At 44.3% G+C, this 144,179-nt stretch overlaps 1 protein-coding gene across 2 annotated transcripts; it reads left to right on the forward strand.

Annotated features, from left to right (window-relative positions):
• Positions 1-17,794: 17,794 nt before the first annotated feature.
• Positions 17,795-100,403, forward strand: P2RY6 (pyrimidinergic receptor P2Y6). 2 transcript variants are annotated; one of them, XM_077298776.1, is made up of 2 exons: positions 17,795-18,038; positions 98,669-100,403. In XM_077298776.1, exon 2 carries the CDS (start codon positions 98,709-98,711, stop codon positions 99,693-99,695), a length of 987 nt encoding a protein of 328 aa, XP_077154891.1. In that variant the 5' UTR covers positions 17,795-18,038; positions 98,669-98,708; the 3' UTR covers positions 99,696-100,403. The 2 variants fall into 2 exon arrangements, with proteins under 2 accessions (XP_077154891.1, XP_077154892.1); XM_077298777.1 differs by lacking the exon at positions 17,795-18,038 and adding an exon at positions 86,199-86,332.
• The last annotated feature ends 43,776 nt before the right edge of the window (positions 100,404-144,179 follow it).

Below are 144,179 nucleotides of genomic sequence, written 5' to 3' on the forward strand. Positions count from 1 at the left end.
GTCACCCCGCAACAAGGCAATAACAATTTTAACCTGCTGAGCGGGGTCTCCAGCGGAACGAGATCTCAGAGAAAGATACAATTTACAATTGTGCTTAAAATTCAAAAAGCGAGATCTATCTCCAGAAAAGAACTCAGGTATAGGAATCTTGGGTTCTGACATAGGAGCATGTATAACATAGTCTTGGATATTTTGAACCTTAGAGGCAAGAGTATTAAGATTAGAAGCTAAACTCTGGATATCCATTTCTCAACAGCAGAGATCTGAGCCATTCAGGGGTTAAGAGGAGAGAAAAAAAAATAAAACAAAAAAAAACAGCAGATTGCAATTATGGCTAGACAGAACCTCTGAGTAAAAAAAAAAAGTGTCAGAAACTTCTTTTTTCTCTCCTTCTTTAGCCAATACCTTTAATACAAGATGGCCGGCAATACTGTCATGATTCCCAATGGCAGGGACATGGGCAAAAACGGACTAGCTCTAGGAAGATGGTATCTCAGGTAACCGCGATGCTGAACCTAACACGCAAATAAAAGTAGCCAGGGGGTGTGCCTACGTTGTATCCCTAGACACCTCGCGCCAGCCGGAGAGCTAACTACCCCTATAAGAGGAATACACAGACCTGGCTTGCCTCCAGGGAAACCCCAAAAGTTATAGTAGCCCCCCACATGTAATAACGGTTAGGTAAGAGGAAAACACAAACGCAGTATGAATATAGATTCAGCAAAGTGAGGCCCTCTGACTAGATAGATGAAAATACAAAAGAGGACTTCGCGGTTACCTCAAAACCCTAAGCAGCCATCCTGAAACTACCTTAACTCCGTTATCAACTCATGACACCGGAGTAGTAATTTCAGATCACTAGAGCTTCCAGCAGCACGAGAAATATAAATGCATGCTGGACAAAACAAACACAAAAAGCCAAAGATTTCAACTTAGCTGAATTGCAGACTTGGAGCAGGTAGCAAGCAACAGAGATGCTCTGGTAACATTGATTGCCGGCACTAGAGTGACTGAGAAGCCAGACTAAATAGGAAACTCCCAATTTCCTGATGAAAACAGGTGCACTGGAAACACAAGACCAAAGTCAACCAGTACCACCAGTAGCCACCAGAGGGAGCCAAAAACAGAATTCACAACAGGTATTATACTGTGTAGAGGAGAGCTGAGAGGACGTCATACTGTGTAGAGGGGTGGGGTATTATACTGTGTATAGGGGAGATGTGGGCGCATCATATTGTGTTTATGGAGCTGTAGGAATATCATACTAGGTATAGGGTAGTAGTGGAGGCATCATACTGTGTGGAGGGGTGGGGGTATTATACTGTGTAGAGGAGAGCTGAGAGGACATCATACTGTGTAGAGGGGTGGGGTTGGGCTTTTATACTGTGTAGAGGGGAGCTGTGGTGACATCATACTGTGTAGAGGGGTGGGATGGGGGTATTATACTGTGTAGAGGAGAGCTGAGAGGACATCATACTGTGTAGAGAGGTGGGATGGGGTATTATACTGTGTATAGGGGAGATTTGGGCCCATCATATTGTGTTTATAGAGCTGTGGGAATATCATACTGTGTAGAGGGGAGCTGTGGGCCCATCATATTGTGTATATGGCGCTGTGGGGACATCATCCTTAGGGTATTGTGACTTTCAAAGGGGCACACAGGGGGCATTATTAATTTCTTATTGGCAAAATATGGGCACTGTTTTCTAGTGAACTTGCACAGAGCACTAGGGTTAAGTTTTACCATCTAGAGGACATAAAGGATTCATTATACTTTATAAGGGGCACAGTGGTGAGCATATTGCGGCAGCCGCTCAGCATTGGGGTCAGTAGGATGAGGATTTTATACAGGATGGGAATTGTTGCAGGTTTTTAACTATGTAGAAAGGAAATAGGAAACCTCATGTGCTTGACCTAAGCTATTGGAACTTCAGGAGGAAGGTAAGCACAGCCGAAGGGGAAGAAGGTCATTATTAGGAAGCAATTACTGCTGAACTATCACGACTTGCAAATTACTTATATTTTCAAACATTTCTATCCTAGAATATCGACATGCATTTTTAACAATTTATGATATTGGGACTTAATGTCTATGAGTTTTGATAAAAATGTGAAAAAATGTGTAACATCCATTATTCTTACAAAATTCCGAAATCTTCCCAAATCATTGATGCCGTGATCACCGCCATGACATGTGGTGAGGATCCATTGACCGGTGTTGTAAGATATGGCTGAATGGGGTGGTTCTGACCCATGGATGACCCGATGATGTGTAAAGGGGGTTACATAGAGCACAATGACTATGGTTACCCCCGGGGGGTGGGTGTGTTTGGTGGAGGCTGTTTTGCTTTTGCCTTCATATGTGAATAAGGCAGGAAACAGATATGAGATTTGCTGATTATAATCTGACAAGAGATCGAGAAAATGATAAGTGTGAAAAGTAAAGTTCCAGCGTCAATGAGCGGTTACACACAGGGGGGAACCAGAGTGATGGCTGCCACCAACAATCTGTAGTTAGTGGAGGTTGAAGACATCTCAGTGGCCGGTTTCTCCAGATCAATCGTTTGTTTCTTACTGGAGATAAACGTCACCTAACATATCAGATAGCCACTTATCTCAAAAAGCACGAGCTGCAAGTCAGAGGCGTAGCTAGGGGTTCAGCATGGGGAGGATGGGGCGAAACGTCTGAGTGGCCCCTAACCAGGTAACCCTGATTACAACTATGGTGGTGCTCCCTAATAATGGATGTAGAAGAACCTCAGCAGATGACCGCGCTGTTACTAATAAAAATCTCTACAAAGACCAACACTGATATTACCGCCATATCGTGACCACATAGTGGTAGACACCAGTGCTACAGCACACATAAGAGATCACAGTACACTCACAGATGGTGATGATCACTTTTCACGTCTTTTCCATCTTCTTCAGACAGACACAACGTTTTCCAGTCACCACTCATCTGCAGAGATTACAGCACAGACATATCTGACTTCTCACATTTCCAGCCCCGTCCCCATCTGTCCCAAACCTGCACAATCCTCATCATGCTGATACCCCAATACTGAGCCGCTGCTGCCGTATGTGCCCCTATTACTGCCCCTGATACCCCAATACTGAGCCGCTGCTGCCATATGTGTCCGTATTACTGCACCTGCTATGTGGTACAATAACAGCTCCTCTTACTGCCCCACATAGTAATGCCACCACTGTGCCCCTTACAAATTAAAATGCCTTCTTTGTGCCATCTAGATGGTTAAATTGCCCCATGTAAAATATTAATGCTTTGTGTAAGTGTCCTAGCAAACAATGCCCATATTTTGCCCCTTAGAAAATCCTGTGTGCCCTTTAGACAGTCACAATACCCTGAGTGCCCGATAACAAAAAATGCACAACTAGCATTTAATAATGTTCATTTAGTAACCCCTGTACAATTTCCCTATACCCAGTATGATGTCCCCATAGCTCCCCTCTACACAGTGTAGTGGGTCCACAGCCTCCATACAAACAGTATGATGTGCCTACAGCTCCCCTATGCACAGTATGATGTCCCCATAACTCCCCTCTACAGAGTATGATGTCCCCACAGCTCCCCTAAACACAGTATGATGTCCCCACAGCTCCCCTAAACACTGTATGTGTCACAAACATTGTGGAAAGACTAAGTGCCTCACAAGGGGAAGGAAGCCCAAAACTAGGGAAAAGGGGAGTGGAGACCCATAGGCAGGTCTAATAACACCCTGTGTCCTCTACCGTCCCTATATTGGTTCCGCACCAATCGCCGAGCAGGAACCTATGCCCTGTATATCCCTAGAGCTAGGCCATGAATAGGGAAGGGGGGTGAGCACTAGTCAGTCCCCAATGTACACTAAAGAGAAGAAGGAAGACAAACAAGGGGGGAGAAACTTAGCTTGAGCTGACTCCAGAGGAGCATAAAACACCTTTTTTCTAGTTTGGCATATAGTTTATTATCCCTTAACATTTGCAGCACCTGTCTAACATGCCCCCGATGTGTCTCTAAATTCAGTGAGTAAACCAAAATATCGTCCAGATAGACCACCACAAACCTGCCCACAAAATGATGGAAAATATCATTAATGAAATGTTGGAAAATCGCAGGTGCATTGGTCAGACCGAAAGGAATGACCAGACTCTTAAAATGACCCTCAGGGATATTGATCGCCATTTTCCATTCATCCCCTTCCCTGATTCCAACCAGGTTGTAGGTCCCCCTTAAATCCTACTTGGAGAACACCTTAGCTCTGACGGCATGGAAGAACAGATCCGGACTCAGAGGAAGAGGGTATGGATCTTGGATAGTAATTTGATTTAATTCCTGGAAATCTAAACAGGGATGTAGACCGCCATCTTTCCTCTTCACAAAGAAGAATGATGCGCCATGGGCGAAGATGAGGATCTGATATGTCCCTTCTCCAGACTTTCCGCAATAAAATCCTTCATGGCTTGTCTCTCAGGGCCATAAAGATTACACAGTCTGGACTTAGGAAGTTTAGCTCTGGGGGAAATATTTAAACAGTTCACATGGCAGTAATTCCCCCACTCAACGATCTCCCTGGCTTGCCCATCCACCAACAGATTATGTTTCACCAACCAGGGAACACCCAATACAATTGGGGTGGAAGACCGTCCAGGACATAGCAAGGAATTATCTCACACTGAACCGACCCCACCCTCAGTCTTACTTTACGTACAATGTGAGTGAAAGCTTTCTGTCCAAGTGGCGCTGAGTCAATGGTGAAGATGGGAATGGGTTTAACTAAAGCACAACAAACCAGCCCGTGAGTTCTGGCAATCTCAGCATCAACCATGCTGACTCCAGCTCCAGGGAAATGTACGATGCAGAGGCACCTGCTAACTGCATGGGTTCCTCCACCTTCCCCAGAACTGGTTCACCATCAGACCGGGAAAGCAACTTATCTTGAGCAGACTCAGAGCGGTAATACCAAATGCCCTCCAACAGCACCAGAGAGGAAGTTAGCTGATTCCTGTTGCTACAAGCCTTCACAAGGGAAAATATGAATATCACCGGTAACTCCCTGAAGAAGACTGGGAGTCTATAAACACCCAGGTCCAGGTGTGTCAATTAGAGCCAGAGGGAGGTTGCCAGTGGGTCCAAAATTCAGAAAGATTAAGAAGGCGTTTGGAATGCCAAATGCAGACATTCTGTGGCCAGATGCAGACCGACTGTCTGTAGCATCTGACACACTAGTGACACTATGATGTCCTCACAGCTTCACTATACACAGTATGGTGTGCCCGCAGCTCTCTTAAACACTGTTTGATGTCCCCACAGTTCCCCTCTACATAGTATGATGTCCCCATAGCTCTAATATATACAATATGATTTCCCCACAGCTCCCCTATACACAGTATGATGTCCCCTTAGGTCCCCTATGTACAGAATGATGTCCCCACAGCTCCCCTATACACAGCCTGATGTCCCCCACTGCTACCCTATACACATTATGATGTCCCCACAGCTCCCCTATGCACAGTATGATGTCCCCTCAGGTCCTCTGTATACAGAATGATGTCCCCACAGCTACCCTATACACAGCATGATGTTCCCTACAGCTCCCCAAAACACAGTATGATGTCCCCACAGCTCCCTATACACAGTATGATGTCCCCACAGCTCCCTTATACACAGTATGATTTCCCCACAGCTCCCCTACACACAGTATGATATCCCCCAAGGTCCACTATATACAGAATGATGTCCCCACAGCTCCCCTTTGCACAGCATAATGCCCCCTACAGCTCCCCTATACACAGTATGATGTTCCCACAACTCCCCTATACACAGCATGATGTCCCCACAGCTCCCCTATACACAGTATGATGTCCCCACACCTCCCCTATACACCGTATGATGTCCCCACAGCTCCCCTATACACCGAATGATGTCCCCACAGCTCCCCTATACACAGTATGATGTCCTCACACCTCCCCTTTATACTGTATGATATCCCCAAAGCTCTCCTATATGGTATTTACAAGGGGGAGTGACTCACAAGGAAATTATGCAGAGCAGCCCAAAGAGACGTCCCCAGAGAATCCTGTGAGCGATGTCTACATTGGAAATTAATGTAAAAATTTGCTCTAAATAAATAAATAGACCCCATATCTCCAGGCCCATTTGCTGAATTATAAGAAAAGAGAAAATTGGAAAACTCAGGGGAGTATCGGGAACAAAATAACAAAACCTGCCGACTTTTCACCAGGTAACAGCTTCTCTTTAAGTTTAGAGCTGCCCTTTAATTAATTAAATGAATTTTATGAAATAAATAATTTCATATTTAAAATATGAAAAAAGATAATTCTCTCATTGATTAGAGGTTGTTCCCGCACCACTGATCTCAGGTCTTTCCAATGTAAGATCACATGATCACAGTAGCCAATCACATAATACCGGATGTAAAATCAATTGCCCATTGGACGGAGCGGTTACATGTTGTGACTTTATTACAACATTTTTATTTTCAATTATGCTTTTAAATGTCAGATTTAAAAGTATTATGTTGCTAATATTTGGCTCCACGCCTTCTGCCTCCAGCAATCTCAAAGCTGCCGTACTGAAATACATGGAAAAACTATATTTGTACATATTAAATCACCCCCAAAGCTGCAAAGTATGATCTTATGGCCTCCGTACATTCACGTGTCTGCATTCCACACATGGGGCGATAAGAGGGAAAAGTTACTGTTTTTTAATATCTGACACAACTGAAATGGAAAATAGAGCAAATATCAGAAATTCCTGAGCGACTGAAACCAGCAGACCCTGCAAAGTGTGAGTCTTCCCCTGTCTTATCACTTGCTGCATTCACTGCAGACTGATCAGTGCAAATAAATGTAAATATTGCTAATGTTACTAATAAACTGGTTTACAAAAAAGTAAAATTAAAGGGATCTTTTTTTACATTTGTTTCAAAGATATGTGGAACCCTTAGCAATTTGTTTTGCTCCAATGCATCTAAAAAAATAACTTTGCAATTTATCATGATTTTATTTTTTTTAATTTGTTTAATTTGTTTATGAATAATATGTGTGTGTGGGGGGGTTCTATTACAGATTTTGCATTCAAGTTAGTATCTACTGTAAAGACAGAACACATAATTATTAAGAACCCTGTTGTCAGAGCAGCCATTCTATAAATCCTTGAGCAGGGAGCTCCCCCTAGTGATGGCTGCAGAAAGGATCTTATCATGTATCTCTGTATACAGGGAGCTCCCCCTAGTGGTGGCTGCAGACAGGATCTTATCATGTATCTCTGTATACAGGGAGCTCCCCCTAGTGGTGGCTGCAGACAGAATCTTATCATGTATCTCTGTATACAGGGAGCTCCCCCTAGTGGTGGCTGCAGACAGGATCTTATCATGTATCTCTGTATACAGGGAGCTCCCCCTAGTGGTGGCTGCAGACAGGATCTTATCATGTATCTCTGTATACAGGGAGCTCCCCCTAGTGGTGGCTGCAGACAGGATCTTATCATGTATCTCTGTATACAGGGAGCTCCCCCTAGTGGTGGCTGCAGACAGGATCTTATCATGTATCTCTGTATACAGGGAGCTCCCCCTAGTGGTGGCTGCAGACAGAATCTTATCATGTATGTCTGTATACAGGGAGCTCCCCCTAGTGGTGACTGCAGACAGGATCTTATCATGTATCTCTGTATACAGGGAGCTCCCCCTAGTGGTGGCTGCAGACAGGATCTTATCATGTATCTCTGTATACAGAGAGCTCCCCCTAGTGGTGGCTGCAGACAGAATCGTATCATGTATCTCTGTATACAGGGAACTCCCCCTAGTGGTGGCTGCAGACAGGATCTTATCATGTGTCTCTGTATACAGGGAGCTCCCCCTAGTGGTGGCTGCAGACAGGATCTTATCATGTATCTCTGTATACAGGGAGCTCCCCCTAGTGGTGGCTGCAGGCAGGATCTTATCATGTATCTCTGTATACAGGGAGCTCCCCCTAGTGGTGGCTGCAGACAGGATCTTATCATGTATCTCTGTATACAGGGAGCTCCCCCTAGTGGTGGCTGCAGACAGGATCTTATCATGTATCTCTGTATACAGGGAGCTCCCCCTAGTGGTGGCTGCAGACAGGATCTTATCATGTATCTCTGTATACAGGGAGCTCCCCCTAGTGGTGGCTGCAGACAGGATCTTATCATGTATCTCTGTATACAGGGAACTCCCCCTAGTGGTGGCTGCAGACTGAATCTTATCATGTATCTCTGTATACAGGTAGCTCCCTCTAGTGGTGACTGCAGACAGGATCTTATCATGTATCTCTGTATACAGGGAACTCCCCCTAGTGGTGGCTGCAGACAGGATCTTATCATGTGTCTCTGTATACAGGGAGCTCCCCCTAGTGGTGGCTGCAGACAGGATCTTATCATGTATCTCTGTATACAGGGAGCTCCCCCTAGTGGTGGCTGCAGGCAGGATCTTATCATGTATCTCTGTATACAGGGAGCTCCCCCTAGTGGTGGCTGCAGACAGGATCTTATCATGTATCTCTGTATACAGGGAGCTCCCCCTAGTGGTGGCTGCAGACAGGATCTTATCATGTATCTCTGTATACAGGGAGCTCCCCCTAGTGGTGGCTGCAGACAGGATCTTATCATGTATCTCTGTATACAGGGAGCTCCCCCTAGTGGTGGCTGCAGACAGGATCTTATCATGTATCTCTGTATACAGGGAGTTCCCCCTAGTGGTGGCTGCAGACTGAATCTTATCATGTATCTCTGTATACAGGTAGCTCCCTCTAGTGGTGACTGCAGACAGGATCTTATCATGTATCTCTGTATACAGGGAGCTCCCCCTAGTGGTGACTGCAGACAGGATCTTATTATGTATCTCTGTATACAGAGATCTCCCCCTAGTGGTGGCTGCAGACAGGATCTTATCGTGTATCTCTGTATACAGGGAGCACCCCCTAGTGGTGGCTGCAGACAGGATCTTATCATGTATCTCTGTATACAGGGAGCTCCCCCTAGTGGTGGCTGCAGACAGGATCTTATCACGTATCTCTGTATACAGGGAGCTCCCCCTAGTGGTGGCTGCAGACTGAATCTTATCATGTATCTCTGTATACAGGGAGCTCCCCCTAGTGGTGACTGCAGACAGGATCTTATCATGTATCTCTGTATACAGGGAGCTCCCCCTAGTGGTGACTGCAGACAGGATCTTATTATGTATCTCTGTATACAGAGATCTCCCCCTAGTGGTGGCTGCAGACAGGATCTTATCGTGTATCTCTGTATACAGGGAGCTCCCCCTAGTGGTGGCTGCAGACAGGATCTTATTGTGTATCTCTGTATACAGAGAGCTCCCCCTAGTGGTGGCTGCAGACAGAATATCATCATGTATCTCTGTATACAGGGAACTCCCCCTAGAGGTGGCTGCAGACTGAATCTTATCATGTATCTCTGCATACAGGGATCTCCCCCTAGTGGTGACTGCAGACAGGATCTTATCATGTATCTCTGCATACAGGGATCTCCCCCTAGTGGTGACTGCAGACAGGATCTTATCATGCGTGTCTGTATAGAGGGAGCTCCCCCTTGTGTTGGCTGCAGACAGAATCTTATCATGTATCTCTGTATACAGGGAGCTCCCCCTAGTGGTGACTGCAGACAGGATCTTATCATGTATCTCTGTATACAGGGAGCTCCCCCTAGTGGTGACTGCAGACAGGATCTTATCATGTATCTCTGCATACAGGGATCTCCCCCTAGTGGTGACTGCAGACAGGATCTTATCATGTATCTCTGTATACAGGGAGCTCCCCCTAGTGGTGGCTGCAGACAGGATCTTATCGTGTATCTCTGTATACAGGGAGCACCCCCTAGTGGTGGCTGCAGACAGGATCTTATCATGTATCTCTGTATACAGGGAGCTCCCCCTAGTGGTGGCTGCAGACAGGATCTTATCACGTATCTCTGTATACAGGGAGCTCCCCCTAGTGGTGGCTGCAGACTGAATCTTATCATGTATCTCTGTATACAGGGAGCTCCCCCTAGTGGTGACTGCAGACAGGATCTTATCATGTATCTCTGTATACAGGGAGCTCCCCCTAGTGGTGACTGCAGACAGGATCTTATTATGTATCTCTGTATACAGAGATCTCCCCCTAGTGGTGGCTGCAGACAGGATCTTATCGTGTATCTCTGTATACAGGGAGCTCCCCCTAGTGGTGGCTGCAGACAGGATCTTATTGTGTATCTCTGTATACAGAGAGCTCCCCCTAGTGGTGGCTGCAGACAGAATATCATCATGTATCTCTGTATACAGGGAACTCCCCCTAGAGGTGGCTGCAGACTGAATCTTATCATGTATCTCTGCATACAGGGATCTCCCCCTAGTGGTGACTGCAGACAGGATCTTATCATGTATCTCTGCATACAGGGATCTCCCCCTAGTGGTGACTGCAGACAGGATCTTATCATGCGTGTCTGTATAGAGGGAGCTCCCCCTTGTGGTGGCTGCAGACAGAATCTTATCATGTATCTCTGTATACAGGGAGCTCCCCCTAGTGGTGACTGCAGACAGGATCTTATCATGTATCTCTGTATACAGGGAGCTCCCCCTAGTGGTGACTGCAGACAGGATCTTATCATGTATCTCTGCATACAGGGATCTCCCCCTAGTGGTGACTGCAGACAGGATCTTATCATGCGTGTCTGTATAGAGGGAGCTCCCCCTTGTGGTGGCTGCAGACAGAATCTTATCATGTATCTCTGTATACAGGGAGCTCCCCCTAGTGGTGACTGCAGACAGGATCTTATCATGTATCTCTGTATACAGGGAGCTCCCCCTAGTGGTGACTGCAGACAGGATCTTATCATGTATCTCTGTATACAGGGAGCTCCCCCTAGTGGTGACTGCAGACAGGATCTTATCATGTATCTCCTGCAGACAGGATCTTATCATGTATCTCTGTATACAGGGATCTTCCCCTAGTGGTGGCTGCAGACAGGATCTTATCATGTATCTCTGTATACAGGGAGCTCCCCCTAGTGGTGGCTGCAGACAGAATGTTATCATGTATCTCTGTATACAGGGAGCTCCCCCTAGTGGTGACTGCAGACAGAATCTTATCATGTATATCTGTATGCAGGGAGCTCCCCCTAGTGGTGGCTGCAGACAGAATCTTATCATGTATCTCTGTACACAGGAAACTCCCTGTCACGGGGTCCTTCTCCGGTATCGCACAATCAACAGAGCTAGAGTATAGTAAACAATTCCAAGACCTTTATTTAGGCAAAAATACAAAAGGTCCATATACGATCCACCATACAAAGGATAAAATAGTCCAGAACACGAATGCAGTTCAGTAACAGGATAAAAGTCCAACAATCCAGCAGGCAGAGGATAACATAGTTTATATACTCTTTTTTCTCTCTGAGGTGCTGTGAACACATCATAGTTCCACAGAAGACTGCTCTGTGTGTGACCCATTCATCAATTAGTAAATAACTCATCCTACAAGAGAACACCATGAAAATTAGTAAAATAGAAATAAACACGAAAATTATCCCCACATAGCATATTACACCATCACAACCTCTCCCCCTCATAATAAGTGAGCATGCCATGAGGTCTACACAGACCTCTGGCCTGCTCACTTTAGTCCTTCTTGCTCAACTGTTTATAATTCCTTGTACAGTGGCAGTGGCTGCAATAATTATGAGCACTTCTTGTCCATAAATTCCCAGGTCCTGGATTTACGGTTTTACCTGGTGTTTTGACTGGACTGGACCATTCGCTGATGTTCAGTAGCCAAGGCAGCTAGCTCAGGCGGGATGGAGTGCACAAGATGCACTGGACGAGGTGGTGCTGCGTGGGGCTCCCTCTGAATCCTTGAGGGACAGCCAGACTGCAAATGTCCAGGTTGCCCACACCCGTAACATCTCCTCTCTGTGATACCCCCAGGTCGTGGTCGGATCTGTTGGGGCCAAGGATTGTGAGGCGTGATTGTCATCGGCGTGCAACTAGGTGGAAGGGCAGATATAATCGGAGGGGGACAGGGTGCAGGAGCAGGCCGTGGTTCATTGTCCAGAAGCCATCTCCATTGTAGTCAGATAGTAAGGGCTTCATCGGCCAGGGCTGCAGCTCTATCCACGGTGCACGGCGTGCGCTCCCGGACCCATTCCCGTACATCTGCGGGGCACTTGGCAAGAAATTGTTCTATAAGGAACGCCTGTAAAACATCTTCCACAGTAAAGGGCGTTTTCTGTTTCCAGCCATCTCCGACATGCCTGGGACATCTTATGTGCATACATCCTAAACAATCCCCCCATGTTGCATGGGAGGTCTTGGGACTTGGCCCTATTTGAGTCTGGGGTGATAACATGGTAATCCAGGATAGTCCGCTTTACAATGTTATAATCCCGGTTCCGCTGTGAGTCAATGGTTCGGTAAGCCTCCGCCATGCTACCGTTCAGGAGTCCCACTAACAAACGCATCCAGCCAGAGTGGGGCACCTCCATCACAGCACACTGCGGCTCAAAGTCCTTGAAGAACCCCTCCTCATCTCCGGAAGCCTCGTCAAATGGCTTAAACTCTGTCCGGGTGATCGGTACAGGCTCCCGGATCATTGGGTTTACACTTCACATTGCATTACTCCCTCTTACAAGCTCCATTGCTTCTTGTCTCCGCTGTGCCTGGCGGGCAGCCTCCTCCTTGTACTCCTGAGAGACGCCTGGGCCCAGAACCGCCAACTCTTCTTTGCACCACACCACCCACTGGCATTTGTGGTGGGGATCCTCACCTCCTGGGCTTGTCCTTCAGACATATGGGAGTAGGTAGTCTGGCTAGCACCCACCAGTAGATCAATTAAGGCCTCTTTAGTCAGTCCCTGGTAGTTCAGGCCCAGGTCTCTGGCTCTCTCCTGTAAACGGGATACAGTCCAATTTCTGTACTCACTCTGTGGGTGGTTCTCCATTAGATTACACTCTATTGAACCCGCTGCTGCCACCAGTTGTCATGGGGTCCTTCACCAGTATCACACAATCAACAGAGCTAGAGTATAGTAAACAATTCAAAGACCTTTATTTAGGCAAAAATATGAAAGGTCCATATATGATCCACCACACAAAGGATAAAACAGTCCAATTTCTGTACTCACTCTGGGGGTGGTTCTCCATTAGGTTACGCTCTATTGATCCCACTGCTGCCACCAGTTGTCACGGGGCCCTTCTCCGGTATCACACAATCAACAGAGCTAGAGTATAGTAAACAATTCCAAGACCTTTATTTGGGCAAAAATATGAAAGATCCATAGACCATCCACCACACAAAGGATAAAATAGTCCAGAACATGAATGCAGTTCAGTAACAGGATAAAAGTCCAACAATCCAGCAGACAGAGGATAGTATAGTTCATATACTCTTCTTTCTCTCTGAGGTGCTGTGAACACATCATCATTCCACACAAGAATGATCTGTTTCTCACCTCACTGATATTTTAAAAGTCTCACTGTACTGTGGGGGCTGATATCAGATGACAGCAACAGCCATTCATCAATTAGCAAATAACTGCTTTTACAAGAGAACACCAGTAAAATTAGTAAAATAGAAATATACACAACAATGATGCCCACATAGCATATCATACACCATCACACTCCCCCTAGTGGTAGCTGTAGACATAATTTACAATGGATTGTATACGGCACTCATAAAGTCATTGGAATAGGTGATCAAGTAGGGTATCCATCCCAATATCAATATAAGTAAAAAAAACACTCGGCACTCAAAATGTATCGTGTTGAAAAAAAAGGTTCCAATTTATTTTGCATACAGCGATCATTTAAAAGTTTTCAGTCTGGGCACAGACCTTCATCAGACACTGTATACTGCTTGTTTAGGGAACCACGTGTCCTAGCACAGGGAAAGTTACCAGTGCCGTGGGTCGGATAAACAGACCGGGTAAATGTAGTCCGGTCTAGCGGTTAGAGTTAATAGGATAATAGGATAACCCATTATATATTCTGATTTACGCTTGATGAATAAATAATGTGGCCTGGCGCAGGGACTATGGCGAGCTGTGTCGCCTGTGAGAAGCGCTCTCACATTCTCACAATCTCTCCTATTAACCCTAACCTCTAAGGCTACATTCACATTTGCGTTGCGTCAGGCGCAGGTTCGGCGACGCATAGCGACGCATGTGTCATGCGCCCCTATATTTAACATGGGGGCGCATGGACATGCGTTGTCTTGCGTTTTGTGACGCATGCGTCATTTTTGGCGCAACTGTCAGGGCGCAGACGACGCTGCATGATGCAGTTTTTTTGCGCCAAAAATCATGCCATAATTGAACGCATGCGTCACAAAACGCTGCGTTTTGCATGCGTTTTGCATGCGTTTTGCATTGCGTCGCCGACGCTGCGCCAAACAACGCAAATGTGAACGTAGACTAAACCGGACTACATTTACCCGGTCTGTTTATCAGACCCATGGCACTGGTAACTTTCCCTGTGCTAGGACACGTGGTTCCCTAAACAAGCAGCATACAGTTCTGATGAAGGTCTGTACCCTGACCGAAAACGTTTAATTAATCGCTGTATGTAAAATAAATTGGAACCTATTTTTTCAAAACAATACATTTTATGTGCTGAGTTTTTTTACTTATGCAGACAGAATCTAATCATGTATCTCTGTATACAGGGAGCTCCCCCTAGTGGTGGCTGCAGATAGGATCTTATCATGTATCTCTGTATACAGGGAGCTCCCCCTAGTGGTGACTGCAGACAGGATCTCATCATGTATCTCTGTATACAGGGAGCTCCCCCTAGTGGTGGCTGCAGACAGGATCTTATCATGTATCTCTGTATACAGGGAGCTCCCCCTAGTGGTGGCAGCAGACAGAATCTTATCATGTATCTCTGTATACAGGGAGCTCCCCCTAGTGGTGGCTGCAGACAGGATCTTATCATGTATCTCTGTATACAGGGAGCTCCCCCTAGTGGTGGCTGCAGATAGGATCTTATCATGTATCTCTGTATACAGGGAGATCCCCCTAGTGGTGGCTGCAGACAGGATCTTATCATGTATCTCTGTATACAGGGAGCTCCCCCTAGTGGTGGCTGCAGACTGGATCTTATCATGTATCTCTGTATACAGGGAGATCCCCCTAGTGGTGGCTGCAGACAGGATCTTATCATGTATCTCTGTATACAGAGAGCTCCCCCTAGTGGTGGCTGCAGACTGGATCTTATCATGTATCTCTGTATACAGGGAGCTCCCCCTAGTGGTGGCTGCAGACTGGATCTTATCATGTATCTCTGTATACAGAGAGCTCCCCCTAGTGGTGGCTGCAGACTGGATCTTATCATGTATCTCTATATACAGGGAGCTCCCCCTAGTGGTGACTGCAGACAGGATCTTATCATGTATCTCTGTATACAGGGAGCTCCCCCTAGTGGTGGCAGCAGACAGGATATTATCATGTATCTCTGTATACAGGGAGCTCCCCCTAGTGGTGGCAGCAGACAGGATATTATCATGTATCTCTGTATACAGGGAGCTCCCCTAGTGGTGGCTGCAGATAGGATCTTATCATGTATCTCTGTATACAGGGAGATCCCCCTAGTGGTGGCTGCAGACAGGATCTTATCATGTATCTCTGTATACAGAGAGCTCCCCCTAGTGGTGGCTGCAGACTGGATCTTATCATGTATCTCTATATACAGGGAGCTCCCCCTAGTGGTGACTGCAGACAGGATCTTATCATGTATCTCTGTATACAGGGAGCTCCCCTAGTGGTGGCTGCAGACAGGATCTTATCATGTATCTCTGTATACAGAGAGCTCCCCCTAGTGGTGGCTGCAGACAGAATCTTATCATGTATCTCTGTATACAGGGAGCTCCCCCTAGTGGTGACTGCAGACAGGATCTTATCATGTATCTCTGTATACAGGGAGCTCCCCCTAGTGGTGACTGCAGACAGGATCTTATCATGTATCTCTATATACAGGGAGCTCCCCTAGTGGTGGCTGCAGACAGGATCTTATCATGTATCTCTGTATACAGGGAGCTCCCCCTAGTGGTGGCTGCAGACAGGATCTTATCATGTATCTCTGTATACAGGGAGCTCACCCTAGTGGTGACTGCAGACAGGATCTTATCATGTATCTCTGTATACAGGGAGCTCCCCCTAGTGGTGGCTGCAGACAGTATGTTATCATGTATCTCTGTATACAGGGAGCTCCCCCTAGTGGTGGCTGCAGACAGGATCTTATCATGTATCTCTGTATACAGGGAGCTCCCCCTAGTGGTGGCTGCAGACAGGATCTTATCATGTAACTCTGTATACAGGGAGCTCCCCTAGTGGTGGCTGCAGACTGGATCTTATCATGTATCTCTGTATACAGAGAGCTCCCCCTAGTGGTGGCTGCAGACTGGATCTTATCATGTATCTTTATATACAGGGAGCTCCCCCTAGTGGTGACTGCAGACAGGATCTTATCATGTATCTCTGTATACAGGGAGCTCCCCCTAGTGGTGACTGCAGACAGGATCTTATCATGAATCTCTGTATACAGGGAGCTCCCCTAGTGGTGGCTGCAGACAGGATCTTATCATGTACCTCTGTATACAGGGAGCTCCCCCTAGTGGTAGCTGCAGACAGGATCTTATCATGTATCTCTGTATACAGGGAGCTCCCCCTAGTGGTGGCTGCAGACAGGATCTTATCATGTTTCTCTGTATACAGGGAGCTCCCCCTAGTGGTGACTGCAGACATAATCTTATCATGTATCTCTGTATATAGGGAGCTCCCCCTAGTGGTGGCTGCAGACAGGATCTTATCCTGTATCTCTGTATACAGGGAGCTCCCCCTAGTGGTTACTGCAGACAGGATCTTATCATGTATCTCTTTATACAAGGATCTCCCCCTAGTGGTGACTGCAGACAGGATCTTATCCTGTATCTCTGTATACAGGGAGCTCCCCCTAGTGGTTACTGCAGACAGGATCTTATCATGTATCTCTGTATACAGGGAGCTCCCCCTAGTGGTGACTGCAGACAGGATCTTATCATGTATCTGTGTATACAGGGAGCTCCCCCTAGTGGTGGCTGCAGACAGGATCTTATCATGTATCTCTGTATACAGGGAGCTCCCCCTAGTGGTGGCTGCAGACAGGATCTTATCATGTATCTCTGTATGCAGCAAGCTCCCTCTAGTGGTGGCTGCAGACAATCTAATTCTTTCTAGTGGTATTGCAGGTAGAATTATATAAAGATTTATATATTATGTACTTAGCTCGTACCGTACAGTTAGTGCCTGGTGCTTAGCGCCGAACACAGACTTTCCTCAGAAGTCCATTGCAATATTTGGAGTTCAGACAGAGTAAAAAGAGAGATGAGAGACATAGATGGGAAAGAGAGAAATTTTCTAGCTCAAATGTCCAGGTCCCCAATGTTTTCAAGGGGGTTCAGGTTCTGGGTATGATTCACGTACCTGAACCGAACTTTGGAATAAAGCTCATCCCTACTCTTTGGGAAATGGGTCTCATCCTCTGTTTTGCTTTGTATACCTTTGGGGTTTAGTACTCCGTGGTTAGTTTGCATGGACTGGTCTGTAGTAAAATTAGGAATGAGGAAATGTGTAGGTTTTCTTGTCTCCGGGACATTTGCGGATCCGTCGTGGCCCTGAGCGGACACGTCTCAGCAGTGGAGCTGCATACAGTCCACTCCTACATGTGTTGGGTTCAGCTATTGACAGCTTCTGTGTAAGAACGGGGAGGGGGAAGCAAACTGCAGTCCAGGGACTTGTAGACTGGGAGGCTGCAGACCTTCATTGTCCTGGGTCCTGAGAAGTCAGAGAAGCCCCTAAAGGAGGAATAATAAGGGGCACAGTCTGCAGGAGGGCTGGGATCGCTCATCAGCATATATATAGGGATCTGATTACATGTAATGACCTTGTCAGTCCAGAGCAGTGGAGATCTCCAGGACTTGGCTGTGCTGCATCTGTCAGGATAATCCAGGACCCCCGGCTCTCAGGTAAATGGGGGGCTGCTCTGTCCTTACTGTGCACTTACTATACTCATGGGGCATAACACTTCATTATGTGACTGATTAGATAATTCATCAGATTTGCATCTATGCTATATAATAGAATCAGAATTAAAAGGGGGAGGGGGTCTGCATCACACTGAAGGTTGGAAATGTGACCGCTTTAAATCACACATTTTACTGACATCCATCCCGAAAACTGATACTGTACTTGCCACATTTGAGGGTTTGTTACAATTGTAACCAGTCCAGTTAGGACGCATGTTATCTGCACTGATACATTATAACAAAGTATCCGAACTAGGGGGTAAATTTGTGATAGTAATGTGTTTTGTCCAGCAAAAAAAAAGATTGCAACTGTGTCTTTCACCTGTATAAATCCATGTATTTCTCACCCATGGAATGAATTTTTTTAGGCATAGACATTTCTGCAACACATTTTGTGCATCTGAACAGACACTGACAAAAACTCCGCTATAAAGATACATGAGGTCTGGAGTCTGGACATGTGTCAATCAGAGATCTGCGCATTTCACGGTTAAAAAGATAAATGTCAGAAAAAGGGAAAGTTCCTGTTTATATCCAGATTGATTGATTACTATGACAGATGATTGTTACATTTGCATCCCTTCCAGTCAATATTTATAACATAAATAATAAACTGATACATTGTAACAAACAATCCGCACAGGCTGGAGATTTCTGGGCTGCTGATGTAAGAGCACAGAGAATTGTCTACAGCGGATACAATGTCTCTTTGCCCATGTAGAGTTGTATTACAGAGTCAGAAAGTTGGAGATTTATTTATTTTATCTTGATTCATCTTTATTCACCCAATTCAAGCATTTTAATGGGGGATTGTTATTTAATGGAATTTGTCATCATAAAATTACCTGCTGTGATAATCAGCTTTAACATATTTTTAAAAAGCAGCAATGTTTCTTTTTCCATATCACAATCGGTATTAAAAAATAAGAAATCTTTCAGTTCTCGCATCCGTCATCGAAGCTTTTTACACTCCCCTGTCTTAGGAAATATAAATGTAAATTCACAACAACAAACAGACTCCGACCCTTTGTTTTGTACCGCATCTAATCAGCATATGCAAAGCCCCTTGCAAAGGGAGGGGGAGGAGGTGAGCTGTGACATCACCACCTATTGTGAATGGTGGATCTTGTGTTATCTACTGTATATATATATATATATATATATATATATATGTCATCAGTCATTGTACAGGAGGAGGAGGTGAGCTGTGACATCACCTATTGTGAATGGTGGATCCGGTGTTATCTACTGTATATAGAGGGGTTATCAGTCATTGTACAGGAGGAGGAGGTGAGCTGTGATATCACCTATTGTGAATGGTGGATCCTGTGTTATCTACTGTATATAGAGGTGTTATCAGTCATTGTACAGGAGGAGGAGAGCTGTGACATCACCTATTGTGAATGGTGGATCCTGTGTTATCTACTGTATATAGAGGGGTTATCAGTCATTGTACAGGAGGAGGAGGTGAGCTGTGATATCACCTATTGTGAATGGTGGATCCTGTGTTATCTACTGTATATAGATGTGTTATCAGTCATTGTACAGGAGGAGGAGGTGAGCTGTGACATCACCTATTGTGAATGGTGGATCCTGTGTCATCTACTGTATATAGAGGTGTTATCAGTCATTGTACAGGAGGAGGAGGTGAGCTGTGACATCACCTATTGTGAATGGTGGATCCTGTGTTATCTACTGTATATAGAGGTGTTATCAGTCATTGTACAGGAGGAGGAGGGGAGCTGTGACATCACCTATTGTGACGGTGGATCCTGTGTTATCTACCGTATATAGAGGTGTTATCAGTCATTGTACAGGAGGAGGAGGTGAGCTGTGACATCACCTATTGTGAATGGTGAATCCTGTGTTATCTACTGTATAAAGAGGTGTTATCAGTCATTGTACAGGAGGAGGAGGTGAGCTGTGACATCACCTATTGTGAATGGTGGATCCTGTGATGTCTACTATATATAGAGGTGTTATCAGTCATTGTAGAGGAGGAGGAGGTGAGCTGTGACCTCATCTATTGTGAATGGTGGATCCTGTGTTATCTACTGTATATAGAGGGGTTATCAGTCATTGTACAGGAGGAGGAGGTGAGCTGTGACATCACCTATTGTGAATGGTGGATCCTGTGTTATCTACTGTATATAGAGGTGTTATCAGTCATTGTACAGGAGGAGGAGGGGAGCTGTGACATCACCTATTGTGACGGTGGATCCTGTGTTATCTACCGTATATAGAGGTGTTATCAGTCATTGTACAGGAGGAGGAGGTGAGCTGTGACATCACCTATTGTGAATGGTGAATCCTGTGTTATCTACTGTATAAAGAGGTGTTATCAGTCATTGTACAGGAGGAGGAGGTGAGCTGTGACATCACCTATTGTGAATGGTGGATCCTGTGTTATCTACTGTATATAGAGGTGTTATCAGTCATTGTACAGGAGGAGGAGGAGGGGAGCTGTGATATCACCTATTGTGAATGGTGTATCCTGTTAAATGCTGTATATAGAGGTGTTATCAGTCATTGTACAGGAGGAGGAGGTGAGCTGTGACATCACCTATTGTGAATGGTGGATCCTGTGTTATCTACTGTATATAGAGATGTTATCAGTCATTGTACAGGAGGAGGAGGTGAGCTGTGACATCACCTATTGTGAATGGTGGCTCCTGTGTAATCTGCTGTATATAGAGGTGTTATCAGTCATTGTACAGGAGGAGGAGGAGGTGAGCTGTGACATCACCTATTGTGAATGGTGGCTCCTGTGTAATCTGCTGTATATAGAGGTGTTATCAGTCATTGTACAGGAGGAGGAGGAGGTGAGCTGTGACATCACCTATTGTAAATGGTGGATCCTGTGATGTCTACTGTATGCAGAGGAGTAGTAGTAACCCTGCCTCTGCTGATAGGGAAACTGCTGAAAAGGCTTACTAAAAGAACAAGATGTGTGAGACTAAAAATCCACTGTGGCCGATGTGAAGATTGCAAGATTACAAATTTTTTGTTTAAAAAAAAAATACATTTAAAATACAAAAACTTGATTTAAAGAAGAAACTATTTTTGCAATTAAACATTTCCTTCAAGCATTATACCGACTAATTTAGATACAGCAAGTGCCTATATACAGTATATATACAGTGGGCGATTACCTTTATTTATGGACATATATGACAATTTCTTGTGTGGATTCTGTTCGATGAGTTGTTAAAATTCCTCCCCTCCTCAGTGCTTCACTCACTCAAGGCTCAAACTTTTGCAACTCATCTTATGCAAAAAAAATATATAATATGTGTATACAGCTCCTATGCAAACTTGTGTCACCATGGTAACAGACTACAAACATTCCCCGTGCAGTCAGGTCCTGCAGGATTACTTTACTCGTCCCAATCTGCCTCAATAGGAGAAGTGAGTGAAGTGACATGTGGCTGCAGGATCTGACAACACAGGGATTGTTTGCAGTCTCTAACTATGGAGGCACAAAGGTCCGCTGCATAGGAGCTGTGTACACAAAACGAGAAATGATTTTTCATCAGGACTATTTGCACAGTAGCTTCATTATGGTGATGGAGTCTCTCTTGTACCTCGCGTACATGGAGAATGGGTTGTGGGGGGGAGGGGAGATGCACTTGTTCCATAGGGTCACCTTTCGTTTAAACCTCAAACTCTAGGACGGATTTTTATTGGGCATTTATATTATACGTTGAAATATTTTATTTCCATGTTGATATATTTCCCATTAAAAAAGCAGTTAAAAAAATCCCTTTATTATTCAAAATTTTGCAAAAAAAAATGCTGCAAATCTGCATCCAGTAACTTGTCACACACTGTCAGCCACAAGCAAAAAAAGCGAAATTACATAAACAATCACAAGGAAACTCGCACTTGTGGTTTTCTTTCTGATACGATAGCAGGAAAAAGGCAAAATAAACACAGCAAAGACACAACAGACAAAAAAACAAAACAGTGAGCCAAAATCAGAGAGAGAAAACCAGAACGAAAAAATGTATCAAAAATGTCACGAACGATCTACTGTACTGCGACTTTAAATATCAATATTTACCTAACAGCATAAATGGTACCCAGGATGGTACAGCGAAGGGTTAATGTTTCTACAGGTTCAATCTATCTGCAATGAGAAGTATAATAATAAACACATTATAAATAGCAAAACCTGCACTAGTGAGTGTCAGCAACAGCTTGTACGACTCTGGTACATGAGGTCATATCCCCATCTCCTCACATAACCGGAAGATCAGCCCCGTCCAAATCCAGGAGAAGAAACGGGGTCAGCGGCACTAACCCTGACCCCGAAATATGTGTATATGAGAATGTACCTGTATAGTGTCAATAGGGGGCAGTATTATAGTAGTTATATTCTTGTACATAGGAGCAGTATTATAGTAGTTATATTCTTGTACATAGGAGCAGTATTATAGTAGTTATATTCTTGTACATAGGAGCAGTATTATAGTAGTTATATTCTTGTACATAGGAGCAGTATTATAGTAGTTATATTCTTGTACATAGGAGCAGTATTATAGTAGTTATATTCTTGTGTATAGGGGCAGTATTATAGTAGTTATATTCTTGTACATAGGAGCAGTATTATAGTAGTTATATTCTTGTACATGGGAGCAGTATTATAGTAGTTATATTCTTGTACATAGGAGCAGTATTATAGTAGTTATATTCTTGTACATAGGGGCAGTATTATAGTAGTTATATTCTTGTGTATAGGGGCAGTATTATAGTAGTTATATTCTTGTACATAGGAGCAGTATAATAGTAGTTATATTCTTGTACATAGGAGGCAGTATTATAGTAGTTATATTCTTGTACATAGGGGGCAGTATTATAGTAGTTATATTCTTGTACATAGGGGGCAGTATTATAGTAGTTATATTCTTGTACATAGGGGCAGTATTATAGTAGTTATATTCTTGTACATAGGAGCAGTATTATAGTAGTTATATTCTTGTACATAGGGGCAGTATTATAGTAGTTATATTCTTGTACATAGGGGCAGTATTATAGTAGTTATATTCTTGTACATAGGAGCAGTATTATAGTAGTTATATTCTTGTACATAGGAGCAGTATTATAGTAGTTATATTCTTGTACATAGGAGCAGTATTATAGTAGTTATATTCTTGTACATAGGAGCAGTATTATAGTAGTTATATTCTTGTACATAGGAGCAGTATTATAGTAGTTATATTCTTGTGTATAGGGGCAGTATTATAGTAGTTATATTCTTGTACATAGGAGCAGTATTATAGTAGTTATATTCTTGTACATGGGAGCAGTATTATAGTAGTTATATTCTTGTACATAGGAGCAGTATTATAGTAGTTATATTCTTGTACATAGGGGCAGTATTATAGTAGTTATATTCTTGTGTATAGGGGCAGTATTATAGTAGTTATATTCTTGTACATAGGAGCAGTATAATAGTAGTTATATTCTTGTACATAGGAGGCAGTATTATAGTAGTTATATTCTTGTACATAGGGGGCAGTATTATAGTAGTTATATTCTTGTACATAGGGGGCAGTATTATAGTAGTTATATTCTTGTACATAGGGGCAGTATTATAGTAGTTATATTCTTGTACATAGGAGCAGTATTATAGTAGTTATATTCTTGTACATAGGGGCAGTATTATAGTAGTTATATTCTTGTACATAGGAGCAGTATTATAGTAGTTATATTCTTGTACATAGGAGCAGTATTATAGTAGTTATATTCTTGTACATAGGAGCAGTATTATAGTAGTTATATTCTTGTACATAGGAGCAGTATTATAGTAGTTATATTCTTGTACATAGGAGCAGTATTATAGTAGTTATATTCTTGTACATAGGAGCAGTATTATAGTAGTTATATTCTTGTGTATAGGGGCAGTATTATAGTAGTTATATTCTTGTACATAGGAGCAGTATTATAGTAGTTATATTCTTGTACATGGGAGCAGTATTATAGTAGTTATATTCTTGTACATAGGAGCAGTATTATAGTAGTTATATTCTTGTACATAGGGGCAGTATTATAGTAGTTATATTCTTGTGTATAGGGGCAGTATTATAGTAGTTATATTCTTGTACATAGGAGCAGTATAATAGTAGTTATATTCTTGTACATAGGAGGCAGTATTATAGTAGTTATATTCTTGTACATAGGGGGCAGTATTATAGTAGTTATATTCTTGTACATAGGGGGCAGTATTATAGTAGTTATATTCTTGTACATAGGGGCAGTATTATAGTAGTTATATTCTTGTACATAGGAGCAGTATTATAGTAGTTATATTCTTGTACATAGGGGCAGTATTATAGTAGTTATATTCTTGTACATAGGGAGCAGTAATATAGTAGTTACATTCTTGTATATAGGAGCAGTATTATAGTAGTTATATAATTGTACATAGGAGCAGTATTATAGTAGTTATATTCTTCTATATAGAAGCAGTATTATAGTAGTTATATTCTTGTACATAGGGGCAGTATTATAGTACTTATATTCTTGTACATAGGGGCAGTATTATAGTAGTTATATTCTTGTACATAGGAGCAGTATTATAGTAGTTATATTCTTGTACATAGGGGCAGTATTATAGTACTTATATTCTTGTACATAGGGGCAGTATTATAGTAGTAATATTCTTGTACATAGGAGCAGTATTATAGTAGTTATATTCTTGTACATAGGAGCAGTATTATAGTAGTTATATTCTTGTACATAGGAGCAGTATTATAGTAGTTATATTCTTGTACATAGAAGCAGTATTATAGTAGTTATATTCTTGTACATAGGAGCAGTATTATAGTAGTTATATTCTTGTACATAGGAGCAGTATTATAGTAGTTATATTCCTGTACATAGAAGCAGTATTATAGTAGTTATATTCTTGTACATAGGAGCAGTATTATAGTAGTTATATTCTTGTACATAGGAGCAGTATTATAGTAGTTATATTCTTGTACATAGGGGCAGTATTATAGTAGTTATATTCTTGTACATAGGGGCAGTATTATAGTAGTTATATTCTTGTACATAGGGGCAGTATTATAGTAGTTATATTCTTGTACATAGGGGCAGTATTATAGTAGTTATATTCTTGTACATAGGAGCAGTATTATAGTAGTTATATTCTTGTACATAGGAGCAGTATTATAGTAGTTATATTCTTGAACATAGGAGCAGTATAATAGTAGTTATATTCTTGCATATAGGAGCAGTATTATAGCAGTTATATTCTTGTACATAGGAGCAGTATTATAGTAGTTATATTCTTGTACATAGGGGCATAATTATAGTAGTTATATTCCTGTACATAGGAGCAGTATTATAGGAGTTATATTCTTGTATATAGGGGCAGTATTATAGTAGTTATATTCTTGTACATAGGAGCAGTATTATAGTAGTTATATTCCTGTACATAGGAGCAGTATTATAGTAGTTATATTACTGTACATAGGAGGCAGTATTATAGTAGTTATATTCTTGTACATAGGGGCAGTATTATAGTAGTTATATTCTTGTACATAGAGGCAGTATTATAGTAGTTATATTCTTGTACATAGGAGCAGTATTATAGTAGTTATATTCTTGTACATAGGAGCAGTATTATAGTGGTTATATTCTTGTACATAGGGGCATAATTATAGTAGTTATATTCCTGTACATAGGAGCAGTATTATAGGAGTTATATTCTTGTATATAGGGGCAGTATTATAGTAGTTATATTCTTGTACATAGAGGCAGTATTATAGTAGTTATATTCTTGTACATAGGGGCAGTATTATAGTAGTTATATTCTTGTACATAGGAGCAGTATTATAGTAGTTATATTCTTGTACATAGGGGCAGTATTATAGTAGTTATATTCTTGTACATAGGAGCAGTATTATAGTAGTTATATTCCTGTACATAGGAGCAGTATTATAGTAGTTATATTACTGTACATAGGAGGCAGTATTATAGTAGTTATATTCTTGTACATAGGGGCAGTATTATAGTAGTTATATTCTTGTACATAGAGGCAGTATTATAGTAGTTATATTCTTGTACATAGGAGCAGTATTATAGTAGTTATATTCTTGTACATAGGAGCAGTATTATAGTAGTTATATTCTTGTACATAGGAGCAGTATTATAGTGGTTATATTCTTGTACATAGGGGCATAATTATAGTAGTTATATTCCTGTACATAGGAGCAGTATTATAGGAGTTATATTCTTGTATATAGGGGCAGTATTATAGTAGTTATATTCTTGTACATAGAAGCAGTATTATAGTAGTTATATTCTTGTACATAGGAGCAGTATTATAGTAGTTATATTCTTGTACATAGGAGCAGTATTATAGTAGTTATATTCCTGTACATAGAAGCAGTATTATAGTAGTTATATTCTTGTACATAGGAGCAGTATTATAGTAGTTATATTCTTGTACATAGGAGCAGTATTACAGTAGTTATATTCTTGTACATAGGAGCAGTATAATAGTAGTTATATTCTTGTACATAGGAGCAGTATTATAGTAGTTACATTCTTGTACATAGGAGCAGTATTATAGTAGTTATATTCTTGTACATAGGGGCAGTATTATAGTAGTTATATTCTTGTACATAGGGGCAGTATTATAGTAGTTATATTCTTGTACATAGGAGCAGTATTATAGTAGTTATATTCTTGTACATAGGAGCAGTATTATAGTAGTTATATTCTTGTATATAGGGGGCAGTATTATAGTAGTTATATTCTTGTATATAGGGGGCAGTATTATAGTAGTTATATTCTTGTACATAGGAGCAGTATTATAGTAGTTATATTCTTGTACATAGGGGCAGTATTATAGTAGTTATATTCTTGTACATAGGAGCAGTATTATATTAGTTATATTCTTGTACATAGGTGCAGTATTATAGTAGTTATATTCTTGTACATAGGGGCAGTATTATAGCAGTTATATTCTTGTACATAGTAGCAGTATTATAGTAGTTATATTCTTGTACATAGGGGCAGTATTATAGTAGTTATATTCTTGTACATAGGGGTAGTATTATAGTAGTTATATTCTTGTACATAGGAGCAGTATTATAGTAGTTATATTCTTGTACATAGGGGCAGTATTATAGTAGTTATATCCTTGTACATAGGGGCAGTATTATAGTAGTTATATTCTTGTACATAGAGAGCAGTATTATAGTAGATATATTCTTGTACATAGGGCCAGTATTATAGTAGTTATATTCTTGTACATAGGGGCAGTATTATAGTAGTTATATTCTTGTACATAGGGGCAGTATTATATTAGTTATATTCTGGTACATAGGGGCAGTATTATAGCAGTTATATTCTTGTACATAGGAGCAGTATTATAGTAGTTATATTCTTGTACATAGGAGCAGTATTATAGTAGTTATATTCTTGCACACGGGGCAGTATTATAGTAGTTATATTCTTGTACATAGGAGCAGTATTATAGTAGTTATATTCTTGTACATAGGGGCAGTATTATAGTAGTTATATTCCTGTACATAGAGGGCAGTATTATATTAGTTATATTCTGGTACATAGGGGCAGTATTATAGCAGTTATATTCTTGTACATAGGGGCAGTGTTATAGTAGTTATATTTTTGTACATAGGAGCAGTATTATAGTAGTTATATTCTTGTACATAGGGGCAGTATTATAGTAGTTATATTCCTGTACATAGAGGGCAGTATTATAGTAGTTATATTCTTGTACATAGGCGCAGTATTATAGTAGTTATATTCTTGTACATAGGGGCAGTGTTATAGTAGTTATATTCTTGTACATAGGAGCAGTATTATAGTAGTTATATTCTTGTACATAGGAGCAGTATTATAGTAGTTATATTCTTGCACACGGGGCAGTATTATAGTAGTTATATTCTTGTACATAGGAGCAGTATTATAGTAGTTATATTCTTGTACATAGGGGCAGTATTATAGTAGTTATATTCTTGTACATAGGGGGCAGTATTATAGCAGTTATATTATTGTACATTGGGGCAGTATTATAGTAGATATACTCTTGTACATGGGGGCAGTATTATAGTAGTTATATTCTTGTACATAGGGAGCAGTATTATAGTAGTTATATTCTTGTACATAGAGGACAGTATTATAGTAGTTATATTCCTGTACATAGAGGGCAGTATTATAGTAGTTATATTCTTGTACATAGGAGCAGTATTATAGTAGTTATATTCTTGTACATAGGGGCACTATTATAACATTGACATCACATGTATTTGTAGGTGCCACATTTTGTGTTCACTTGTTTGGACTGTAATTTGTGCTTTTCTTGCTCTTTCCCTCCTTCATCTGATTGTATTTTGCTCATGAGAAGTTTCTTCTTGGCTCTCAGATTTGCCAGAAATGGGGTTAAAGAGAAAAACTCTATTCAGGAAATGAGTAGAAGCGTGAAGAATACATTTTTAATGTGTCAGGAGTGGGAAAGTTCTGAAGAGCGACATCTAATAACGGACATTACATCAATGTCTATTTACCGTCCCAAAGAACAGACCGGTTCCCTCCGCACATTGGGCCAGAGGTTGTGTAATGTGCCGTCCTGCGCCAAACGACCAAACACTGCGCTCCTTTCTGAGAGTATAAGACAATTACACTTTTTGTTAGAGCAATCACTAATCTCGTGTATGGAATGGATAGTAAATATACATTACTCAGATATTGAGCATTGAATGGGTGTGTATAGTTTTGCAATCAATATTTTTATTGTTTCCATGTATCTAATATGAAAAGTAAGCAGCCGCACAAACTGTGCATTGTGAACACCTTTCCTGTATACAGCTCCTATGCAGACCTATACGTCTCCATGGTCACAGACTACAAGGAAACACTAAGTAGTCAGATCCTCGCTTCTCTCTACACTTTCCTTTTAGATATTTTTCGCACATTGAAAGCAGATAGAATTGTGTAACGCACAACAGCAGGATCTGATTACACAGGTTGTTTTTAGTTTCCAAATGTGGTGGAACATAGTTCTGCATTAGAGCTGTATACAGAAAACGGTAGTATTTTTTCATCCTCATCATAGTTCCTCATTTTATTTTAAATGCATTGGAACAGTAGAAAATGGTGGGAAAACTGTACATAGCCTTTCACAGACGTATGATAAGAACAATATTACCCATCACGCGCATTCTCACAGCAGCATAGAATATTTCAGGAGGCGAATGCATTCATGTTGTGATGAAGAATGATATTACTGACAGTAAGAATACATGTGACATATGTCGTATTACAGGGGCTCATTGTTTATGGGGCCATCAGTGATACATGGTTGCATTTCCCTTGCAGGGGCTCAGTTCAATATTCATGGAGCGGTCAGTGATACATTGTTGCATTTCCCTTGCAGGGGCTCAGTTTAGGGTTCATGGAGCGGTCAGTGATACATTGTTGCATTTCCCTTGCAGGGGCTCAGTTCAATATTCATGGAGCGGTCAGTGATACATTGTTGCATTTCCTTTGCAGGGGCTCAGTTTAGTGTTCATGGAGCGGTCAGTGATACATTGTTGCATTTCCCTTGTTGGGGCTCAGTTTAGTGTTCATGGAGCGGTCAGTGATACGTTGTTGCATTTCCCTTGCAGGGGCTCAGTTTAGTGTTCATGGAGCGGTCAGTGATACATTGTTGCATTTCCCTTGCAGGGGCTCAGTTTAGTGTTCATGGAGCGGTCAGTGATACATTGTTGCATTTCCCTTGCAGGGGCTCAGTTTAGTGTTCATGGAGCGGTCAGTGATACGTTGTTGCATTTCCCTTGCAGGGGCTCAGTTTAGTGTTCATGGTGCGGTCAGTGATACATTGTTGCATTTCCCGTATAGGGGCTCAGTTTAGTGTTCATGGTGCGGTCAGTGATACATTGTTGCAGTTCCCTTGCAGGGACTCAGTTTAGTGTTCATGGTGCGGTCAGTGATACATTGTTGCATTTCCCCTGTAGGGGCTCAGTATAGTGTTCATGGAGTGGTCAGTGATACATTGCTGCATTTCCCTTGCAGGATCTCAGTTTAGTGTTCATTTAGCGGTCAGTGATACATTGTTGCATTTCCCTTGCAGGGGCTCAGTTTAGGGTTCATGGAGCGGTCAGTGATACATTGTTGCATTTCCCTTGTTGGGGCTCAGTTTAGTGTTCATGGAGTGGTCAGTGATACATTGTTGCATTTCCCGTGTAGGGGCTCAGTTTAGTGTTCATGGAGCGGTCAGTGATACATTGTTGCCGTTCCCTTGCAGGGACTCAGTTTAGTGTTCATGGTGCGGTCAGTGATACATTGTTGCATTTCCCCTTGCAGGGGCTCAGTATAGTGTTCATGGAGCGGTCAGTGATACATTGTTGCAGTTCCCTTGCAGGGGCTCAGTTTAGTGTTCATGGAGCGGTCAGTGATACATTGTTGCAGTTCCCTTGCAGGGGCTCAGTTTAGTGTTCATGGAGCGGTCAGTGATACGTTGTTGCATTTCCCTTGCAGGGGCTCAGTTTAGTGTTCATGGAGCGGTCAGTGATACATTGTTGCAGTTCCCTTGCAGGGGCTCAGTTTAGTGTTCATGGTGCGGTCAGTGATACATTGTTGCATTTCCCTTGCAGGGACTCAGTTTAGTGTTCATGGTGCGGTCAGTGATACATTGTTGCATTTCCCCTGTAGGGGCTCAGTTTAGTGTTCATGGAGCGGTCAGTGATACGTTGTTGCCTTTGATAAATATTAATAATGCAAACATCACAATTCACAGAAAAAGGTGCAGCCTTTGTTAAATAAGTAGCAAAAAAAACCCAATACTGATGAGTGGGTGGAACAGACTGATTGATGTCCCTGAGCCCTAGATATTCAACAGACCTACAAAAAAAGACCGGACCTGATTAATTATTGCTTTTTGACTTTATTTTACTTTATTTTTTTTTGTTTTTTCATTTGCTCCTTATCCTTCTCTTAATTTGCATCTTTTAGAAATTCCATTTTATTTGTGATCACCTGTTCTCTTATTTTTTATTCCCATCATTATGGCCGTCGGTGTTTGGGGGAGGGGGGGTTCCAAGTTTTTTCACCAATCGTGACTTTTTTCAAAAGTTCCTAAAGTTTTGCCTGTGAACACCAAATATTTTTGCAACAGTTTTTGTGCCATTTAACGAAACGTTAGACTTTTTTTTTGCTGTAAAAAGTTGTAAAACAGGATGAAGTCAAAAATAAAGGCTTTTTTTAAAATTTTGCAGCAGATTTACAAACCACGTGCGCCATTTTCAGGAATCTGGTACAAAAAATAAAGTCAATGAATTCCGTAAGACAAAGTAAGGGCTCGTTCACACGTCCAGTTTTCACAGCGCTGTTTGTGGTTTTCATTGACAGCACTCGCACCAATGATATTCTATGCGGCCATCCACATGTCCGGGATATTCTGCGGACTTAGAAGTCTACGGTAAATCGAGGAGACATGTCCGATTTTTATCTGAGGGTCGGATCAAAATCAATACAAGTCAATGCAAGAAAATCGGGCGACATCTGAGTTCAGTCTGATTTTTGCAAACTGTTAGAATGGAGAAGGTGGACAATCCTTTTCATTTTTTATTTCTCTTCTTACGAGAAAATCGGAGAAAACTCAGACCAAAATCTGTACAAAGTCGGATCAGACGAATCAATCCGTTTTTCTTAGACATGGAGAAGACATCTCCTTTATTAGGAATAGGAAGGTTTTATTTTAGGATTGTCCCAATGAGAATATCTGCTGGAGAATGTCGCTGTCCGATGTCCTTATCTCCAGTATCTGCGCCGCCCCTGACCATGAAGAATCAGAGATGCCCCATTATACAGCATCGCCCCATTATACAGCATCGCCCCATTATACAGCATCGCCCCATTATACAGCATCGCCCCATTATACAGCATCGCCCCATTATACAGCATTGTCCCATTATACAGCATCGCCCCATTATACAGCATTGTCCCATTATACAGCATCGCCCCATTATACAGCATCGCCCCATTGTACAGCATCGCCCCATTATACAGCATCGCCCCATTATACAGCATTGTCCCATTATACAGCATCGCCCCATTATACAGCATTGTCCCATTATACAGCATCGCCCCATTATACAGCATCGCCCCATTATACAGCATCGCCCCATTGTACAGCATTGCCCCATTATACAGCATCGCCCCATTATACAGCATTGTCCCATTATACAGCATCGCCCCATTATACAGCATTGTCCCATTATACAGCATCGCCCCATTATACAGCATCGCCCCATTATACAGCATCGCCCCATTATACAGCATCGCCCCATTGTACAGCATCGCCCCATTGTACAGCATCGCCCCATTGTACAGCATCGCCCCATTGTACAGCATCGCCCCATTATACAGCATCGCCTCACATTGTGCCAACCTGATGGAGCCGCTGTAACGTTCATTGTATCCAGCGCATTCCGATCTATGTGACGTTAACGAGGATTATTACAATCCGTAGCAACCGGATTCTTGTGTCGGGGACTTTGAGAGCGACAAAACCTCGATTGTTCTCCAGATTGGGGACCGCTGAAACCATCATCACATGAGGTCATTAATGGCCAAAAGTGACTCGGTGGTCTCCTAGAGGGCAGAATGGGGGCTTATAACATCCCTCCAGGGTTCAGGCCTTATGGGGTAATAACCATAATCATTAAATCTGGGACAGAATCCTCCAAATCCCTGGGATCCGCTCGTCCCTTCCTATCCCTGACGCAGCATTTAAAGGGGAGCTCCACTTTCTAGCCTATCACCGGCCATAACTACTCATCAGATTCAGTCACTTTGTAAATATTTTGCTTTTCTTGTATCGATGTTGACCATACACAAATAGACTTTCCCATAGATGTGCCCTTATGGCTCGGCATGGGCGATCAAGCGGCTGCCGGACGTTTTTCTGGCACTACTTCTCTGAAGGAAAACCTATGATCAGAGGAGATGAAGGGGCCCCGGGCCCCCAATCTGTGGTGCTCATCTCCTCTCCTGTCCAGCTGTGTTGGCCACATTCTAGTCCCGCCAGAGCAGCATTCATAATTCTGCTGACTTCCTAGTTTTTTTAGTTTTATTTTTACAAATATAGTGCAAATTTAGGAATACAAAAAAGGAAGTAGGCCCAAGCTGAGAGATTTGGAAACCAGATGGAAACAGCATCAGAGGGTTCCAAACAAGACACAGGTCACATCATTGTCTGTGCTGGAGGCAGAACATAGACTGGACCGGCGAGAGCTGCAGTGTAAAGCATGGTGGACGGGCAGAGACTGGTGGTGGACTGCCAGTAGACAATGCAGCCAAGCTCAGTGACTAGTCATGGTTGTGCTCCATTGGAGAAGAGCTGGAGTGTAAAGCATGGGGAGAGACAGAACAGCAGCCTCAGCCTCTAAGGTGAATTCCTTAAAATCGCAGACTATTTAGTTACTGTAGAATCTCTGATAGTTGTGTTTTGATATGGAGCAGAGCTGCAGTGTAAAGCATATAGGGTAATGGAGAATGGCAACATGAACCTGGGAAGCATTAAAACTGATTTTTATGGATCCGAGCTATAGCCAGGGACATAGAAGCAGCCCCAGCCTGTGAGGAACAGAAGGTGGACTGCAGCTTAGATGATCATAGCTATGTGCTAGTAGAGGAGAGATGCAGTGTAAAGTATGGTGTAAGGCAGAACAGTGATATGAACCTACAACATGAGATTGATTTCAGCCTATCACAGGCTTCAGCAGACAATGCAGGTGAATCCACGCTGTGCTTTATTGGAGAAGAGCTGCAGTGTAAAGCAAGGACCAGAGAAGCTGCTGATGAGACCGGTGGCAGCTATTAGACATCTGCAAACCCCATAGATCATGTTTCTAAGCTGGAGACACCGACCAGACATTGCTTTTATACTGGAAAGCTGAACGGCACCACGCTCAGACGTACTGAGGTTTATGCTGTGCTGTCACTTTAAGAGATCCATTCCAAAAAGTGATGCTCCAGGATCAATATGTTTTAATATGTGTCTCTGCCAGTCTGGTTAATGGACCCCATGATTTATTCAGGAGCGCGGGGGGTAACGGGGAACCTGCTGTTATCTGGGATCCAGAAATCACTTCCAGGAACGCTGGCGCCGATCAGTAATGCAGGAAAGTGGCAGCAAGACCAGTCTGATGGCTGCAGGTGGTCCGTATACAGCACGGGCGTATGTGACCTGTGTGGGAGGTATACGGCCATCTGCTACTATCGGGGCAATGTTTGTCTGTGCAGTTACTGCGATCGCCCTTTCCCATGCTTTACACTGCAGCACTGCTTGTTCAGATTGGCTGCTTTGTATAAATCCACTATATGGAAGCAAAGTAGATCAGTGGAGGCTGAGAAAGTAAGAAATGTACATCCTCCCTCATCAAAGGCCCCTCTGTCCCTCCATCATGCTTTACACTGCAGCTTGGATCCTTTTCTATAGTCACACCAGACGCTGGCGCTCGCTTTGATAATTGTATTATTTATAAGAGAGTCGCCGTCAGAACTTATTACACGTTCACAGCATTAAACTGCCGACAGTCAGTGAATGGAAATATTCTATATTTAATGTCCAGAAGCTGAAAATCTAATTCACAAATAGCAATAATGAAGCAGGAGAATGCAGCAGGTATATGCAGCGCCCCAGAGTCCTGGTTGCTGCAGTAATATTATTCCTCCACCAGGGGGAGTGATATTACGTCTGGAGGCAATAAAGGAGATCTCCTGTCCAGGTATCACAGCCACACACTTCACACTCCGGCCACCAGGGGGAGCAAAGGTTCTATCTATTAGGCCACTCCTCACAGTTAGGTAAAACTGGTGGGTTGGTTAGGAAGTAGGGAGAAGCGAGCTGGATGCCATCCAGTGAGCATCAGACAGAAGCTGGCTGGAGACTGAGAAAGAAAGGTCTCAAGGCCGAGCTGGCTGGAATGGGTTCCAGCCAGATCCAGACTGCGGTCTGTGGAAGAGGAAGGTCCACGGAGCTGCGCCTGCCCCACGTGCGGCAGCACCTATAGAAAGAGACATTGAAAGGAAGCATGTAGTAGTGAGTGAGAAACGAAGGCATAGCAACAAGTGGATACCAGAGAGGATAGTAGACGTGAGGAGCTGCATCCTTCTGGTGCGCATTCCAGTAGCCAGAATACCGAGGGAGTAAAGTGCTCTACGCCATTGCTTCAGAGACTGGCAGGACAGTCAATTCCAAGTTGGCTGCCCGACCTAAAATACCTAAGAAGACACGGTGGCAACTTGTGGGGGTCGGGGCGTCTCTAGTGTCCCTATAAACAATCCTCAGGCCATCAGTCATACGGGTTTTGTTCTATCCGACCACGGGGAACAGAGAGAGAAGGGTAATAACAGTGAGGACTTCATTAGAGCATAAGCAAGTGAGGACCTACTGTGTTACTGTGCACATAGGAAGGCTATTGCATTCCACCTGGATAAGGAGACTCTGGATTTGCCTTCAGACCGGCCGGACTCTGCTGCCCCGTGATCCGGCGCCCTGGACTGTGGACACTGAAGCCTTCAGTAAAAGGTAAAGAGACTGCAACCTTGTGTCCTCGTTATTCACTGCGCCTTACATCATCCACCATCTACACTCTGGGGACACACTTCACCTGCGGGAAGGTATACCATCTAGCTGCCATAACATCACCCCAGCGGACCCCTAAGCACCCTGACCAAATACCACAGGTGGCGTCACAAACATTCTACAAACTTTCCCTTTTAAAAAGGTGCGCACCACTAACAGCGCCACCTAGTGTCAAGAAGACGACCCCAGCCACTACAACACCTGAATCCCCGACAGCCCCTCAGGCTAACACCACCACTACTGTGTGCGTGACTACCACCGTTGGATCCCCTACCGGGACCAATACTACCGCTAACACTTGTACTCAGGCTACACAAACTTTAATAGCAGCTAATGACTTGACGATACATGAATAACAAACCCATGACGTCTACTTGGGACCAGATGAAGATCCAGATACTCACATTCCCAAGCCAGGAAGTGTGCGATACCGGCTGGTGCCTTGGCAAATACTGCTACCCACAGAACACTAATAAACCTCGGAAACCTGAGAATGTACATAGTTTTATTTAAAACTGTTCCTGTTTGTTTCCTGCTGCTAAAACCTGTCTAGGGTTAACTCTTAAAGGGATCCCTTTGTTTACCCAGGATCCCTGTTGTTTCCAATTGCACAAGTTTTCTACTTTTTTTCCAAAGAACATTTGAATCATGGACGGTGCATGATCACAAACTGTTCCTGTACATAGTTTGCACCTTCTTAAAGGTGCCCTCTACTGGTTTTACAAGAAAAGAGATTTATGAAGAGACTGTTCCTGATGACACTGTGACATCTCACGAACCAAAGGACCCGGTACCGAGTACCCCATTGCCCTTACGCGTGGGGGCGCTCCATATAGGACCCCCATTCATAGTATTGGCAGAGTGCTCCTTAATTAAAATGTCAGCAGAGCACCCCAATAAATCGTGTTGTTGGAGCCATTTATAGGCAGCGGACCCCTTTATAATATCAAACCTATACATGACACACAACTAGCCAAATGTGAAAAAAATATTTTTGTTTTTAATTCAAGAGAACAAACAATTTACAGTGAAACCAGAGGACCCAGCGTTTATAGTGTCAGCGTATTATCCCCCTATTTATATTGGCAGTAGAGTACCACAAACTATCGAAATGTAAAAAATGAGCAATCAGCTCTCCTGTCCGGGTGCATGACCATTCAGCAGAGTGTATCACAATTTAGTGTCAGCAGAGTGTCCCCCCCATTCATAGTGTCAGCAGAGTGTCCCCCCATTCATAGTGTCAGCAGAGTGTCCCCCTATTCATAGTGCCAGCAGACTGTCCTCCCATTCATAGTGCCAGCAGACTGTCCTCCCATTCATAGTGTCAGTAGAGTGTCCCCCCATTCATAGTGTCAGTAGAGTGTCCTCCCATTCATAGTGTGAGCAGAGTGTCCCCCCATTCATAGTGTCAGCAGAGTGTCCCCCCATTCATAGTGTCAGCAGTGTCCCCCCATTCATAGTGTCAGCAGTGTCCCCCATTCATAGTGTCAGCAGAGTGTCCCCCCAATCATAGTGTCAGCAGAGTGTCCCCCCATTCATAGTGTCAGCAGAGTGTCCCCCCATTCATAGTGTCAGCAGAGTATCCCTCATTCATAGTGTCAGCAGAGTGTCCTCCCATTCATAGTGTCAGCAGAGTGTCCCCCATTCATAGTGTCAGCAGAGTGTCCCCCATTCATACTGTCAGCAGAGTGTCCTCCCATTCATAGTGTGAGCAGAGTGTCCCCCCATTCATAGTGTGAGCAGAGTGTCCCCCCATTCATAGTGTGAGCAGAGTGTCCCCCCATTCATAGTGTGAGCAGAGTGTCCTCCCATTCATAGTGTGAGCAGAGTGTCCCCCCATTCATAGTGTGAGCAGAGTGTCCCCCCATTCATAATGTCAGCAGTGTCCCCCCATTCATAGTGTGAGCAGAGTGTCCCCATTCATAGTGTCAGCAGAGTGTCCTCCCATTCATAGTGTCAGCAGTGTCCCCCATTCATAGTGTCAGCAGAGTGTCCCCCCATTCATATTGTCAGCAGAGTGTCCTCCCATTCATAGTGTGAGCAGTGTCCCCCCATTCATAGTGTGAGCAGAGTGTCCCCCCCATTCATAGTGTGAGCAGAGTGTCCCCCCATTCATTTTGTCAGCAGAGTGTCCTCCCATTCATAGTGTGAGCAGAGTGTCCCCCCATTCATAGTGTGAGCAGAGTGTCCCCCCATTCAGTGTCAGCAGTGTCCCCCCATTCATAGTGTCAGCAGTGTCCCCCATTCATAGTGTCAGCAGTGTCCCCCCATTCATAGTGTCAGCAGAGTATCCCTCATTCATAGTGTCAGCAGAGTGTCCCCATTCATAGTGTCAGCAGAGTGTCCTCCCATTCATAGTGTCAGCAGAGTGTCCCCCATTCATAGTGTCAGCAGAGTGTCCCCCCATTCATATTGTCAGCAGAGTGTCCTCCCATTCATAGTGTGAGCAGAGTGTCCCCCCATTCATAGTGTTAGCAGAGTGTTCCCCCATTTACAGTGTCAGCAGAGTATTCCCTGTTGTGAAATTGGATTCTGGGCTCCCCCGGTGGCCACTTGTGGAATTGAACTTGTGTGCATCATCCCCTCTGTTCACCTGCCCCTATCAGGATGTGGGAGTCGCTATATAACCTTGCTCCTCTGTCAGTTTCATGCCGGTCAACAATGTAATCAGAAGCCTTTCTGTGCATGTTCCTGCTACCAGACAACTCCCAGCTAAGTTGGACTTTTGTCCTTGTGTGTTTTTGCATTTTGTTCCAGTTCACAGCTGCTGTTTCGTTACTGTGTCTGGAAAGCTCATGTGATCGGAAATTGCCACTCTGGTGTTATGAGTTAATGCTAGAGTCTTAAAGTAATTTCTGGATGGTGTTTTGATAGGGTTTTCTGCTGACCATGAAAGTGCCCTTTCTGTCTTCCTGCTATCTAGTAAGCGGACCTCGATTTTGCTAAACCTATTTTCATACTACGTTTGTCATTTCATCTTAAATCACCGCCAATATATGTGGGGGCCTCTGTCTGCCTTTTTGGGGAAATTTCTCTAGAGGTGAGCCAGGACTGTATTTTCCTCTGCTAGGATTAGGTAGTCCTCCGGCTGGCGCTGGGCATCTAGGGATAAAAAACGTAGGCATGCTACCCGGCCACTTCTAGTTGTGCGGCAGGTTTAGTTCATGGTCAGTATAGTTTCCATCTTCCAAGAGCTAGTTCTCATATATGCTGGGCTATGTTCTCTCGCCATTGAGAATCATGACAGTTTGACCGGCCCAAAAAAGGGTTAAATTACTGGCTGAGAAAGGAGAGAAAAAAGAAGTCTGCTACAATTTTTTTTTTTTTTTTTCCTCTAGTTCTGAGTGTGCTCTTAATTGAATCACTTGCTAGTCTGCCTATACTGCAGCCTTCCTCTCTTTCTCTCCTTCTAATCCTTGAATGGCTCTGTGTTCACCTGTTTGAAATGGATCTTCAGAGTGTAGCTACAGGTTTGAATAATCTCGCCACAAAGGTACAAAATTTGCAAGATTTTGTTGTTCATGCACCTATGTCTGAGCCTAGAATTCCTTTGCCTGAATTCTTCTCGGGGAATAGATCTCACTTTCAAAATTTTAAAAATAATTGCAAATTGTTTTTGTCCCTGAAGTCTCGCTCTGCCGGAGACCCTGCACAGCAGGTCAGGATTGTAATTTCCTTGCTCCGGGGCGACCCTCAAGACTGGGCTTTTGCATTGGCACCAGGGGATCCTGCGTTGCTCAATGTGGATGCGTTTTTTCTGGCCTTGGGGTTGCTTTATGAGGAACCTCATTTAGAGCTTCAGGCGGAAAAGGCCTTGATGTCCTTGTCTCAGGGGCAAGATGAAGCTGAAATATACTGCCAAAAATTCCGCAAATGGTCTGTGCTTACTCAGTGGAATGAGTGCGCCCTGGCGGCGATTTTCAGAGAAGGTCTCTCTGATGCCATTAAGGATGTTATGGTGGGGTTCCCTGTGCCTGCGGGTCTGAATGAGTCCATGACAATGGCTATTCAGATCGATAGGCGTCTGCGGGAGCGCAAACCTGTGCACCATTTGGCGGTGTCTACTGAGAAAACGCCAGAAAATATGCAATGTGATAGAATTCTGTCCAGAAGCGAGCGGCAGAATTTTAGACGAAAAAATGGGTTGTGCTTCTATTGTGGTGATTCAACTCATGTTATATCAGCATGCTTTAAGCGTACTAAGAAGCCTGACAAGTCTGTTTCAATTAGCACTTTACAGTCTAAGTTTATTCTATCTGTGACCCTGATTTGTTCTTTGTCATCTATTACCGCGGACGCCTATGTCGACTCTGGCGCTGCTTTGAGTCTTATGGATTGGTCCTTTGCCAAACGCTGTGGGTATGATTTGGAGCCATTGGAGGCTCCGATACCTCTGAAAGGGATTGACTCCACCCCATTGGCTAGCAATAAACCACAATACTGGACACAAGTAACTATGCGGATTAATCCGGATCACCAGGAGATTATTCGCTTTCTTGTGCTGTATAATCTACATGATGTGTTGGTGCTTGGATTGCCATGGCTGCAATCTCATAACCCAGTCCTCGACTGGAAAGCTATGTCTGTGTTAAGCTGGGGATGTAAAGGAACTCATGGGGACGTACCTTTGGTTTCCATTTCATCATCTATTCCCTCCGAGATTCCTGAATTCTTGTCTGACTTTCGTGACGTTTTTGAAGAACCCAAGCTTGGTTCACTACCTCCGCACCGGGAGTGCGATTGTGCCATAGACTTGATTCCGGGTAGTAAATACCCTAAGGGTCGTTTATTTAATCTGTCTGTGCCTGAACACGCTGCTATGCGAGAATATATAAAGGAGTCCTTGGAAAAGGGACATATTCGTCCTTCGTCATCTCCCTTAGGAGCCGTTTTTTTCTTTGTGTCTAAGAAAGATGGCTCTTTGAGGCCGTGTATTGATTATCGACTTTTGAATAAAATCACGGTTAAATATCAATATCCGTTACCACTGCTTACTGATTTGTTTGCTCGTATAAAGGGGGCCAAGTGGTTCTCTAAGATTGATCTCCGTGGGGCGTATAATTTGGTGCGAATCAAGCAGGGGGATGAGTGGAAAACCGCATTTAATACGCCCGAGGGCCATTTTGAGTATTTGGTGATGCCTTTTGGTCTTTCAAATGCCCCTTCAGTCTTCCAGTCCTTTATGCATGACATTTTCCGCGATTATTTGGATAAATTTATGATTGTGTATCTGGATGATATTCTGATTTTTTCGGATGACTGGGACTCTCATGTCCAGCAGGTCAGGAGGGTTTTTCAGGTTTTGCGGTCTAATTCCTTGTGTGTGAAGGGTTCTAAGTGTGTTTTTGGGGTTCAAAAGATTTCCTTCTTGGGATACATTTTTTCCCCCTCTTCCATCGAGATGGATCCTGTCAAGGTTCAGGCTATTTGTGATTGGACGCAACCCTCTTCTCTTAAGAGTCTTCAGAAATTTTTGGGCTTTGCTAACTTTTATCGTCGATTTATTGCTGGTTTTTCTGATGTTGTTAAACCATTGACTGATTTGACTAAGAAGGGTGCTGATGTTGCTGATTGGTCCCCTGATGCTGTGGAGGCCTTTCGGGAGCTCAAGCGCCGCTTTTCTTCCGCCCCAGTGTTGCGTCAGCCTGATGTTGCTCTTCCGTTTCAGGTTGAGGTCGACGCTTCTGAAATCGGAGCTGGGGCGGTGTTGTCGCAGAGAAGTTCCGACTGCTCCGTGATGAGACCTTGTGCTTTTTTTTCCCGTAAATTTTCGCCCGCCGAGCGGAATTATGATATTGGGAATCGGGAGCTTTTGGCCATGAAGTGGGCTTTTGAGGAGTGGCGTCACTGGCTTGAGGGGGCCAGACATCAGGTGGTGGTATTGACTGACCACAAAAATTTAATTTACCTTGAGTCTGCCAGGCGCCTGAATCCTAGACAGGCGCGCTGGTCGTTGTTTTTCTCTCGGTTTAATTTTGTGGTGTCGTACCTACCGGGTTCTAAGAATGTTAAGGCGGATGCCCTTTCTAGGAGTTTTGAGCCTGACTCGCCTGGTAACTCTGAGCCCACAGGTATCCTTAAGGATGGAGTGGTATTGTCAGCCGTTTCTCCAGACCTGCGGCGGGCCTTGCAGGAGTTTCAGGCGGATAGACCTGATCGTTGCCCACCTGGTAGACTGTTTGTTCCTGATGATTGGACCAGTAGAGTCATCTCTGAGGTTCATTCTTCTGCGTTGGCAGGTCATCCTGGAATCTTTGGTACCAGGGATTTGGTGGCAAGGTCCTTCTGGTGGCCTTCCCTGTCACGAGATGTGCGAGGCTTTGTGCAGTCTTGTGACGTTTGTGCTCGGGCCAAGCCTTGTTGTTCTCGGGCTAGTGGATTGTTGTTACCCTTGCCTATTCCGAAGAGGCCTTGGACGCACATCTCGATGGATTTTATTTCGGATCTGCCTGTTTCTCAGAAGATGTCTGTCATCTGGGTGGTGTGTGACCGTTTCTCTAAGATGGTCCATCTGGTTCCCTTGCCTAAGTTGCCTTCTTCTTCCGAGTTGGTTCCTCTGTTTTTTCAAAATGTTGTTCGTTTGCATGGTATTCCGGAGAATATCGTTTCTGACAGAGGGACCCAATTCGTGTCTAGATTTTGGCGGGCATTCTGTGCTAGGATGGGCATAGATTTGTCTTTTTCGTCTGCTTTCCATCCTCAGACTAATGGCCAGACCGAGCGGACTAATCAGACCTTGGAGACATATTTGAGGTGTTTTGTGTCTGCGGATCAGGATGATTGGGTTGCTTTTTTGCCTTTGGCGGAGTTCGCCCTCAATAATCGGGCCAGCTCTGCCACCTTGGTGTCCCCGTTTTTCTGTAATTCGGGGTTTCATCCTCGATTTTCCTCCGGTCAAGTGGAATCTTCGGATTGTCCTGGAGTGGATGCTGTGGTGGAGAGGTTGCATCAGATTTGGGGGCAGGTGGTGGACAATTTGAAGTTGTCCCAGGAGAAGACTCAGCTTTTTGCCAACCGCCGTCGTCGTGTTGGTCCTCGGCTTTGTGTTGGGGACTTGGTGTGGTTGTCTTCTCGTTTTGTCCCTATGAGGGTTTCTTCTCCTAAGTTTAAGCCTCGGTTTATCGGCCCGTACAAGATATTGGAGATTCTTAACCCTGTGTCCTTCCGTTTGGACCTCCCTGCATCCTTTTCGATTCATAATGTTTTTCATCGGTCATTGTTGCGCAGGTATGAGGTACCAGTTGTGCCTTCCGTTGAGCCTCCTGCTCCGGTGTTGGTTGAGGGTGAGTTGGAGTACGTTGTGGAAAAGATCTTAGACTCTCGTGTTTCCAGACGGAAACTCCAGTATCTGGTCAAATGGAAGGGATACGGTCAGGAGGATAATTCTTGGGTCACTGCCTCTGATGTTCATGCCTCCGATCTTGTCCGTGCCTTTCATAGGGCTCATCCTGATCGCCCTGGTGGTTCTGGTGAGGGTTCGGTGCCCCCTCCTTGAGGGGGGGGTACTGTTGTGAAATTGGATTCTGGGCTCCCCCGGTGGCCACTTGTGGAATTGAACTTGTGTGCATCATCCCCTCTGTTCACCTGCTCCTATCAGGATGTGGGAGTCGCTATATAACCTTGCTCCTCTGTCAGTTTCATGCCGGTCAACAATGTAATCAGAAGCCTTTCTGTGCATGTTCCTGCTACCAGACAACTCCCAGCTAAGTTGGACTTTTGTCCTTGTGTGTTTTTGCATTTTGTTCCAGTTCACAGCTGCTGTTTCGTTACTGTGTCTGGAAAGCTCATGTGATCGGAAATTGCCACTCTGGTGTTATGAGTTAATGCTAGAGTCTTAAAGTAATTTCTGGATGGTGTTTTGATAGGGTTTTCTGCTGACCATGAAAGTGCCCTTTCTGTCTTCCTGCTATCTAGTAAGCGGACCTCGATTTTGCTAAACCTATTTTCATACTACGTTTGTCATTTCATCTTAAATCACCGCCAATATATGTGGGGGCCTCTGTCTGCCTTTTTGGGGAAATTTCTCTAGAGGTGAGCCAGGACTATATTTTCCTCTGCTAGGATTAGGTAGTCCTCCGGCTGGCGCTGGGCATCTAGGGATAAAAAACGTAGGCATGCTACCCGGCCACTTCTAGTTGTGCGGCAGGTTTAGTTCATGGTCAGTATAGTTTCCATCTTCCAAGAGCTAGTTCTCATATATGCTGGGCTATGTTCTCTCGCCATTGAGAATCATGACAATTCCCCATTCATAGTGTCAGCAGAGTGTCCCCCCATTCATAGTGTCAGCAGAGTGTCCCCCCATTCATAGTGTTAGCAGAGTGTCCCCCCATTCATAGTGTCAGCAGAGTATCCCCCATTCATAGTGTCAACAGTGTGTCCCCATTCATAGTGTCAGCAGAGTGTCCCCCCATTCATAGTGTTAGCAGAGTGTCCCCCCCCCATTCATAGTGTTAGCAGAGTGTTCCCCCATTTACAGTGTCAGCAGAGTGTCCCCCCATTCATAGTGTCAGAGTGTTCCCCCATTCATAGTGTCAGCAGAGTGTTCCCCCATTTACAGTGTCAGCAGAGTGTCCCCCATTCATAGTGTCAGCAGAGTGTCCCCCCATTCATTTTGTCAGCAGAGTGTCCTCCCATTCATAGTGTGAGCAGAGTGTCCCCCCATTCATAGTGTGAGCAGAGTGTCCCCCCATTCAGTGTCAGCAGTGTCCCCCCATTCATAGTGTCAGCAGTGTCCCCCATTCATAGTGTCAGCAGAGTATCCCTCATTCATAGTGTCAGCAGAGTGTCCCCATTCATAGTGTCAGCAGAGTGTCCTCCCATTCATAGTGTCAGCAGAGTGTCCCCCATTCATAGTGTCAGCAGAGTGTCCCCCCATTCATATTGTCAGCAGAGTGTCCTCCCATTCATAGTGTGAGCAGAGTGTCCCCCCATTCATAGTGTGAGCAGAGTGTCCCCCCCATTCATAGTGTGAGCAGAGTGTCCCCCCATTCATAGTGTCAGCAGAGTGTCCCCCCATTCATAGTGTCAGCAGAGTGTCTTCCCATTCATAGTGTCAGCAGAGTGTCCCCCATTCATAGTGTCAGCAGAGTGTCCTCCCATTCATAGTGTCAGCAGAGTGTCCTCCCATTCATAGTGTTAGCAGAGTGTCCCCCCATTCATAGTGTTAGCAGAGTGTCCCCCATTCATAGTGTCAGCAGAGTGTCCCCCATTCATAGTGTTAGCAGAGTGTTCCCCCATTTACAGTGTCAGCAGAGTATTCCCCATTCATAGTGTCAGCAGAGTGTCCCCCCATTCATAGTGTCAGCAGAGTGTCCCCCCATTCATAGTGTTAGCAGAGTGTCCCCCCATTCATAGTGTCAGCAGAGTATCCCCCATTCATAGTGTCAACAGTGTGTCCCCATTCATAGTGTCAGCAGAATGTTCCCCCATTCATAGTGTCAGCAGAGTGTTCCCCCATTTACAGTGTCAGCAGAGTGTCCCCCATTCATAGTGTCAGCAGAGTGTTCCCCCATTTACAGTGTCAACAGAGTGTCCCCATTCATAGTGTCAGCAGTGTCCACCCATTCATAGTGTCAGCAGAGTGTCCCCCCCATTCATAGTGTCAGCAGTGTCCCCCCATTCATAGTGTCAGCAGAGTGTCCTCCCTTTCATAGTGTCAGCAGAGTGTCCCCCATTCATAGTGTCAGCAGAGTGTCCTCCCATTCATAGTGTTAGCAGAGTGTCCCCCCATTCATAGTGTTAGCAGAGTGTCCCCCCATTCATAGTGTCAGCAGAGTGTTCCCCCATTCATAGTGTCAGCAGAGTGTTCCCCCATTTACAGTGTCAGCAGAGTGTCCCCCATTCATAGTGTTAGCAGAGTGTCCCCCCATTCATAGTGTTGGCAGAGTGTCCCCCCCATTCATAGTGTTAGCAGAGTGTCCCCCCATTCATAGTGTTAGCAGAGTGTCCCCCCCCATTCATAGTGTTAGCAGAGTGTTCCCCCATTTACAGTGTCAGCAGAGTGTCCCCCCATTCATAGTGTCAGAGTGTTCCCCCATTCATAGTGTCAGCAGAGTGTTCCCCCATTTACAGTGTCAGCAGAGTGTCCCCCATTCATAGTGTCAGCAGAGTGTCCCCCCATTCATAGTGTTAGCAGAGTGTCCCCCCCATTCATAGTGTTAGCAGAGTGTCCCCCCATTCATAGTGTTAGCAGAGTGTTCCCCCATTTACAGTGTCAGCAGAGTGTCCCCATTCATAGTGTCAGCAGAGTGTTGCTCCATTTATATGAGAAAAGTGTCGCCCTCCTCTCCTGAAATACTCTGTGCTGTAGAAGGATCCTGATGCTTCTATTTGACTTTTATTTTGTGGCCTCCCACAGGATGAGCACACTCCTCTGCTGAAATACTCTGTGCTGTAGGAGGATCCTGATGCTTCTATTTGACTTTTATTTTGTGGCCTCCCGCAGGATCAGCATACTCCTCTCCTGAAATACTCTGTGCTGTAGGGGGATCCTGATGCTTCTATGTGACTTTTATTTTGTGGCCTCCCGCAGGATCAGCACACTCCTCTCCTGAAATACTCTGTGCTGTAGGGGGATCCTGATGCTTCTATGTGACTTATTTTGTGGCCTCCCGCAGGATCAGCACACTCCTCTGCTGAAATACTCTGTGCTGTAGGAGGATCCTGATGCTTCTATGTGACTTACTTTGTGGCCTCCCGCAGGATCAGCACACTCCTCTGCTGAAATACTCTGTGCTGTAGGAGGATCCTGATGCTTCAATGTGACTTTTATTTTGTGGCCTCCCACAGGATGAGCACACTCCTCTGCTGAAATACGCTGTGCTGTAGGAGGATCCTGATGATTCTATGTGACTTATTTTGTGGCCTCCCGCAGGATCAGCACACTCCTCTCCTGAAATCCTCTGTGCAGCTGTGGATCCCCACTGATTCCGACATGTGATTGTCAGTCTGTGCTCTCCCAGAAGATAAGAACACTCCTCTCCTGAAACACTCTGCGCTGCCTGATACACTGCTCATTTCAGAAAGTATACAAAGTATATTAGAAAGTTATAGAACTCGTTAGTATTATAGATTTATGTAAATTATTCTTCAAAACTACTTTTTAAAGGGTCAGGAAAGAAAAAAAAATTACTGTATACTAGTCTACAACTATAAAGAGATCACTAAAGGAGAAGAACAAAATGTACTGGAAGATACCGATACATAAATACAATAATCATTCACATATGTTTGAAAAATACTAAAAAAAATGCCAGAGGGCATAGATGTATGAATGGAGATAAAATCAGAGTCATATGGAAAAGGAGAAACTCAAAAAATAGTAATTCATATATGGAAACAATACACTAACAAAGACCAAAAACACCACAGTATGCATAAATAGTAGAAGAAATGCCATAGTGTAACCTAAAGTATTCAAAGAAAAGCAGGAGATAAGTTCTACTGTCATGATCTCTGCAGGCAGAGATCATAGCAAGCCTATAGAGGAACAAGCTCTCGGAAGATGGAACTATACTGACCATGAACTAAGCCTGCCGCGCAACTAGAAATAGCCAGGTAGCATTTCCTATTTATCGCTAGATGCCCAGCTCTGGCCTAAGACCTAAATAGCTAGCAGAGGGAAATATAAGACCTGGCTCACCTCTAGAGAAATATTCCAAAGAAGACAGTAGCCCCCCACATATAATGACGGTGAGTTCAGATGAAACAACAAACGCAGCAGGAAAATAGTCTTAGCAAATTTGAGGTCCGCTTACTAGATAGCAGAAGACAGATAGTATACTTTCATGGTCAGCAGAAAAATACTAACAAAACACCATCCAGAGATTACCTTAAACTCTGGCATTAACTCATAACGCCAGAGTAGCAATCCCTGATCGACGAGAGCTTTCCAGACACAGTAACAAAACTTCAGCTGCGAACTGGAACAAATAGGCAAACAAAACATGGACAAAAGTCCAACTTATCAGTAGTTGTCTAGAAGCAGGAACAAGCACTGAGAGGCATCAGATAACATTGTTGACCGGCAAGAAACCACCAGAGAAATGAGCTTAAATAGCGACACCCACTACTGATGGAATCAGGTGAAACAGGAAAGAGGATGACAAGTCCAATTCCACAAGCGGCCACCGGGGGAGCCCAGAATCCAAATTCACAACAGTACCCCCCCCTCAAGGAGGGGGCACCGAACCCTCACCAGATCCACCAGGGCGACCAGGATGAGCCCTATGGAAGGCACGAACAAGATCAGAAGCATGAACATCAGATGCATTGACCCAAGAATTATCCTCCTGGCCGTAACCCTTCCAGTTGACCAGATACTGGAGTTTCCGTCTGGAAACACGAGAGTCCAAAATTTTCTCCACAACGTACTCCAACTCACCCTCAACCAACACCGGAGCAGGAGGCTCAACAGAAGGTACAACAGGTACCTCATACCTGCGCAATAACGACCGATGAAAAACGTTATGAATGGAAAAGGACGCAGGGAGGTCCAAACGGAAAGAAACAGGATTAAGAATCTCCAATATTCTATAAGGGCCGATGAACCGAGGTTTAAACTTAGGAGAAGAGACCCTCATAGGGACAAAACGAGAAGACAACCACACTAAATCTCCAACACAAAGCCGAGAACCAACACGACGATGACGGTTGGCAAAACGCTGAGTCTTCTCCTGGGACAACTTCAAATTGTCCATAACCTGCCCCCAGATGTGATGCAATCTCTCCACCACCGCATCCACTCCAGGACAATCCGAGGATTCCACCTGACCGGAGGAAAATCGAGGGTGAAACCCCGAATTACAGAAAAACGGGGACACCAAGGTGGAAGAACTGGCCCGATTATTGAGGGCGAACTCTGCCAATGGCAAAAAAGCAACCCAATCATCCTGGTCAGCAGAGACAAAACACCTCAGATATGTCTCAAGGGTCTGATTAGTCCGCTCGGTCTGGCCATTAGTCTGAGGGTGAAAAGCAGATGAAAAAGACAAATCTATGCCCATCCTAGCACAGAATGCCCGCCAAAATCTAGACACAAATTGGGTACCTCTGTCAGAAACAATATTCTCAGGAATACCGTGCAATCGGACAACATTCTGAAAAAACAGAGGAACCAACTCAGAAGAAGAAGGCAACTTGGGCAGAGGAACCAAATGGACCATTTTAGAGAAACGGTCACAGACCACCCAGATGACAGACATCTTCTGGGAAACAGGCAGATCTGAAATAAAATCCATCGAGATGTGTGTCCAAGGCCTCTTAGGAATAGGCAAGGGCAACAGCAGTCCGCTAGCCCGAGAACTACAAGACTTGGCCCGAGCACAAACGTCACATGACTGCACAAAGACTCGCACATCTCGTGACAGAGAAGGCCACCAGAAGGATCTTGCCACCAAATCCCTGGTACCAAAAATTCCGGGATGACCTGCCAATGCAGAAGAATGTACCTCAGAGATGACTCTGCTGGTCCAATCATCCGGAACAAACAGTCTATCAGGCGGACAACGATCCGGTCTATCCGCCTGAAACTCTTGCAAGGACCGCCGCAGATCAGGAGAAACGGCCGACAAAATTACTCCCTCCCTAAGGATACCTGTGGGTTCAGAATTACCAGGAGAGTCCGGGTCAAAACTCCTAGAAAGGGCATCTGCCTTAACATTCTTAGAACCCGGTAGGTATGACACCACAAAATTAAAGCGAGAAAAAAATAAAGACCAGCGCGCCTGTCTAGGGTTCAGGCGTCTGGCAGTCTCAAGATAAATCAAATTTTTGTGGTCAGTCAATACCACCACCTGATGCCTAGCCCCCTCGAGCCAATGGCGCCACTCCTCAAACGCCCACTTCATGGCCAAAAGCTCCCGATTCCCAACATCATAATTCCGCTCTGCGGGCGAAAATTTGCGAGAAAAGAAGGCACAAGGCCTAATGACGGAGCAGTCGGAACCTTTCTGCGACAACACTGCCCCAGCTCCGATCTCCGAAGCGTCAACCTCAACCTGAAAAGGCAGATTCACATCAGGCTGACGCAACACAGGGGCAGAGGCAAAACGGCGCTTAAGCTCCTGAAAGGCCTCTACAGCATGAGGGGACCAATTAGCAACATCAGCGCCTTGTCTGGTCAAATCAGTCAGTGGTTTAACGACATCCGAAAAACCAGCAATAAATCGGCGGTAAAAGTTGGCAAAGCCCAAAAATCTCTGAAGACCCTTAAGAGAGGAGGGCTGAGTCCAGTCACAAATAGCTTGCACCTTGACGGGATCCATCTCAATGGAAGAGGGAGAAAAAATATACCCCAAAAAGGAAATTTTCTGGACCCCAAAAACGCACTTAGACCCCTTCACACATAAAGAATTAGACCGCAGAACCTGAAAAACTCTCCTGACCTGCTGGACATGAGAGTCCCAGTCATCAGAAAAAATCAGAATATCATCCAGATATATTATCATAAATTTATCCAGAAAATCGCGGAAAATATCATGCATAAAAGACTGGAAAACTGAAGGGGCATTGGAAAGACCAAAAGGCATGACCAAATACTCAAAGTGGCCCTCGGGCGTATTAAATGCGGTCTTCCACTCATCCCCCTGCCTGATCCGCACCAAATTATACGCCCCACGAAGATCAATTTTAGAGAACCACTTAGCACCCTCTATACGAGCAAACAAATCAGTAAGCAATGGCAATGGGTATTGATACTTAACAGTGATCTTATTCAGAAGCCGATAATCAATACATGGTCTCAAAGAGCCGTCTTTTTTTGAGACAAAGAAAAACCCAGCTCCCAAGGGAGAAGAAGATGGACGAATAAGTCCCTTTTCCAAAGACTCCTTTATATATTCCCGCATAGCAGCATGTTCCGGCACAGACAAATTAAACAAACGACCCTTTGGATATTTACAACCCGGTATCAAATCTATGGCACAATCGCACTCACGGTGCGGAGGTAACGACCCAAGCTTGGGTTCGTCAAAGACGTCTTGATAATCAGAGAGGAACTCAGGGACTTCAGAGGGAATGGACGACGAAATAGAAACCAAAGGTACGTCCCCATGAATACCCTTACATCCCCAGCTCAACACAGACATAGCTCTCCAGTCCAAGACTGGGTTGTGAGACTGCAACCATGGCAATCCCAGTACCAAATCGTCATGTAAATTATACAGCACCAGGAAACGAATAATCTCCTGGTGATCCGGATTGATACGCATGGTTACTTGTGTCCAGTATTGTGGTTTATTATTAGCCAATGGGGTGGAGTCAATCCCCTTCAGAGGAATAAGAGTCTCCAAAGGCTCTAAATCAAAACCACAACGATTGGCAAAGGACCAATCCATAAGACTCAGAGCGGCGCCAGAGTCAACATAGGCGTCCGTGGCAATGGATGACAAAGAGCAAATCAGGGTTACAGACAAAATAAACTTAGACTGAATAGTGCCAATGGAAACAGACTTATCAAGCTTCTTTGTACGCCTAGAGCATGCCGATATAACATGAGTAGAATCCCCACAATAGAAACACAATCCATTCTTCCGTCTAAAATTCTGTCGCTCGCTCCTGGACAGAATTCTATCACACTGCATACTTTCTGGCGTCTTTTCCATAGACACCGCCAGATGGTGCATCGGTTTGCGCTCCCGCAGACGCCTATCAATCTGAATAGCCATTGTCATGGACTCATTCAGACCTGCAGGCAAAGGGAACCCCACCATAACATCCTTAACGGCATCAGAGAGACCTTCTCTGAAAGTTGCCGCCAAGGCGCACTCATTCCACTGAGTAAGCACAGACCATTTACGGAATTTTTGGCAGAAAACTTCAGCTTCGTCTTGCCCCTGAGATAGTGCCATCAAAGTTTTTTCTGCCTGAAGTTCCAAATGAGGTTCCTCATAAAGCAAGCCCAAGGCCAGAAAAAACGCATCCACATCGCGTAACGCAGGATCCCCTGCTGGCAATGAGAAGGCCCAATCTTGAGGGTCACCCCTGAGCAAGGAAATCACAATCCTAACCTGCTGAGCAGGGTCTCCAGCTGAACGAGACTTCAGGGACAAATAAAGCTTACAATTATTTCGGAAATTCTGGAAGCTATCTCTATTCCCTGTGAAGAACTCCGGCAAAGGAATTCTCGGCTCAGATACCGGAGCATGTACCACAAAATCTTGTAAATTTTGTACTTTCGTGATGAGATTATTCAAACCCGCAGTTACACTCTGGAGATCCATTATTGTCAGGTGCACACAGAGCATACAGAGATTAGGAGGAGAGAGAGAAAAAAGACTGCAGCAAGGCAGACTGGAGGAAAAAAAAAAAAAAAAAAAAATTCCAGCAGACTTCTTATAACTCTCCTTTCTCAACCTGGGTCTTTAACACTTTATGGGCCGGTCAAACTGTCATGATCTCTGCAGGCAGAGATCATAGCAAGCCTATAGAGGAACAAGCTCTCGGAAGATGGAACTATACTGACCATGAACTAAGCCTGCCGCGCAACTAGAAATAGCCAGGTAGCATTTCCTATTTATCGCTAGATGCCCAGCTCTGGCCTAAGACCTAAATAGCTAGCAGAGGGAAATATAAGACCTGGCTCACCTCTAGAGAAATATTCCAAAGAAGACAGTAGCCCCCCACATATAATGACGGTGAGTTCAGATGAAACAACAAACGCAGCAGGAAAATAGTCTTAGCAAATTTGAGGTCCGCTTACTAGATAGCAGAAGACAGATAGTATACTTTCATGGTCAGCAGAAAAATACTAACAAAACACCATCCAGAGATTACCTTAAACTCTGGCATTAACTCATAACGCCAGAGTAGCAATCCCTGATCGACGAGAGCTTTCCAGACACAGTAACAAAACTTCAGCTGCGAACTGGAACAAATAGGCAAACAAAACATGGACAAAAGTCCAACTTATCAGTAGTTGTCTAGAAGCAGGAACAAGCACTGAGAGGCATCAGATAACATTGTTGACCGGCAAGAAACCACCAGAGAAATGAGCTTAAATAGCGACACCCACTACTGATGGAATCAGGTGAAACAGGAAAGAGGATGACAAGTCCAATTCCACAAGCGGCCACCGGGGGAGCCCAGAATCCAAATTCACAACATTCTACCCAGTACTGCTGTATAATATATCTGGCAAGTAGACCAAAAAGTAACCCCAGATGAAGCATAGCAGCGAAACACACAATAGCTGAGATGGATCTCGTATCTCTTTGATCATTTTAGCTAGGGTGCTTGCGTAGTCCTGGTACCTTTTTGGTCTGCTTGCTAGGTGTATTATACAGCACTACTGTGTAGCACTTAACCCTTACTTTCCCTGCAGTATTTTCACTTAATACTTTACATTACACCTTGGGCGTTTCTACATTTATGCATGGTTTGTGTTTGCGGATCCTGTACTGTTTTTGATCTTATTTTACATATATGCATTTTTTTTTTAGTTTCTCCTTTTTCACATGTGCAAAGTTTGATTTTACCTTCAGGCATGTATGGGGGGTTCATACTTTTTCAATAAAGATTGTATTTACTTATTTGTTTCTGCTCTATAAGAGTTACACCATAAAAAGAAGCGACAGAGTTTCCCAGCAGAGTATCCCACTTCATCAGCGCCATTAAAGTGCCCACCACTGGATAGAATTCAGGCTTCCTGCTGCCACCACTAGAGGGAGCACATCAGATTAATAAAGGCAATGGTAGTTATATAGAGAAGCTGCTAGCTCCACCTAGTGGTGGCTGCAAGTAAGCTCTGCCTTTTGCTAAGTAAAAGCTTTATTCTCCCAAATTCTCCGGATTATAATGTGCCCCGATGTCTGACCTGTGTGATAGCCAATAAGCCAGAAACACTGACTAGTCATCTGGTTCAGTAATGGACATACACCATCTGGCAGGACGCAGAAGTTGGAGCTGACATGATGGGTTTTAGATATTTTGCTCTGGCAGAAAATCAGATGAGCAATTCATAGAACGGCTGCAACAATTCAGCACAGATTACACACGTCAGGCCGAAAATCTCCTGCAAACAAAACAGACAAATCTGACCGAGGCACGAGATACAGAACGAGTGAAAACAGATTTTTGGAGAAATTCCACCTAAAAGGCTTGTCAAGGCTTATATATATATATATATATATATATATATATATATATATATATATATATATATATATATATATATATATATATATATATATATATATATACACAGTATATATACTGTATATATATATATATATATATATGAAGCCTAATAAAATGTTCTATAACGTTCAAATATACATTTGTGTTTCAATTCCTTACAATTTGTGAAAAGTCTGCTTGCTGTCAGTGAATAAAAACACTAATGATCTGGTCATACTGTCAAAGATGAAGGGTTGTTACTGTGTGTCACTCTAACAAATTCTGTATAGTCTAAACACATGGAGGTTTCATCCTGATCCACACAGATAGCATGTATTATAGGAAATAAATCAGGAGGCGCAGTCTATAACTCCCGAATACACACAAGAATATTTCCATTCAATGAAACCTTTACTATATTTTCAGACAAATAATAAAATTGCAAACAATTCAATAACCTAAGACCTTGGATAATTCCCTAAAAAAAAGTGGCAAAAAAATGTGTCATCAGTCACCGCACACAGTGATATACAATGTGTATGGAAAGTATTCAGACCCTTTACATTTTTCACTCTTTGTTTCATTGCAGCCATTTGGTAAATTCGGAAAAGTTCATTTTTTTTCATTAATGTTCACTCTGCACCCCATCTTGACTGAAAAAAAAAGAGAAATGTAGAAATTTTTGCAAATTTATTAAAAAAATAAAAACTGAACTATCCCATGGTCATAAGTCTTCAGCCCCTTTGCTCAGTATTGAGTAGAAGCCCCTTTTGAGCTAGTACAGCCATGAGTCTTCTTGAGAATGATACAAGTTTTCCCCCCTGGATTTGGGGATCCTCGGCCATTCTTCCTTGCAGATCCTCTCCAGTTCCATCAGGTTGGATGGTGAACGTTGGTGGACGCCATTTTCAGGTCTCTCCAGAGATGCTCCATTTGGTTTAGCTCAGGGCTCTGGCTGGGCCGGTCAGGAATGGTCACAGAGTTGTTCTGAAGCCGCTCCTTTGTTATTTTAGCTGTGTGCTTAGGGTCATTGTCTTGTTGGAAGGTGAACCTTCGGCCAAGTCTGAGGTCCAGAGAACTCTGGAAGACGTTTTCATCCAGGATATCTCTGTACTTGGCCGCATTCATGTTTCCTTCAATGACAACCAGTCGTCCTGTCCCTGCAGCTGAGAAACACCCCCATAGCATGATGCTGCCACCACCATGCTTCACTGTTGGGATTGTATTGGGCAGGTGATGAGCAGTGCCTGGTTTTCTCCACACATACTGCTTAGAATTATCACCAGAAAGGTCTATCTTTGTCTCATCAGACCAGAGAATCTTATTTCTCATAGTCTGGGAGTCCTTCATGTGTTTTTTAGCAAACTCTATGCAGCTTTCATATGTCTTGCACTGAGGAGAGGCTTCCGTTGGGCCACTCTGCCATAGAGGCCCGACTGGTGGAGGGCTGCAGTTATAGGTGACTTTGTGGAACTTTCTCCCATCTCCCTACTGCATCTCTGGAGCTCAGCCACAGTGATCTTGTGGTTCTTCTTTACCTCTCTCACCAAGGCTCTTCTCCCACGATTGCTCAGTTTGGCTGAATTGCCAGGTCTAGGAAGACTTCCGGTGGTCCCAAACTTCTTCCATTTAAGGATCATGGAGGCCACTGTACTCTTAGGGACAGGGTAGGACTGGGACTAAAATTCAGCCCTGGCATTTGAAGTTACACAGGCCCACTTGTCACATGGTGACTGTATAATATCTTTGTACACTTGTAGGCAGGGCTGGTTTTAGGCAAAGTGGGGCCCTAGGCAAAGTTTAAAATGGGTCCCCAAATGCTAACATATTGCACATCACACAAAAGCATTTCGGTTGTATTTACAAGCGCTGATCTCAGGACGCTAAACGAGTGTGATCGACAATACTGAAGTTGTTCAACACTTGTTTCCCGGCCTCTTTCCACCGTCTGAGAAAGAATGATGGGACAGAACGATCACTAATAGATCACTAACCGATCCCCATACAGTATCATGTTATCAGCAGCACATCTACAGTTTACATCGGTGATGTGCTGCTGAGAACAAGGATTTTTGTTCCACCAAAAACAATCCGAATATGCATCATTTTACTTGTTTAGTAAAATACACCCCATAGTCCTCCATATATTATAATGTGCTCCACAGTCCTCCATATAGTATAATACACTCCCTATAGTCCTCCATATATTAAAATACACTGCTCAGTCCTCCACATAGTATAATACACTCCTCATAGTCCTCCATATAGCATAATACAATCCTCATAGTCCTCCATATAGCATAATACACTCTTCATAGTGCTCCATATAGTATACACCGCCATAGTCATCCATGTAGTACAATTCACTTCCCATAGTATAATGCACCCCATAGTTCTTCATATAGTATAACTTATTCCCCATAGTCCTCGATACAGTATAATGCAGCCCACATATAGTATAATGTAGCCACCACCCTACAGAATATAATGCGACAACCACAGAGTATAATGCAGCCACCCCACAGTATAATGCAGCCACCCCACAGAGTATAATGTAACCCCATAGAATATAATGCAGCCCCCCATAGTATATAACACAACCTCCCCCATAGTATATAGCCCAATCTCCCCCATAGAATATAATATACCCCCACAATAGTATATACCACAGCCACATAGTACATAACATGGCCTCCCCATAGAAGATAACATACTCCCCATAGTATATAGCAAAGCCCGCATAGTATATAGCACAGCCCACACAGCAGTATACAGCACAGCCCACACAGTAGTATATACAGCACAACCCACACAGTAGTATATACAGCACAGCCCGAACAGTAGTATATACAGCACAGCCCGCACAGTAGTATATACAGCACAGCCCGCACAGTAGTATATAAAGCACAGCCCGTACAGTGGTATATACAGCACAGCCCACACAGTAGTATATACAGCACAGCCCACACAGTAGTGTATACAGCACAGCCCACACAGTAGTATATACAGCACAGCCCACACAGTGGTATATCCAGCACAGCCCACACAGTGGTATATCCAGCACAGCCCGTACAGTGGTATATCCAGCACAGCCCGCATAGTGGTATATCCAGCACAGCCCGCACAGTGGTATATCCAGCACAGCCCGCATCTCTCCTCCTCCTCCCCCTCCCCCCGAGAATGTCCCCACAGTCCAGTTAAAAAAAAACCACTCTCCTCACCTTTCCTCTTGCCCGCGTAGCTTCCTGCTCCTGTCTCAGCGGCTGCAGTCTGTCCGGGACACAGCAGGTGCACGATCATATGACGTCATCGCGCACCCGCAGTGTCAGAGGCAGAGCAGGGAATGATGGGAGAGGGAGCGTCTGTGGACGCTCTCCCCTCCATCATTGCATTCAACTGTATAGTTGAATGCGATGGCAGGGGGTGACTCGGCGGCGGCGGGGGGAGGCGGATCGAGCAGCCCACGACTGGCACCGGTCCTTCTGACATTTGCCAGAAGTGCCCGATGGCCAGTCCGGCCCTGCTTAGGGACCTTGAGTACTGCAGAAATTCTGTTGTAACCTTGGCCAGATCTGTGCCTTGCCACAATTCTGTCTCTGAGCTCCTTGGCCAGTTCCTTTGACCTCATGACTCTCATTTGGTCTGACATGCACTGTGAGCTCTTATATAGACAGGTGTGCGTATTATAGTAGTTATATTCTTGTACGTAGGAGCAGTATTATAGTAGTTATATTCTTGTACATAGGGGCAGTATTATAGTAGTTATATTCTTGTACATAGGAGCAGTATTATAGTAGTTATATTCTTGTACATAGGAGCAGTATTATAGTAGTTATATTCTTGTACATAGGAGCAGTATTATAGTAGTTATATTCTTGTACATAGGAGCAGTATTATAGTAGTTATATTCTTGTACATAGGAGCAGTATTATAGTAGTTATATTCTTGTACATGGGGCAGTATTATAGTAGTTATATTCTTGTACATAGGGGCAGTATTATAGTAGTTATATTCTTGTACATAGGAGCAGTATTATAGTAGTTATATTCTTGTACATAGGGAGCAGTATTATAGTAGTTATATTATTGTACATAGGAGCAATATTATAGTAGTTATATTCTTGTACATAGGGGCGGTATTATAGTAGTTATACTCTTGTATATAGGGGCGGTATTATAGTAGTTATATTCTTGTACATAGGAGCAGTATTATAGTAGTTATATTATTGTACATTATTATTATTATTATTTATTGTTATTAATAATTACTGTTATAGCGCCATTTATTCCATGGCGCTTTACAAGTGAGGAGGGGTATACATAATAAAAACAAGTACAATAATCTTGAACAATACAAGTCACGACTGGTACAGGAGGAGAGAGGACCCTGCCCGCGAAGGCTCACAATCTACAAGGGATGGATGAGAATACAGTAGGTGAGGATAGAGCTGATCGTGCAGCGGTTGATTGATCGGTGGTTACTGCAGGTTGTAGGCTTCTCGGAAGAGGTGGGTCTTCAGATTCTTTTTGAAGGTTTCGATGGTGGGCGAGAGTCTGATGTGTTGTGGTAGAGTTCCAGAGTAGGGGGGATACGCGAGAGAAATCTTGTATGTGATTGTGGGAAGAGGAGATAAGAGGGGAGTAGAGAAGGAGATCTTGTGAGGATCGGAGGTTGCGTGTAGGAAAATACCGGGAGATGAGGTCGCAGATGTAAGGAGGAGACAGGTTGTGGATGGCTTTGTACGTCATGGTTAGGGTTTTGTACTGGAGTCTCTGGGCAATGGGGAGCCAGTGAAGGGATTGACAGAGGGGAGAGGCCGGGTAATAGCGGGGGGACAGGTGGATTAGTCGGGCAGCTGAGTTTAGAATAGATTGGAGGGGTGCGAGAGTGTTTGAGGGGAGGCCACAGAGCAGGAGGTTGCAGTAGTCAAGGCGAGAGATGATGAGGGCATGGACTAGGGTTTTTGCAGATTCTTGGTTGAGGAAATATAGGAGCAGTATTACAGTAGTTATATTCTTGTATATAAGGCAGTATTACAGTAGTTATATTCTTGTACATAGGAGCAGTATTATAGTAGTTATATTCTTGTACATAGGGGTGGTATTATAGTAGTTATATTCTTGTACATAGGAGCAGTATTATAGTAGTTATATTCTTGTACATAGGGGCAGTATTATAGTAGTTATATTCTTGTACATAGGAGCAGTATTATAGTAGTTATATTCTTGTACATAGGGGCAGTATTACAGTAGTTATATTCTTGTACATAGGAGCAGTATTATAGTAGTTATATTCTTGTACATAGGGGCAGTATTACAGTAGTTATATTCTTGTACATAGGAGCAGTATTATAGTAGTTATATTCTTGTACATAGGGGCAGTATTACAGTAGTTATATTCTTGTACATAGGAGCAGTATTATAGTAGTTATATTCTTGTACATAGGGGTGGTATTATAGTAGTTATATTCTTGTATATAGGGGACAGTATTATAGTAGTTATATTCTTGTACATAGGGGCAGTATTATAGTAGTTATATTCTTGTATATAGGGAGCAGTATTATAGTAGTTATATTCTTGTACATAGGGGCAGTATTATAGTAGTTATATTCTTGTACATAGGAGCAGTATTATAGTAGTTATATTCTTGTACGTAGGAGCAGTATTATAGTAGTTATATTCTTGTACATAAGGGCAGTATTATAGTAGTTATATTCTTGTACATAGGAGCAGTATTATAGTAGTTATATTCTTGTACATAGGAGCAGTATTATAGTAGTTATATTCTTGTACGTAGGAGCAGTATTATAGTAGTTATATTCTTGTACATAGGGGCAGTATTATAGTAGTTATATTCTTGTACATAGGAGCAGTATTATAGTAGCTTTATTCTTGTACTTGGGGCAGTATTATAGTAGTTATATTCTTGTACATAGGGGCCACTATTACAGTAGTTATATTCTTGTACATAGGGGCAGTATTATAGTAGTTATATTCTTGTACATAGGAGCAGTATTATAGTAGTTATATTCTTGTACATAGGGGCAGTATTATAGTAGTTATATTCTTGTACATAGGGGCCACTATTATAGTAGTTATATTCTTGTACATAGGGGCAGTATTATAGTAGTTATATTCTTGTACATAGGAGCAGTATTATAGTAGTTATAGTCTTGTACATAGGAGCAGTATTATAGTAGATATATTCTTGTACATAGGAGCAGTATTATAGTAGTTATATTCTTGTACATAGGAGCAGTATTATAGTAGTTATAGTCTTGTACATAGGGGCAGTATTATAGTAGTTATATTCTTGTACATAGGGCCAGTATTATAGTAGTTATATTCTTGTACATAGGCGCAATATTATTCTTAATTACGAACTTTGGATTTGTTTCTCCACCTATTTTGTTAATATGTAGAGTTTCTGGAATTCTCCATGCAGCGCCCCAGAGTCCTGGTCGTTGCAGTAGCATGGTTCAGCCACTAAGGGGGGCCATGTTGCGTTCGATGGCACGGAAGGAGTTCTCTGAGCAGGTATCACAGTCACCAATACATTTCACAGCTGGGCCTCCGGGGGGAGCTAAGGGTGCTATTCATTAGGCCACTCCCCACCATAGTGGGTAAACTGGGGGTCAGGCAGGAAGTTAGAGAGAACGCTGACGGGATTGAACGGAGCAACACCTGGTGGCAGAGGGTGTTGTGAAGGGAGAGACTGTAGGGTCTCTGCCAGGGGTGGGATCCTGGCAGAGGCTTGGCATGGAAAGAACGTAAAGGGACCGTGCCTGCTCAGCATAGCGGCGGTGCCCAAGGAAGGACTAAGAAGCGAGATAGATTGTGCTGAGTGAGAAACGAAATCAAGCGAAAGGAGATACCAGTGAGGGTTGTGCTGAAAGAGGCAGCACCTTACTGAGGCGCACTACCGGTGGCCGGAACGCCGAGGAGGTAAAGAGTTTCAAGCCATACCTCAGACCTACGGCAGGGCAGTTAGCTTGAGGCGGACTGTCTCACGCATCACCCAGGAAGGCAAAGGGGGGTATCAACAGGAGAGGGGCGCAGATAGAGTCCCGGAAGATCTCCGAGCCTCCCCGTCATACGGGTGCGTTCCTACCATAGTATCTGGAGGGACGAGGAAGATCATTGCGAATTAAGTTGTTGTGAGGGAACATGAGAAACAGACACAACAGTTGTGGGGTACTTTCCGTAAGCACAGCAGGGAAGGACTGCAACACATAGCGCTAGAAGGAAGGCACCGATTTCCACCTGCAAGGAGAGCTCTGGAAGTGCCATTGGACCGGCCGGACTTGCGCAGCCTGGTGAGCCGTATTCCAGACTGAGGACCCAGAGAGCTTCAGTAAAGAGGTAAAGAGACTGCAACCTGGTGTCCTCGTTATTTACCGCGACCTGCACCCCACAACTGCACCGCTACAACATCACTTATTGCACCGGACGTCCCCCACTGACAGACAGGGCCACGGACCGGGTCTAGCCACCGTGACAACCCCAGGACTGAGACCTAGAGGCCCGGCTCCGGGTACCCCTCGGCCCTGCGGCGGTGTGGGGGCGCTCCAACTTGGCGTCACGAACAGGATCTACTTAAGCCTGAAGAATCAGGTCATGTGTGCCTAGAGACTGTGATTTACTGTGCTTGGACTGTACTTTATTACAAAGACTGTGCTGCGCCATTAGCCGCCAAAAGTTCCCGCCAAAAGGCGCCGCCATTGCTACGCCCAAGGGGAAGGAGGGCGTGTTATGGGCGGAGACTCCCAGTGTGGCGCGAGAAATGGCTACCGCCCCCTGCACTTCTGGCTGCAGAGGAATGACCTGCCCCAAAGCAGAAGAGAAACACCCCTTGATATGCAACGGCGAGAGGCTGGTGACGGAGAAGCCCGACCTCAAAGAAATGGCGGAGCTAGGTGCATGCACTGCCACCGACTATCAGGCAGCGATGATGAACGGCGAGTGCCTGAGCGAGGAAGAAGCAGTTCAGGCCTGCCTTTCTTCACCGGAGATGGACCGGAAGCATGCGGATCCGACAGCGGAGTTACGTCCACCAATCCCGACCTCGGAGTTAGAGGAGGAGGAACCACAGCCAGCGGAGCCGAATCCGAGCATCCCATTGGAGGAGCCCCGGTCCGGGCTGCAGCAGACTCTAGCGTCCTTGTTAACGGACCGGAGCGACACCGATGGAACCATATTGGGCGCAGGTATGGCCGGCGTCCCTGCTCCCCTCCGCGAGCCCGCTTCCATGACCCACCTCTATCGCAGTAGGGAGCGACTCATCTCGGCAGGGCTAATGGTGCTATCCCCCGATGACCTGGGAAGGATGGTGCCACCGCTGTCGACTGGAGTGGGGGAGCCTGTGGATGTGAGCTTAGATGGAGTAGTTCTTCGGTGGGACACCCCCTGGTTTAGAGCAGATGGATCCCGGGAGAACGGGTCCACTCTTGCGGTGCTTACATGGGAACAATATAGACAGTGCTTGATTCTACAGTGGAAAGGCCGGAAAGAGGCCGAGTCGATGGGCCCATCGAAAGTACAACAACCCCCTCCGGCATGGGATGACAGAGATGTGACAAGGCGGGGCACTGTGTTGGCCTACCATGCAAGAAGAGGGTGGGGCCTCATACACGAGCCAGGATTGGATACTGACGTTTTTGTTGCGCATTGTAACGTGAGGGCTCCCTGCTGTGGCCGAAGTGGAGAACCATTGCAAAAGGGGGATTCGGTGACCTACAGCCGCCACCAGAACCCGCTCGGGTGGTATGCACGGAATGTTCGGCGGTGTATGTCTGGAGCCGCGACCCTTACCGCCTCGGACCTGGTCCCAGGAGCACCCGATCTTGTCACCATCGCAACGGTGCGCCTGGTTGCGGCCACCGAGTTGGCCAGTCGAGTTCATCTTCACGTTCGAACCGCGGACGCTGGCACCACGGTGGCTGGGGGGCAGGAGCCCAAGCCACCAGAAGAAGAATAAACCTCGGAAACCTGAAAATGTAAATAGTTACTGTTTGTCTTTTATTCCTTTAAGTTGCTGCTAAACCCGCCCAGGGTTAAGGGATCCCTCTGTTGACCCGGGATCCTCTTTGTTTGTTTTCCTTTCCTAAAATTTTTGCACAAGTTTAAAGAACTGCAGAAATCATGGACTGTGCATGATTCGAACTTCCCTTGTAAATAGTTTGCACCTTCTTAAAGGTGCTCCCTACTGGTTTTAGCCAAAGACACTTTGCGAAGATATTTGCCCTATTTGTTTGAGCCAAAGACACTTTGCGAAGAAACTGTTCCTACTGGTCCTAGTTAAAGACACTTTGTGAAGATACCGGACCGGAACTTTGCATGGGACTGGTAGGCTGAGAAGACGAGCTACCTTAGAAAGACTTGGTCTCCTCTTAAAGGGGATGTGAGAAACTGAACTTGAGAGAGATACTGTTGCAGAACAGTAATGCCATAATGATGCCTTGAAAAGAAATGTAACTGTTTTACATGCTAAGTTATATGTGTTGAATTTGTTAAAATGTGAAATTTGAATAATGTTTTGAAGACAGGAAAGATGCAGAGAGCCCGTAGGGGTAGAAGTAGAGGTCTGCACAGTTGAAAGTAAAAGAAGTAATAATGAAGGTGAGGATAGAAGGTAAACCCCGCGTCCCCATTGAAAAGTTACTTTATTGCTAAGGACAGAGAGTGAACCCGTAGGGGTTAGAGAGTGAGTCCTTAAAGGGGCCGAGTAGAGCTGGCTCAGAGTTCTTCAACCGAAAGGAATGTTATGTCTATACTGTGTATAGTAGCGAAAGGCAGTAGGCCCTGGCTGAACAGGGCGGTCCTGTAGAAGAAAGGAGAGGCAGTAGGCCTGGTGCCGTAGGGACAGGCGGTCCTGCAGGTTCACAAGAAGGAGAATGTAAAGTTGAAATGCCTTATAATGTGATTATAGGAAGGCCTTTGATAGACTAAGAGTGTGAGTTTCTTAAAGGCAATGTTAAGTTATTATTTCAAAAATTGCACTAAATAGAATACCCGGTTGGGTAACAGAAGTTATTTATACTCTGTAAATTATAAGGTTAATTATGTTTGTAACGTTACAAGTGTCCTCACCTCCCATAAAGGGAAGCCTACTTAAGTATACTTATTGTTATTTGCACTCAACAAAATTGTATGTCTTTTTGCTAACCTGTATTGTTGTTTTTCTTCCCAGTCCCGGAGTACTGTGTTTAACCAGGGGGGAGTGCAGCGCCCCAGAGTCCTGGTCGTTGCAGTAGCATGGTTCAGCCACTAAGGGGGGCCATGCTGCGTTCGATGGCACGGAAGGAGTTCTCTGAGCAGGTATCACAGTCACCAATACATTTCACAGCTGGGCCTCCGGGGGGAGCTAAGGGTGCTATTCATTAGGCCACTCCCCACCATAGTGGGTAAACTGGGGGTCAGGCAGGAAGTTAGAGAGAACGCTGACGGGATTGAACGGAGCAACACCTGGTGGCAGAGGGTGTTGTGAAGGGAGAGACTGTAGGGTCTCTGCCAGGGGTGGGATCCTGGCAGAGGCTTGGCATGGAAAGAACGTAAAGGGACCGTGCCTGCTCAGCATAGCGGCGGTGCCCAAGGAAGGACTAAGAAGCGAGATAGATTGTGCTGAGTGAGAAACGAAATCAAGCGAAAGGAGATACCAGTGAGGGTTGTGCTGAAAGAGGCAGCACCTTACTGAGGCGCACTACCGGTGGCCGGAACGCCGAGGAGGTAAAGAGTTTCAAGCCATACCTCAGACCTACGGCAGGGCAGTTAGCTTGAGGCGGACTGTCTCACGCATCACCCAGGAAGGCAAAGGGGGGTATCAACAGGAGAGGGGCGCAGATAGAGTCCCGGAAGATCTCCGAGCCTCCCCGTCATACGGGTGCGTTCCTACCATAGTATCTGGAGGGACGAGGAAGATCATTGCGAATTAAGTTGTTGTGAGGGAACATGAGAAACAGACACAACAGTTGTGGGGTACTTTCCGTAAGCACAGCAGGGAAGGACTGCAACACATAGCGCTAGAAGGAAGGCACCGATTTCCACCTGCAAGGAGAGCTCTGGAAGTGCCATTGGACCGGCCGGACTTGCGCAGCCTGGTGAGCCGTATTCCAGACTGAGGACCCAGAGAGCTTCAGTAAAGAGGTAAAGAGACTGCAACCTGGTGTCCTCGTTATTTACCGCGACCTGCACCCCACAACTGCACCGCTACAACATCACTTATTGCACCGGACGTCCCCCACTGACAGACAGGGCCACGGACCGGGTCTAGCCACCGTGACAACCCCAGGACTGAGACCTAGAGGCCCGGCTCCGGGTACCCCTCGGCCCTGCGGCGGTGTGGGGGCGCTCCATCCACATGACAGTTGATACTCTAGTTGCTCACTTCTGTATGTGGTTGTTATGGTCAGGTTTTTTCACCTCTTCCTGACCTTCCTGGATATTCCTCATGGACACATTGTGTTTGCTCTATTTTTGTGCTCTCTGCATATTACTTCATCATGTGTGATGCCAGGAGATTTGATCTGAGGACACTTCTCACTCCATACATCATTCTCTATATAATCAGACGCCTCGTGTCACATCTCTGTGTTTCATGTCGTATTAATTCTCAGAAATTCGCTTTTATCTTGTTTATTTTGTGATTTCTGTTACTTCTTTAAAAAGTTTTATTTGTAAATATGGTCCAAGTTCTTTGTTAATCTAAACCTTGGTTGAATGTTTGTTGGGTCCTTCTGGGAGAACGATGTGGTCATCATTGGGTACAATTTACAGACTGAGGAAACATTTACTTGTCTTTGAAGAACTTTTTTTTAATGTGTTTAGAAAGAAAAAAGTTATTGGCACATTCTAAGGTGGGAATTGTGGGTCCTGCCTTCAGGACATCGACCTTGAGTTGCCTCTATATTTATTGAAACATTCTGCAGCCTCGCATCCCTCCTCCATCTCCTTTTCAGGCAAATCAACATTCATTAACCAGTCTTTACCTCAATGGCAGACACAGACTTCCCCTCTTCAGAAACAGTGTAAGGACCATTTGTAGTCCAATCGCTCAACATAATGCACAACTTTACCTGTGAGAATGGGCCAAAATCACACATGAGCAATGCCTGCGACTAATTTCTCCATACAAGACGCCTTTAAAAGCCTTCACCATCAACAAAGGCTTCTGTACAAAGTATTAAATACTCTTCAGCACTGGGGGCTGCCGTTTTTATTTGCTTGCGTGTTTCAAAGCATTATACTTACATCCCACAAATATTGCAACTAGTTGCCACAGGGAACTGCGGTCAGTGTCCGACCCTATCTCCTATGCTGGGTCTGCCGCAACACTCTTCTGGGCTTGCCCCCCGATCTGTCCATGTCACAGCTGTGGGGCAGTCAGGCACCAACTTATTGTAGCCCAGAGATGAGCTGTGCACTGAGCTACAATTTCTCCATGTCTGTCCCGCTGATGGAGTGTTCGGCAGCAAGCGGTGACAGGATTTCCAGGCAGCAGTAGTAAAAAAAGTACCATTACAGCAGCAGTGAGTGCAAGGTTGGCCAACTGACTGAGCGGTGAGAACACAACTATGGCGGTGAGTGCAAGTTGGGCTGACTGACTGAGCGGTGAAAACACGGCTACGGCGGTGAGTGCAAGTTGGGCTGACTGACTGAGCGGTGAGAACACGGCTGTGGCGGTGAGTGCAAGTTGGGTAAACTGACTGAGCATTGAGAACACGGCTGCGGCGGTGAGTGCAAGTTGGGTAAACTGACTGAGCATTGAGAACACGGCTGCGGCGGTGAGTGCAAGTTGGGCTGACTGACTGAGCGGTGAGAACACGGCTGTGGCGGTGAGTGCAAGTTGGGTAAACTGACTGAGCGTTGAGAACATGGCTGCGGCGGTGAGTGCAAGTTGGGCTGACTGACTGAGCATTGAGAACACGGCTGCGGCGGTGAGTGCAAGTTGGGTAAACTGACTGAGCGTTGAGAACACGGCTGTGGCGGTGAGTGCAAGTTGGGTAAACTGACTAAGTGGTTAGAACACGTCTGCGGCAGTGAGTGCAAGTTGGGTAAACTGACTAAGTGGTTAGAACACGGCTGCGGCGGTGAGTGCAAGTTGGGCCGACTGACTGAGCGTTGAGAACACGGCTGCGGCGGTGAGTGCAAGTTGGGCTGACTGACTGAGCGGTGAGAACACGGCTGCGGCTTCTTCCTGTGATGGAAACAGCTCGGTAGCCTGGTACTAGTAGAACAATGTCAGGCACCAGACCTCACCTCCGCTGTCACCAGTGCAGTGTTCAGAGCTCAGTAGTGTAATCATCCTGCTGCTGAGCTCTGAACACTGACTCCGCTCTGCTCAGTAAGCCTCATTCAGATGTCTGTGATGTAGGAATGTCTGAATGAGATGTTACTGTTGCATCTGCAAAGCTGCACCAGGCTCAGGAACCAGCACTGTACCGGTGGCTTCATCCTGCCATCCAGCGGTCATCCAGCGGTGAGTACTCGTCACTGGACAAAATCTCCATCGCAGCGCTTGTGCCCAAACCTGTACTCTCTGATAATCACTGAAATCTGAGTTCAGCAGCCACAATGACATGACGTCTCGGCTCAGATCACAGTGATCATCCACTGAGCCATGTATCTAATGTTATCACATGTGAGGCAGTCTGCAGAGCCATGTACAGTGCCTTGCAAAAGAATTATTCTCCCTGGAACTTTTCAACCTTTCCCCACATATCATGCTTCAAACATAAAGATACCAAATGTAAATTTTTGGTGAAGAATCAACAAGTGGAACACAATTGTGAAGTGGAATGAAATTTATTGATTATTTAAAATTTTTGTGGAAATTCAAAAACTGAAAAGTGGGGCGTGCAATATTATTTGGCCCCTGTAACTTAATACTTTGTTGCGCCTCCTTTTGCTGCGATTACAAGTCGCTTGGGGAATGTCTCTATCAGTTTTGTACATGGAGAGACTGAAATTCTCGCCCATTCTTCCTTGGCAAACAGCTCGAGCTCAGTGAGGTTTGATGGAGATCGTTTGTGATCAGCAGTTTTCAGCTCTTTCCACAGATTCTCGATTGGATTGAGGTCTGGACTCTGACTTGGCCATTCTAACACCTGGATACGTTTATTTGTGAACCATTCCATTGTACATTTTGCTTTATGTTTGGGATCATTGTCTTGTTGGAAGACAAGTCTCCGTCCCAGTCTCAGGTCTTTTTCAGACTCCAACAGGTTTTCTTCAGGAATGGTCCTGTATTTGGCTCCATCCATCTTCCCATCAATTTTAACCATCTTTCCTGTCCCTGCTGAAGAAAAGCAGGCCCAAACCATGATGCTGCCACCACCATGTTTGACAGTGGGGATGGTGTGTTCAGGGTGATGAGCTGTGTTGCCTTTACGCCAAACATATCGTTTGGCATTGTTGCCAAAAAGTTCGATTTTGGTTTCATCTGAGCAGAGCACCTTCTTCCACATGTTTGGTGTCTCCCAGGTGGCTTGTTGCAAACTTTAAACTATACTTTTTATGGATATCTTTGAGAAATGGCTTTCTTCTTGCCGCTCTCCCATAAAGGCCAGATTTGTGCAGTTTACGACACAGGATAGGATTAGATACACAGCTCAGCAGTCAGTATCACACAGGATGGGATTAGATACACAGCTCAGCAGACAGTATCACACAGGAGAGGATTAGATACACGGCTCAGCAGTCAGTATCACACAGGATGGGATTAGATACACAGCTCAGCAGACAGTATCACACAGGAGAGGATTAGATACACGGCTCAGCAGACTATCACACAGGAGAGGATTAGATACACAGCTCAGCAGACAGTATCACACAGGAGAGGATTAGATACACGGCTCAGCAGACTATCACACAGGAGAGGATTAGATACACAGCTCAGCAGACAGTATCACACAGGATAGGATTAGATACACAGCTCAGCAGTCAGTATCACACAGGATAGGATTAGATACACGGCTAGCAGTACACTTTGCTTTCATGGCAAATTTCAGCGGCTGCTCCCCCTAGTGTTTAAAAGTTGAAAATATCAAACTGTTATCTGCGGCTACAGATGAGAGCTCGGGGTGAGTAGTCAGCGATCCGCCATATGACTACATATATATTATGTTGTCACGTTCCTCTTATTCATTGTGTAATGATTTTCCTCAGAAATACTATAGAAGTGATGAGGTTTTTCTTTATCTGAGTCTCTATATTTTGACTTTCTCCATCTCATGGTATAGGTTGAGTGTTATGAGGTCAAATGTTTTTCACCTCCATGACCCTGTGACCGGCTGTAATATCATCAGTGGATTTATCCTCAGAATCCTTCATCTCCTGAACCCCAACGCTGCGCCGGATTACCAGTTAGGCACAGTGGGCTCCAGCCTATGGGCTCCGGGGATCTAACAGATGACAAATAATGTTTAATTTGAAATTGGAAGAAATTTACAATCAGTGAGATGCTAATATATATAGGCCTACATCTGAGGGCCACGAGTATCTACAGGCCTACACCTGAGGGCCACGAGTATCAGCCTACACCTGAGGGTCATGAGTATCTATAGGCCTACATATGAGGGCCACAAGTATCTATAAGCCACACCTGAGGGCTAAGAGTATATATAGGCCTACACCGGAGGGCTAAGAGTATATATAGGCCTACACCGGAGGGCTAAGAGTTTATATAGGCCTACACCGGAGGGCTAAAAGTTTATATAGGCCTACACCGGAGGGCTAAGAGTTTATATAGGCATACACCAGAGGGCTAAGAGTATATATAGGCCTACACCGGAGGGCTAAGAGTATATATAGGCCTACACTGGAGGGCTAAGAGTTTATATAGGCCTACATCTGAGGGCCACGAGTATCTATAGGCCTACATCTGAGGGCCACGAGTATCTATAGGCCTACATCTGAGGGCCACGAGTATCTATAGGCCTACACCTGAGGGCTAAGAATTTATATAGGCCTACACTGGAGGGCTAAGAGTTTATATAGGCTTACACTGGAGGGCTAAGAGTTTATATAGGCCTACACTTGAGGGCTAAGAGTTTATATAGGCCTACACATGAGGGCTAAGAGTTTATATAGGCTTACACTGGAGGGCTAAGAGTTTATATAGGCCTACACCTGAGGGCTAAGAGTTTATATAGGCCTACACCGGAGGGCTAAGAGTTTATATAGGCCTACACTGGAGGGCTAAGAGTTTATATAGGCCTACATTGGAGGGCTAAGAGTTTATATAGGCCTACACCTGAGGGCTAAGAGTATATATAGGCCTACATCTGAGGGCTAAGAGTTTATATAGGCCTACATCGGAGGGCTAAGAGTTTAAAATAAGATCGACCAGACAAGGCAAGTCTTCATTGTTCAACCACCACAACCCCTTTGTATACCAGACCAATGCCCAAACCCTATAACCTCCCTATCCAACATCACTGAAGGGCGTACGCCAAAAAATCCCCAGTATGTATACAGGGAAATGAAAGAAGCATAAGCTATAGGTTCAAATTCATTAAAAATATCTCTTTAATGGATCAATTAAAATATAACATGTATACAACAGGGGAATACTCATAGTACATACAGCTGGGAGCAAAAATCCAAACCAAATGGAGCCACAATATTAATAGCAGTCCTATCTAATAGCAGCAAACAATCAGCAATGTAAAGTTCAATGACATATAACTCTAACTAGTAAAAGAGTGCATTGCACATATTTTGTAACCATGGAACTAAATTCCTAAGGTGCTATTCATAGCGGTCCTATCTAATAGCAGCAAACAATCAGCAATATAGAGTTGAATGACTAGCAAAAGAGTGTATTGCACATACTCCATTCCCATGGAACTAAGTTCCTAAGGTGCTAAATATCCAAATTAAACAGTCCGCTCCATCTTACAAAGTGCATTGTGCATACATAGCATATATAAACGCTGCTGTCTACAGTGCAAGTACAATTAGTAAACTTACATAACTACTTCTCCTGGAGTGGAGCGTTCCACAGCGAACCTGACAGCGCCGTTTCGCCTGACTGGCTTCCTCAAATAGGGGGTATTGGGACTTTTGATAAAATCACTGAAGGGGGGCTTAATTGTCTCCTCTCCAAATCGCACCTCACCACCTGTGCGCTCGACCCCATCCCACCCCACCTCCTCCCCAACCTCACCACCACACTTATCCCATCCCTAACCCACCTCTTCAACCTATCACTAACTTCTGGCACCTTCCCTTCTGCTTTCAAACATGCCATAATCACGCCTATCCTTAAAAAGCCAACCCTCGATCCAACAGCTATGTCCAGCTATCGCCCAATATCACTGCTCCCATTCGCTTCCATACTCCTGGAGCAGCACGTCCACGCTGATCTTTCCTCCTACCTCTCATCTAACTTGCTCTTTGACTATCTACAATCTGGTTTCCGCCCCATCACTCAACTGAGACAGCCCTGACCAAAATCACTAACGACCTACTTACCGCCAAAGCTACTGGACAATACTCTGTACTCCTCCTTCTAGACCTGTCCTCTGCTTTATACACAGTTGAACACTGCCTCCTACTACAGATCCTCTCCTCCTTTGGCTTCAAAGACCTCGCCCTATCCTGGATCTCCTCTTACGTTTCCAACCGCACATTCAGCGTCTCCCACTCCCACACTACCTCCTCATCCCACCCTCTCTCTGTTGGAGTCCCCCAAGGCTCTGTTCTAGGACCCCTACTCATCTCAATCTATACACTTGGCCTGAGACAACTCATAAAGTCCCATGGATTCCAGTACCACCTCTATGCTGATGACGCTCAGATCTACCTCTCTGGCCCAGACGTCACCGCTCTGCTGTCCAGAATCCCAGAGTGTCTATCAGCCATATCCTCCTTCTCCTCTCGCTTCCTCAAACTCAATGTGGACAAATCTAAACTCATCATCTTTCCTCCATCTCATAGATCTTCCTTACCTGACCTATCTATCACTATTAACGACATCACGCTTTCCCCCATACCGGAAGTCCGCTGCCTCGGAGTAACCTTCGACTCTGCCCTGTCCTTCAAACCGCACATCCAAGCTCTTTCCACCTCCTGTCGCCTCCAGCTCAAAAATATCTCCAGAATCCGTCCTTTCCTCAACCGTCAATCTACTAAAATGCTTGTGCATGCCCTCATCATCTCCCGCCTTGACTACTGCAACATCCTTTTCTGTGGCCTCCCTGCTAACACCCTCGCACCTCTCCAGTCCATCCTTAACTCTGCAGCCCGACTAATCCATCTCTCTCCTCGCTACTCCTCCGCTTCCCCCCTCTGCAAATCTCTTCACTGGCTCCCATTCAGCGTTGGACTGGAGTACCTTGGGCCCACCAGAGAAAAATCATTCTTGGGGCCCACCATGCAGTTTAAAAATACCACACAGGATAGATCCTATATATTCCACACCACACACGAGAGCTGACAGATCCTCTATATACTACACCACATAGAAGAGCCGACAGATCCTCTACATACTACACTACACGGGAGAGATGACAGATCCTCTATATACTACACCACACAGGAGAGCTGACAGATCCTCTATATACTACACCACACAGGAGAGCTGACAGATCCTCTATATACTACACCACACAGGAGAGCTGACAGATCCTCTATATACTACACCACACAGGAGAGCCGACAGATCCTCTATATACTACAGCAAACAGGAGAGCTGACAGATCCTCTATATACTACACCACACAGGAGAGCTGACAGATCCTCTATATACTACACCACACAGGAGAGCTGACAGATCCTCTATATACTACACCACACAGGAGAGCTGACAGATCCTCTATATACTACACCACACAGGAGAGCTGACAGATCCTCTATATACTACACCACACAGGAGAGCTGACAGATCCTCTATATACTACACCACACAGGAGAGCTGACAGATCCTCTATATACTACACCACACAGGAGAGCTGACAGATCCTCTATATACTACACCACACAGGAGAGCCGACAGATCCTCTATATACTACAGCAAACAGGAGAGCTGACAGATCCTCTATATACTACACCACACAGGAGAGCTGACAGATCCTCTATATACTACACCACACAGGAGAGCTGACAGATCCTCTATATACTACACCACACAGGAGAGCTGACAGATCCTCTATATACTACACCACACAGGAGAGCTGACAGATCCTCTATATACTACACCACACAGGAGAGCTGACAGATCCTCTATATACTACACCACACAGGAGGGCTGACAGATCCTCTATATACTACACCACACAGGAGGGCTGACAGATCCTCTATATACTGCACCACACAGGAGAGCTGACAGATCCTCTATATACTACACCACATAGAAGAGCTGACAGATCCTCTATATACTACACCACACAGGAGAGCTGACAGATCCTCTATATACTACACCACACAGGAGAGCTGACAGATCCTCTATATACTACACCACACAGGAGGGCTGACAGATCCTCTATATACTACACCACACAGGAGAGCTGACAGATCCTCTATATACTACACCACACAGGAGAGCTGACAGATCCTCTATATACTGCACCACACAGGAGGGCTGACAGATCCTCTATATACTACACCACACAGGAGAGCTGACAGATCCTCCATACACTACACCACACAGGAGAGCTGACAGGTCCTCTATATACTACACCACATGGGAGAGCTGACAGATCCTCTATATACTACACCACATAGAAGAGCTGACAGATCCTCTATATACTACACCACACAGGAGAGCTGACAGATCCTCTATATACTACACCTCACAGGAGAGCTGACAGATCCTCTATATACTACACCACACAGGAGAGCTGACAGATCCTCTATATAGTACACCACACAGGAGAGCTGATAGATCCTCTATATACTACACCACACAGGAGAGCTGACAGATCCTCTATATACTACACCACACGGGAGAGCTGACAGATCCTCTATATACTACACTTCACAGGAGAGCTGACAGATCCTCTATATACTACACCACACAGGAGAGCTGACAGATCCTCTATATACTACACCACACAGGAGAGCTGACAGATCCTCTATATACTACACCACATAGAAGAGCTGACAGATCCTCTATATACTACACTACACTACACAGGAGAGCAGTAATGTAGATCCAGTGTGTGTAGTAAAATACTTACCGGTGGCCATATTCCACTGCAATGAAGACACAAGCAACGACACAGCGGCAGAAAACGGCGACTGCTGCGTATTTTATTACACACAGGGAAGCTTTCTGTTGGGGCGAGACATTGTTTTTATTAGTACGATTTTGGGATAGATGTGATGTTTTCATCATTTGTTATAGCTTTTTTTGTGGAATTTTGGCGAACAGAAAAAAGGACATTTGGCATTTGTTTCTTTTTACGATGTTTACTGATCGGGTTAATTGTTTTTATAGTTTGATAGATCGGACTTTTCTGAACCCAGCAATACCAAATATTGGTTGTTTTTTTATTTTTAAAATATATTTATTTTCAATGGGATAAAAAGGGGTGATTTTAACTTTTAGGAATTTTTTTTTTTTTTTTTTACCTTTCACTGGTACAGTTAGCTCTCTTAGAGGACATGATGTTGCATGTGCTATTATATACAGTGATGCAACAGCATCATTGCATATAGAAGAAATTATGGTCTCCTTTAAAGCTCGGCTACAGGAAGAAGACCCCTGGCTGTCATTATAACCCATCGGCGACCCACGATCACATCATGGGCACCAATGGGTGAGAGAATGATGCGCACGCATGTTGGCATGTGTTATATGCTGCTGTCAGATATTGATGGTGGCATTTAACACGAGCCATACATGTAAGGCTGATGTCGTAAAGGTGTTAATTACCTGAGGACCCCCTTCACCACTGTGTCACCTCTATTTTCCTGTGGGCCCCCTCCCCCACTGATTCACCTCTATTTTCCTGTGGGCCCCTCCCCCACTGTGTCACCCAATATGCTGTGGGCCCCCTCCCCCACTGTTTCACCCTTATTTTCCTGTGGGTCCCCTCCCCCACTATTTCACCTCTATTTTCCTGTGGGCTCCCTCCCCCACTATGTCACCTCTATTTTCCTGTGGGCCCCTCCCCCACTGTGTCACCCAATATGCTGTGGGCCCCCTCCCCCACTATTTCACCTCTATTTTCCTGTGGGCCCCTCCCCCACTGATTCACCTCTATGTTCCTGTGGGCCCCTCCCCCACTGTGTCACCCAATATGCTGTGGGCCCCCTCCCCCACTATTTCACCTCTATTTTCCTGTGGGCCCCCTCCCCCACTGATTCACCCTTATTTTCCTGTGGGCCCCCTCCCCCACTATTTCACCTCTATTTTCCTGTGGGCCCCTCCCCCACTGTGTCACCCAATATGCTGTGGGCCCCCTCCCCCACTATTTCACCTCTATTTTCCTGTGGGCCCCTCCCCCACTGATTCACCTCTATGTTCCTGTGGGCCCCTCCCCCACTGTGTCACCCAATATGCTGTGGGCCCCCTCCCCCACTGTTTCACCCTTATTTTCCTGTGGGCCCCTCCCCCACTATTTCACCTCTAATTTCCTATGGGCTTGCTCAGAGAGGGAAAGGGGAGCCACAGTAAAGTAGAGGTGGTTGGCACAATAGGGGAGGGGGCCCACAAGAAAATTAGAATATCACTGTGGACCCCCTCCCCTGTGTTCCCTTTAGGTTGCCCCCTCTCCTACCTGCCTCTGTGGCTGGAGATGTAGTCAGGTGCAGGCATCAGAACTAGTTATGTACTTACAGACACACGGACTGTGACTGCAGCCGTGCTGTGTGCTGCTTGGGCAGGACAGCTGACCAATCACAGCATAGCTCCTTGCCTGAGCTGTGCTGTGAGGTCACACAAACAAAACTTGAATTGCAGCCAATCAGTTTACAAAGCTGCCCAGGGCTGTGGATGGAAGAGGACGGAGCAGAGAGTCGCAGCAGCAGTACAGGAAACAGGCGACTGCGGGTTGTGTGTCCGTCTCCTCGCAGCCTCACAGTCAGCTGTTCCGCTTACTGTGCTGGCTGAAGTGAGGGTCGGCACACAGCTCAACCCTCCTGGCAGAGTCATGGCAGCGGCAGCAGGTGATGTGAAGGAGCTGCTCCTGCACTTCCCATCACCTGTGCAGTCTGCCAGCCAGTGCGGTGCCGGCTATACAATAAAGCGCGCACTGCTGGGTGCACGCTACGAGCATGCAGGGCAGGCACAAATGAGGGAGACAGAAGCTGGGGCGGGGCCCACCGGAGGATTCTCCGGTGTCCCAGTGCCCCAGTCCAACCCTGCTCCCATTCCCTCAGCGTATCCAGTTCAAATTATTAACACTGACCTACAAAGCCATCCATAACCTGTCTCCTCCATATATCTCTGAACTAATCTCCCGATATCTTCCCTCACGTAATCTCCGGTCCTCCCAAGACCTCCTTCTCTCCTCCACACTTATTCGCTTCTCATCCAGTCGCCTCCAAGACTTCTCCAGAATATCCCCCATCCTCTGGAATTCTTTGCCCCAACACGTCCGACTATCGACCACATTCGGATCCTTCAGACGGAACCTGAAAACCCATCTCTTCAGGAAAGCCTACAGCCTGCACTGACCTCGCTGCCTCCTCATCACTACCGAAGCTACCGCCTCACCAACACCGGGGCTCCTGCAACCCCCAACCTACTGTCTCCTTCCCCACCATCCTGCAGAATGTAAGCCCGCAAGGGCAGGGTCCTCGCCCCTCTGTATCAGTCAGTCATTCTTAGTTTACTGTAAGTGATATCTGTAACTTGTATGTAACCCCTTCTCATGTACAGCACCATGGAATCAATGGTGCTATATAAATAAATAATAATAATATAGGCCTACACCGGAGGGCTAAGAGTTTATATAGGCCTACACCTGAGGGCTAAGAGTTTATATAGGCCTACACCTGGGGGCTAAGAGTTTATATAGGCCTACACCTGGGGGCTAAGAGTTTATATAGGCCTACACCTGAGGGCTAAGAGTTTATATAGGCCTACACCTGGGGGCTAAGAGTTTATATAGGCCTACACCTGGGGGCTAAGAGTTTATATAGGCCTACACCGGAGGGCTAAGAGTATATATAGGCCTACACCTGAGGGCTAAGTGTTTACATAGGCCTACACCTGAGGGCTAAGAGTATATAGGCCTACACCTGAGGGCTAAGAGTTTATATAGGCTTACACTGGAGGGCTAAGAGTATATATAGGCCTACACCTGAGGGCTAAGTGTTTACATAGGCCTACACCTGAGGGCTAAGAGTATATATAGGCCTACACCTGAGGGCTAAGAGTATATATAGGCCTACACCTGGGGGCTAAGAGTTTATATAGGCCTACACCGGAGGGCTAAGAATATATATAGGCTTACACCAGAGGGCATAGAGTATATATAGGTCTACTCCCTCCATTCCCTGACAGCAAGCGGCTTGAATGGTAAACATATCATTCATTCTCTGAACTGAAATATCCTGCATGTCTATTGCTCCATTCCCTGACAGCAAGCGGCTTGAATGGTATCTGAGTCACTCTATCTTCGGCATTGAATCCTGCATATATCTATATATGTTAGTCATGTTATTATGCATTTGTTTGTGTTTATAGCTAGTTAACTCACTTCTGCTTGTCCCTATGTAGAGAGATCACATAACTTTTTCAAAGGGGTTTATGATCCATGCAGACCTGGACATTTGTTTATCTGATCACTACATTTATTGTGTCCTGCTGTCTCAACTGAGTTAGATTGATTTGTAACGAGAGGGGGAGAAACACCCAAAAAAAAAGTGAGATCTAAGAGCTAGCCTTCTATAAATGTAGACATAGCTTGGGGGTGCATTCGTGCACTATTATTCGTGTACTTTTATTCACAGTATTTTTTTGTAAGTACTCGGCAGTTACAACATGGCAGTGAGACAGGTAAGACAATCTAAATCTATTCCCTATTCATTTGGAACAGAACTACTCACCATATGTTTTTGTATAATAATATAAAAATAATAATAATAATAATTTTTATTTATATAGCGCCAACATATTCCGCAGCGCTTTACAACTTATAGAGGGGACTTGTACAGACAATAGACATTACAGCATAACAGAAATCACAGTTCAAAACAGATACCAGTAGGAATGAGGGCCCTGCTCGCAAGCTTACAAACTATGAGGAAAAGGGGAGACACGAGAGGTGTATAATCTATATCCTGGCTGCTGCATTCACTCACACTCACCGCCCTTACATAAACTCTTTACACTCCATCCATATTGGCCCCTCTGTCCTTGCCTCTCCCATGTATAGCACTCATGCTTTGTTCACATTGCTTAACAACGCAGATCCATTCAGCCCCACCATCCAGCACAAGAGACTCTCTCACAAATCACTTAACCATCTGCTCACTCTTTCTATCCTCCTTCTCCTAGTCGCTGGAGACATCTCTCCCAACCCCGGCCCCCCATGTTATAGCCAGTCAAATGTCCCAATTGCTACACCCAGAAACCCCTCTAACCTTATTAATATTCCATGCATGCCTTCTGTCTTTTTGAATTGTGCCCTTTGGAATTCTCGCTCTGTGTGTAATAAACTCTCCTTCATTCATGACTTCTTCCTTTCTAATTCTCTTAATCTCCTGGCTCTTACTGAAACCTGGATCCAGCAGTCAGACACCACCGCTGCTGCTGCTCTTTCATATGGTGGACTACACTTTTCTCATACCCCAAGATCAGACAACAGAGCAGGTGGAGGCGTTGGTCTGCTCCTTTCACCCAAATGTACCTTCCAAGTTATCCCCAAGTACTCTCACTTGTATTCCCTTCCTTTGAGGTCCATGCTGTCAGACTCTACATCCCCTTCTCCATGCGAGTGGTGGTGGTGTATCATCCTCCCGGCCCCTCTCATCAGTTCCTGGATCATTTTGCCACCTGGCTTCCACACTTTCTCTCCTGTGACACCCCCACCCTTATCATGGGTGATTTCAACATCCCCATTGCTTCTCCCCTCTCCCCAGCTGCTTCTCACCTTTTATCTCTAACCTCCTCTTTCAGCCTCTCGCAGCATACTAACTCTCCAACGCATGAAGATGGAAATTCCCTTGACTTGGTCTTCTCCTGGCTTTGCTCACTGGATGATTTCACAAACTCCCCTCTCCCGCTCTCTGATCACAACCTTCTTTCATTCTCTATCAAGAACTGCCATCCCGCTCAGGTCACCCCCACTTTCCACACTTATAGAAACATACAGGCCATTAACACCCAGAAACTTATGAAGAACTTGCAGTCCTCATTGTCCCCAATCTTCTCCATCTCATGTCCTGATTCTGCTCTGAATCATTACAATGAAACCCTGCAAAGTGCCCTGGATGAAGCGGCACCTCCTAGACATAGAACAACTCGGCACAGACGGCGACAACTGTGGCACACGCTGCAAACACGTTTCCTGCAGCGGTGCTCCAGGTGCGCCGAACGTCTGTGGAGAAAATCTAATCTACCCGAAGATTTCATCCATTATAAGTTCATGCTAAAAACATACAACTCCGCCCTTCACCTCTCCAAACAAACCTATTTCAACACCCTCATCACCTCACTGTCCAATAACCCTAAACGTCTCTTCGACACTTTCCAGTCCCTACTCAACCCAAGAGAGCAGGCCCCAACCACAGATCTCCGCGCTGACGATCTGGCCAATTACTTCAAAGAAAAAATTGACCACATTCGACAGGAAATCATCTCCCAATCTCTTCATACCATGCACTGTCCTCCCTCCCCCTCTGCATCTAGTTCACTCTCTGAGTTTGAACCAGTTACAGAAGAAGAAGTAAGCAGGCTCCTTGCATCTTCTTGCCCGACCACTTGCACCAGTGACCCCATTCCGTCACATCTCCTCCAGTCCCTTTCCCCGGCTGTCACCTCTCACATAACAAAAATATTCAACCTTTCCCTCACTTCCGGTATTTTTCCCTCCTCATGTAAGCATGCCATCATACATCCATTACTTAAAAAAACCTCCCTCGACCAAAACTGTGCCGCTAATTATAGACCTGTCTCTAACCTTCCCTTCATCTCTAAACTCCTTGAACGCCTGGTCCACTCCCGCCTTACCCGCTATCTCTCAGATAACTCTCTTCTCGACCCTCTTCAATCTGGCTTCCGCTCTTTACACTCTACTGAAACTGCCCTCACTAAAGTCTCTAATGACCTACTAACAGCTAAATCTAATGGTCACTACTCCATGCTAATTCTCTTGGATCTTTCCGCAGCATTCGACACTGTGGATCATCAGCTCCTCCTCACTATGCTCCGCTCCATCGGCATCAAGGACACCGTTCTCTCTTGGTTCTCCTCCTATCTCTCTGACCGATCCTTCACTGTATGTTTTGCTGGTTCCTCCTCTCACCTTCCCCTTACTGTTGGGGTTCCTCAAGGATCAGTCCTAGGTCCCCTCCTCTTCTCTTTGTATACTGCCCCTATTGGACAAACAATCAGTAGATTTGGTTTCCAGTACCATCTCTATGCTGACAACACCCAAATATACACCTCTTCTCCTGTTATCACGCCGACCTTTTTAGAAAACACCAGTGATTGTCTTACCGCTGTCTCTAACATCATGTCCTCCCTCTATCTGAAACTGAACCTGTCAAAAACTGAACTCCTCATGTTCTCTCCCTCTACTAACCTACCTTTGCCTGACATTGCCATCTCGGTGTGCGGTTCCACCATTACTCCAAAGCAACATGCCCGCTGCCTTGGGGTCATACTTGATTCAGAGCTTTCATTCACCCCCACATCCGATCACTGGCTCGCTCTTCTTATCTGCATCTCAAAAACATTTCTAGAATTCGCCCTTTTCTTACTTTCGACTCTGCAAAAACTCTTACTGTTTCACTTATTCATTCTCGTCTGGACTATTGTAACTCTCTACTAATCGGCCTCCCTCTTACCAAACTCTCCCCGCTCCAATCTGTCTTGAATGCTGCTGCCAGGATCATATTCCTCACCAACCGTTACACCGATGCCTCTACCTTGTGCCAGTCATTACACTGGCTACCCATCCACTCCAGAATCCAGTACAAAACTACTACCCTCATCCACAAAGCACTCCATGGCTCAGCACCACCCTACATCTCCTCTCTGGTCTCAGTCTACCACCCTACCCGTGCCCTCCGCTCCGCAAATGACCTCAGGTTAGCATCCTCAATAATCAGAACCTCCCACTCCCGTCTCCAAGACTTTACACGTGCTGCGCCGATTCTTTGGAATGCACTACCCAGGTTAATACAATTAATCCCCAATCCCCACAGTTTTAAGTGTGCCCTAAAAACTCATTTGTTCAGACTGGCCTATCGCCTCAATGTATTAACCTAACTATCCCTGTGTGGCCTATTAAAAAAAAAAAAAACAACAACCCATAATCAGGTTCCTCGCATCATGTTCTCATACACTTTATGCAGTTAAATACAAAATCTCAGGCACCATTAGTATATAAAGTAGTAAGTGGAACCCCACAAAACCACTCCAATCAGTATAATAGTGATGCTTCGAACAATATTACAACACACAGCATTGAAGCAAATGACCACAGAAATAAGTATGCAATAAATTTATCTTTTATTAACAATGCATTACATTAATAAAATAGTGCCAATCAAAACAGTATATTAAATATAGGTAAATGCAACCAGAGAGAATTTGTATGAGGTACAGAAGTGCACTCACTAAAATGTGTGGCACAGTGGAGACCGCATGAGACTTAAAGTTGGATGGTACAGGGCAAACAGCAACTACTATGCCCCCCGAGGAAGCCGAGGGCGAAACGCGCGTTGGGGCGCGTGTGAGCGCACGTGGAACTTAGCATGGGTAAGATTACCAATTGGGAACACTGTTTTTGTGGGATACAATAGCTCTCTTGGTTTGTGAGCTAGATGGGCTGTTACTATCAGTGTATTTATGCAATAGACACTGAACAACAGGCAACTATGGGCGACATGCATTAGCACTTTATTATTACCTATAGTAGTTGCTGTTTGCCCTGTACCATCCAACTTTAAGTCTCATGCGGTCTCCACTGTGCCACACATTTTAGTGAGTGCACTTCTGTACCTCATACAAATTCTCTCTGGTTGCATTTACCTATATTTAATATACTGTTTTGATTGGCACTATTTTATTAATGTAATGCATTGTTAATAAAAGATAAATTTATTGCATACTTATTTCTGTGGTCATTTGCTTCAATGCTGTGTGTTGTAACTTTATGCAGTTAATAGCCTCTGTGTCTGTACTGCTACATACTTAGGCAGTTAACTGGTTCATGCAGCTTTACATGAACACCCGAGCCTTACACTATGGCTGGTCCGAACAACGAAAGCAATTGTTACCATCCACCTCTCGTGTCTCCCCTTTTCCTCATAGTTTGTAAGCTTGCGAGCAGGGCCCTCATTCCTCCTGGTATCTGTTTTGAACTGTGATTTCTGTTATGCTGTAATGTCTGTTGTCTGTACAAGTCCCCTCTATAAGTTGTAAAGCGCTGCGGAATATGTTGGCGCTATATAAATAAAAATTATTATTATTATTATTATTACTCCCAAAGGCCATAGGGAAAATAAGTGACAGGACTATCACACCATTCCCCTACGGAAGCTCCACTGCTGGAGATGTTCAAGTACGTAGAACATCAGTAATCTCAATAGTTATTTTGATTTGTCCTAAATGTGTAAATACCACAAGTGTCCAGCAGTTTCCTATGTAAACCAGCCTAAATCCTAGGCAACTGTTTGATAGAAGTGCCAACCGTCCATCATTGTTTTATTAGACCCAACCATGGTGATAATATATATTCAGTGGTGATCTGTGAACTGCGTGAATCCTTCTATCCACAAAGAGACAGTTCCCTGTAGATCCATTAAACCACTTTAAGACTGTTTTCCGCCCGTTTAATACTCTCACCCAGGGGTTGAGATAGACTTTATTGGTTTCAATGTCAGTTGGAGCATTGGGTCTTTCAGTGGATGCATCCAACACTATTGTGTTTTTTACAGCAATTTATGGCAAGCCTTCACTCTGATGCTTCTACCAGTAGTGTTCTCCATCACAATGGATCCAGTAGAGCGCCAATTGCCAGTGAGTTTAATAGTACCATTTTGTGATCGTCAGAGCATTGCCTCCAAACTGTTGTGATATTGCACCAAAAATTGGTGAACCTAAATCATGAGCATTTGGTCAAAACCAGAAATCTTGAGGAACATTGAAGAGTTTTGTGTGGCTATGATGGCACCATATTATGGTGGGATCCACACATCATTTGCCATAGATTTGTCATAGTTCTCATCTGGAAATGGACTATTTAATCACCATTTTTTTAGCGCTGACACAACTGAGGTGGACAGTCAAGGGAATCTCCCTTTTGTATACCTTTTGACCCCCAACAAGGATGTATGAAGCTTTGTGGTCGGATTCCCAGATCTTGGTCCACAAAGTAGAAAACATTTGGCAACTATCAAAATTGATGAAAAGCCAAAGTCAGGGTCATCACAGAGAGAGAGAGAGGTCATAATGTGAAAGCTGAAGAAGAGAAGAAGATCTGGAGGTCAGAATTAAAGTACCCGGTGACAATTCAGGTCTCAAGCAGAAGACAATTTTAGGATGGGTCTTGAGGAACGAGGTGGTCTCCTAACCTAAGAACCTTTGCATTCATGGCTTATAAGTTGACTACAAAGAATTATTTTGGAGTTTCAGGAGAAATGTCTCTTGTTTATTATGTCTCAGATCCCATTAATGTTCATGCAGCTGCTTTCTGGAGGAAATAGCTTGAGGCATGGAGAAAACCAGATTGCCAAACCCTTGTGAACAGCAGTTATCTTCATTTTGAGACTCTTCAGAAATACAGTGATGTCCATGAATTGAGAGTAATGGTTGAGAGTAATAAAATTAGGAAATTGCTTTCTGAAGGAAATGAAATATACATTGTGACAATTAAGGAAATTAAGAGAAAAAAAGGAATTATTCTGTATCACATTATCTTCAGAATATATTGGAGTTTTTATTTTTCTTCCACATTTTTAATTGGATCTGCACCCATATAAATCACATGGTACAAGTCATACCCAAGATTAATCTAGCAGAGAACGCTTAAATGCTATGGACAACTTTGACATGTAAACATCCATTCATTCATTCAGTTTTACACTCCTTGATACGCAGTTGAGAACTTGATGCAAAGTTCCGATTTCCTCTTGTGGAAGTGTCTTTCCCAGTAATATAGGCTGGATGTGACGTCTGCATGTCTCACCCAGTAATATAGGCTGGATGTGATGTCTGTGGGTCTCTCCCAGTAATATAGGCTGGATGTGATGTCTGTGGGTCTCTCCCAGTAATATAGGCTGGATGTGAGCTCTGTGTGTCTCCCAGTAATATAGGCTGGATGTGAGGTCTGTGTCTCTCCCAGTAATATAGGCTGGATGTGAGGTCTGCATGTCTCTCCCAGTAATATAGGCTGGATGTGAGGTCTGCATGTCTCTCCCAGTAATATAGGCTGGATGTGATGTCTGCATCTCCCAGTAATATAGGCTGGATGTGATGTCTGTGTGTCCCTCCCAGTAATATAGGATGGATGTGATGTCTGTGGGTCTCTCCCAGTAATATAGGCTGGATGTGAGCTCTGTGTGTCTCCCAGTAATATAGGCTGGATGTGAGGTCTGTGTCTCTCCCAGTAATATAGGCTGGATGTGATGTCTGCATCTCCCAGTAATATAGGCTGGATGTGATGTCTGCATGTTTCTCCCAGTAATATAGGCTGGATGTGAGGTCTGCACCTCTCTCCCAGTAATATAGGTTGGATGTGACATCTGCATGTTTCTCCCAGTAATATAGGCTGGATGTGATGTCTGCATCTATCTCCCAGTAATATAGGCTGGATGTGAGGTCTGCGCGTCTCTCCCAGTAATATAGGCTGGATGTGACGTCTGCACCTCTCTCCCAGTAATATAGGCTGGATGTGAGGTCTGCACATCTCTCCCAGTAATATAGGCTGGATGTGAAGTCTGCACCTCTCTCCCAGTAATATAGGCTGGATGTGACGTCTGCACCTCTCTCCCAGTAATATAGGCTGGATGTGAGGTCTGCATGTCTCTCCCAGTAATATAGGCTAGATGTGAAGTCTGCATCTCTCTCCCAGGAATATAGGCTGGATGTGATGTCTGCATCTCTCTCCCAGTAATATAGGCTGGATGTGAGGTCTGCATGTCTCTCCCAGTAATATAGGCTGGATGTGACGTCTGCATCTCTCTCCCAGTAATATAGGCTGGATGTGAGGTCTGCATGTCTCTCCCAGTAATATAGGCTGGATGTGAGGTCTCCGTGTCTCTCCCAGTAATATAGGCTGGATATGACGTCTGCACCTCTCTCCCAGTAATATAGGCTGGATGTGAGGTCTGCATGTCTCTCCCAGTAATATAGGCTGGATGTGACGTCTGCATGTCTCTCCCAGTAATATAGGCTGGATGTGACGTCTGCACCTCTTTCCCAGTAATATAGGCTGGATGTGATGTCTGCACCTCTTTCCTAGTAATATAGGCTAAATGTGACATCTGCTCCTCTCTCCCAGTAATATAGGTTGGATGTAACGTCTGCATGTTTCTCCCAGTAATATAGGCTGGATGTGAGCTCTGTGTGTCTCTCCCAGTAATATAGGCTGGATGTGACATCTGCATGTCTCTCCCAGTAATATAGGCTGGATTGGGGTCTGTGTGTATCCAGGGTGCTTCTGTCTCCATGAACTCATATATCACCACAGCTTCTATCCTGCACTCATTTTATCTTCATCTGCTTTACTCCATTTCAACAGCCTATTTTATTTACCCTCCGAGAGCCAGTAGCTACTTTTCCCCACCTCCGAGTAGAACCCCTTAATGTGCCTTGCTGCTATTGATAAAGCAAAACGAAGCGGAGGGAAGCAGCAAAAGCTGTCAGGAGCAGGAGCGCTAACAGATTTGCAACATTTTTGCAGATGACTTAGCTAGATAAAGTACTTACTGTCCCTGCAGCAATAAAATGGCAAAAAAATGTTCATGAAGACTATTCAGAATTTTGCTTAAATTTGCATTCAGGAAGTAAAAGGACAATCAAGACCAGCTGACAAAAATTCTCAGAGACGATTTCACGGTGCTCACCTGCTGTCTTCATCAGTCTCCAGTCATTTTGTGGCAGTGCCCACAGGCATTAGAAAGAAACCTTCGACCACAAGGAACAAGGAACTTTCTTTTCTCAGTAAAATTACTTCCTTTAGCCATAGTTCAAATATTTTCCATACAGTCACATAATAACTATTAGGAAACCCATGAAAGAATCTTCCTCTCCGATGTGACCCTCTGACGGTCACCACTACTTTACTTCTATATTATATGATGGTATTCTACTTAATCTCCCACTTCTAAGAGAGAACTTGGATGGAATCCATTTTTGCTAATGTAGCTGGTAAGCTTTACAATATTTTGGCTGTTTTTTATTATATAGATATCTCACTTTTGTTTCTTTAAGATAATCTCTCCACATCTGACGGAAAGGTTCTCAGCATTCTGCTGGGTATATGCTGATCTAAATAAGTGCAGGAATAATTTAATGAATGTTACAATACCAGCTGAAGGTGATACGATCAACCTTACCAAGATATAAAGTATGCATTTCATAACTCAAATCAAGACTTGCAGGCAGTACTTAAGAACTGTAGTTTAGAAAAGATAACCTAGAGGTTCTATGGGTTATTTTGCTGTGATCTTGCGTGTACATAGTCATAAGGACTTAGCTGCATTGGAAAATAAGCATCATTAACTGGGGTAGGATTCGTACCCATTGCCATCCCCCTTGGATCAATTTTTAGAAGCCTACAAAATACACAACAAATCAGTAAGTGGTTGTTTCATTAAGCATATATACTTTCAGCTGATCACCTCTTGTCTGACTCTTGGCAAAAGCTGATTTTACCAAGGAAATGCCATACCATGGCCATTCAAATGAAGAGGCGTACATATAATCCAGCAGAATAAGTACTTCTCTCTATGATATATACTGTATAAACACTATAGACTAATATGGATTTTTTTAACATCTCTTCTCATCAGAGCAGGCGATGTGTCACATGTCTTAGTGGTAGGTACTGACGGAACTGCAGCAGTTAATGAAGTTAACAGTGAATATACCGTAAATCAAATAAAGTGATAAATTATAATGATACTAATAATAACCAATAGTGAGGAAAGCTACACACAGGTTTACAACTTGGAGGGTCTGGAGGTAAATTTTTAATGTATACTGGCAGCAAAATCTGATAACTGTAGAATTCAAAAGCAGATGTACAATAAGAATATGGAGGAGACAAGGAAGAAGTCAGAAGGTTGGAAAAGGAGATATAAGGAGGAACAAGAGAAAAGAAAATAGAGAATAAGGAAAATAGTAAATAAAAGGTAAATGTAGAACGAAAGGAAAATGGAGGAAGAATAAGTTATAAGAAAATAATAATAATAAGAAAAATAGTTTAGAAAAAGTAAAGAAAGAAAGAAATTTGAAAAATGGAAGAAAAGAAAAGAAAAAGAAGGAAAGGAAGATAAAAGGAAGCATAGGGAAAGAAAAGAAAGGGAAGGAAGTAAAATAAAATAAAGGAAGAAAATGAGGAAAGAATTAGAAAGGAAGTTAAAAAGGAAAGGAAAAAAGATAGAGGAAGGAACGGAAGAGAAAAAATAGTAAGTACAAGAAGATGAAAGAGGAAGGAAAGAAGGCAGACAGAGGAGAAGGTAAGAGAGAAGAAAATGAAATAAAGGAAAGGAAATACAAGGAGAAAAAAAGGAATCAAGTCACTGTACAGATGAAGGAAATGTAAGATAAGAAAAAAGGGAATAGGAAGGAAAAGGAGGAAAATATGGAAATAGCAGAAAACATAGATGGGCAACAAGAAGAATAAGTTAAGAAGAATAAAGAAAATAAGAAAAGACAGAAAGATTGATAACTGTTAAGTTATAACATTATACCATACGCTGACCTGATCCCAGCAGACACAGGGCATTATCTGATCTCTAATATCTGATTTATGACTGGACCACATCCTTGGCTTGGGAGCAGCAATGAGGTCTTCACCTCCCGGGGACGCTGCCTGTGCTTCATCCTCCTATGTGCCGGCTCCTGGTCAGGCATCCAGGCAACCCCCACAAGTACTTATGCTGGCTAACAGATGTAAATCATTCAGCTGTGGCAATAAAAACAAAATTTCCAAGCACTAAAAAATACTCAGACAACAAGCAAGCATGCTCGGGAAATCTCGAGTAACGAGTATATTCGCTCATCACTAATAAAGATACCAAATGTAAATTTTTGGTGAAGAATCAACACCAAGTGGAACACGATTGTGAAGTTGAACAAAATTTATTGGTTATTTTAAATTTTTGTGGAAATTCAAAAACTGAAAAGTGGGGCGTGCAATATTATTCAGCCCCTTTACTTTCAGTGCAGAAGTTCATTGTGGATCTCTGAATGATCCAATGTTGTCCTAAATGCCTAATGATGATAAATATAATCCACCTGTGTGTAATCAAGTCTCCGTATAAATGCACCTGCTCTGTGATAGTCTCAGGGTTCTGTTTGAAGCACAGAGAGCATCATGAAGACCAAGGAACACAACAGGCAGGTCCGTGATACTGTTGTGGAGAAGTTTAAAGCCGGATTTGGATACAAAATGATTTCCAAAACTTTAAACATCCCAAGCAGCACTGTGCAAGCGATCATATTGAAATGGAAGGAGTATCATAGCACTGCAAATCTACCAAGACTCGGCCGTCCCTCTAAACTTTCATCTCAAACAAGGAGAAGACTGATCAGAGATGCAGCCAAGAGGCCCATGATCACTTTGGATGAACTGCAGAGATCTACAGCTGAGGTGGGACAGTCTGTCCATAGGACAACAATCAGTTGTACACTGTACAAATCTGGCCTTTATGGAAGAGTGGCAAGAATAAAGCCATTTCTCAAATATATCCATAAAAAGTGTAGTTTAAAGTTTGCAACAAGCCACCTGGGGGACACAACAAACATGTGGAAGAAGGTGCTCTGGTCAGATGAAACCAAAATTCAACTGTTTGGCAACAATGCCAAACAATATGTTTGGCGTAAAGGCAACACAGCTCATCACCCTGAACATACCATCCCCACTGTCAAACATGGTGGTGGCAGCATCATGGTTTGGGCCTGCTTTTCTTCAGCAGGGACAGGGAAGATGGTTAAAATTGATGGGAAGATGGATGGAGCCAAATACAGGACCATTCTTGAAAAAAACCTGTTGGAGTCTGCAAAAGACCTGAGACTGGGACAGAGACTTGTCTTCCAACAAGACAATGATCCCAAACATAAAGCAAAGTCTTCAATGGAATGGTTCACAAATAAACGTATCCAGGTGTTAGAATGGCCAAGTCAGAGTCCAGACCTCAATCCAATCGAGAATCTGTGGAAAGAGCTGAAAACTGCTGTTCACAAACGACCTCCATCAAACCTCACTGAGCTCGAGCTGTTTGCCAAGGAAGAATGGGCGAGAATTTCAGTCGCTCCATGTACAAAACTGATAGAGACATACCCCAAGGGACTTGTAATCGCAGCAAAAGATGGCGCAACAAAGTATTAAGTTAGAGGGGCCGAATAATATTGCACGCCCCACTTTTCAGTTTTTTAATTTCCACAAAAATTTAAAATAACCAATAAATTTCGTTCAACTTCACAATTGTGTTCCACTTGTTGTTGATTCTTCACCAAAAATTTACGTTTGGTATCTTTATGTTTGAAGCATGATGTATGGGAAAAGGTTGAAAAGTTCCAGAGGGCTGAATACTTTCGCAAGGCACTGTAGTAGTTATATTCTTGTACATAGGGGCAGTATTATAGCAGTTATATTCTTGTACATAGTGGTAGTATTATAGTAGTTATATTCTTGTACATAAGGGGCAGTATTATAGTAGTTATATTCTTGTACATAAGGGGCAGTATTATAGTAGTTATATTCTTGTACATAGGGAGCAGTATTATAGTAGTTATATTCTTGTACATAAGGGGCAGTATTATACTAATTATATTCTTGTACATAGGAGCAGTATTATAGTAGTTATATTCTTGTACATAGGAGCAGTATTATAGTAGTTATATTCTTGTACATAGGAGCAGTATTATAGTAGTTATATTCTTGTACATAGAGGGCAGTATTATAGTAGTTATATTCTTGTACATAGGAGGCAGTATTATAGTAGTTATATTCTTGTACATAGGAGCCGTCTTATAGTAGTTATATTCTTGTACAAGGGGGCAGTATTATAGTAGTTATATTCTTGTACAAGGGGCAGTATTATAGTAGTTATATTCTTGTACACAGGAGCAGTATTATAGTAGTTATATTCTTGTACATAGAGGACAGCATTATAGCAGTTATATTCTTGTACATAGGAGCAGTATTATAGTAGTTATATTCTTGTACAAGGGGGCAGTATTATAGTAGTTATATTCTTGTACATAAAAGCAGTATTATAGTAGTTATATTCTTGTACATAGGAGCAGTATTATAGTAGCTATATTCTTGTACATAGGAGCAGTATTTTAGTAGTTATATTCTTGTACATACGGGGCAGTATTATAGTAGTTATATTCTTGTACATAGGGGCAGTATTATAGTAGTTATATTTTTGTACATAGGAGCAGTATTATAGTAGTTATATTCTTGTACAACGGGGAAGTATTATAGTAGTTATATTCTTGTTCATATGAGCAGTATTATAGTGGTTATATTCTTGTACATAGGAGCAGTATTATAGTAGTTATATTCTTGTACATAGGGGCAGTATTATAGTAGTTATATTCTTGTACATAGGAGCAGCATTATAGTAGTTATATTCTTGTACATAGGAGCAATATTATAGTAGTTATATTCTTGTACATAGAGGACAGCATTATAGCAGTTATATTCTTGTACATAGGGACAGTATTATAGTAGTTATATTCTTGTACATAGGAGCAGTATTATAGTAGTTATATTCTTGTACAAGGGGGCAGTATTATAGTAGTTATATTCTTGTACAAGGGGGCAGTATTATAGTAGTTATATTCTTGTACAAGGGGGCAGTATTATAGTAGTTATATTCTTGTACACAGGAGCAGTATTATAGTAGTTATATTCTTGTACATAAAAGCAGTATTATAGTAGTTATATTCTTGTACATAGGAGCAGTATTATAGTAGCTATATTCTTGTACATAGGGAGCAGTATTTTAGTAGTTATATTCTTGTACATACGGGGCAGTATTATAGTAGTTATATTCTTGTACATAGGGGCAGTATTATAGTAGTTATATTTTTGTACATAGGAGCAGTATTATAGTAGTTATATTCTTGTACAACGGGGCAGTATTATAGTAGTTATATTCTTGTTCATATGAGCAGTATTATAGTAGTTATATTCTTGTACATAGGAGCAGTATTATAGCAGTTATATTGTTGTACATAGGAGCAGTATTATAGTAGTTATATTCTTGTACATAGGGGCAGTATTATAGTAGTTATATTCTTGTACATAGGAGCAGTATTATAGTAGTTATATTCTTGAACATAGGGGCAGTGTTATAGTAGTTATATTCTTGTACATAGGAGCAGTATTATAGTAGTTATATTCTTGTATATAGAGGCAGTATTATAGTAGTTATATTCTTGTACATAGGGGCAGTATAATAGCAGTTATATTCTTGTACATAGGAGCAGTATTATAGTGGTTATATTCTTGTACATAGGAACAGTATTATAGTAGTTATATTCCTGTATATAGGAGCAGTATTATTGTAGTTATATTCTTGTACATAGGGAGCAGTATTATAGTAGTTATATTCTTGTATATAGGAGCAGTATTATAGTAGTTATATTTTTGTACATAGGAGCAGTATTATAGTAGTTATATTCTTGTACATAGGGGGCAGTATTATAGTAGTTATATTCCTGTACATAGGAGCAGTATTATAGTAGTTATATTCTTGTACATAGGAGCAGTATTATAGTAGTTATATTCTTGTACATCGGGGCAGTATTATAGTAGTTATATTCTTGTACATAGAGGCAGTATTATAGTAGTTATATTCTTGTACATAGGGGCTGTATTATAGTAGTTATATTCTTGTACATAGGGGCTGTATTATAGTAGTTATATTCTTGTACATAGGAGCTGTATTATAGTAGTTATATTCCTGTACATAGGGGGCAGTATTATTGTAGTTACATTCTTGTATATAGGGGCAGTATTATAGAAATAATTAAAATAATCTTTCGCTATAAAGCTCAGACATAAAGGTTCACATCTAGAAACAAACTCAAACATTTCAGTATAAAAAGCTAATTTTCCATTCAGACACTAGGAGTGAAGGTCTTGTTCTCTGGAGCTCACAACCTGTAAGAATTATGGAAGATACAAGAGGTGATACGTTTTAGGGTTCAGCATATTTTATAAGATCAGGACAATACACATGACGCCATTAGCAGCCGGTGTCTGTGTGTGAACAGTGCATGGAGTGTGGTGGAAACTGATAGAAGGGAAGAGGAGTAATGTAGAAGGGGTGAGCGCCATGTTTTCTGTTTGATACAGGGGAATTTACCTTGGCGAATCTCGGACAGTTTGGGGGCTGAGTATTAACCACCTCCATGTGTTGTCAATGGTCCATAATGAATGTAGAATATCTAGCACAGCGGCGTTGCCGTAAGAGGCTTTATAAAGACAGTAACACCACAATCAATCGATAGCAAATCATTTATCTACTGCGTCCAAAGGGCACGTACCCCTATACAAATAGGACATAGCAAATATTAACCCTTGAGTCAGTTTTTTCTGTGGACGCTTGGTGTCAGACGATAAGACTCAGTCTTTACCTTGATTGACACAGTCATGAGTAACCAATTTGCCCTATTAATCAGTACAGATGCTGATTGGACCCCTCCAATTATACCTACATCTTCATATGTTTACATTGATTTCTCATAGAGTTAATGATGTTATATCTTGATATTCTTGCAGGCAGCATTTCCGGAGTTAATATCTAATATCACTAGACACCTTGAATGGTTGGGGTACATAGTAATACTGGTGGTGGCATAAAGCAAGCTATTCTGTATCCATATGGGATTCCTCTCTGGTCATTGAGGTTTGACCACCGATACCCCTAGAGATCCCAAGCCTAGGGCTCTGGAACCGCAAGGGCGGAGGGGAGATGTGCATGTGAACCTCCTCTCCATTCATTGTCTATACTCGGCTGGTTCCAGCACTTCAATTCACAATGAAAGTAGGGGAGGTGGAGAATGCTCATCTCCCTCCATTCAAAACATGGCTGCCGAGCTTCGCTTTCATGATTCCTAAGCTGTGTTCTTAGGATTTTTTTGGGGTCCTAGTGGTCAGACCTCCACTGATCAGCATCTTATCCCCTGTTCAATGGATAGCAGGAAACTTGTTTATTTGGGAATAACCCTTATCGGGGGTTATAATTATATCCTGTCTAATGCAAATGGACGGGTAACTTATGATCTCCAATTGTCATGAGAGGTGGAGGAGTAAACCTGTCCATCTCTGGTGACTTCTGGAAAGCTTCTATTACACACCTGTTCCAGATCCGGGCTATGCTCCCTTCCCTTTGGTCCTCTGAACTCTGCTATGCTCCATGTCGGGCTTTGCACATTGCCTGATGTGATCCCATGTGCTCATCTGCCTGGGTCTGTATAAGGGCTATCAAGACTCACACTTGTGTCTTGGTATTAAGTCTCTTAGTTTGTCGGCACACAACGACCTATTTACAGTCTCCTGGGCCACTTGCAGCTTCCGGTACCTCATTAGGACTTTTCGTTTGTCTCTGCTACATGTGTGCCTGCGGCTTCCAAAGATGTGTTCTGTCTGCTTGCGGCTTCCAGTAACTCTACTACCTGTCTGTGGTCTCCAGGACATCTTTTGTTGGCTTAGAGCTGCTACTATCTCTGCTACCTGTCTGAGATCTCTTGGATGTCTCCTATCTCGCTGCAGCATCCAGTAACTCTGCTTCCTGTTTGCAATCTCCCAGACGTCTCAGGCCTGTCTGCAGCTTCCAGTAACTTTGCTACCAGTGCTTCAGACTCCAGGATGTCTCCTGTATGTCTGTGGCTTTCAGTAGTTCTATAACCTGTTTGCGATCTCCCAGACATTTCCAGGGTGACTACAGCTTCAAGTGACTCTGCTACCTGTCTGCAGGCTCCCGGACATCTAAGGTCTGCCTGGGAGTTCTAGTACCTCTGCTTCCTGTCTCTGCGGTCTCCTGCATGTCTCTTGTCTAATTGCGGCTTCCAGTAATTCTGCTACCTGTCTGCGATCTATCAGATGTCTCTTGTCTGCCTGCAATTTCCAATAACTTTGCTACCTGTGCACAGTCTCCATGATGTCTTCTGTCTGCCTGTGGCTTCTAGTAATTCTACTACCTGTCTGTGGTCTCCGAGACATCTTCACTCTGCATGCGGCATCCAGTAACTGTGCTACCTATCTGTGGTCTCGTGGATGTCTCCAGTCTGCCTGTGGATTCCAGTCCCTCTGCTATCTACATGCGGTTTCCAGTACCTCTGCTGTCTGTCTGCGGTCTCCAGGTCATCCCCTGTCTGCCTGCAGCTTCCAGTACCTCTGCTACCTGTTTCCTTCGTGCAACACCCTCCTGCCTCACCAATGCCAGTGGCCCATATGACCACCCAGACCTTGGGCTTGGAGGGTCCACTTCACCTAGTGAGCCCATAACAGCTTCTTTGTCACCTTCCAGCATCCTGTGGCTCTTTCTCTGCCTTCAAGATTTCTGTAAAAATTCCCAAATCCACTAACCGACAAAAAAAACCCCATCTATAACATAACGGTATTTAGTAAAAATGGGGAGAGGAGGGAGATGCAGCTGCAGTATCTGTTCCTCTGAGACTCATTCTCCTGTTATAAACTGTCAGCCTCAACCTGTGTGTGAAATTTGTGCTGCAAGAGGGAAATGGGGGCAAAGGCCACAACACCGGACCTGGGAGAAAAAAATATTAAAGCAACTGGATACAGCTCTGCATCTATAGTAGAGGGCACCGATATATATGAAGGCTTTTTACTGGGGGTAAGTATCATAAAGGCATATATGCATATAAAAATGGGGTGGGGGAAATTACCTGGGACCCCCATGATTAGCATGAAAGGACCATGTCCCATCTGAAAGAAACAAAATACAATGGCCATCCCCTTCCTCCCTGAGAATATCGGACAAAATCATGAAAATTGGGGATTGGTGGCAGTCGAGCGGCCGTATGGAGGGGCTTTGTGGTCCATCCATAGTATATCTCAGCAGATGCATTAACAAGGACAATCCCTATAGTACAACACCAGCATAGGGGAAGTGGTGCCATCTATACATACAAGGCATGACTCTATACCGCGGGGGGAAGTGATACCGTGCATCTCAGCGATGATGATGCCACACAATGGAGGAGATGAGGAAGCGGCACACGTGGCCCCTGCGGCACACCCAATCTCATACCTACAGGGGCTGCTAAATAGTCACCCAGAACCTGACAATAGGCCTGCAACGGAGCTGTGCACACAAAACCACTGCCTGCACAGAAAACTAGACTCAGTAACTGTAAATGATGGCAGCAGTCAAATATTACAGGGGAACCTACTAAGTCCGGCGTTTAATGCGACAAATTTATTCTGAAGTCCTACTTTATAATAAACTTGGCAAATTCCTGGTCGTCCAAAAAGTTAAATAAAGAGAAGAATAAAATCAAAACCAACTGCAAGTTATGGAGCAGATCTGGCCTCATTAGCACTGCTAACAATAGAAACTTAAATAAAGTCGTTATTAATGTTCCCCTGTGCGAAATACAGGAATGGTCACCATTAAAGTGCGTCGTATTACCAAGAGGCGATAGATAGATAGATAGATAGATAGATAGATAGATAGATAGATAGATAGATAGATAGATAATAGATAGATGATGGATAGATGATAGATAGATAGATAGATAGATAGATAGATAGATAGATAGATAGATAGATAGATAGATAGATAGATAATAGATAGATGATGGATAGATGATAGATAGATAGATAGATAGATAGATAGATAGATAGATAGATAGATAGATAGATAGATAAGAATCCAAAAAGTCAGAGGCAGCACACCATTGCAAATAAGTTTCAAAAAGTGTTCAGGTTTTAATAGCCCATCATGGCGACGTTTCAGCTCATGGAGAGCCTTTCTCAAGCTATGATAGATAGATAGATAGATAGATAGATAGATAGATAGATAGATAATAGATAGATTAATAGATAGATTAATAGATAGATAGATAGATAGATAATAGATAGATAGATAGATAGATAGATAGATAGATAGATAATAGATAGATAGATAATAGATAGATAATAATTAGATAATAGATAGATAGATAGATAGATAGATAATAGATAGATAATAGATAGATAGATAGATAGATAGATAGATAATAGATAGATAATAATTAGATAATAGATAGATAGATAGATAGATAATAGATAGATAATAGATAGATAGATAGATAGATAGATAGATAGATAGATAGATAGATAATAGAGACTTTTTGTGCAATTTCATTTAGAAAACGGAGAGTCTGAGGTTGCCAAATTTCTCTTGAATATCCTTATAAAGGGTAAGTTTTAGCCGTCATTAAGGGGCCGGTGTCCTCACTTCTCACATTCTGGGTCGTGCTGAGTCTCGGGGGGGGGGGGGGGGTGACATTTTGCTGCTGGAGCTGCAGAATTCTCAGGTATCTCATTCATTGCTGCTATTATTTGCAGACCCCTAATGTCATGACCCTAGATTCAGAGTTGGACTGGCCCACCAGAGAACCAGAGAATCCTCCGGTGGGCCCTGGCTTCTCCTTCAGGAGAGTTCATAGTGCAAACCTTGCAGGTGCTATGGGGCTCTTCAGTGGGGGAGAAATCCTCTGGTGGGCCCAATGTTCTTCAGTCTGACACTGCCTAGACTTATAGATGTTTTATATCCCTCTTACTTCCAGTTTAGGGCTTGGCTATGAGGCTGTAGCGGTAGCAGCTGTGCACCGGTTCTGGAGCCTGAGTTGGCCCAATCCCCCAACATAACCGGCCAGCACTATACATGGCACGTGGCCGCGGGCGCCTTCTACAGTTGCTTCACACTACACCTCTGCTCCAGCTTGATTATTCGTAGTGACTTCTCATACCCTCTCGGTTTGGAGGCCGTCTGCCACCCTGGACCTCTACTTTAACCTCCTTAAAGAAAATGTCCTGTGCAAAAAATAATTGTACTCAAATGTGCTTTAATTAGTAAATGTAGCAATCTTAATACTTGCTGTGTATAAGGTGCCCCGATCGGCAGCTTTACATTCTGGTACCGGGTCCGGACTCATGGCAGTACCCAAGCCAGCCCCCTTGTCTGTCTATGTATTTGTGTTGACACAGAAGGGGGCTGGCTTAGATATTGAAATGACCTAGTCAATCGGTCTTCTTCACACACAGATGCCTGGTCATAGGCCAACCCAACAAAAACTATAGTGACAGGCACATAACTGATGAACACAGTCCAAAACCGAGGAATGATGGGGGGCCTTTAAAATATAATGAATATTATTAAAATTATAAAAAATGTTGTAGTAAGTTTAGAATGTATCTTTATATCAATATAGAGATCAAAATGTATTACAGCAGACAAATTGTTGAGCCTCATCAAAATGTATTACAGCAGACAAATTGTCAAGTCTTCAGTTACTTTGTTGTCTTCTTGCTAACAAACAATAAAGTTATACTTCGGATTCAGATGTCTTCGTATCTCGCTTGGTAAAAGGTGAAATTCTCCTGACAATTAATAGGTTTGTTCTTTTGCACCAGACAATCCCTTTAAAGAGGACTCGTGAGCATCCATTGATGGGCTATTATGGGTGGCGCTACAATTGTGGCACAAATGGAATAATTGGGCACTATGGGGACTGCTGTAAAGATGCCACTATGGACATTACTGTGCTGCTTGTGCTATTGTACACCTGGCACTATAATAGGGATTACTGTAGGGATGGACTTTATGGCTTATTTATTGTATTAAATATCATTTTATAGGTTGTGGGTCTCACAATTGGTGGCCCCTAAAAGGAGAAGTGTGGAAGAGAAGTACTGCTTACTTACTAACTGCCCGATTACATAATTCTCAATAACTAAAGAAAATTAATTTCTCTATTTGCAATTTGAGAATTTTTCCTGTTCTGTGCAAATCTTTTAAATATGTGAATCATTCACAATTGCACTGGCGCCACCTGGTGGTGAATAGAGAAATTACAAGTGATAGATTTTGGTAAGAACAAGTAGTCCTGCTATAGGAAAGGTAATAAAGGCAATGGTCTCGGGGGCATCCACCGATGAGTTACCTCCAACTCCTCCAAAATACTTACATTTCAAGCTACAAAATAAAGGCTTAATCTACCCAAAGCTGATAAAGGCAGTTGATGGCTGAACATCACAGCCATCTTCTGTCGGGAAAGATGCAGGCTCGTAAGGCAGAGGCAGGGAGATGACATATGACAGACATAACACCTCCTATATTATTAAGGGGTTAATATAAAAAGTCCAGCCTCCCAAGAAAAAGTCTCTTTCTTGCCCATTGACCTCTGGACTTGTTTAATTGGTCATCAATTACTTTTATTTAGATTTATGAGGTTTATCGAACATCTGGTCGATCTCCCCTTTAAGTCTCATTTTCTCTTTGCTTCCAGATTCTGAAGTAAGCATGTGATCACCTCCACCACGAGCGACATGGACAACATTACGTCGGTCCCCATCGGGAAGAATTCATGCACTTTCCACGAAGAGTTTAAGCAAATCCTCCTGCCTGTAGTCTACTCTGTGGTCCTTGTTTTCGGTTTCCCGCTCAACTTTATTGTGATCCTTCAAGTGTGTCTTTCAAGAAAGGCCCTCACCCGGACTGCCATCTACACCTTGAACCTAGCGGTGGCTGACTTCCTCTACGTGTGCTCCCTCCCTCTTCTCATATATAATTATGTCCATCATGACTACTGGCCGTTTGGAGACTTCACGTGCCGGTTTGTCCGGTTCCAATTCTACACCAACCTCCACGGAAGTATCATGTTCCTCACCTGCATGAGCTTTCAGAGGTACATGGGCATCTGCCACCCCTTATCTGTATGGCACAAAAAGAGGGGCAAAAAGTTCACGTGGGTGGTCTGTGGGATTGTCTGGTTTATTGTCATTGTCCAATGTATACCCACCTTCATATTCGCATCTACAGGAACCCAGAGGAATCGGACAGTCTGCTATGACTTGAGCCCTCCAGCTTTATCCTCTCGGTATTATCCATATGGCATAACGTTGACAGTCACTGGCTTCTTGATCCCTTTCATTGCCATTTTAGGTTGCTATTGTGCCATGACTAAAATTCTCTGCCTGAAGGATAACCTTTCCGATGTGGTGGTCCGACGAAGGAAGGATAAAGCCATTCGCATGATCATCATTGTGGTCATCGTTTTTGCCATAAGCTTCTTTCCTTTCCACCTCACGAAAACTATCTATTTGGTTGTACGTTCCAAGTCCGGGGTCCCATGTTTGGAGCTGCAGACCTTTGCCATTGTTTATAAATGCACAAGGCCTTTCGCTAGCATGAATAGTGTCCTTGACCCCATCTTGTTCTATTTTACCCAACAGAAATTTAGACAAAGTACTAAATTATTAGTTAAGAGGGTCACTAGTAAATGGAGGTCTGAAGCAACCAACACTCAAAAATGACAAATGGAATGAATGCAACTTATGTAGTCTGTTCCTTTAGAAGTGCAAAAATCTCTATCGGGAAGTATATTTGCCAAAATATATATTTTTAGTTTAATAGATATAATTTCCAACTTTCCATGAGCAGATATCAGTTGTGACATGACCATAAGTACATGAGAGAAGAGGATGAAATTAAAAGATGGAGCTGGACAAATGTTTTCTTGACTGGATAAATACGTAACATAACAACCACTAACAGCAACACTTTAGAAATCATACTGCAACAGTGAAAACTGGGAACACAAATCTAACATTTAGTCTTCCATTATCAAAAAAAGAATGAATACAAGCAAATTAGAAAAAAGGGACTGCAATGGGGTCAAAACTCACGCCTGACTAGTGAAAAGAGTCTATCACCACTATTGTTGTTTTGTAAGGTTCTTTATGTGTATCACAGGTTGGCATCCTCTACTACCATGTTGTCTTTGTGCAGCCAGAACTGAAGACAATCAAACAGCATTACATGTAGCTATAAAAAAAAAACAAAAAACAATAATTATAAAAATTCAAAAGTCCCTTAGACAGACAAAAAGTACTGACTTGTGTGCTCTTTCTGTGTCACAGTATCACAAATCGTCAGATTGGCAACATCTTGGATCTGCAGTTCCTTTTTGAAGGATGTAGTATAAATTGTATATAGTAAAAAATGTAAATATAATCTAAAAATGTGAACTGAACGACAATAAACATAAATATGCAGTATTATATTAGAGATAGCAACATACATTGTAATGTGAATTGTAGCACTGAATAAAATCAATGAAACATGATTAGTGTTTGTTCTATAGGGCACTTCCTGGTGGAGATCAGTAGTTGCACGAGATCTTTGAAAAACCATTTGTCACATTGATAAATACACATACATTTCCTTCTGTTTTTGTGAAGATTTCCCACATATTTCCTGAATTCATGCGATTCTTAGTTTAAAAAATTTCAAATTGAGCGAATTAGCAAGTTTTAGTGAATTCCTATCTATTTTACACAAATTTGTGAAGCGTAGAATCAATTCGCTCATCCACATTGTTTTTTAAGAAATGAGAAGTGATGAAAGTCTCAAAACTGTTGTAGGACACGTCGCAAGGCAAGGATGCTTCACACAAAGAGGATTTATTATAAAACAGTAATTTTTACATTAAGGCTCCATTCAGCCATAAAGGAAAGTTACAGTAAAATGCTTCAAAAGTTATGCTATTGTGACACACATTACCTTGAAAAAGTATTCATACCCCATGAACATTTCACAATTTTTTCTCTTTTCATCCACAAACTTAAACGTATTTTATTGGGATTTTATGTGATATCAACAAAAAGTAACAAGTATTTGTGAAGTAGCAATTTGTCACTCCGGATTTTATTTAAGGGTATCAGACTACAGAGGACTGTATATACAGCGGGTGAAATAAGTATTGAACACGTCACCAATTTTCTAAGTCAATCTATTTCTAAAGGTGCTATTGACATGAAATTCTCACCAGATGTCAGTAACAACCTGACAAGCAGCTACTTTGGTTTTAACTGGAGCCTCTAGTGGTGAGGTCAGGCTTGTGCGACAGGTAGCTGCCAGGTGCCACTTCTGGGCAGAATCCGATGCTGTCTCTCGGGGTCAGGTACAGTGACACTACTTTAGGGATTAGTTCAGCCATGCTGGTCTAGGATACTGTATCGGGTTTTGGCCAGTCATGGACGAGGGAATAATGTTTATGTACTGGATGCAACAGGACCAGGGGACTTTGGGTACAGGACTGGCCACACCAGGACCAGGGAACAATGTTCAGGAACTGGCCGCTCACTGACAGGGAACAACGTTCAGGCACTGGCCATCCAGAACCAGGAGACAAAGTACAGGACTGGCCACACCACTACCAGGGAACAATGTTCAGGCCCTGGCAGCTCCAGGACCAGGGGACTTTGGGTACAGGATTGGCCACATCAAGACCAGGTGACAATATTCAGGCACTGGCCGCTCACAGACCAGGGGACGATGTTCAAGCACTGGGTGCTCCGGAACCAGGGGAAAGGTCCAGGCACTGGCCACTCCGAGACCAGGGCACTTTGGGTACAGGACTGGCCACACCAGGACTAGAGGACAATGTTCAGGCACTGGCTGCCCCGAGACTAAGGAATGAGGTTCAGGCACTGGCGGCTCCAGGACAAGGGGACGAAGTTCAGGCACTAGGCCGCTCCGGGACCAGGAGACAAGGTTCAGGCAATAGCCGCTCCGGAACCAGGGGACTACAGTTACAGGACTGGCCACACCAGGACCAGGGATACAGGCTCAAGACACTGGCCGCACTGGGACCAGGGGACCTCACAACTCACTAGTAGTACACCTTACTAACTAATGACTCTATATGCTGCTTGGCAACTCCCTAGAGGAGAGGGAGTATTTTATACAAGATTCCTCCAAGCTATTGGCTGGGAACCTACTTGCAGGTGAACTACTTATGCTAAATGACTCTCAACAACAATCTGAGGGCAATTAGCAAAATGTGCATGCTGCCCCTTGAAAAGTAGGTAAGTGCGTGTGCTGCCGTGAGCTATAGTGCGCATGCAACAGAAAGCAGGAAGCAGCAGGAGAGACACGCCGGAAGTCAACGCAACGAGGCTGGGGCGGTGAGTAAGCCAGCGTCCCTGCATGGAGGGGGAGTTAGGAAACCATTCAGGGACGCCGGCAGCAGCACTATAGTGCACTTTTTTATGTGCTTTCGCTAACACACTTTCTATTTTATGCCTTTTTAGGCATTTTAGTGTTTTTGTTATTTAGAAGCACACTCACAATGAAGAAGGGAGTGTGGCAATATGTGCAGCATCTACAGTACAGACCAAAAGTTTGGACACACCTTCTCATTTAAAGATTGTTCTGTATTTTCATGACTATGAAAATTGTACATTCACACTGAAGGCATCAAAACTATGAATTAACACATGTGGAATTATATACTTAACAAAAAAGTGTGAAACAACTGAAAATATGTCTTATATTCTAGGTTCTTCAAAGTAGCCACCTTTTGCTTTGATGACTGCTTTGCACACTCTTGGCATTCTCTTGATGAGCTTGAAGAGGTAGTCACCGGGAATGGTCTTCCAACAATCATGAAGGAGTTCCCAGAGATGCTTAGCACTTGTTGGCCCTTTTGCCTTCACCATGTCGTCCAGCTCACCCCAAACCATCTCGATTGGGTTCAGGTCTGGTGACTGTGGAGGCCAGGTCATCTGGCGTAGCACCCCATCACTCTCCTTCTTGGTCAAATAGCCCTTACACAGCCTGGAGGTGTGTTTGGGGTCATTGTCCTGTTGAAAAATAAATGATGGTCCAACTAAACACAAACCGGATGGAATAGCATGCCGCTGCAAGATGCTGTGGTAGCTATGCTGGTTCAGTATGCCTTCAATTTTGAATAAATCCCCAACAGGGTCACCAGCAAAGCCCCCCCACACCATCACACCTCCTCCTCCATGCTTCACGGTGGGAACCAGGCATGTGGAGTCCATCCGTTCACCTTTTCTGCGTCGCACAAAGACACGGTGGTTGGAACCAAAGATCTCAAATTTGGACTCATCAGACCAAAGCACAGATTTCCACTGGTCTAATGTCCATTCCTTGTGTTCTTTAGCCCAAACAAGTCTCTTCTGCTTGTTGCCTGTCCTTAGCAGTGGATTCCTAGCAGCTATTTTACCATGAAGGCCTGCTGCACAAAGTCTCCTCTTAACAGTTGTTGTAGAGATGTGTCTGCTGCTAGAACTCTGTGTGGCATTGACCTGGTCTCTAATCTGAGCTGCTGTTAACCTACGATTTCTGAGGCTCGTGACTCGGATAAACTTATCCTCAGAAGCAGAGGTGACTCTTGGTCTTCCTTTCCTGGGGTGGTCCTCATGTGAGCCAGTTTCTTTGTAGAGCTTGATGGTTTTTGCCACTGCACTTGGGGACACTTTCAAAGTTTTCCCAATTTTTCAGACGGACTGACCTTCATTTCTTAAAGTAATGATGGCCACTCATTATCTTTACTTAGCTGCTTTTTTCTTGCCATAATACAAATTCTAACAGTCTATTCAGTAAGTCTATCAGCTGTGTATCCACCAGACTTCTGCCCAACACAACTGATGGTCCCAACCCCATTTATAAGGCAAGAAATCCCACTTATTAAACCTGACAGGGCACACCTGTGAAGTGAAAACCATTCCCGGAGACTACCTCTTGAAGCTCATCAAGAGAATGCCAAGAGTGTGCAAAGCAGTCATCAAAGCAAAAGGTGGCTACTTTGAAGAACCTAGAATATAAGACATAATTTCAGTTGTTCCACACTTTTTTGTTAAGTATATAATTCCACATGTGATAATTCATAGTTTTGATGCCTTCAGTGTGAATGTACAATTTTCATAGTCATGAAAATACAGAAAAATCTTTAAATGAGAAGGTGTGTCCAAACTTTTTGTCTGTACTGTACTTTTTAAAACCCCATAAAATCCATAGTAACTAGCTCTATGCTACAGCTTCTCCTTGAACTCAGCTTGTAAATATATCTTTGTATGCTATTTGTCACAAGGTGGTCCAAAAACATATTTTACCAGAGAAGTGATGATGAGAATGCCTTAATTCAGGACTCCAGTAGGGGTTTCGGTGCAATTGACATATGACAGCATACTATACTAGTACTGTATTATTACATTGTGTATTTGTTATCAAAAGTAACCAGATACTATATTTAATCTTTGCAGTACAGCATCTGCACTCTGGTTACAAGTTTTCTTACCTGTGACCCAGGAAATTGCTGTAAGCTTTCAGCAAGTATATAGCTTTTGTAGCTGTATGTGGATGAAATTGTATATATTCCCCAATATCAGTAGTGCAAGCATCGTTGTTATGATCCTGGTGGTAGGATCTCAAACTGACCTGACAAATATACCCTGAGTATATAGGACAAGTTCTGGGGATGTGGAAGCTATACTGACCGCAATCCTGATCCTATCCAAACACACTAAAGGCAGCTGTGGAACGTTACCTGAAAACCTAGACGTCTCGTCACAGCCTGAGAAACTGACTACCCCTAGAGAGAAAGCAAAGACCTCACTAGCCTCAGAGAAATATACCCCAAAGTTTTAGATAGCCCCCCACAAATAATAACGGTGAGTCAAGGGGAAAACACAAACGTAGAGATGAAACAGATTTAGCAAATGAGGCCCGCTAATACTAGATAGGCAGAAAATAGATAGGTGTCTGTGCGGTCAGTACAAAAACTATCAAAAGTAAGCCACGCAGAGAATACAAGAACCCCCACACCGACTCACGATGTGAGGGGCGCACTCTGCACCCCAGAACTAACCAGCAAGCAAAAAATCACATAAAAGCAAGCTGGGCTGAACTCATTATATAATGAGAAACGTTTTCAAGGAAATAATGAGAAACTGAACAAGCAAACTTAGCTTCTCATAGCAGGAGACTGGTAACAAGGAATATTCAGGAGAGCACAGGATCAGGACTGAATATACCGACAGCAGGCGACAAGTAAAGGTCCAGGTGAGTTAAATAGGCCCAGCCTAGCAGGAGATGAAACAGCTGAGCCCAGCCAAGACCAGCCATATCGCTAAAGGCCACCAGAGGGAGCTCAAGACCAAACTCACACAGTACCACTCATGACCACAGGAGGGAGCCCGAGAACGGAATTCACAACAGTACCCCCCCCCTTGAGGAGGGGTCACCGAACCCTCAACAGAGCTCCCAGGCCGATCAGAACGAGCCAAATGAAAGGCACGAACCAAATCGGCCGCATGGACATCGGAGGCGACAACCCAGGAATTATCCTCCTGACCATAACCCTTCCATTTCACTAAGTACTGAAGCCTCCGTCTCGAAATACGAGAATCCAAGATCTTCTCCACCACATATTCCAACTCCCCCTCGACCAAGACCGGAGCAGGAGGATCAACAGAAGGGACCACAGGCACCACATATCTCCGCAACAATGACCTATGGAACACATTATGAATGGCAAACGATGTTGTGAGGTCCAAACGAAAAGACACAGGGTTGAGGATTTCCAAAATCTTATAAGGACTGATGAAACGAGGCTTGAACTTAGGAGAGGAAACCTTCATCGGGACATTACGAGAAGACAACCATACCAAATCCCCCACACGAAGTCGGGGACCCACACAGCGACGGCGGTTAGCAAAGCGCTGAGCCTTCTCTTGGGACAAAGTCAAATTGTCCACCACATGGTTCCAAATCTGCTGCAACCTATCCACCACAGAATCCACCCCAGGACAGTCAGAAGACTCAACCTGACCCGAGGAGAAACGAGGATGAAAACCAGAATTGCAAAAGAAAGGTGAAACCAAAGTAGCAGAACTAGCCCGATTATTGAGGGCGAACTCAGCCAATGGCAAAAATGTCACCCAATCATCCTGGTCAGCAGAAACAAAACGTCTCAAATAAGTTTCCAAGGTCTGATTAGTTCGTTCGGTTTGACCATTCGTCTGAGGATGGAAGGCTGACGAAAAAGACAATTCAATGCCCATCTTAGCACAAAAGGATCGCCAAAATCTGGACACAAACTGGGATCCTCTGTCGGACACAATGTTCTCCGGAATACCATGTAAACGAACCACATTCTGAAAAAACAATGGCACCAAATCGGAGGAGGAAGGCAACTTAGGCAAAAGTACCAAATGGACCATTTTGGAAAAACGATCACAAACCACCCAGATGACAGACATCTTCTGAGAGACAGGAAGATCTGAAATAAAATCCATGGAAATATGCGTCCAAGGCCTCTTCGGGACAGGCAAAGGCAAAAGCAATCCACTGGCATGAGAACACGAAGGCTTGGCCCGAGCACAAATCCCACAGGACTGCACAAAGGAACGCACATCCCGCGACAAGGAAGGCCACCAAAAGGATCTCGGCACCAAATCCCTGGTATCAAAAATCCCAGGATGACCCGCCAAAACCGAAGAATGAACCTCGGAAATAACTCTACTGGTCCATCTGTCTGGGACAAACAGTCTCTCCGGTGGACAACGGTCAGGTCTATTGGCCTGAAACTCCTGCAACACCCGTCGCAGATCAGGAGAGATAGCAGACAAAATCACCCCCTCTTTGAGAACACCAGTCGGTTCAGAAACTTCCGGGGAGTCAGGTACAAAACTCCTAGAAAGGGCATCAGCCTTCACGTTTTTCGAACCCGGAAGATATGAAACCACGAAATTGAAACGAGAGAAAAACAGCGACCATCAAGCCTGTCTCGGATTCAACCGTTTGGCAGACTCGAGATAAGTCAAATTCTTGTGATCCGTCAAGATCACCACACGATGCTTGGCTCCCTCAAGCGAATGTCGCCACTCCTCAAATGCCCACTTCATTGCCAACAACTCTCGATTACCAACATCATAATTCCGCTCGGCAGGCGAAAACTTTCTTGAAAAGAAAGCACATGGTCTCATCACAGAGCCATCAGAGCTTCTCTGCGACAAAACAGCCCCTGCTCCAATCTCTGAAGCATCAACCTCGACCTGAAAGGGAAGAGAGACATCGGGCTGGCGCAAGACAGGAGCCGAAGAAAACCGACGTTTCAACTCCTGAAAGGCCTCCACAGCCGCAGGAGACCAATTCGTCACATCAGAACCCTTCTTGGTCAAATCCGTCAAAGGCTTCACCACACTAGAAAAATTAGTGATGAAGCGACGGTAAAAATTAGCAAAACCCAAGAACTTCTGAAGACTCTTCACAGATGTAGGTTGAGTCCAGTTATGAATAGCCTGGACCTTGACTGGATCCATCTCGATAGTAGAAGGAGAAAAAATAAAGCCCAAAAAGGAAACCTTCTGGACTCCAAAGAGACATTTAGAGCCCTTCACAAACAAGGCATTGGCACGCAGGACCTGAAATACCATCCTGACCTGCTTCACATGAGACTCCCAATCATCAGAAAAGACCAAAATATCATCCAGGTACACAATCATAAATCTATCCAGGTACTCTCGGAAGATATCGTGCATGAAGGACTGAAACACAGAGGGGGCATTAGAAAGCCCAAAAGGCATCACCAAGTACTCAAAATGGCCTTCGGGCGTATTAAATGCTGTTTTCCATTCATCGCCCCGCTTTATGCGCACAAGATTATACGCTCCACGAAGATCTATCTTGGTGAACCAACTGGCCCCCCTAATCCGGGCAAACAGATCAGACAACAGTGGCAAGGGATACTGAAATTTGACCGTGATGTTATTTAGAAGGCGATAATCTATACAGGGTCTCAGAGAACCATCCTTCTTGGCCACAAAAAAGAACCCCGCACCCAAAGGGGAAGAGGATGGGCGAATATGTCCCTTCTCCAAGGACTCCTTTATATAACTCCGCATAGCGGTATGTTCTGGTACAGACAAATTAAAAAGTCGTCCCTTAGGGAACTTACTACCAGGAATCAGATTTATGGCACAATCACAATCCCTATGATGAGGTAGGGCACTGGATTTGGGCTCATCAAATACATCCTGGTAGTCCGACAAAAATTCAGGGACTTCAGAAGGAGTAGAAGAAGCAATTGACACCAAAGGAGCATCGCCATGAATCTCCTGGCACCCCCAACTTGACACAGACATAGCTTTCCAATCCAAGACTGGATTATGAGCCTGCAGCCATGGCAGACCCAACACGACAACATCATGCAAATTATGTAGCACCAGAAAGCGAATTACCTCCTGATGTACAGGAGCCATGCACATGGTCAATTGAGTCCAGTACTGAGGTTTATTCTTGGCCAATGGTGTAGCATCAATTCCCTTTAGCGGAATAGGGAATTGTAAAGGCTCCAAGATAAAACCACAGCGCCTGGCAAATGACAAATCCATCAAATTCAGGGCAGCACCTGAATCCACAAAAGCCATAACTGGGTAGGATGACAGAGAGCAAATCAAAGTAACAGACAAAATGAATTTAGGTTGTACAGTACCAATGGTGACAAACTTGGCAACCCTTTTTGTGCGCTTAGAGCATGCTGAGATAACATGAGCAGAATCACCACAGTAAAAGCACAACCCATTCTGACGTCTGTGGTTTTGCCGTTCAACTCTGGTCAGAATCCTGTCACATTGCATAGGCTCAGGTTTCTGCTCAGAAAATACCGCCAGAGGGTGCACAGGTTTGCGCTCCCGCAAACGCCGATCAATCTGAATGGCCAAAGACATTGACTCATTCAGACCCGCCGGCGTGGGGAACCCCACCATAACATCTTTAAGGGCTTCAGAAAGACCCTTTCTGAAAATCGCCGCCAGGGCGCACTCATTCCACTGAGTGAGCACTGACCACTTCCTAAACTTCTGACAATAAACCTCTGCTTCATCCCGACCCTGAGAGAGAGCCAGCAAAACCTTCTCTGCTTGGTCTACCAGATTTGGTTCCTCATAAAGCACTCCAAGCGCCAGAAAAAACGCATCAACATTTAGCAGTGCCGGATCTCCTGGCGCCAAAGAGAATGCCCAATCTTGAGGGTCACCCCGCAACAAAGAAATAACAATTTTGACTTGCTGAACAGAGTCGCCAGATGAGCGAGGTCTCAGAGAAAGAAATAACTTACAATTATTCTTAAAGTTCAAAAACCTAGATCTATCTCCGGAGAACAGCTCAGGAATAGGTATTTTAGGCTCTGACATAGGACTGCGGACTACATAATCCTGAATGCCCTGTACCCTTGCAGTGAGATGATCCACACTAGAAGACAGACTCTGAATGTCCATATTAGTAGCTGCATACAGAACCACCCAGAGATTAAGGGGAGGAGAGAGGCAAAACACAGTGCAGAGGAAAAAAAAAATGACCTTAAGATTTCTCTTCTCCCTCTTTAGCTGCATTAACACTTTCGGGCCTGCTGCACTGTTATGATCCTGGTGGTAGGATCTCAAACTGACCTGACAAATATACCCTGAGTATATAGGACAAGTTCTGGGGATGTGGAAGCTATACTGACCGCAATCCTGATCCTATCCAAACACACTAAAGGCAGCTGTGGAACGTTACCTGAAAACCTAGACGTCTCGTCACAGCCTGAGAAACTGACTACCCCTAGAGAGAAAGCAAAGACCTCACTAGCCTCAGAGAAATATACCCCAAAGTTTTAGATAGCCCCCCACAAATAATAACGGTGAGTCAAGGGGAAAACACAAACGTAGAGATGAAACAGATTTAGCAAATGAGGCCCGCTAATACTAGATAGGCAGAAAATAGATAGGTGTCTGTGCGGTCAGTACAAAAACTATCAAAAGTAAACCACGCAGAGAATACAAGAACCCCCACACCGACTCACGATGTGAGGAGCGCACTCTGCACCCCAGAACTAACCAGCAAGCAAAAAATCACATAAAAGCAAACTGGGCTGAACTCATAATATAATGAGAAACATTTTCAAGGAAATAATGAGAAACTGAACAAGCAAACTTAGCTTCTCATAGCAGGAGACTGGTCACAAGGAATATTTAGGAGAGCACAGGATCAGGACTGAATACACCGACAGCAGGCGACAAGTAAAGGTCCAGGTGAGTTAAATAGGCCCAGCCTAGCAGGAGATGAAACAGCTGAGCCCAGCCAAGACCAGCCATATCGCTAAAGGCCACCAGAGGGAGCCCAAGACCAAACTCACACAGTACCACTCATGACCACAGGAGGGAGCCCGAGAACGGAATTCACAACACATCGTCCTTTAATGCAACAGTCCATAATTGAATAGCGATCATAGTCTGTAAATTATGTTATAATCCGTGAACTGTATGTTGTACAGATATATTTTATATTAGTTTACTCATTGTCATAGAAAGGTCAGACCACTACCATGGTAAGCAACTGAAGGTAAAGTCGGCAATTTACTGCGTAAGATTCTGGACATTATGAAACTGGCTTTTTAGTGCAGGTTCAGGTCCTTTCTTTCCTCCAACAGGATCTACAGAACTTTTCTTAGTAGTATTGAGAGGACAGTGAGAAAGAAGGTTGGTTTTTTATTTGTTAGCCTCTATAATACGTTTATTATACAGTAGGAGAAAAAGGGAACAGCTATGGGGTCAAAATTCACCCCAGACCTGAGATTTGTCCATCAATTATGTCTTATCAGGGTCTTCTTTCAATCCATATAACTATATACTACAACCAGGTTGCCACTTTGTTGTTCAACTGAGATATATGCATCTACTAACTATAAACCACATATGTGAAAAACTCTGTGTGTATGTAATTGTATATATAAATATACAGTATTCACATACACATTACAGAGCCAAATATAGACATAAGTGATTGTGTTTGATAAGGATAAGAAAATGCACAAATGTGATATGCACCTAATATATGTTCAGTGAATATAAGAAATGTGGAAAATTGTAGCCACTGTTTGACAAAGTATAAAATGTGAATTTCGATTGTGGACTGAGAAATTCTTATATAAATGTTCTGTGGTATCAACTGTTTGTTTTTGTTTTTTTTTAATAAAGCAAACATCTGTACAGGAAGTGAAAATGTTTATGTTCATTACATTTTTTGTATATTATTTATGTTACTATCACATGTCTTTGGTTATAGGGGGTTTGAACACTCGCCAACAATCCATCCTTACGATCATTGGGGAACCTTTGTTCCCATAGGAGAGGTTGACAGTTTTCTACATTGCAGGAGATAGAGAAGAAATAAAACCGTGCACACAAATGTACGTCCATGTATTGGATAATTGGGCACTTAAATTGAAAGCTCCATCTTTGACCTCCGTAAGGGTGAAGGTTTGTTGTCATGATATAATATTTATAATTCAGTGGTTTTGAACTGGTTCCGGTCTTGTGTCTTTTACTTCCTCGCTTTGCGGATAGTTAGTACAGAAAAAAGAGATATAAGCCATGTCACAGGTTCCTTCTCCGGTACCACACAATCAACAGAGCCAGCGAAGAGTGAACAACCCCAAGACCTTTATTTAGGCAAAAGTACGAAAGGTCCATATACGATCCACCACACAAAGGATACAAATATTCCAGAACACAAATGCAGTTCAGTTACAGGATAAAAGTCCAACAATCCAGCACAGAGGATAACAGTCCATATTCCCTTCTTTCTCTCTCTGAGGTGCTGTGTTCAGTTCATAGTTCCAAACAAGACTGATCTGTGTCTCACCTCCCCATTCACAGGTTAGGGGGGTGGGTCACAGGGGCTCATTGTTTCAACAAGCTAGGTCAACATGTCATTAGCATATTAGCAAACAACATTTTTCACTGACCCTGCGGAGAGATAACAATACAGAACTGTGGGGAGAATATCAGATGGCAAATAACAACTCAACACCATGAAAATAAGTAAAATAGAAATATACACAAAATGATACCCACATAGCATATCACACCATCACAACCTCTCCCCCTCATAATAAGTGTGCACGCCATTAGGTCTACACAGACCTTTGGCCTGCTCACTTTAGTCCACTTTGCTCCACTGTTTATAGTTCCTTGTACAGTGGCAGGGGTTGCAATAATCATGAGCACTTGTTGTCCATAAATTCCCGGGTCCTGGCTTTATGGTCATACCAGGTTTTTTGTCTGGACTGGGCCGTTCGCTGATGTTCATTAGCCAAGGTAGCTAGCTGGGCGAGACAGTCTCTGAACTCTAGAACGTAGGGAATGATGGGCGTTACGGTATCTGCGATGTCTCCCTCCAATTGTTCTTTCAGAGGAGTGAGAGGCCCACGGACCTTCTTCTCCAACAAAATGACTTTGCAACTCCCCAATGTCATTTCCAAGGAGGATATCTGCAGGAAGTCCTCCCATAACGCCAATCCAACACAGTTTTTCTCCAAAACCATAATCCAAACGTACCAAAGCTCGCTGTATATATTTGCGGTCACCCCCCGCCAGGACAATGGGAATTCCCGGGCCCTGGTGAATTGCCTTGGGTCGAACCACACGGGGATCAGCGATAGTCAGGAATGCCCCGTGTCTCTAAATCCCGACACTTTGCATCCATCAATTAAGACATCCTGTAGGTGGCAATGCCGTTGCTCTGTATTTCTGATGGACAAAGGCCGGAGTCCGTACACTCCAGGAGGGGTATCTCTGGTGCCGTGGTCGGTGGTCCACTCTGGTGGGGGTGGTGGTAGCTCTTCCTCAGGCGGGATGGAGTGAACAAGATGCACTGGACGAACTGGGGCTGCGTGGGGCTCCCTCCGAATCCTTGAGGGACAGCCAGACTGCAAATGTCCAGGTTGCCCACACCCGTAACATCTCCTCTCTGTGATACCCCCAGGTCGTGGTCGGAACTGTTGGGGCCCAGGATTATGAGCTGTGATTGTCATCGGCCTGTGGCTGGGTGGAGGGGCAGATATAATCGGAGGGGGATGGGGCGTGGGAGAAGGCCGTGGTTCATTGTCTAGAAGCCTCCTCCATTATGGTTGGATAGTAAGGGCTTCATCAGCCAGGGCAGCAGCTCTATCCACGGTGCACGGCGTGCGCTCCCGGACCCATTCCCGTACCTCTGCGGGGCACTTGGCAAGAAATTGTTCTATAAGGAACGCCTGTATAACATTTTCCACAGTTAAGGCGTTTTCTGCTTCCAGCCATCTCCGACATGCCTGGGACATCTTATGTGCATACATCCTAAACGATCCCCCCGTAGTGCATGGGAGGTGTCGGCCCTATATGAGTCTGGGGTGATAGCATGCTAATCCAGGATAGTCCGCTTTACAATATTATAATCCCGATTCTGCTGTGAGTCAATGGTTTGGTAAGCCTCCGCCAGGATACCGTTCAGGAGTCCCACTAACAAACGCATCCAGCCAGAGTGGGGCACCTCCATCACAGCACACTGCCTCTCAAAGTCCTTGAAGAACCCCTCCACATCTCCGGAAGCCTCATCAAATGGCTTAAACTCTGTCTGTGTGATCCGTACAGGCTCCTGGATCGTTGGGTTTACATTCCACATTGCGTTACTCCCTCTTTCAAGCTCCATTGCTTCTTGTCTCCGCTGTGCCCGGCGGGCAGCCTCCTCCTTGTACTCCTGAGAGATGCGTGGCCCCATAATCGCCATCTCTTCTTCGTACCACACCACCCACTGGCTTTTTGGGGTGGGGGTCCTCGTCTCCAGTGCTCGTCCTTCAGACATATGGGAGTAGGTGGTCTGGCTAGCACCCACCAGTAGATTTAAGTCAATTAAGGCCTCTTTAGTCAGTCCCTGGTAGTTCGGGACCAGGTCTCTGGCTCTCTCCTGTAAACTGGATACAGTCCAATTTCTGTATTCACTCTGTGTGTGGTTCTCCATTAGGTTACGCTCTGTTGATCCCGCTGCTTGCCACCAGTTGTCACAGGTTCCTTCTCCGGTACCACACAATCAACAGAGCCAGCAACGAGTGAACAATCACCTCACTGCTCAGCTCTCTGATTCCCCCCGCCACTCATTATAGGATTTATGGGCCTCTCGCACTGTGCCAGACTTCCAGGTGTCATAGCGCCTGAGAGGGTCCTTTAGGAGGTCAACGGAATCATGATGTGCACTGTTGACCTCCCACACACCTGCGCAGAACCCTCCTGGGCATCATGCAAACAACGAAATTGGAAAAGAAAAAAAACGCAATAGGGTCTTAACTGGTAACAAAAAGGTGGCAAGGAAAGGGATCCACTCACCTTATATAGTTGCTGCAGAGCAACATGTAACTGGCATGAAATAGATATCAGCTGCTGCAAGGACATCAGTCACTAGAAGGCCAAACAATACGAAACGATCGGGAGGGAGATGTCACTCCTGTGCTGCTGCTGATGAATCCACAAAGGTTTCCTACAGATAAAAAATGTATTCATAAAACAGGTTTACAGGGTCTACGCATTTCGAGGTTGCGCAGGACCTCTTCAACAGGACAGAAACCTGTTTCGAGATCCTGCGCGACATCGAAACGCGTTGACACTGTAAACCTGTTTTATGAATAAATTTTTATACATTGGAAACCATTGTGGATTCAGCAGCAGCAGCACAGGAGTGACATCTCCCTCACGATCGTTTCTCCTGGGCATCATGACACCTCAAAGTCCACATAATGCAAGAAGCCCAAAGATCCCAAAAATGAACCTCGGGAGATCAGAATATGCAGTGAGAAATGAATTGATAGCGATGAGTAGCTAAGGGGTAAGTGCAAATTAGTATAACTATTTTTTTTAATTTTTTGCATATTTAGTTTATTACGCTCTGGGGTCTGGAGAGACCCCATAGCATAACCTCTCCCCGAATTGAATTTCCGGGAAAAACTACACAAACAGGTGAATTTTCTCTGATCTGCTCTTCTGTGAGAAGAATCTGGCCCACCCTGCCCCTACCTACAGGGAATGGGTGTCACAGTCCCCTACAATCATCCTCCAACTCATTGAATGGTCTCGTCACCATGAAACCTCTGAAGACAGGAACCGTAGAACCTGTGCGGATCAGTGATGTTAGGTTCTGCGACTGCTGTTGACATCTGGAAAGCTGAGTTACAGCTCAGTGATGATGATATATTCTGCTGTTGAGTCTGGGAAATTTGGGTTAGAGTTCAGTGAAGATCGGTTTTGAGACAGTTGCTAAAGCGGGGTAATCTGTGATACAACTCAGATGTTGAGAAACTGCTGCAACAACTGAGAAAGCTACCGTAAGTTACAGCTCAGTGAGGATATATTTCAATACTAACATTGAGAGTGAAAAATATAGGTTGCAGATACATTTTAATACGTTCTGAACCTGCTGCTAACACAGGGTCAGCAAGATTACAGCTCAGTGATGATACTTTTTTTAGGGACTACCGATGACACTGGAAAATCTGGGTCACAAATCAGAGATGTTACATTCATAGACTTCTGATGACACCGGGAAAGCTGATTCACAGATCAGTGATGTTGCGTTCCGAGAATGATGATGACACCAGGAAATCTGGGTCGGAGCTCAGTCATGATACATTTTGAGATTTCTGCTACATAGTATAAAAAACAACCAAAATGCGGAAAAAAAAATCTTTAGAATATTGAATATAAATACTATATCTGATCGAAAAACTGGATCAAATTCAGAAGAGTGCTACCAGGATGGTGAGCGGACTGCAAACTATATCCATCGGGGAACAGTTAAAGGATCTAGGAATGTTTAGCCTGTAAAAAGGAAGGCTAAGAGGAAACTTACAGTGGCAAGGAAAAGTTTGGGCACCCCTGGTCAAAATTATTTTTACTGTGAACGGTTAAACAAGTTAAAAATGAAATGATCTTTAAAAGGGCTAAACTCAGGGGTGTAACTACCTGCGACCGGGCCCGGCGGGTCAGGGGCCCGGCAGGTCAGAGCAGTGGCGTATCCAGGGGGGCAGCCGGGGCATGTGCCTGGGGCGCAGCCGACAGGGGGGCGCCAGCGGGCCGCCTGATGATGCCGGGGGTTGGCAGGGCCAGGGAGTGGGGGCTGTCTAATTATACTCACCTACTCCTGGCGCAGTCCCTGCTGGTCCCTGGCTGCCCGGCGCCCCGGCTTCTTCCTGTACTGGGCGGCCACATGGTATCGCTCATTACAGTAATGAATATGCGGCTCCACCTCCCATAGGGGTGGAGCCGCATATTCATTACTGTAATGAGCGGTAACGGTGACCGCTCAGTACAGGAAGGAGCAGTGGCACCGAAGCAGGGACTGCACCGCGCCAGGAGCAGGTGAGTATAACGGGGAGGGAGGGCAGCACTGCGCGATATTCACCTGCTCCTCGTTCCAGCCACCGCTCCGTCTCCTGCAGTGACGCTGAGGTCAGAGGGCGCGATGACGTAGTTAGTGCGTGCCCTCTGCCTGAACGTCAGTGCAGAGGAGGCGGAAAATGGAGCGGTGAATGGAACGAGGAGCGGTGAATATTGAAAGTGCCGGGGGCCTGTGCGACGGAGAGGTGAGTATGTAATTTATTTATTTTTTTATCGCAGCAACAGCATATGGGGCAAGTGTCTGTATGGGGCCATAACGTTTGTGCAGCATTATATGGGGGCCATAATGTTTGTGCAGCACTATATGGGGGCCATAACGTTTGTGCAGCATTATATGGGGGCCTGTTGTGAATTCCGTTCTCGGGCTCCCTCCTGTGGTCGTGAATGGTACTTTGGTGAGTTCTGTCCTTGGACACCCTCTGGTGGCTTTGAGTGGAACTGCTGATCTTTGAGGTTGGCTTTCTCAGCTGCCCTCGTTTATTGCTGCTGCTGGCTTCCCTATTTAACTCTGCCCAGGTCGTTAGTCCATGCCAGCTGTCAATGTCTCAGTACTGGTTCAGATCTCTCTTGGATTTCTCTGATGACCTGTCTACTCCAGCAGAAGCTAAGTCCTTGCTAGTCCATTTGCTGTTCATTGGTTTTTGAATATATTTCTCAGTACATGCTATGTTTTTTGTCCAGCTTGCTATTATGATATTTCCTTGCTAGCTGGAAGCTCTGGGGGTGCAGAGCTGCACCTCCACACCGTGAGTCGGTGTGGAGGTCTTTTTGCACACTCTGCGTGGTTTTTGTAGTTTTTAATACTGACCGCATAGTTCCCTTTCCTATCCTCTGTCTTTCTAGAGAAGATTCGGCCTCCTTTGCTAAAATCTGTTTCATTCCTGTGTTTGTTACTTCCCTCTTAACTCACAGTCAATATTTGTGGGGGGCTACCTTTACTTTGGGGAATTTCTCTGAGGCAAGGTTGTAGGCTGCTATTTCTATCTTTAGGGGTAGTTAGCTCTTAGGCTGTGAAGAGGCGTCTAGGGAGAGTTAGGTACGCTCCACGGCTATTTCTAGTGTGTGTGATAGGATTAGGGATTGCGGTCAGTAGAGTTACCACTTCCTCAGAGCTTGTCCCAGGTTTTCCATTTTAACCATCAGGTCATTTCGGGTGCTCCTAACCACCAGGTCCATAACAGTACAGCTGGCCCACAAAGTGTTAATGCATCTCAAAAGAGGGAAAAGAGAAGTTCTGAGTCAATTTTTTTTTCTTTGCAGCTTGTTTTGTTTTTCTTTTCCCCTTAACCTCTGGGTGGTTCAGGACTCAGGTGTAGATATGGATATTCAAGGTTTGTCCTCTTGTGTGGATCAACTCGCTGCTAGGGTACAAAGTATTCAAGATTATGTAGTTCAGAATCCGATGTTAGAGCCTAGAATTCCAATTCCTGATTTGTTTTCTGGGGATAGATCTAAATTTTTGAATTTCAAAAATAATTGCAGACTGTTTCTTGCTCTGAAACCCCGCTCCTCTGGTGATCCCATTCAGCAAGTAAAGATTATTATTTCTTTGTTGCGTGGTGACCCTCAAGACTGGGTATTCTCTCTTGAGCCAGGAAATCCTGCATTGCTTAATGTGGATGCATTTTTTCTAGCGCTTGGATTGCTTTATGACGAACCTAATTCTGTGGATCAGGCAGAAAAGATCTTGCTGACTCTATGTCAGGGTCAGGATGAAGCAGAAGTGTATTGCCAGAAGTTTAGAAAGTGGTCTTTGCTTACCCAATGGAATGAGTGTGCCCTGGCAGCAATTTTCAGAAAGGGTCTTTCTGAAGCCCTTAAGGATGTTATGGTGGGGTTCCCCACGCCTGCTGGTCTGAATGAGTCAATGTCTGTGGCCATTCAGATTGATCGGCGTTTGCGCGACAGCAGAGTTGTGCACCATTTGGCGGTGTCCTCTGAGCAGAGGCCTGAGCCTATGCAATGTGAAAGGACTGTGACCAGAGCTGAACGGCAAGAACACAGACGTCAGAATGGGCTGTGTTTTTACTGTGGTGACTCCTCTCATGCTATCTGATTGTCCTAAGCGCACTAAGAGGTTCGCTAGGTCTGTCACCATTTGTACTTTGCAGCCTAAATTTCTCTTATCTGTTACTCTGATTTGCTCATTGTCGTCCTACTCTGTTATGGCATTTGTGGATTCGGGCGCTGCCCTGAACTTGATGGACTTGGAGTTTGCCAGGCGTTGTGGTTTTTCCTTAGAGCCTTTGCAGAGTCCTATTCCCTTAAGGGGGATTGATGCTACGCCGTTGGCCAAGAATAAGCCTCAGTACTGGACTCAGCTGACCATGTACATGGCTCCCGCACATCAGGAAAATATTCGCATGATGTTGTCGTGTTGGGTTTGCCATGGTTACAGGTTCATAATCCAGTACTGGATTGGAAATCAATGTCTGTGTCTAGTTGGGGTTGTCAAGGGATACATGGTGATGTTCCTTTGATGTCAATTTCTTCTTCCACTCCTTCTGAAGTCCCTGAGTTTTTGTCGGATTACCAGGATGTATTTGATGAGCCCAAGTCCAGTGCCCTACCTCCTCATAGGGACTGTGATTGCGCTATTAATTTGATTCCTGGTAGTAAGTTCCCTAAGGGCCGACTGTTCAATTTACATGTGCCAGAACATGCCGCTATGCGGAATTATGTAAAGGAGTCCTTGGAGAAAGGGCATATTCGCCCGTCTTCGTCGCCTTTGGGAGCAGGGTTCCTTTTTGTGGCCAAGAAGGATGGCTCTCTGAGACCCTGTATAGATTACCGCCTTCTCAATAAAATCACGGTCAAATTTCAGTACCCTTTGCCTCTGTTGTCTGATTTGTTTGCTCGGATTAAGGGGGCTAGTTGGTTTACCAAGATTGACCTTCGAGGGGCGTATAATCTTGTGCGTATTAAACAGGGCGATGAATGGAAAACAGCATTTAATATGCCCAAGGGCCATTTTGAGTACCTGGTGATGCCATTCGGGCTTTCTAATGCTCCATCTGTGTTTCAGTCCTTTATGCACGACATCTTCCGGAAGTATCTGGATAGGTTCATGATCGTATACTTGGATGATATTTTGGTCTTTTCGGATGATTGGGAGTCTCATGTAAGGCAGGTCAGGATGGTGTTCCAGGTCCTTCGTGCTAATGCGTTGTTTGTGAAGGGGTCTAAATGCCTCTTTGGAGTTCAGAAGGTTTCCTTTTTGGGCTTCATTTTTTCCCCTTCTACTATCGAGATGGATCCTGTTAAAGTTCAGGCCATTTATGATTGGACTCAACCTACATCTGTGAAGAGTCTTCAGAAGTTCCTGGGCTTTGCTAATTTTTACCGTCGCTTCATCGCTAATTTTTCTAGTGTGGTTAAGCCTTTGACTGATTTGACGAAGAAAGGCGCTGATGTGGTGAATTGGTCCCCTGCGGCCGTTGAGGCTTTTCAGGAGCTTAAACGTCGTTTTACTTCAGCCCCTGTGTTGCGTCAGCCAGATGTTTTGCTCCCTTTTCAGGTCGAGGTTGATGCTTCTGAGAATGGGGCAGGGGCTGTTTTGTCTTAGAGAGTTCTGATGGCTCCTTGATGAAGCCGTGTGCTTTCTTTTCTAGAAAGTTTTCGCCTGCTGAGCGTAATTATGATGTCGGCAATCGGGAGTTGTTGGCTATGAAGTGGGCATTCGAGGAGTGGCGACATTGGCTTGAGGGAGCCAAACATCGCGTGGTGGTCCTGACTGATCACAAGAATCTGACTTACCTCGAGTCCGCCAAACGGTTGAACCCTAGATAGGCTCGATGGTCACTGTTTTTCTCCCGTTTTGATTTTGTGGTTTCATACCTTCCGGGATCTAAGAATGTGAAGGCTGATGCCCTTTCTAGGAGTTTTTTGCCTGATTCTCCAGGAGTCCCTGAGCTGGTATTCTTAAATAGGGGGTGATTCTGTCTGCCATCTCCCCTGATTTGCGGCGGGTGCTGCAGGAGTTTCAGGCTGATAGACCTGACCGCTGTCCAGTGGAGAAACTGTTTGTCCCTGATAGATGGACTAGTAGGGTTATTTCTGAGGTTCATTGTTCAGTGTGGGCTGGTCATCCTGGGATTTTTGGTACCAGAGATTTGGTTGCTAGGTCCTTTTGGTGGCCTTCCTTTTCACGGGATGTGCGTTCTTTTGTGCAGTCCTGTGGGACTTGTGCTCGGGCCAGACCTTGCTGTTCTCATGCCAGTGGGTTGCTTTTGCCTTTGCCTGTCCCGAAGAGGCCCTGGACGCATATTTCCATGGATTTTATTTCTGATCTTCCTGTCTCTTAAAGGATGTCTGTCATCTGGGTGGTTTGTGATCGGTTTTCTAAGATGGTCCATTTGGTACCCTTGCCTAAATTGCCTTCCTCCTCTGATTTGGTTCCATTATTTTTTCAGCATGTGGTTCGTTTGCATGGCATTCCGGAGAACATTGTGTCGGACAGAGGTTCCCAGTTTGTTTCTAGGTTTTGGCGGTCCTTTTGTGCTAAGATGGGCATTGATTTGTCTTTTTCTTCAGCGTTCCATCCTCAGACAAATGGCCAAACCGAACGAACCAATCAGACCTAGGAGACCTATCTGAGATGCTTTGTTTCTGCTGATCAGGATGATTGGGTGACCTTCTTGCCATTGGCCGAGTTCGCCCTTAATAATCGGGCTAGTTCTGCTACTTTGGTTTCGCCTTTTTTTTGTAATTCTGGTTTTCATCCTCGTTTTTCTTCAGGGCAGGTTGAGCCTTCTGACTGTCCTGGTGTGGATTCTGTGGTGGACAGGTTGCAGCAAATTTGGACTCACGTGGTGGACAATTTGACGTCTCAGGAGAAGGCGCAACGTTTTGCTAACCGCCGTCGCTGTGTTGGTCCCCGACTTCGTGTTGGGGATTTGGTTTGGTTGTCCTCTCGTTATGTTCCTATGAAGGTCTCTTCTCCTAAGTTCAAGCCTCGTTTCATTGGTCCTTATAAGATTTCTGAAATTATCAATCCTGTGTCGTTTCGTTTGGCCCTTCCAGCTTCTTTTGTCATCCATAATGTGTTCCATAGGTCGTTGTTGCGGAGATATGTGGCGCCTATGGTTCCTTCCGTTGATCCTCCTGCTCCGGTGTTGGTTGAGGGGGAGTTGGAGTATGTGGTGGAGAAGATTTTAGATTCTCGTATTTCGAGACGGAAGCTTCAGTACCTGGTTAAATGGAAGGGCTATGGTCAGGAGGATAATTCCTGGGTTGTTGCCTCCGATGTCCATGCTGCCGATTTGGTTCGTGCTTTTCATTTGGCTCGTCCTGATCGGCCTGGGGGCTCTGGTGAGGGTTCGGTGACACCTCCTCAAGGGGGGGGTACTGTTGTGAATTCCGTTCTCAGGCTCCCTCCTGTGGTCGTGAATGGTACTTTGGTGAGTTCTGTCCTTGGACACCCTCTGGTGGCTTTGAGTGGAACTGCTGATCTTTGAGGTTGGCTTTCTCAGCTGCCCTCATTTATTGCTGCTGCTGGCTTCCCTATTTAACTCTGCCCAGGTCGTTAGTCCATGCCAGCTGTCAATGTCTCAGTACTGGTTCAGATCTCTCTTGGATTTCTCTGATGACCTGTCTACTCCAGAAGAAGCTAAGTCCTTGCTAGTCCATTTGCTGTTCATTGGTTTTTGAATATATTTCTCAGTACATGCTATGTTTTTTGTCCAGCTTGCTATTATGATATTTCCTTGCTAGCTGGAAGCTCTGGGGGTGCAGAGCTGCACTGTTATGTTTGGCTGGTGGTTAGGAACACTAGAAATGACCAGATGAGCAAACTAGCAATACGGGACGAGCTCTGGGAAGTGGGAGCTCTGCTGACCGCAACCCCTAATCCTATCACAACAACTAGAAATAGCCGTGGAGCGTTCCTGACTCTGCCTAGACGCCTCTTCACAGCCTAAGAGCTAACTACCCCTAAAGATAGAAAATACAGCCTACCTTGCCTCAGAGAAATTCCCCAAAGAAATAGGCAGCCCCCACATATATTGACTGTGAGTTAAGATGGAAGTCACAAACACAGGAATGATATAGATTTCAGCATAGGAGGCCAGACTAACTAAACAGACAGAGGATAGAAAAGGTATCTTTGCGGTCAGCATAAAAAACTAACAAAAAAACACGCAGAGTGTGCAAAAGAAACCACCGCACCGACTCACGGCGCGGTGGTGCCACTCTGCATCCCAGAGCTTCCAGCTAACAAGATTAAATCACAATAGCAAGCTGGACAAAAACACAGTGGAACGAATAAGCTAGCAGGGACTTAGCTTTTGCTGAAATAGACAGGTCATATGAAAGATCCAAGAGAACTGAACCAGTACTAGGACATTGACAGCTGGCATCAAGTAAAGCTCTGAGTGGAGTTAAATAGAGCAGCCAGCCAAGGCCTGAACGAGATCAGCTGGAGAAGGAATCTCAGAACCAGCAGCTCCACTCACAGCCACCAGAGGGAGTACATGAACAGAACTCACCGAAGTACCATTCATAACCACAGGAGGGAGCTCGAGAACAGAATTCACAACACTGCACCTCCACACCGTGAGTCGGTGTGAAGGTCTTTTTGCACACTCTGCGTGGTTTTTGTAGTTTTTAATACTGACCGCATAGTTCCCTTTCCTATCCTCTGTCTTTCTAGAGAAGATTCGGCCTCCTTTGCTAAAATCTGTTTCATTCCTGTGTTTGTTACTTCCCTCTTAACTCACAGTCAATATTTGTGGGGGGCTACCTTTACTTTGGGGAATTTCTCTGAGGCAAGGTTGTAGGCTGCTATTTCTATCTTTAGGGGTAGTTAGCTCTTAGGCTGTGAAGAGGCGTCTAGGGAAAGTTAGGTACGCTCCACGGCTATATCTAGTGTGTGTGATAGGATTAGGGATTGCGGTCAGTAGAGTTACCACTTCCTCAGAGCTTGTCCCAGGTTTTCCATTTTAACCATCAGGTCATTTCGGGTGCTCCTAACCACCAGGTCCATAACAGGGGCCATAATGTTTGTGCAGCACTATATGGGGGCCATAATGTTTGTGCAGCACTATATGGGGGCCATAATGTTTGTGCAGCACTATATGGGGGCCATAACGTTTGTGCAGCACTATATGGGGGCCATAATGTTTGTGCAGCACTATATGGGGGCCATAACGTTTGTGCAGCACTGAGCATCGCCTCTATGTAGCAGAGCCGATCGAGTTGTGGCAGCTTCTAGTCTCCCATGGAGGCTATTGAGGCATGGCAAAAGTTTGGTATCGCCGCATTCAGAATCGCCAGATCTATCAATAAAAAAAAGGATTAACCTGATCGCTAAACGGCATAGCGAGAAAAAAATCAACACGCCAGAATTATGGGGGTTTTTTTGTCGCCGCGACATTGCATTAAAATCAATAACGGGCGATCAAAAGAACGTATCTGCACCAATATAGCATCATTTAAAACATGAGCTCGGCACAAAAAATAAGCCCTCACCCAACCCCAGATCACGAAAAATGGAGAAGCCAGGGGTCTCGGAAAATGGGGCCATTTTTATATTTTTTTTTTAGCAAAGTTTGGACATGTTAGGTGTCTACAAACTCGTAATGACCCGGAGAATCATAATGGCAGGTCAGTCTTAGCATTTAGTGAACCTAGCAGAAAAGCCAAACAAAAAACAAGTGTGGGATCGCACTTTTTTTTGCAATTTCACCTCACTTGGAATTTTTTCCCTTTTTCTAGTACACGACATGGTAAAACCAATGGTGTCGTTCAAAAGTACAAGTCGTCCCACAAAAAATAACATGACCATATTGATGGAAAATAAAAAGTTATGGCTCTGGGAAGAAAGGGAGCGAAAAATGAAAACGCAAAACCGAAAAAAGCTCCAGTCATGAAGGGGTTAATGCGGCATATAATTATAGAAATATGGATGTTCTTATTAAATGTTTAGTTTTATGATATTTACCAACAAGGCGTGGCTCACATAATGATAACACAGGCCAACAAAAAAACAACTTTTTTTATGTTTCTTTGATGAAAATAGGCAAATATTACTAATTTTGGGTCGAGAAACTCAAATATACCCACAGAATTGTTTAATTAGCTCTCGTTTTTTAGATACACGCCATGGATGTATGTGCTGTAGGTAGCGAGAAGCATTCATTACAAGAGTATAAATTGCACACAAATGTCATATTCAAACTTGAAATATTGTTTAAAATATGATTAAAATAGCAAGAACACAATACATTAACTGAACACAACAGTTCAGACAAGACCTATTCACGAGAACGCTTTCTTTTTGCTTGTCTATTGAAGTTTTCTTCTGGTACATCTCTGATTAATGTCCAACAGTAGTCTGCAAGCATGGAAGCATTCCACTTGCCCTGATATCTTTGTTCCATATTTAAAATATCTTGGTGGAATCGCTCACCATGCTCATCGCTTACTGCACCACAATTGTCCGGGAAGAAATCCAGATGAGAGTCCAGAAAGTGTATTTTTAATGACATGTTGCAGCCTAATTTATGATACTTTGTAAGAAGGTTATTCACAATATCAACATAGTTATCAACTCGTCTGTTTCCCAAGAAGCCACGTACAACATCTCTGAAGGCTTGCCATGCCGCCTTCTCATTGCCTTGTAGGATCTCGTCAAAATTTCCATCCCTAAGTAGGTCACGAATTTGAGGACCAATGAAGACACCTTCTTTCACTTTAGCATCACTGAGTTGTGGAAACTTCCCTCTGAGGTACTTAAAAGCATTTCCTTCTTGGTTCATTCCCTTAACAAAATTTTTCATAAGACCAAGTTTAATGTGTAGCGCCGGCAGAATGATTTTACTGCGTTCAACAAGTGGACAGTGTTGAACATTCTTAATTCCAGGACACATTTTGTCCCTTGTAGGCCACACTTTTATATTGTAGTGAGAAGATCTAGCACGGCTGTCCCACTCACATAGGAAACAGCAATATTTTGTGTATCCCAACTGCATGCCTAACAATATTGCAACCACTTTCAAGTCTGCACAGATCTGCCATTGGTGGTCACTGTATTTTATTGCGTCCAGAAGCAGTTTCATATTGTTGTAGGTTTCTTTCATGCAAACAGCATGGCCTACAGGAACGGAAGGAAGAACATTTCCATTGTGCAATAGTACAGCTTTTAAACTAACCTTTGAACCGTCGATGAAAAGTCTCCAATCTAGTGGGTTGTACTGAACATTCATAGCGGACATTAAACCATCAACACTGGTGCAGAAAACGAGATTGTCTTGCTTTTTAAAATAAACATGTAAATCTCTTTGTCGATGCCTATAGGCAGTCACTTTAACATTGTACAGTAGAAAGTTCCATTGTTTTAATCTTGAAGCCAGAAGCTCTGCCTTTTCTTTCGACAGGTCCAGGTCGCGTATCAGATCATTGAGTTCACCCTGAGAAAGCAAATGTGGTTCATTTGATGCAGACTGTGAATCATATTCAAGATCTTGTGATGAACTTCCGGGCGATTCTTCCTCCTGATCTGATTCCAGTACATATTCCTTTGGAGGGCGAGGAACGGGAAGATCTTTCCCATGTGGGACTGGTCTTATAGCCGAGGGGATGTTAGGGTACTCAATAGTCCCCTTCTTTTTTCTTGACATGCCATGCTGAAGAGGAGCAACCATGCAGAAATAGCAGTCGTCTACATGATTTCTTGGCTCCCTCCAAATCATTGGCACACCAAAACGCATAGAACGTCCTTTATTCTTCAACCATGCAACCAGATTTACTGAACAACTATTGCAGCAAATGTGTGGAGCCCAGGGCTTCTCCTGATCACCAACCTTTACACCAAAGTAATGATGGTAAGCAGTCTTCACAAGTGGAGTAATTGGTCTTCTTTGGTTGGCAAATGTCACATAACCACACACGTAACAAAAATTGTTAACAATATTTGCACATTTACGAGGCATTTTCAAAGTGTAAATTCTCTCCACAAAATTACTGCAACAAGAGAAAGAGACTTCAATTAGTACAAACTATGCAGACACAATGAATAAAATGGCTGACATTGGTTCAACAGGTCTGTAATCAGGTTTACCAATACACATTTGTTGAAAATTCAAAATTTCCCTATTTTCCTGCATAATAATCTTAACCCCTTCCCGACATGTGACGGTATAGTATGTCACATGTCGGGACCCCCGCTTTGATGTGCGCTCCGGCGGTGAGCGCACATCAAAGTCGCGACATGTCAGCTGTTTTTTACAGCTGACATGTGCGCGCAATAGCGGCGGGTGAAATCGCGATCACCCGCCGCTATTAACTAGTTAAATGCCGCTGTCAAACACAGACAGCGGCATTTAACTACCGCATCCGGCCGTGCGGCCAGATATGAGCGCATCGCCGACCCCCGTCACATGATCGGGGGTCGGCGATGCATCAGGAAGGTAACCATAGAGGTCCTGGAGACCTCTATGGTTACTGATTGCCGGTGGCTGTGAGCGCCCCCCTGTGGTCGGCGCTCACAGCACACCTGCAATTCTGCTGTGTAACAGCGATCTTATGATCGCTGCTGCATAGCAGAGCCGATCGGGCTGTGCCTGCTTCTAGCCTCCCATGGAGGCTATAGAAGCATGGCAAAAGTAAAAAAAAAAAGTTTTTAAAAATGTGAAAAAAATAAAAAAAACATAAAAGTTTAAATCACCCCCCTTTCGCCCCAATCAAAATAAATCAATAAAAAAAAACCCCAACCTACACATATTTGGTATCGCCGCGTTCAGAATCGCCCGATCTAGCAATAAAAAAAAGCATTAACCTTATCGCAAAACGGCGTAACGAGAAAAAAAATCGGAACGCCAGAATTACGTTTTTTTGGTCGCCACGACATTGCATTAAAATGCAATAACGGGCGATCAAAAGAACGTATCTGCACCAAAATGCTATCATTAAAAACGCCAGCTCGGCACGCAAAAAATAAACCCTCACCCGACCCCAGATCACGAAAAATGGAGACGCTACGGGTATCGGAAAATGGCGCAATTTTGTTTTGTTTTGTTTTTTGCAAAGTTTGGAATTTTTTTTCACCACTTAGGTGAAAAATAACCTAGTCATGTTAGGTGTCTATGAACTCGTAATGACCTGGAGAATCATAATGGCAGGTCAGTTTTAGCATTTAGTGAACCTAGCAAAATAGGCAAGCAAAAAACAAGTGTGGGATTGCACTTTTTTTGCAATTTCACTGCACTTGGAATTTTTTTCCCGTTTTCTAGTACACGACATGGTAAAACCAATGATGTCGTTCAAAAGTACAACTCGTCCCGCAAAAAATAAGCCCTCACATGGCCAAATTGACGGAAAAATAAAAAAGTTATGGCTCTGGGAAGGAGGGGAGCGAAAAACGAAAACGGAAAAACGGAAAAAGCTCCGGGGGTGAAGGGATGACATGTATCTCAGCAACAAGAGCTAATAATGATTTTTAAGTAACATATTCGTTTTTAGGATGCTAAAATTATTACAAACCAGCTATTTTCATTTCAGACACATTTTCACTGTTGGCCAGTGTAATAGTTTCCTATTTCCTATAGGCACACCCCTGAGGAATCCTGCTTGCCACGCTCCATTGGAAAAGACTAATACATAAGCGATGAGCCAGCACACAGCAGTTTTTGATCAAAGGAAGCAAAAGCACTTGCAATTTTTCTTTTCCTCCACTAACGGCACTTTTCTAAAGTTGTGAAAAACTTTTGCAACTTCTACAATTTTACACCTGCTTAGCCCACTTTTTGAATGGTGGGGATCTCAGGAGAAGACGAGGAAGCCTTGAGCAACCTGATAGATTCACTATCATTTAAACTAAAAAAAAGTGGAGCTGATGCTGGCAAATGAGCAGCCAAAAGAAGCTGCAAATTTATGAAAAGGCAGCGAGCGGTCTGTGGATCATGAACAGCACATAAGATTAGTTCTTATGATGTAACGCAGCAATTAACCACTAGAGGGCGGCAAGGTATAATAAATTAAGTTAGTGGCTGCTAATTGCTTAACCCTTCCCACCCTGGAATTTTTTTTGTTTTTTCCCATGTCCATAACGTTTTATTTTTCCATTCACATAGCCATTTTTTTTTTTTTTTTTTTTGTCATTTGCATGACATTGTTTATTTTACTGAAAAATAGGATATAACGAAAAAACACAATTCCGCCAATGATTTTTGAGTTTTGTTTTTACAGCAATCATATTACAGTAAACATATCCTGGTGATGGGATTCTCCATGTGAGTCCGATTACGGCGATACCAAACTCGTATAGTTTTTTTTTCCATTTTAAAAAATAAAAAATGTCAGAACTTTGTGAAGAAAAAAAATCAGGGTTTGTGTCGCCATTTTCTGAAACCCGTTATTGTTTTCAATTTTCCGTTCACGGGGCCGTCCGTCTGATTGTTTTATTACTACTGTCCTTATTCTTACCATTCTGGAGTACTTACGCCATTTCAATCACTTTATAGCAGATTTTTAGGGGGAGGCGACCGAAAATCTGCAATTCTGACAATTGATCTGTTTTTAACAAATGTGGGTTTTTTATTGTGTTTTTTTTTAATTGAGAAAACGGCAATTCAAAATGTTAGAACTATTTTATTTTTTATACATATTTTTTTAAATTAATTTTTACTTTCTTTTGCCTCTTTTTGTGCCGTGAACCTGGGATCATTGATTGCCTGTATATATTGCAGTATATAGTGACACTGACCCCCACCTATGGGAGGACCAATATGGCAGCGACATGAGCCTTCAGTAAGCCCCCAGCTGCCATCACTACAAATCGGCCCCCACAATCGTGTTGCGAGGGACAATGAGCAATGATAAACTCGCAGCCCATTAACAAAGCAAATTAAAGTCTGCTGTCTGCTCGCTCAGGTCGCTGCTGAAAATGGCGCACGACAGAGCAGACCTTCACTCTGTTGGCACCAGTATAGTCTATGGACCCGTCAGCGCATACGCCCAAATACCGTATTGCAAGGGGGTTCGGATATAAACCCCAACGGAACCAATGAATGGTATGAAATGCACCCTAAGCCACCTCCCTGGCCCATTAGTGTTCCCATACAGAATGATACCACTCTCATGGCCCCCACGGTGCACCACACACAGTATGATGCCTCCAGTGTCACCACCTACAGATTATGAAGCCCCCACAGCCCTGTACACACATTATGATGCTCCCAGTGTCCCTCACACAGTATGATATCCCCACCGTCCCCTCCACACACAGTATGATGTCCTCCACACACAGTATGATGCCCCCACACACAGTATCATGCCCCCACAGTCCCCTCCACACACAGTATCATGCCCCCACAGTCCCCTCCACACACAGTATCATGCCCCCACAGTCCCCTCCACACACAGTATGATGCCCCCACACACAGTATCATGCCCCCACAGTCCCCTCCACACACAGTATCATGCCCCCACAGTCCCCTCCACATACAGTATCATGCCCCCACAGTCCCCTCCACACACAGTATGATGTCCTCCACACACAGTATCATGCCCCCACAGTCTCCTCCACATACAGTATCATGTCCCCACAGTCCCCTCCACACACAGTATGATGTCCTCCACACACAATATCATGCCCCCACAGTCCACTCCACATACAATATCATGCCCCCACAGTCTCCTCCACACACAGTATGATGTCCTCCACATACAGTATCATGCCCCCACAGTCCCCTCCACACACAGTATGATGTCCCCACACACAGTATCATGCCCCCACAGTCCCCTCCACACACAGTATGATGTCCCCACACACAGTATCATGCCCCCACAGACTCCTCCACTTACAGTATGATGCCCCCAATCCTCTCCACACACGGTATGATGTCCTCCACACACAGTATCATGCACCCACAGTCCCCTCCACATACAGTATCATGCCCCCACAGTTCCCTCCACATACAGTATGATGCCCCCACAGTCCCCTCCACACACAGTATGATGTCCCCCACACACAGTATCATGCCCCCACAGTCTCCTCCACTTACAGTATGATGCCCCCACAGTCCCCTCCACACACAGTATGATGTCCCCCACACACAGTATCATGCCCCCACAGTCTCCTCCACATACAGTATCATGCCCCCACAGTCCCCTCCACACACAGTATCATGCCCCCACAGTCTCCTCCACATACAGTATCATGCCCCCACAGTCCCCTCAACACACAGTATGATGTCCTCCACACACAGTATCATGCCCCCACAGTCTCCTCCACATACAGTATCATGCCCCCACAGTACCCTCTACACACAGTATCATGCCCCCACAGTCTCCTCCACATACAGTATCATGCACCCACAGTCCCCTCCACATACAGTATCATGCCCCCACAGTTCCCTCCACATACAGTATGATGCCCCCACAGTCCCCTCCACACACAGTATGATGTCCCCCACACACAGTATCATGCCCCCACAGTCTCCTCCACTTACAGTATGATGCCCCCACAGTCCCCTCCACACACAGTATGATGTCCCCCACACACAGTATCATGCCCCCACAGTCTCCTCCACATACAGTATCATGCCCCCACAGTCCCCTCCACACACAGTATCATGCCCCCACAGTCTCCTCCACATACAGTATCATGCCCCCACAGTCCCCTCCACACACAGTATGATGTCCTCCACACACAGTATCATGCCCCCACAGTCTCCTCCACATACAGTATCATGCCCCCACAGTCCCCTCTACACACAGTATCATGCCCCCACAGTCTCCTCCACATACAGTATGATGCCCCCACAGTCCCCGCCACACACAGTATGATGTCCTCCACACACAGTATCATGCCCCCACAGTCCCCTCCACATACAGTATCATGCCCCCACAGTCCCCTCCACACACAGTATGATGTCCCCCACACACAGTATCATGCCCCCAGTCGCCTCCACATACGGTATTATGCCCTCACAGTCCCCTGCTCCACCAATATATTCAGATGTCCTTGTGTCCTGAGGACAGTTATAATTGGGCCAGATCCTACACTTCCCGGGTCAGTTCCCTAAATTCGCGACTTTCTCACTGGATCCAGATCGGTTGGGATGTATGATATCGGAACCCCTTTCCTAGCCACTACTGCCGAGGACACAGGCTCGGCTCCTGCACTATTTTTATTGCATGGTGCAAGAAGGAGTTAAAAAAATGCTAAAACTTAATTTGCACTAAATAAACAGTTACAAAACCGAGAAAAAAATTGAAAAAAAAAGAAAAACTAAAAAAAAAGTCATTGAATAATAACCTGATTACATCACCGACCCGTGAGGAACCAGATTCCAGACATCCATGAGCCAGCGATAACAACGACGTCACAGACGGGGTTAATCAGTAATCTCAGGGAAAACATATTGGTCATGCTCTGACTTTAGAGACTAAACTGCAATGACTGCAAAAGAGCAGTAAGTAAGTGCACCCCATTACTACAACAGCAGAGTCTGAGCTGTAACATTCATCTGTGTTGCAGATACAACTGTAGCAAAACCTCAGCTGTAAAAGAAGTAGTAGCTCCTGGCCCCACACCTACCATGTGCCATTTATACTACTGCTATCTTCAGTGGGATCTCTGGACCCTCTGAGACACTAGGAGCCAATGCAACTACTATCTCCACACCCCTCCATATAGTCTCTGCAGGCAGCCCAGATTTACAGAGGTGGTCCTATAAACAACCTATATCACCTATTCACAGGATAGGAGATGTGCATGATCACTGGCAGGTCCCTGGGACTATGGATGAGATGACTCTGCCCTTTAATAATAATGAGATGACTCTGCTGACCCTGTACTCTACTGATAATGAGATGGCTCTGCTGACACTGCCCTCTACTGATAATGAGATAACCCTGCTGACCCTGTACTCTACTGATAATGAGATGACCCTGCTGACCCTGTACTCTACTGATGAGATGACTCTGTTGACTCTGCCCTCTGATAATGAGATGACTCTTCTGACCCTGTACTCTACTGATAATGAGATGACTCTGTTGACTCTGCCCTCTGATGATGAGATGACTCTGCTGACTCTGTACCCTACCAATAATGAGATGACTTCGCTGACCCTGTACTGTATTGATAATGAGATGACTCTGCTGACCCTATCCTCTAATGATAATGAGATGAATCTGCTTACCCTGTACTCTGCTGATAATGAGATGACCCTGCTGACACTGCCCTCTACTGATAATGAGATGACCCTGCTGACCCTGAACTCTACTGATAATGAGATGACTCTGCTGACCCTGAACTCTACTGATAATGAGATGACTCTGCTGACCCTATCCTCTAATGATAATGAGATGAATCTGCTTACCCTGTACTCTACTGATAATGAGATGACCCTGCTGACACTGCCCTCTACTGATAATGCGATGACCCTGCTGACCCTGAACTCTACTGATAATGAGATGACTCTGCTGACCCTGAACTCTACTGATAATGAGATGACTCTGCTTACTTTATCCTCTAATGATAATGAGATGACTCTGCTGACTCTGTATTCTACTGATAATGAGATGACCCTGCTGACACTGCCCTCTACTGATGAGATGACCCTGCTGACCCTGAACTCTACTGATAATGAGATGACTCTGCTTACTATATCCTCTACTGATAATGAGATGACCCTGCTGACCCTGCCCTCTACTGATAATGAGATGACTCTGCTGACCCTGAACTCTACTGATAATGAGATGACTCTGCTGACCCTGAACTCTACTGATAATGAGATGACTCTGCTGACCCTGTACTCTACTGATAATGAGATGTCTCTGCTTACTTTATCCTCTAATGATAATGAGATGACTCTGCTGACTCTGTATTCTACTGATAATGAGATGACCCTGCTGACACTGCTGTTGTGAATTAGACTTTTTTGGCTCCCTCTTGTGGTCACTAGTGATATGACTCTGGGATTGTCTTTCCTCAGTTTGGCACCCACCTGGGTCGTTAGTCCAGGGGTGTTGCTATATAACTTCCTGGATCCTCAGTCCAGTGCCTGGCACCATTGTAATCAGATCCTTTCTGTTTGCTCCTGTCTGCTGGTCCGGGTTCTTGCAAAATTAAGCTAAGTCCTGCTTCCTTGTTTTTTGGTTATCTGTATTGCTCTTATTTTCTGTCCAGCTTGTACTAAATGTGATTCCTGATTTTGCTGGAAGCTCTAGGGGGCTGGTATTCTCCCCCCGGGCCGTTAGACGGTTCGGGGGTTCTTGAATATCCAGCGTGGAAATTTTGATAGGGTTTTTGCTGACCGTATAAGTCATCTTACTATATTCTGCTATTAGTCAGTGGGCCTCTCTTTGCTAAATATCTAGTTCATTCTTACGTTTGTCTTTTCTCCTTACCTCACCGTTATTATTTGTGGGGGGCTTGTATCCAACTTTTGGGGTCTTTTCTCTGGAGGCAAGAAAGGTCTATCTTTTCCCTTCTAGGGTTAGTTAGTTCTCCGGCTGGCGCGAGACGTCTAGAACCAACGTAGGCACGTTCCCCGGCTGCTGCTATTTGTGGTGCTAGGATTAGCTATACGGTCAGCCCAGTTACCACTGCCCTATCAGCTGGTTTTTTATGTTTGCAGACTTGGTATGTACTTTTGAGACCCTCTGCCATTGGGGACATAACAGTATGCCAGGCCAGAGTTGAATGTTTAATGCATTGCAGAAGTGGGATAATAAGAAAGGAAATTCTGAATTTTTTTTTTTTTTTTTTCCCTCTCTTCCTCCCCTTTACCTCTGAGTGGCTTGTGCTTGCTGCAGACATGAATGTCCAGACTTTGATTACAAGTGTGGACCAGCTTGCTGCTCGTGTGCAGGGCATACAAGATTTTGTTACCAGTAGTCCAATGTCTGAACCTAAAATACCTATTCCTGAACTGTTCTCTGGAGACCGATTCAAGTTTAGGAATTTCAGGAATAATTGTAAATTGTTTCTATCTCTGAGACCCCGTTCATCTGGAGACTCAGATCAGCAAGTTAAAATTGTTATCTCTTTCTTACGGGGCGACCCTCAGGATTGGGCCTTCTCGCTAGCGCCAGGAGATCCGGCATTGGCAAATATTGATGCGTTTTTTCTGGTGCTCGGATTGCTTTATGAGGAACCCAATCTTGAAATTCAGGCAGAAAAAGCCTTGCTGGCTATTTCTCAGGGCCAGGATGAAGCTGAAGTGTATTGCCAAAAATTTCGGAAATGGTCCGTGCTTACTCAGTGGAATGAGTGTGCTCTGGCCGCAAATTTCAGAAATGGCCTTTCTGAAGCCATTAAGAATGTGATGGTGGGTTTCTCCATTCCTACAAGTCTGAATGATTCCATGGCGCTGGCTATTCAAATTGACCGGCGTTTGCGGGAGCGCAAAACCGCTAATCCTCTGGTGGTGTTGTCTGAACAAACACCTGATTTAATGCAATGTGGTAGAATTCAGACTAGAAATGAACATAAAAATCATAGACGTCAGAATGGGTTGTGTTTTTACTGTGGTGATTCTACACATGTTATATCAGCATGCTCTAAACGCCTAACAAGGGTTGTTAGCCCTGTCGCCATTGGTAATTTGCAACCTAAATTTATTTTGTCTGTGACTTTAATTTGCTCATTGTCTTCCTACCCTGTTATGGCGTTTGTGGATTCAGGTGCTGCCCTGAGTCTTATGGATCTGTCATTTGCCAAGCGCTGTGGTTTTGTTCTTGAGCCTTTGGTAAATCCTATCCCTCTTAGAGGTATTGATGCTACGCCATTGGCGGAAAATAAACCGCAGTTTTGGACACAGGTAACCATGTGCATGACTCCTGAACATCGGGAGGTGATTCGTTTTCTTGTTCTGCATAAAATGCATGATTTGGTCGTTTTGGGTCTGCCATGGTTACAGACCCATAATCCAGTCTTGGATTGGAAGGCAATGTCTGTGTCAAGTTGGGGCTGTCAGGGAATTCATGCTGATTCCCCGCCGGTCTCTATTGCTTCCTCTACTCCTTCGGAAGTTCCTGAGTATTTGTCTGATTACCAGGATGTATTTAGCGAGTCCAGGTCCAGTGCTCTTCCTCCTCATAGGGACTGTGACTGCGCCATAGATTTGATTCCAGGTAGTAAATTTCCTAAGGGAAGACTATTTAATCTGTCTGTACCTGAGCATACCGCAATGCGTTCGTATATCAAGGAGTCTCTGGAGAAGGGGCATATCTGTCCATCCTCTTCCCCTCTTGGTGCGGGATTCTTTTTTGTGGCCAAGAAGGACGGATCTTTGAGACCTTGTATTGACTATCGGCTTCTGAATAAAATCACTGTTAAATTTCAGTATCCTTTGCCTCTGTTGTCGGACTTGTTTGCCCGGATTAAAGGTGCCAAGTGGTTCACCAAGATAGATCTTCGTGGTGCGTACAACCTTGTGCGCATTAGGCAAGGAGATGAATGGAAAACTGCATTTAATACGCCCGAAGGTCATTTTGAGTACTTGGTGATGCCTTTTGGGCTCTCTAATGCTCCTTCAGTGTTTCAGTCCTTTATGCATGATATTTTCCGGAAGTATCTGGATAAATTTATGATTGTTTATCTGGATGATATTCTGTTTTTTTCTGATGATTGGGACTCGCATGTAGAGCAGGTCAGGATGGTGTTTCAGGTTTTGCGTGAGCATGCTTTGTTTGTTAAGGGCTCAAAGTGTCTCTTTGGAGTACAGAAGGTTCCCTTTTTGGGTTTTATTTTTTCCCCTTCTGCGGTGGAGATGGACCCAGTCAAGGTCCGAGCTATTCATGATTGGACTCAGCCCACGTCAGTTAAAAGTCTTCAGAAGTTCTTGGGTTTTGCTAACTTCTACCGTCGTTTTATCGCTAATTTTTCTAGCGTTGTTAAACATTTGACGGATATGACCAAGAAAGGTTCTGATGTTGCTAACTGGGCTCCTGCAGCCGTGGAAGCTTTCCAAGAGTTGAAGCGCCGGTTTACTTCGGCGCCTGTTTTGTGCCAGCCTGATGTCTCACTGCCCTTTCAGGTTGAAGTGGATGCTTCTGAGATTGGGGCAGGGGCCGTTTTGTCGCAGAGAGGCCCTGGTTGCTCTGTAATGAGACCATGTGCCTTTTTCTCTAGGAAGTTTTCGCCTGCTGAGCGGAATTATGATGTTGGCAATCGGGAGTTGTTGGCCATGAAGTGGGCATTTGAGGAGTGGCGTCATTGGCTCGAGGGTACTAAGCATCGTGTGGTGGTCTTGACTGATCACAAAAATCTGATGTATCTCGAGTCTGCTAAACGCCTGAATCCTAGACAGGCCCGCTGGTCATTGTTTTTCTCCCGTTTTGACTTTCTGGTCTCGTATTTACCAGGTTCAAAGAATGTGAAGGCTGATGCTCTTTCAAGGAGCTTTGTGCCTGACTCTCCTGGAGTCGTAGAACCAGTTGGTATTCTTAAAGAGGGAGTTATCTTGTCAGCCATTTCTCCGGATTTGCGACGTGTGTTGCAGAGATTTCAGGCTGGTAGACCTGACTCTTGTCCACCTGACAGACTGTTTGTTCCTGATAAGTGGACCAGCAGAGTCATTTCCGAGGGTCATTCCTCGGTGTTGGCAGGGCATCCGGGAATTTTTGGCACCAGAGATCTGGTGGCTAGGTCCTTTTGGTGGCCTTCCTTGTCACGGGATGTGCGGTCATTTGTGCAGTCCTGTGGGACTTGTGCTCGAGCTAAGCCTTGCTGTTCTCGTGCCAGCGGGTTGCTCTTGCCCTTGCCTGTCCCGAAGAGGCCTTGGACACACATTTCCATGGATTTCATTTCAGATCTTCCGGTGTCTCAGGGCATGTCTGTCATCTGGGTGGTATGTGATCGCTTTTCCAAGATGGTCCATTTGGTATCTTTGCCTAAGCTGCCTTCCTCTTCCGATCTGGTTCCTTTGTTCTTTCAGAATGTGGTTCGTTTACACGGCATTCCTGAGAATATCGTGTCCGACAGAGGATCCCAGTTTGTGTCCAGGTTCTGGCGATCCTTTTGTGCTAAGATGGGCATTGATTTGTCGTTTTCGTCTGCCTTTCATCCTCAGACTAATGGACAAACGGAGCGAACTAATCAGACTCTGGAGGCTTATTTGAGGTGTTTTGTTTCTGCAGATCAGGATGATTGGGTGACCTTCTTGCCGTTGGCTGAGTTTGCCCTTAATAATCGGGCTAGTTCCGCTACTTTGGTTTCGCCTTTTTTTTGCAACTCTGGTTTCCATCCTCGTTTTTCCTCGGGACATGTGGAGCCTTCTGACTGTCCTGGTGTAGATTCCGTGGTGGATAGGTTGCAGCAGATCTGGAATCATGTGGTGGACAACTTAAAGTTGTCACAGGAGAAGGCTCAGCGTTTTGCCAACCGCCGCCGCGGTGTGGGTCCCCGACTTCGTGTTGGGGATTTGGTATGGCTGTCTTCTCGATTTGTTCCTATGAAGGTCTCCTCTCCTAAATTTAAGCCTCGCTTCATCGGTCCTTACAAGATATTGGAAATCCTTAATCCTGTGTCCTTTCGCTTGGATCTTCCGGTGTCGTTTGCCATTCACTACGTGTTCCATAGGTCTTTGTTGCGGCGGTACGTTGTGCCTGTGGTTCCTTCTGTTGAGCCTCCTGCTGTTGGTTGAGGGCGAGTTGGAGTATGTGGTGGAGAAGATCTTGGATTCTCGTCTCTCCAGACGGAGGCTTCAGTATCTGGTCAAGTGGAAGGGCTATGGCCAGGAGGATAATTCCTGGGTGGTTGCCTCTGATGTGCATGCGGCCGATTTAGTTCGTGCCTTTCACGCTGCTCATCCTGATCGCCCTGGTGGTCCTGGTGAGGGTTCGGTGACCCCTCCTTAAAGGGGGGGTACTGTTGTGAATTAGACTTTTTTGGCTCCCTCTTGTGGTCACTAGTGATATGACTCTGGGATTGTCTTTCCTCAGTTTGGCACCCACCTGGGTCGTTAGTCCAGGGGTGTTGCTATATAACTTCCTGGATCCTCAGTCCAGTGCCTGGCACCGTTGTAATCAGATCCTTTCTGTTTGCTCCTGTCTGCTGGTCCGGGTTCTTGCAAAATTAAGCTAAGTCCTGCTTCCTTGTTTTTTGGTTATCTGTATTGCTCTTATTTTCTGTCCAGCTTGTACTAAATGTGATTCCTGATTTTGCTGGAAGCTCTAGGGGGCTGGTATTCTCCCCCCGGGCCGTTAGACGGTTCGGAGGTTCTTGAATATCCAGCGTGGAAATTTTGATAGGGTTTTTGCTGACCGTATAAGTCATCTTACTATATTCTGCTATTAGTCAGTGGGCCTCTCTTTGCTAAATATCTAGTTCATTCTTACGTTTGTCTTTTCTCCTTACCTCACCGTTATTATTTGTGGGGGGCTTGTATCCAACTTTTGGGGTCTTTTCTCTGGAGGCAAGAAAGGTCTATCTTTTCCCTTCTAGGGTTAGTTAGTTCTCTGGCTAGCGCGAGACGTCTAGAACCAACGTAGGCACGTTCCCCAGCTGCTGCTATTTGTGGTGCTAGGATTAGATATACGGTTAGCCCAGTTACCACTGCCCTATGAGCTGTTTTTTTATGTTTGCAGACTTGGTATGTACTTTTGAGACCCTCTGCCATTGGGGTCATAACACACTGCCCTCTACTGATAATGAGAGGACTCTGCTGACCCTGAACTCTACTGATAATGAGATGACTCTGCTGACCCTGTACTCTACTGATAATGAGATGCCTCTGCTTACTTTATCCTCTAATGATAATGAGATGACTCTGCTGACTCTGTATTCTACTGATAATGAGATGACCCTGCTGACACTGCCCTCTACTGATAATGAGAGGACACTGCTGACTCTGAACTCTACTGATAATGAGATGACCCTGCTGACCCTGTACTCTACTGATAATGAGATGACCCTGCTGACCCTGTAGTCTAATAATGAGATGACTCTGCTGGCCCTATCCTCTAATGATAATGAGATAACTGCTGACTCTGTCCTCTACGGGTAATGAGATGACTCTGCTGACTCCATCTTCTAATGATAATGAGATGACTCTGCTGACCCTGTCCTCTAATAATAATGAGAGGACTCTGCTGTCTCTGCCTTCTACTGATAATGAGATGACTCTACCCCTTAATAAAAATGAGATGACTCTATTTACCTTCCCTTCACTGATTATGAAATTACTCTTCTGACCCTGCCCTATACTGATATTGAGATGACTCTTCTGAACCTGCCCTTTACTGATAATGAGATGACTCTGCTGATCCCACTCTGTAATGATAATATGACTTTGGTGACCACACTATCTAATGATTATGAGATGACTCTGCTGGCACTATCCACTAATGATAATAAGATGACTCTGCTGACTCTGTTCTTTAATGATAATGAGATGACTCTGCTGACTCTGTCCTCTACTGATAATGAGATGACTTTGCTGGCCCTATCCTCTAATTATAATAAGATGACTTTGCTGATTATATCCTCTAATGATTATGAGATGACTCTGCTGACTGTATCCTCTACTGATAATGAGATGACTCTGCTAGCCCTACCTTTTAATGATAATGAGATGACTCTGCTGACCCTGTCCTCTAATTATATTGAAATGACTCTCCTAATCCCACCATTCAAATGAGATGACTCTGTGGATTATCCCCTCTAATTAAAGGAAAAGAATAATCCAGGATATCTATAAACAAAAAGATAGTGAGGAAGCACTTAGCTAACATAAATGAATTCAAGTCTCCAGGTCCAGATGAATTACACCCCAGAGTACTGAAGGGGATAGCAGAAGAAATTTTTGAACCACTGTCCATAATCTTTGAAAATTCTTGGAGAACAGGAGAAGTCCCAGAAGACTGGAGAAGAGCAAATGTTGTTCCTATCTTCAAAAAGAGGAAGAAAGTGGACCCAGGGAACTATAGGCCGGTGAGTCTGACTTTTATACCAGGAAAGATCTTTGAACAAATTATTAAACAAGTAGTAAGTATCTGGATAAGAATTAAGTAATTAAACAGAGTAAGCATGGGTTTGTAACTAATAAGTCATGTCAGACTAACTTAATTTCCTTCTATGACAGAATCACTGACTGGGTGGATCTGGGAAATGCTGTAGATATAGTATATCTTGACTTCAGCAAAGCATTTGACAAAGTATCTCACACCATCCTTATTGAAAAAATGACTAAGTATGGAATGGACAAGGCAACTGTTAGGTGGATTCATAACTGGCTTAGTGATCGGACCCAAAGAGTGGTCGTAAATGGCTGCACATCCAGTTGAAAAAATGTCTCAAGTGGGGTACCACAGGGTTCTGTCCTGAGCCCTGTATTGTTCAACATCTTTATCAATGATTTAGATGAAGGAATTGAGGGTAAACTGATTAAATTTGCTGATGACACAAAGCTAGGAGGGATAGCTAATACTAAAAAAGAGAGAGAGAGGATTCAAAAAGATATAAATAAACTGGAGCAGTGGGCAGCAACTAACAGAATGGTTTTTAACAAGGAAAAACATAAAGTGCTACATCTGGGCAATAAAAATGAAAAAAAGCATATACAGAATGGGAGGAACAGGGCTAAGCAACAGTACATGTGAAAAAGACTTGGGTATACTAATAGATCACAGACTGAACATGAGTCAACAGTGTGATGCAGCAGCAAAAAAGGCAAATACAATTCTGGGATGTATTAACAGAAGCATACAGTCTAGATCACACAAAGTCATTATTGCCCTCTACTCCTCTTTGGTCAGATCTCATCTGGAATACTGTGTCCAGTTCTGGGCATATTTACAAAAAAGACATCAACAAACTAGAGCAAGTTCAGAGAAGAGCGACCAGAATGGTGACCGGTCTGCAAACCATGTCCTATGAGGAACGGTTACAGGATTTGGGAATGTTTAGCTGCAAAAAAGAAGACTGAGAGGAGACTTAATAGCTGTCTGCAAATATGTCAAGGGCTGTCACATTGTAGAAGGATCATCCTTATTCTCATTTGCACAAGGAAAGACTAGAAGCAATGGGATGAAACTGAATGGGAGGACACACAGATTAGATATTAGAAAAAACTTTTTGACAGTGAGGGTGATCAATGAGTGGAACAGGCGGCCACGAGAGGTGGTGAGTTCTCCTTCAATGGAAGTCTTCAAACAGAGGCTGGACAGACATCTGTCTGGGATGATTTAGTGAATCCTGCATTGAGCAGGGGGTTGGACTAGATGACCCAGGAGGTCCCTTCCCACTCTAACATTCTATGATTCTAATGGAAATGAGATGACTATGCTCAATGTGTCCTATTCTACACAGCAAAGCTGACAAGTGAACTACAGAAAATAGAAAGTGACAACTTGCTGTGCCTACCCCAAATAACCATGTAACCCTACCACCCACATTGCCTGCTGTGCTTCTGCAGCCAAGTCGTTGTTTTTTATTTTTCTGTTGAGAACATTGCTCAGTTTTTTAAACCTCGGCTAAATTTCATTCGTTTCTGGAACAAATATAATATGTAAATTGAGACTTATTCGCATTTCTATAAACCGAGCTTGTCATCAGTTGAGGAGCGCCAGAAAATAAGACACAAAAAGTCCACACAGGAGATCAGTGATCTCCTCCTCTGTTCACAGCTCTGTCCTCGTGAGCTTCGCTCCTCGACGCGTCTTGGCTTCTAGTGAACTTGGAAACTTGGAGAAGTAGTAAACATCTCTGTGCATCTCAGGATCCCGTCACTTGGCCTCGCTTCTATGGCTGCTGCCTGGAGTTCACCATCTGGTTTCTGGTACGTGTGCTTATCGTTGTATACAAGATGTTTACAAGGCGAAGTCACAAAACAAAGCCACGGGCGGGGATCCACACAAAGCTCGGAAAAAGTATCGGCTGGTGACCACAAACGACCTCACTGCGAGGAGATATATATATATCACATGGGGTTTACAGGGCTGGCACTGAGGAATAGTGATCTTCATGACTAGGAATGAGCGATCTTAAAAGTTCAGGGCTCGTACCGGACAGTTAGTGTCCAGCACTAATCGCCAAACACGGACTTCTCCCGGACGTCCATCGCAATGTTCGGAGTTCCACGGGAGGAGAGAGAATATTTTCCAGATCAGAAGTTCGGGTCCCAATTGTTCTCAATGGAGTTCGGGTTCTGGTTGAAGTTCAGGTACAGTTCTGGTAACCAAACCAAACTTTGGAATAAAGTTCTGGTCTGGTACCAAAACCTGAACTTCCACGAGTCCACTCATCCCTATTCACAATACCAAAATTTACTCAAATGTTATGGAAATTGTCTGGCATCGATCAAATATGGAAGAGCCATGGGGGTATACAGAGGCCACTTTAGGGAGGGATCCTTGTAACCTTCTGAGCAATCCAGAACTTAGTAAGAACTAACATTCTTTCTGCCACCACTAGGGGGAGCTCACTGCTTATGACCTATATAAATCCCTATATAGTGAGCTCCCTCTAGTGGCAGCTCTAGGTAGGGATTTTGAATAAAAACTAGTCTCACCTTACTAAGTCCCCACTGCTCTTCATCCAATGTTGCTGGTCCATAGACTTCCTCCACCAGCCAGATGGGAATGTGCATTTGTGCAATCATATAAAGTACAGGGAGCGGCAGTGGACTCAAGCATTGCTGTTGTTCAAGTGAACTTTGTAATATGTTATTTGATAGAATGTTGCTTCTTTCTCCACCTATGAGACATTTCTGCTCCTTCCCTTGCCTCCTAAATTCATCATTTTCACTAAAATTCAATTTGATGCAAACATAAACCCATGATGTTGTTTCTAGTAGGTGTTTTATCTCACTCCAGTGCTGGATTTACAGCTACACTGCTTAGTAGTGGTTTATTGTTCTCCATGCTGCTGCTGCTACTTCTGTACATGTGCTACATAGAGACAGGAGAGCAGGAATCCCTCATGTCTGTGTGTGCTGTGTATGGGAGACATCAGAGCAGCCAGCCTCTACTCAATAGCTCAGAGACAACTGAAAATTAGAGACAGAGATGGCGGAGGGGAAAAGTGGTGAAAAGCACAATTTTATTTAATGTCCTGAATGAGTATTTTTCTTCATGTGCACTTCATGTTCACTTTGCGTTTAGTCAACTGATAAAAATAAACTATTAACACTTCTACAGTATTTTTTAAAAAATCATGCATGTGAGAATAACTTGCATTTTTAAAGACTGCTGGATATCCTTTCTAATGGTAACGAGATGACTCTGCTCAGTCAGACTCAGTCTATGCAACAAAGCTGACAAGTGAGCTGCAGAAAATAGAAAGCCACAGCTTGTTGTGTCCCCAAATAACCAAGAACCTGCCCGCCCAGATGAATGTGTGATCGCTTGGGGTCCACGTGTAATATGGACAATGAGACGACTCTGCAGACCCTGTTCTGTAGGTGCACCGCTTCCTTGTCCGGCTCTCATGCTACCATTGTGGCTTGTGCATGTTCTGATATGTCTGCGATGGAGCCTTCACTAAGAGTCAACCATAAAATGATTTTTACAACTTTCCCTTCTTGTTGTGGGAACTGGTTTGGCCTCATTAGTTCCAGTACATTTGCAGAGAACTTCAGGTATGCATAAATTACCCGGCGGTATCACGATGTACTGTAATCACCCGCGTTTCTGCTGATTATTAAGAAACCGTACACCAGGAATGGAGACGAGAAAGGAATTTCACTTGCACAGGTGGAGAATCACAAGCAGCAGCCGGAGACGTGACAAAGCGAAAATGCCAAAACACAGAAGAGCTCGCTGCCATCACACTGACATTGTGCTTACACAGCGACG

The sequence above is a fragment of the Ranitomeya variabilis genome, chromosome 3 (genome assembly GCF_051348905.1).
Source record: "Ranitomeya variabilis isolate aRanVar5 chromosome 3, aRanVar5.hap1, whole genome shotgun sequence".
Classification (NCBI taxonomy): domain Eukaryota; kingdom Metazoa; phylum Chordata; class Amphibia; order Anura; family Dendrobatidae; genus Ranitomeya; species Ranitomeya variabilis.

Bases quoted from the DNA above. Each gene is read 5' to 3' on its own strand.
- P2RY6 (XM_077298776.1), top strand. From the start codon at position 98,709: ATGGACAACATTACGTCGGTCCCCATCGGGAAGAATTCATGCACTTTC.